This window comes from Prionailurus viverrinus, chromosome A2 (genome assembly GCF_022837055.1).
Source record: "Prionailurus viverrinus isolate Anna chromosome A2, UM_Priviv_1.0, whole genome shotgun sequence".
Taxonomy (NCBI): domain Eukaryota; kingdom Metazoa; phylum Chordata; class Mammalia; order Carnivora; family Felidae; genus Prionailurus; species Prionailurus viverrinus.
This window is the reverse complement of record NC_062562.1, coordinates 8047810-8182461: the sequence shown is the minus strand read 5'-3', so window position 1 is coordinate 8182461 and position 134652 is coordinate 8047810. Positions and strand designations below refer to the sequence as shown.

At 55.7% G+C, this 134652-nt stretch overlaps 12 protein-coding genes and 1 long non-coding RNA gene across 32 annotated transcripts in view; 7 read left to right on the top strand and 6 right to left on the bottom strand.

Moving 5' to 3' along the window:
* Positions 1-10778, bottom strand: part of NFIX (nuclear factor I X) — a 99244-nt gene extending 88466 nt beyond the window's left edge. For all 4 annotated transcript variants that reach the window (XM_047826448.1, XM_047826469.1, XM_047826466.1 and 1 more), the window contains exon 1: positions 10646-10778. In XM_047826448.1, coding sequence (XP_047682404.1) covers positions 10646-10672 — 27 coding nt within the window. In that variant the 5' untranslated portion in view covers positions 10673-10778. The remainder of the gene's footprint in view (positions 1-10645) is intronic.
* A 10865-nt stretch (positions 10779-21643) lies between these two features.
* Positions 21644-26002, bottom strand: DAND5 (DAN domain BMP antagonist family member 5). The gene is made up of 2 exons (XM_047850293.1): positions 25676-26002; positions 21644-22722 (listed from the first exon to the last, which is right to left on the bottom strand). Exons 1-2 carry the CDS (start codon positions 26000-26002, stop codon positions 22477-22479), a joined length of 573 nt encoding a protein of 190 aa, XP_047706249.1. The 3' UTR covers positions 21644-22476.
* A 10169-nt stretch (positions 26003-36171) lies between these two features.
* On the top strand, positions 36172-38411 carry GADD45GIP1 (GADD45G interacting protein 1). The gene is made up of 2 exons (XM_047850173.1): positions 36172-36558; positions 38046-38411. Exons 1-2 carry the CDS (start codon positions 36209-36211, stop codon positions 38362-38364), a joined length of 669 nt encoding a protein of 222 aa, XP_047706129.1. The 5' UTR covers positions 36172-36208; the 3' UTR covers positions 38365-38411.
* Positions 38412-38920: 509 nt separating this feature from the next.
* On the bottom strand, positions 38921-45152 carry RAD23A (RAD23 homolog A, nucleotide excision repair protein). Its single transcript, XM_047850172.1, has 9 exons — positions 44969-45152; positions 43422-43583; positions 43068-43249; positions 42870-42925; positions 42609-42736; positions 42256-42334; positions 42008-42138; positions 39783-39947; positions 38921-39702 (listed from the first exon to the last, which is right to left on the bottom strand). Exons 1-9 carry the CDS (start codon positions 45038-45040, stop codon positions 39589-39591), a joined length of 1089 nt encoding a protein of 362 aa, XP_047706128.1. The 5' UTR covers positions 45041-45152; the 3' UTR covers positions 38921-39588.
* Positions 45153-47011: 1859 nt separating this feature from the next.
* On the bottom strand, positions 47012-50922 carry CALR (calreticulin). Its single transcript, XM_047850757.1, has 9 exons — positions 50751-50922; positions 50281-50382; positions 49872-50075; positions 49345-49439; positions 49046-49255; positions 48853-48966; positions 48623-48766; positions 47888-47980; positions 47012-47797 (listed from the first exon to the last, which is right to left on the bottom strand). The coding sequence occupies exons 1-9, from the start codon at positions 50839-50841 to the stop codon at positions 47597-47599; spliced, it is 1254 nt and encodes a 417-aa protein (XP_047706713.1). The 5' UTR covers positions 50842-50922; the 3' UTR covers positions 47012-47596.
* Positions 50923-53859: 2937 nt separating this feature from the next.
* FARSA (phenylalanyl-tRNA synthetase subunit alpha) lies at positions 53860-63488 on the top strand. Of its 2 annotated transcripts, none has more exons than XM_047850402.1 (13): positions 53860-54536; positions 56834-56971; positions 57054-57152; positions 57236-57354; positions 58288-58380; positions 58465-58593; positions 58670-58785; positions 60201-60306; positions 60402-60501; positions 60593-60761; positions 60864-60941; positions 61095-61209; positions 61883-63488. In XM_047850402.1, exons 1-13 carry the CDS (start codon positions 54390-54392, stop codon positions 62019-62021), a joined length of 1548 nt encoding a protein of 515 aa, XP_047706358.1. In that variant the 5' UTR covers positions 53860-54389; the 3' UTR covers positions 62022-63488. The 2 variants fall into 2 exon arrangements, with proteins under 2 accessions (XP_047706358.1, XP_047706359.1); XM_047850403.1 differs by having other exon boundaries at positions 53862-54536; positions 60222-60306.
* A 2211-nt stretch (positions 63489-65699) lies between these two features.
* Positions 65700-80508, top strand: SYCE2 (synaptonemal complex central element protein 2). Of its 4 annotated transcripts, none has more exons than XM_047835248.1 (5): positions 65700-65831; positions 66469-66584; positions 77397-77571; positions 79004-79192; positions 80334-80508. In XM_047835248.1, the coding sequence occupies exons 1-5, from the start codon at positions 65817-65819 to the stop codon at positions 80379-80381; spliced, it is 543 nt and encodes a 180-aa protein (XP_047691204.1). In that variant the 5' UTR covers positions 65700-65816; the 3' UTR covers positions 80382-80508. The 4 variants fall into 4 exon arrangements, with proteins under 4 accessions (XP_047691204.1, XP_047691185.1, XP_047691196.1 ...); XM_047835229.1 differs by having other exon boundaries at positions 77361-77571; XM_047835240.1 differs by lacking the exon at positions 65700-65831 and adding an exon at positions 65879-66073.
* GCDH (glutaryl-CoA dehydrogenase) lies at positions 79655-85930 on the bottom strand. Of its 2 annotated transcripts, XM_047835091.1 has the most exons (12): positions 85775-85930; positions 85559-85688; positions 85434-85469; positions 84997-85140; positions 84784-84846; positions 84344-84514; positions 83513-83642; positions 83215-83431; positions 82573-82676; positions 82186-82311; positions 81698-81858; positions 79655-80244 (listed from the first exon to the last, which is right to left on the bottom strand). In XM_047835091.1, exons 2-12 carry the CDS (start codon positions 85647-85649, stop codon positions 80171-80173), a joined length of 1317 nt encoding a protein of 438 aa, XP_047691047.1. In that variant the 5' UTR covers positions 85650-85688; positions 85775-85930; the 3' UTR covers positions 79655-80170. The 2 variants fall into 2 exon arrangements, with proteins under 2 accessions (XP_047691047.1, XP_047691057.1); XM_047835101.1 differs by lacking the exon at positions 85434-85469.
* A 4674-nt stretch (positions 85931-90604) lies between these two features.
* On the top strand, positions 90605-94272 carry KLF1 (KLF transcription factor 1). The gene is made up of 3 exons (XM_047835113.1): positions 90605-90756; positions 91537-92410; positions 93599-94272. The coding sequence occupies exons 1-3, from the start codon at positions 90670-90672 to the stop codon at positions 93772-93774; spliced, it is 1137 nt and encodes a 378-aa protein (XP_047691069.1). The 5' UTR covers positions 90605-90669; the 3' UTR covers positions 93775-94272.
* A 630-nt stretch (positions 94273-94902) lies between these two features.
* Positions 94903-97472, top strand: DNASE2 (deoxyribonuclease 2, lysosomal). Its single transcript, XM_047835125.1, is given in 7 exon segments — positions 94903-95269; positions 95396-95573; positions 95663-95741; positions 96069-96233; positions 96323-96520; positions 96923-97269; positions 97272-97472. Coding segments are annotated over 7 exon segments (1098 nt in total). The 5' UTR covers positions 94903-95174; the 3' UTR covers positions 97308-97472.
* Positions 97473-97692: 220 nt separating this feature from the next.
* MAST1 (microtubule associated serine/threonine kinase 1) lies at positions 97693-120755 on the bottom strand. Of its 3 annotated transcripts, none has more exons than XM_047835068.1 (26): positions 120626-120755; positions 118907-118995; positions 118366-118441; positions 116407-116485; positions 114418-114578; positions 114144-114219; positions 113765-113974; positions 111484-111585; positions 111262-111394; positions 111116-111183; positions 108107-108192; positions 107809-108017; positions 104606-104744; positions 104354-104486; positions 104052-104217; positions 103849-103950; positions 103575-103697; positions 102986-103095; positions 102191-102369; positions 101856-102106; positions 101320-101526; positions 100875-101104; positions 100545-100667; positions 100290-100426; positions 99180-99367; positions 97693-99076 (listed from the first exon to the last, which is right to left on the bottom strand). In XM_047835068.1, the coding sequence occupies exons 1-26, from the start codon at positions 120706-120708 to the stop codon at positions 97818-97820; spliced, it is 4719 nt and encodes a 1572-aa protein (XP_047691024.1). In that variant the 5' UTR covers positions 120709-120755; the 3' UTR covers positions 97693-97817. The 3 variants fall into 3 exon arrangements, with proteins under 3 accessions (XP_047691024.1, XP_047691034.1, XP_047691014.1); XM_047835078.1 differs by having other exon boundaries at positions 118907-118983; positions 120626-120725; XM_047835058.1 differs by lacking the exon at positions 120626-120755 and having other exon boundaries at positions 118907-119546.
* LOC125152811 (uncharacterized) lies at positions 100659-109095 on the top strand. 2 transcript variants are annotated; one of them, XR_007147332.1, is made up of 4 exons: positions 100659-101002; positions 105471-105630; positions 107791-107894; positions 108393-109095. It is a non-coding gene; the product is annotated as an uncharacterized LOC125152811 (long non-coding RNA). The 2 variants fall into 2 exon arrangements; XR_007147331.1 differs by lacking the exon at positions 105471-105630.
* Positions 118188-131110, top strand: RTBDN (retbindin). Of its 9 annotated transcripts, none has more exons than XM_047835154.1 (8): positions 118188-118276; positions 118547-118683; positions 122514-122648; positions 128510-128684; positions 129261-129327; positions 129424-129534; positions 130044-130140; positions 130680-131110. In XM_047835154.1, the coding sequence occupies exons 3-8, from the start codon at positions 122568-122570 to the stop codon at positions 130905-130907; spliced, it is 759 nt and encodes a 252-aa protein (XP_047691110.1). In that variant the 5' UTR covers positions 118188-118276; positions 118547-118683; positions 122514-122567; the 3' UTR covers positions 130908-131110. The 9 variants fall into 9 exon arrangements, with proteins under 9 accessions (XP_047691110.1, XP_047691095.1, XP_047691127.1 ...); XM_047835171.1 differs by having other exon boundaries at positions 118209-118276; positions 118645-118683; XM_047835145.1 differs by having other exon boundaries at positions 118210-118276; positions 118607-118683.
* Positions 131111-134652: the final 3542 nt, after the last annotated feature.

The window sequence follows — 134652 nt, the reverse complement described above, 5'->3', positions numbered from 1 at the left end:
GGCAGAGAGGCCCGGGCAGCGAGCTTGGGGGGGGCGGGGGTAGTAAACCGGTTCCTCCAAAGTCCCTTGCCCCTCTGGGGGCATGAGTGCCCAACATGGGGCTGAGTTCCCCTCCCCAAAGTTCCAGGAGGAGGAGCAGGAATCTTGAAGCCCTGGGGGGACCTGGGGGCGGGGGAGGAAGGATCTGGGCACCCCACAGATAAAGCCTTGCCTCTGCCAGTCCAGGCCCTGGACATTGGCGAGAAGGCCCACCCTGGTCTCCTGGTGGCCCAGAGGCTGACTCTGGGTCCCTGGGTCTGGTGAGAAATGGGAGGGTCTACACTTTCTGTGCTGCCCCCTTTCTGCAGCCCAGCTCTGCCAGCCTTGAGGCAGGTTGTACGCGCTGGCTCGGAGCACGCGTCCCCCTCCAGACAGACAGACAGACACACACACACACACACACGCGCGCGCACCCAGAAAGCCCCTGGTGCCCACGCGCCTGGCCCTCCCAAACTCTCATTTCCAGGGTCCCAGCCCCAGGCAGCAGAGAAGGCCTGAGAGCCAGCGATGGCGGGCGTGGAAGTGAGGTTGGTGCCTATGGGAGGGGGAGGGGGAGGAGATGCCAAAAATGGTGAGCCATTACAGGCAAGCAGGCGAGCAAGGGAGGAAGCGAGCAGGGATGATGGAAGCCAGCCGGGCATCCTCGCCGAGCTCTGGGCTGCAAAGGGGCGGCGAGAAAGGCAGCCCGGGGCCTTTCCAGGCAGCAGGCGTGGGGGCACAAGCCCCAGGTGGCACGGGACAGGCAGGGGGCCGGGAGGCGCCCAACGCTCCCCCACCCCCACCCCAAGCTTTGAAATGGAGACTGGCAGCAGCAGCCGCTGGGCTCTGCCCGGGCGTGGGGTGGGGGTGGCGGGCAGGCAGGGCGCCAAACTGAACGCCACCAGGCTGGGCACGGTGGTTGCCGGCCGGCGGCGCCGACCCCACCGGCCCCGGCCCGGGACCCCTCACATCTAGGGCTTTGGGGTTGGAGGAAGGCGGGGGCCCAGCGGGGATCAGAGGTCCGGCAGACAAAGCCAGGTCCCCTCGAGCCGTGGGCAGGTCCCCAAGACCCTAAAAGATGGCGCGGCCTGGCATGGCCAAGGTGACGGGCTGGGGTAAAAATAAACTGGGCCCGCCCCGGGGGAGCTAAATCGAGGGGCCCAGGTGGAAGTGCCACTCCGGGCCACCAGCTGCCCCCGCCCCACCCCCAGCTCAGAGCAGCAGGGTCGAGAACACCGGGTGCCCGTCGACGCCCAGTTTCTACACAGGAGAAACCCCGGCCATCTTGTCTCCTGGTCTTGGGGGGGCAGCCTACGGTGTAGCCACAAGCACGGGGAACGGGTGATCTCGGGCCGCACCGACGACAGGCCGCGCGTTTGGGGCAGACGGTGGGGGCACCCGTGCTAAGCCACATACCCTTGACCTCCAGGCTGTCCCCTCTGAGAGGGAAAAGGGCCTGGGAGGCCACACTTGAGCTGTGGCAGAGCTGCGTGGGGTTGAAAGTCAGCACCGTGCCGCGAGGCCTCCCAGATCACCTCTGCTAAAACCACGGCTGCCCAGGGCTTCCGTGGGCCCTACCTGTGCCTTCCCTCTTAGCACCTGTCACTGTCTCAAGTACCGGGCACTCCCTTGTTTATCAGGTTCACTGTCTGCCCTCCCACTGGGGCCGGTGCCTCTGCTGATTTTGCTCCCTGCGGAGCTCCCAGGGTCTAGAACAGGGCCTGGCACCCAGAGGTACTTGGTAAATATTTGCTGAAGGAATGCATAGGCCCCCAGCTGCACCCCCAGCACTCAGGCTCCAGCAGGGTGCCCAGCGAGGTGTGGGAGAAGGCATCGTGCCCATTGTCAGGGTACCGAAGGCGAGGCGAGCCTGGCCAGTGGTGGTGCAGGGGGGTGAGGCAACCAGCCACTGTTACTCAGAGCCCCGAATGGAGGAAGATCTGAGGGTCAGAGTGGTAAGGAGGCTTCAAGGGCTGACAGCTGGGGCAAGCTTCCAACGGGAGTGTGGGGGTGTACCGGCCCACTCTGAAATTTTGGTAAAGGCCAGAGAATAAGCTGCCGAACGATTCTGTTCCATCGGTGGGACTTAGGGTGGCGGCCACCAGAGAAGAGGCGCAGGCTCTGCTACCTCCTAGCCCTTGACCCTGACGCTGGATAGGTCTCTCGGCTTCTCATCTATAAAATCAAGCACTTATTTCGCATCAAGCACTATGTTAAAGCACATTCTACAAGCCAACTCCTCTGATCCTTACCATAACCTGTGAGAGGAAACTAGAGGCCCAGAGAGGTTGAGCGACTCGTCCAAGGTCACAGAGCTAGTGAAGAGCACAACCGGGATTCAAACCCAGGAAACTGGCTCCGAGTCCCCACTCTCCTAATAATGACTAAATGTCCCAAATGCCTGCCTTATTAGCACCCACATGGGCACAGCTAACCCCTGCCACCCCTGCCTCACATGGAAGGATTCCACGGGGACAAGCTGGGAAGACACTCAGCACAGGGCACAACATAATAAGCACACACACGGCACACTTTAGCCAATCACTATGGCTTTTAGGACATGTCATTAGAATTCTAGAAAATACTCTCTCCCTGCACAATTCGGCCAGCCATCTTTCTTGTCTCTTTCTGCGGAGTCAGAAATGAAGAGTCCATGGCCAGAGGAGTAACGAGACAGCCCCACGGAGGACAAGAGTTTCAGAAATTAGCCTCGCCTCCATCCTGGACTGTCTCGATGGCTTCCAGAAGCGGGACGGTCAGAGCAGGGCCGCGAGGCCGGAGGGCTGGGGGTGCCCCGGGGGCAGGGTAGGCATATGGCTCCCCAAGCTTCTTCCCCAGGCTGCGACAAACCGGCCCAAGGGATTCGGAGTCCCAAATTCCACCAGGAGAGGTCAGGGTGGTTGAATCTGCCGCTCAAAGACAGCCAGAGGGCAGGCAGGCAGAGGGGAGGTCCGAGGAGGCCAGGTGTCATCTCTCAGACACCATTTCCAAGCAGGGCCAGGTGTAAGCCAGGTGTGAATGTCTGTGTGGGCGTGACGCTCAGCCACATGGACCCGGGCAATTCGGGACTGTGTACCGCCAGACCGTTTGTGCCCGGGCTTATGTACAGGGGGTGTTGCATCTGCGACAACCTCTGGGTCCTGATGAGCAAGACTGTGTGTGCGGCTGTGCATGTGTGTGCGTGTGTGTCGTGGGTGTGAGTTGTGTCCACGTGTGTGTTACTGACAATACGAGGGCTGGGTGTCTCCATTTCGGCGCTGGTGACATCGGGGGCCGGATCGGTGCTTGTGGTGGGGGCGTCCTGGGCGCTGCGGGGTGTTGGGCGGCATCCCTGGCCTCCCCCCACCGGCAGCAGACGCCCCTCCGAGTGCGATGACCAAATGTATTCCCAGGCGTTGCCAAGTGTGTGCGTGTGCGTCACGGCATGTCTGAGGGTGTGTTGCTGTGTGCAACACACTGTGCACGTGCACGCTGAGTGCATGTGCTCCTGTGTGTCTGGGGAGGGGGGGGGTGGGTGCGGGGATCAGGGCTCTCGCGTGCGTTTCTGGGTGCCTGGCACGTGCACGTGCCTCTCGCCGAGTGTCTGTGGGTCCGTGAGACGCTCCACACCCCTGTGTGTTTGCCAACAAGCAGCGCGTATGTCTGCGCCGTGTGCCGCGTGGCGCGTCTCCGTGTGACCGTGCGCGGCCGCGGGTCTGCGCCCAAGCGCACGTCCCTGCGTGCGACGCCCACGCCAACGTGTTCGGGTGTGGTGGGCGTCTCTAGGCGTTGGCGTGCTGAAGGCAAGTCCCTTTGTGTGGGGACGCCGGTGTCTGTGCGCTCCCGATTCAGGGAAGGTGTGCTGTGCCTGTGTGTGACGGCGTGATCCTTTGTGCCCGCGTGTGCCAGTGACGGGGTGCGACTTTGTGTGAGATGGGCCCAGGATAAGCCGCCCGAGACGATTTTACGGGAGCCAATATTTCGATGGGATCTCCCGGATGATCTGCCCCCCCCCCCCCAGGTCCTGACTGCCCCCGGGGCTGGAAGCCACCTCCTCAGGTCAAGGGGGTGGGGTGGGCCTCTGAGCTGCCCCTTCCTCCGGCTGGGCTCCCGCAGATTCAGGTGGGGACAGACCCCCGCCCTTGCCCGATCCGTGCCAGGAAGACTGGCACCGAGCTTTCGGCCAAGGGGGCAGGGTCCTCAGCAGCGGTGGTGGCACGGCCCCCTGCCCGCTGCTGGCCACCACCCCCCAGCTTCCCCTCAGGGTGGGGCCCCAGTAGGGGGAAAGCTCCCCAGAGCAACCCTGGCTTCCGATTGGCTACGGATCGCCGCAGTGCCCGCCACCCGCCTCCCCCTCCCCGGCTGGCGCAGCCACATCGGTAGTGGTGGCAAACGCAGCTCAGAGTTCTGGGCACAGCTGCGCCTCACAGAGGCCTGCCAGCCCCACCAGAAGCCAGACACCCCAGCTCCATGCCCCCGACCCCTCCCCACCTGCCCGCCCGGCCAGCCAGGCAGCACGGTCACCCTGGCGGCCGCCCCCCTCAGGCTGCCAGGCCCTGTCCACCCAGCCCCCTCACCCATCAGGCCTGTGCCCCCTTGGCCCAGCCCACTTGGGGGGCCCAGGCCCCTACACACGGCCACTCCGCTCTCAGAGGGGCTCCTCAGGAGGGGGGAGGCAGCGAGGAGGGGGGGTTAGGGAAGGGGGGAGCTAGCCCTTCTTTTAGTGAACGCGCCCAGAGCTGGAGCCAAAAATCGAGGAGGAGAGATATTCAGACAGAGCCAAGACGCGTTTGGCAGGAGGAGAGAGAGAGGGAGAGAGGGAGCGGGAGGAGGGGAGGAGAGAGGGAGGAAAGACAGAGAGAGAGAGAAAGAGAGAGAGAGAAAGAAGGGGGGGCCCTCAGTTTCCAAATCTGAGCTCTCAGAGCCTCTGAGGGACAGCGGGAGGCACAGGAGGTGTGGGACTCAGGGCAGGCTTGACTGTGGGGGCAGTGGGGGCGGAGGGCTCAGCCCACAGAGACAGCCGGACACCCCAGCTGGCCAGGCCAGGACGGACACAGGCAGAAGCCAAGATCAATGCGCACCCGGCAGACAGAGGGAGGCCTGTGGGCGGCCCAAACACACACCCGCACCTCGCCACACAACGGGCTTCTGTCCATGCCGGGCCAGGGGCACGGGCGGGGCCCACAGCAGGGCCACCACGGCTGCCCGACCTCATGGGAAGCCGTGGAGAGGCCGGCCCGCTCCCGGCCGCTAGCCTGGCCGCCATAGTGGGCATTTCGCACACTGCCAAAAAGCCAAGGGAGGCCAGGGAGAGAGGCCCTTGTGGTGAGATGCACATTGGTGGTCAGAGGGACGAGCCCAGCACGCAAAATGCCACGGGGGAGGTGACACCTGGAGACCCGGGCACGGACACGGTTGCTGACACAGGTCGACACGCAGAGTAAGGCGCACGGATACGACCTTTGCCACACATCCAGAGGATACACTGGGTTGCACAGGGACATGCCATGCCACCGCAGCGCCGCGACACAAAGACGACATCAGACACCCAATGGGCACACACCCTCAACCTCACTGCTGCCAGAATGCACAGAGATAGAGCTTCGGATGACCCCCGGAGACACAGGCAGGCAGCACCCAACGATGCACACCTGGAGACTCGGGGACACTTGCAAAGGGACCCGTGCAGACATTCGCGGCCACGTGGCCGTCTGCAGCAAAATGGTGGCTCTGAAGCCCAACACGCCAGTGACCACATGTGGATCAGGGAGAACCCAGTTGGCCATTCACAGCCCTCCCCCTGGCTCCTGCGCCTCCATATCTGGGGCTTTGTGGACGGGAAAATGAACACACACCCTTCTTTCCCCCACCCCAGCTTGGGGGACGGGAGCCCTGTCCTCAGCACTTTGTTGGAGGAAAACGCAGGTGTCCGTGCCTCCTCTACCTCTCTTGGTCCAGCTGGAGGAAAGCGAGGGACCCCAGATTTGTGCTTTGAGAGCAGAAAAACAAGGACCAAGCCGACGGGAAAGACCAGGCTCCCAGCAGGTTGAACATAGAAGGCAGCAGTCAGACATCCACTACCAGGGGAATTTCACCAGCAGGCACAGCTGTGTGCCCACCCCCTGCACACACCCGCAATGACTGCCTGACCCTGCCAAGTGCCCACATAGGACCCCCCCCATATGCATCCTATCCCCATCGTGGGCCCAGGTGACACCATTCGGGTGCAAACGCAGAAACGACTCTGGAGCCACACAGACATCCCTAAGCCACCATCGGGACCCACCCCCAACCCCAGGCTCTTCGCCCCACTCACATTTGGACACTCACGTACACACACATTCCTGCACACTCCAGAACAAGACCTCAGAGCCCAGCCCCAAAGTGAGCCTGGTTGAAGTCAAGGGCAAGATTAGGGAAAGGGTCAAGGCAACCAGTGGTCCCCCAAAAGGTATCTGGTCCCCACAGGGCAGTCAGCGCGTGGCTTGTCTCTCCCCTGCCACCCCCTGCCCACGCCCCATCATCTCCGCTGCCCTCTGCCTGGCTGATAGGACCCCACCCAAGGGAAAGGAGCTGGGCCATGAGCCGGCTTCCCTCCTCCCAAACTCTTCTCTTGCTTCCTCCTCCAGGCAGTCCACTTGGACTCCTATGGTTGGGAGGCACTCACTCCACTCTGCCTTCCACCCGCCTCAAGCAGTTTTTCCCTCAGTCAGGAAGGCCTACGGGTGATTTAACGATGATAACCAAAATGACAACAAGTCATTCCATTTCTTGAGCACATGCTACGTACCAGGCACTGTGCTAAGCCTAACCACAGCCTGAGAGATTCCCATTTTGCAGACCAGGAAGGTCGTGTGGTTCAAGTCACAGGATTAGAAGATGCAGAGGCAGAGCTCAAACCCTGTGCTGTCTTATAAAAAAAAAAACAAACCCAATTCTTGATCTCTGCACCCACAGCCTCCATCTGGGAGCCCTTGAGGCCACGCAAGACATTCCTGGCTCGGCCAGGACCCCTGGCTCCAGCAGCCGGCAAGAAGGGAGCATCCAGCCCCCCAGATTAACCCAGCCTGCCCCTCGGCTCCAAGCTTGGCCTGGTCCAGCCTCAAAACATCTAATGGAGCCTAACGTAGCCCCAAGCATGGCCCGCCCCATGCCGGCTCCGGCCTGCGCACACCTCCTATCCCAGAAGTGGGCATGAAGCAGGCAGGGCCAGAGACAGGAAGAAAATGTGCCATAAAAGGGGGGCGCTGCACTGTGCCAGGGGAGCAACAGCATCATGGGGGCAGCAGGGCGGCCACAGTGACCCAAGGAGACAGCTGAGGCAGGGGCTTCAGGGACACCCCAGCCATTCCCCCTTCCCTGGAAGGAACGTGTGTGTAGCTGCCCAGAAACAGGGGTCCGTGAACATTCTACTGCCCACGTGGCTGTGTGGCAGGAAATGTCAGCAAGCATGCAGGTCTATGTATGCACCTAGGTGAGCCAACAGCATTGCGTCTTACATAAAGGTGTGTGTCTGTCCATCCCTCGGTCCTTGAGTCTATCTGTCCTCGAGTCTATATGAGCGAGAGCGGGGTTGGGGGCGGGGGGACACACACTTGAGTCAGCCTCTCTCGGACTGTCTCTTGGATATGTCTTCATGAGCCTACATCGATATACATGTCCCATCACAAGGCGGGTGTGTGTGTGTGTGTGTGTGTGTGTGTGCGCGCGCGCGCGCGCGTTGTGGGTGGGAGCGAACACAGGTCCACCATTTCCTGTGTCTGTAAGTGTGTCAGTGTCCATGTGTCTGTCTGGATGATCAGCACGAGCAGGTCATTTATGTCCGCATTTTAGGGGCGACGGTGATGTATGTGTGTGTCCACGTTCTGGAGCGTGTCTATTTGCCGGGGAAGGGGGTCCCATCCGTCCATCCCCTCCTGTCTGCCGAGGACTCAGGCCTACGGCTGCAGTGGGCTCATGCAGCGCCAGCAAGCGCCCCGCCCAGCCGCCCTGGATTTCGATGCTTTTTCCAGAAGGAGATTTCCCCCCCCCCCACCACCACCGCCCTTCCCCCTCGCCCACAGTGCCTTTCCCCGCCAGGGCCCCGCTGCTCCAAGCTCGTTCCTGCTCAATCATTTATTGACTTTAAAATCGAAGCCAATTCTGGGTTGAAAAAAAAGAAAAGGGGGAGAGGGAGAAAGAGAGAGAGAGAGAGAGAGAGAGGCCACAGAGACAGAGAGAGTCCGAGACTCATGGGGAGGGGAGAAGTAGAGATGGGGCCAGAACCAAAGTCAGAGACAGAGACAAGGAGAGATAGGGACAGTCAAAGATCTAGAAGGACAGAGGCAGAGAGAGAGAGAGAGAGAGAGAGACAGAAAAGGGGCAGAGCAAGCCAGATATAGAGACAGAGACAGAGAAAAAGACAGAGAGTGGCAGGGCAAATTATGGAAGCAGAAAGATTTGTAAAAACAGACTCTGGATCCAAGAGATGTGACTGTCGGGAGGGGCAGACCAGACCCTGCTGACCAGCTGACAGCAGCCGCCGGCATAGAGCTGAGGGATGCAACCCAGAGACACCATGCCCGCTCTCCTCCCCATCCACCCTGGCACACTCAGGCCTGTGACAGAGCTGAGCCCTTGCTCCCTTCTGGGGTATCATAGAGTCAAGCCCTGGCCATGGCCCATGGCCATGGTGTGCCCCAGCCCTTTCCTAGTCTTACCACCGGGGGATCGGCTGGCATTTTCTTTCCCAGGGGCCCAAGCCCTAGCCAGGTCTCCGGGGGCAGGCCAGGGCGCCGGCGGTGTAGCTGGGAGGCAAGGAGACACTCGAGCATGGGGTCTTGATTCCACTAGGCCCCAAACACCGGCACGCAGTCCAGCCAAACACCGCCCCAAAGGCAGCCACAGCTCAGACCCCGCTGGGTGGACGGGGTTGTCATGCGGCCCAAGACAGAGCGACTGGCCAGTCAGAGGCACAGATGCGGGGGCCGGGGCGGGGGGTGGGGTCCCTCATACTGACACAGTGGCCAGAGCGCCTGCTCACACCTGCATGCACACTGTGATACATACATGTGCGTGTGCACCTCACCGACACTCACGACACCCAGTTGCGAAACAGGAAAACCCGCTTTCCGGGCCACACACATGTCCATACCACGAAGGCCTGCCCACCACCACCCAGAGGAGCCACAGGCAGACCCCAAGACTGACACACACATACACACTTGCATCTGTGGATACGGGAGTATGGTGTGGCCACGGCTGACACGCAGCCCCTGACATGCTCTCTTGCCCCCTTGCCGCACATCACCACCTGGTAGCAGCCATATTCACTTGGACTCCCACTCCCATCTGTGGGCACGCTTGGCAGAAGGCTGGCAAGGCCCAGGCTGGGCAGAGGAGACAATTAGGACCCCAGGCCCGGCCTAAAGATTCCCCTCACACACGCAGGCCTTGCTGGCAGGCAGGGCGAGGCAGCCCCCAGGTGTCCCCTCTTCCGAGTCTGTGTTGCCAGCAGCGGCCTGGCCCGGCAGGCAGCGCTACCAGGGCCACTGCGGGACTCTGGACAGTTCTTGTGCCCTCTCGGAGCCTGGGGCCACCGCCCAGGGAAGGCAGAGTGGCAGGGCAGGCATCCCCCGCGCTTTTGCCTCCGCGGAGCGCTGCGCAGGGAACTTCGCTGGAGGCGGGACGCGCTCTGCTCTCGCAGCGCGCCAAGGTCGGCTCTGTAGTGCCCGCGGCTGACCCGACGGCGTGGCCGCAGCACCGTCGGCCGCATCCACGGTTGCCTCCCGCCCCTCCCGCCTCTGGGCGGCAGGACAGGATTCCCCCACCCCGGCCCGCCTGGTCCACCGCGCCGCAGCCGGGGTAGCTGGGGCCGGAAAGTTTGCGCCGAGGAAAGTTTGGGGCGGTGGGGGGGCCGCGGCTGCGACGTCCAGGGTCGGCCGAGAGGCGCGGCCCCGGCTGGCAGCGCGCCCGTCCCTCCCTCCCCTCCCCTAACCCTCCGAAATTTGGGAGCCCCGCCATTTTCTTAGCCCCGCTCCCATGTGAGGCCTGAACAAAGACTTTGGGGCGACGCCCGGGCCGCTCGGCCGGCCCCGGGCACCCCGGCTGCACGCAGGGGCCGCCGCCACGCATGCCGGCCGCTGCCACCCTCGGGAAAAGCTGCGCCCGCCCCAGAGAGCGCCGCGGGACCCAGTCCCCGCTCTGCGCCCTCGGGACCACCCCCCTGCCACTCTGTCACCCCCGCAACCACTGCCAGTGGCCACGCTGCCCGGGTGCACAGCACAGTCGCCCACAGGTCGGCGGGAGTCCACCGCACCCCAGTCGAGCGCGCGCGCGCACACACACACACACACACACACACACACACACACGCACTCCCGCTCCGCGCTCCAGGGGCAGCGCCACGCACGCAGCCGGCCACCCCCAGAGCCCCCAACAGGAGTCCGCCCGGTGGCCAGGGTCGCACGCGCACCGTGACGCCCGCAGGCGTGCCGGGACTGCCCACAGCACGGCTTGCACCCCTCGGCCGCCCGCAGGCTCACTCCCCCCCCCCCCCCCCCCCCACCCCGGCCGCCGCGCGCCCCCTCCGGCCGCCCGCCCGCCCGCCCGCCCGCCGGCCTCCTGCGCCCGCTCCCCTCCCCGGTCGCCCAGGGGCGGCGGCCGGTACCTGGGTGAGGCAGTACGGGGAGTACATAGCTGGGCGCCCGGGCGGGAGCGCGGCGGCCGGCCGCGGCGAGGGGAGGCCCGGCAGGCGGCGGCCGCGCTCGGGCTCCGGCTCCGGCTCGGCTCCTCCGGCCTCCGCCGCGCTGCGCCCGCCCGGCCCGCGGCCCCGCGCTCGCCGCTCGCAGGCTCGGCCCCGCCGGCTCCGGGGCCGCCGCCGCCGCCGCCGCCGCCGCCGCCGCCGCCGCCGCGCTCGCCGCTGCCTCTCGCGTCCGCTGCTGCCGCCGCCGCTGCGCGTCTACTCCATGCCGCCGCCGCTCGGCCGGTCACCCTCGCCCGCCGCCGCCGCCAACGCCGCCGCCGCCGCCGCGCTGTGAAAGTGAAAGTTTAGACAAAGTTTGGAAGCGGCGCACTCCGGGGAGAGGGAGCGGGCGGGCGGCGCGGGCGGGAGGAGGGGCGCGGGGAGGGGCGGGCAGGGCGGGGGAGCGGCGGCCGGCGCGCATACACACATACACACACACTCTCACACGCACACACGCACACATGCACACACACGCGCGCGCGGGGGCGCACACCGACACAGCCACCCCGACACGTGCTGGCTCGCGTTCCATCGCAGACACATGCTGACACACAGCAGGGTTCGGACCCCGCCACACATGTCACGTACAGAACGCATTGCCACACGTTCCACGTTCCAACAACCGAGCACACACAGACCCCTACACACACACACACACACACACACACACACACGGCATGGACACACGCCCCCGCACACCAGCCCACGACCCACACGCTGACGGGCACCCAGGCCCACCGTCACAGGATGATAACCTGCACACCCGCGTTCCAGTTACGAACCACGTTTACACATGCCAGCAAGGCCCTCACATGGACACACACCGATCCACACGAAGACACACACACCAGCGCATGCTGGCACATACGTATTCACACTGACACACTGACAGGCATCATCACACAACCACACTCTGACGCACTCCAGACACACAGCTCCTATACATAGACACCCAAAGGCACACACAAAGCCACACCAAAACATCTTGGCAGCTGTGGCATTGCAGAGGACACAGCCGGGCACGCAGAATGACACTACTAAAGGGGAAATGTGCTAACACGCTCTCGTGCAAACATGCGCCATCAGATACCTGGACACACATGCCTAATGACCCAGGGAGGGAGCACACTGACCCTGATACAAAGACATACAAGGTGTCACTGACACTGGCAAAGTGTCACTGGCAGTCACAACCACACAGGGACATACATAGCACACACCTGGTGCCCAGATGTCTCCTTGGGCCTTGGGCACACTGACCAGTCGTCCTTCAGAGGATCACCCAGCCATGAACACGGGTATGACATTCATACACCCAGGCCCCTCCCACACCCCACCCTTATGACACTATACAAACACACACACACACACACACACGTACTTGGATCTGATCATGGACATACACAGATCTAGCAAGGGCCATAGAGCCCAACCCGCAGGGACAGAAATGGGCATAGACATGTGTCACCCCCCCCCCCACCATGAGACCAGTCTCTCATGCAGGCCACTGACCCCTCCTTTCCAGAGCAGAAAGGAATGGAGGCGGAAGTTGGTGCTGAGGACCCTAGTGTGGGGGCAGGGGGAGCCCTTAGGTGACCCCCAAGGTGGGCGGGGAGGCGGTGCCTGCAGCTCCTGCTGAGACAAAGCTCTCTCCTGCTGCCAGGTGCAGCCAACACCTTCTTGCCCTCCCGGGCCAAGAAGCTGTGGCAATTCTAAGCCATGCATTGTCTGCTGGAGGGGTGTTGGTGCCCAGGTGTGTGTGTGTGTGTGTCTGTGTATGTTTGTGCAGGGCTGGCTGTGTGGGGGCTACCATGGCTGCGCCCATTGGGTCCCAGAAAGCAGGCACAAGAGTGTGCATGTGAGAGAGAGAAAGAGAGAGAGAGAGAGAGAGAGAGCGCGAGCACACCTGAGGGGGTGTACTTCTGGTCGCATTACATCATTGAGGCAGGGTGACTAGACTTGTGTCCTCAGGTCTGGGTGTTCTCTGGAGGAAAAGAGACACAGGTCAGTGAACGTCCAGGAGTCTCTCTGTGTGGCCCTGTGTTACATAGTGGTGGGTCTCTCGGTGGCGGGGGGGGGGGGGGGGGCTGGGGGGTTGTCTGCGAGCCAGAGAGGGTGCGCGTCTGCCAAACCCTGTGCCAAGCGCTGGGGACATCATGGGGAACAAGACAAAAGAGCCTGCCCTCAGAGGGCTGACATTCCAGGGGGAGTTAGGTGTAGACGGGGTCTGGGTTTGACACAAAGTACTGGGTGAATAGACACGTGTGTTTCAAGCTGCCCACGGTGTGTATGCCAGCTCTGGGGATCTTTCCATCAGAAAGTGTCAGTGTGTGTGATGAACTTGTGCGTAACGTGGCAGGGATGTGAGTCAGTGTGTCCCAGAGTATGTGCCACCAAGTGGGCAGGTGGGCGAGGGTCCCAGCAAATCTGTCTGTGATCGGGGTCCGTGTGGCGGAAAGTGTTAACGGGCGTTATTAGGCGTGTGCTTCTGTGGGGTGGTCTCTGTGGGTCTGGGGCGGTGATGAGGATCTGCAGGAGTGTGTGTGTGATGTGTCACGGAGGGGGGCTCTGTGCGCCCGAGGGTGCGTCTGGTACGTGTGTCAGTCATTCAGCGCTTTGGGGGCTCCGTCCCTAGAATCCTGCGGGTCCCACATGGCCTCGCCCGCTATGCCGCAGCCACTGCCGGCGCGAGGCCGTGGCAGAGGGAATCGATACGTCCTTAAAAATTCAAGGGCTTCTCGTAAACAGAAACTTTTAACACCGTTTAAAGTTTCAGGGCCATTGCTGCCTGCTCCTCACCGCTGCAGGAGGAATGCAGGGGCGGGGGGGGGGGGGTCATGAGCAATGGTTTGGAGAGAAGGGGCCGGCTGCATGATGCATGGGGGACCGGGGTGGGGGTGGGGGCTGTGAGGGGCTGAAAGAAGAGACCGGAAAGGGATTTAGAGATCAAGGGGGCCTGGGGCCTTAACGGCTCAGGGAAGAAATTGAGAGGGTTGGGGTGTCTGGGACCTTTAATATAGCTGGAGGCTTGGGGCATCCTGAGAGCCAGGCAGACCCTCCTTGGCCCTCTGCAAATGGCCACAAAGGGCCACGCCCCTCAGAAGCCTACCCCCCCCAACTTGGGTCCAGTTCTCCCCCCACCTGATGGCCTGTCCTCCCAGACCCATCCACCAGTCCTGCCGGACCCCGAGGCTGGGATCCGCCCACTCCCTTGTCACCCTCCTAGTCCTGCATCTGGCCCCAAACACCTAGGCTCTTGACCAGCCTCCCATACCCACTTACACCCACACTCATCACAATTCCATTTGCACACACACACACACACACACACACACACAGGCACATTATTCATCCTCCATTTACATACACACTCACACCACAATATTCACCCCTCTGCTCATACTTACATGGACACACACACACACTCACACACACACACAGCAGCTATATATACACACATACAGGACATCCTTTCATTGACACACACACACAGAGGACACCCATCCTTTCATTCAGACAGACAGACATATACACACACAGAGGCAACACCCATTCATCCATCCAGACACACACAAATATACACAATATCCATACACACACACACACACACACACACACACGCACAGGACATCCATCCTTCCAGTTAGACACACACAGACAGACACACAAATCCAACATCCAGATACACACACAACACCCCTCTCGCCATTCATAAACACACAATACCCATGCTCCCACTTACACACACTCTCGCACCACCGTGGGCACCTCCCCACACTCGCTTCCTTCCGCGGTCACAAACTACACCCAGTCGTGTTCACACAAATACTCGCCCCCGTGTTCATGCACGTCCGCCCTCAGAATTCCCCCCACGCTGAGACCACCTCCCCACCTCCCACGACACCCCCACCCTGTACCCACACCCACCCACACATATGCACGCACACATCCGCTCTGCTCCCCGCTCCACAGCTGCCAGCTGGGAGGATTTTTGTGAGGCAAAGGAGGGGGGCGGGCTCTACAGGGCACCCGTACCCCCCACCCCCTCCCCCACAGAGCCCGGGTCTCAGGGCACACCTGGCCTTCGAGAATTCTCGGGGGAGGAGGGCACTGCCAGGGGGCTGGGCACAGCTGGGATGCCGCAGCTGGAATCCCCCACATTCCTCCCTGCCGGGACTGCCCACCTGGCTGCAGCTGGCAGCAGGTGTGTTCTCACAATGCAGGTGTGTGGAGTAACGAGGAGGAGGGAGGATCGGGAACTAGGCCGACGGCATTGCCTGGCCAGGGCGCTGGGGGTTGGCGGAGGGGAGGGCACTGAAACATCTGGGCTCTGGCGGCCATGCCCTGGGCCACTGAAGGCGGGGCCGGGCACCGCTGGGCTCCGAGACAGCTGGGCAGGCCTCCTGGGGGAGGCGGGAAGACATCTGGCCCACAGGATAAGTGAAAAGCCAGTCTATAGGTGTGGCCAAGGTCAGGGAGAAGGGTGCTCTAGGCCTTCCCGACAGCACTAGGGATCCCCACTCTCCAAGAGGGCCTGACGTCTCCCCTGCCCAGCCTGGCAGGCATGGTCTGCGCCCCAAACCTGGGGTTCTAGCTTTGTGCTCGCTGCCCTCACCCCGGGCTGGGAGCCCCTGATGGGTGGGGTCTGAGCCTGAGGTATTGCAGGCCTGGCTCCCAAGGCACTCACACCTGGCCAGGCACCCGGACCACGGCTCTCACGCGAGAGAATCCCAGAGACACACAGGCATACTCAGACGCACAGAGATGCGGACCCTCCCCCTCTGGGGGAGGACATCCAAAACGCCATGATCACACACAGACACACAAACACACACAGAGCCACACAGAGAATCCCACCAGACCTTCCCAGATCCGTCCACAGAATAACACCAGGAACGCTCCAGTGATCCACAAAGACCCTCACCATCCCAGAGACCCCCACAGAGACCGAAACCCACACCAACTTGCAAAGACACACTCAGACATAGGCAGCCATGGTTGTACAGACTCCCAGAGTCAGTCACCCTGAGCCCAGTTACACAAAGTCACGTAGGGCCCCCAAATCCCATACGGGACAAGCCCATGCGGTCATCCACGCCGATCCTCTCAAAATCATCCATGGAGGTGGCACGCGCAAAGTCACACAAAGGTACAGAGATCACATACATACAGACGCGCGGACACCCAGATACACAAGATCACCTGTGATCACAAATGGTCACACGCACAGATAGCTGGTCGCGCCAACACCCAAACGCACACACGCACACGCACACACTCCTAAGTCACAAATGGGAACATACAGGCCAGCCCACAGCTGCACGCAAGGCCCACAGGCGCATATTCCCACGCGCCCCTGGTGGCACAGCCTGGCCGGGGCCGAGGAAAGGTGGGCAGCAAGGCCTCCTGTGGCCAGCACTCATCTGGAGGCAAAGGGAAGGAATTGGGGAAATGTTTCATTTGCAGCCGGCAGGAGACCCACCCCGCCCGCCCTGGAAACCGAGCCTGGGCTCCTGAATGGGGCCTCTGTGTGCCGCCACCGCCCAGCTGACCCAGGGAGTCGGTATGGGGGCGGGGGGGGTGAGGCTGGCTGCACCGTGTCCCTAGCCAAGCCTCAGGGGCCACCCAGCCACACACCAGGACCCAGGCTGGAGTCCCCCAGACCGGAGGAGCCCTCCCCGCACCCGTCCCCAGTGCCTCTGCGGGCCGCTCCCCAAACCCAGCCTGCACGCAGAAGACGGATGAGCGAGTGGTTGTATCTCCAGGTGTCCCTGCCTTAGGCCCACGTGCGTCCCCAGCCTGGGCGGCTGCCCGTCTCCCGCCATGAGGCCCCTTGCTCCAGCGCGAAGGTATGACAGCAAGGCTGTCTGTGACAGCGTGGTTGAGGATGTGACCGTGTAGTCGTGGGTGACAGTGTAGCTGGGCTCCCTGTCGCAGCCTGGGGATGGGGGTGGGGCAGTCACAGCCCCTTGGCTCGTGTCACCACGCACACTTGTCACACACAGCGTCACTGTCACACCTTCGATCGCACAGCCACACACACAGCCACGCTATCTCATCCTCAGTCACACTGTCACACACAACCACACTGTCACACATGCTGTCACACATAGTTATGCTGTCACACCTTCAACCAGCGACACTGTCTGTCACACCCTCAGCCACGCTGTTACACGCAGAGACACCATCAAGCCCTCAAACAATTCTGGTCACACGCGCCGTTAGCCACGTGGTCTCGTGCGTCCTCACGGCTAGCCTGACCTGCTGACCCTCACCCTGCACCAGTGTCACGCTGACCAGCAGAGGCGCACTGACATACTCGGCCGGGTCCCCCCTGCAGCTGCGGTAGCCACGTGGCCATGCGGAGTCACCGCCCCCGCCCCCCCCCACGCGGAAGGGAAGCAGAGCGATCACTTCATCCCCAGGGTGTGGCGCACAGCTGTCCCTCAATCAGCGCTTGAAACAAACCAGTCCCTCTGACAACACGACAACATACCCCCCCTGTCACGGTGTCACAGAGCAGACGGCCAGCAGGTAGGGGCCCCTGCAGAGCTGCTCAAAGACCCTCCGGAGACATACACTCAAGGCCTCGCTATTGCAGGTGACGGGCACACATCTCACGTCGCCGCACAACACCCAGAGTCCCCGGACAGAGCTACAAAGAAACGGTGGGTGACAGCCGCCACCACTGTTACAAGAACATCCTGTCATCCAACAGTCTCTCTCCCCGGTGCCTGTCACAACATTGAGACAGCCCCTTAGCTGTCCCACCCGGCAGCCAAGCGTTCTGACATGGCCCTCACGATAGTCACCAGGATACCCCCCCCAGCTTCCCAAGTCCTCGTGGAGACGGGCACGGGCCCACCCTGGCACCCCCCCCCCACTCCGCTGCAGCCAGTGTGTGGAAAGCCAGGGGGCTAATGGACTCTCAGCTGTAGGCAGTGGGTGTCAGCCCCCCCCCGTTCATGAATATTCATCAGCTGGGGCAGTCCTGAACCCGTGGGGAGTCGGAGGTCCCAAGCAGCTGGGCACCCCCTTCTGTGCCAGGAGGCCCCCAGGTGACGGGGGGGCTCAGCCAAGCCCCGGCAGTCCTCAGAGCTCAGCCCCGGTTCCACACACACACACACACACACACACACACACAAATCTGTGACCCAGACCCCCAGACACACAAGCAACAATCCCACAAACTCAAAACCACACCCAACAACACAGCCATCCAACACACACACACACACACACGCACGTCATGCAAACACAGGGGTACGCAGTCACACAGCCACAAACACACAGAGACACCATCACCCCCACACTGCATAGACACTATCACACACAGGTGTTTATCACATATAAAACACACACACACACACCCATACACACACACATGCAATCACCTCCAAACCGCAAGCTCCTTCCCATAAAAACACGCACGTAAGCGTGCAAACATGGACCCACACGTTCATACATGTATAGTCCCACTGACTTTCAAATGCAAACTCGCAGACACACAACCATCCCCAAACGGCAACTTCATGGGCCATCTCGCTCTTTCTCTCTGTCTCACTTTCTCTCCCTCTCGCTCTCTCTCTCTCTCTCTCACACACACACACACACACACACACACACACACGCACGCACCTATTGCAATCTCACTCTGCGCACCACTGCCGTTTTAAAGAAGGGGAAACTGAGGCACTGAGTTCCTGAAGGCCCCGTGGAGGACGGCCCCTCCTGACTCCCGTCAGAGGCTGCGGCCGGGCGCCCCCTGCTGGTCTGGTCCCTTCAAGAGCGCGCGGGGCGGAGGCGCGCGGGACGGGCACGCGCCTGACGTAACCATGGCATCCTCTTGGCACGCGCGGCCCGCGCGCGGGGAGGGCGGGGCGGGCGCGTTGCCATGGCGCCGACGGGCCGCGTGAATGGGGCATTGTTCGTCGCGGCGCCCGGGCCGGGCTGTCCAGGACCCACCCGGACCCACCCGGTCCGGCAGAGACCGGAGACTGGGCGGGGAAAGACAGAGATGGAGAGAGATGGAAAGACAGGGAGAGACAAGAGGTAGGGAGAGACAGACAGAGCCCAGGGCCGTAGAGGGGAAAAGAAAGACACTTAGAAGAGACGAGGGAGAGACAGAGGCGGAGAGACAGAGAGATGATCTGGAGAGACCTGCGAGATGGAAAGACGTGCGCAACCGAGGAAGGACGGACAGAGCAAGAGGGCCACGGAGAGGCAGAGGAGAGGATCGAGATGGAAGACGAAGGCTGGGTGGGAAACAGAGGCCCACTGTGCCCGGCGCCTTGCCTGGCAACGGGAGGAGGCAGAGGACCGAGACCCCCCAGGCAAAGTCGGAGATGCCGAATGGGGGAGCCAGCCAGACGGAGGGTCAGAGAGACCCAGGAAGGAAATAAAGGGGAACGCTCCGAGGGTCTCTGGTCCCACCCACCTCAGTCCCTTCTCCACTCCCTTTATTTATTTTTTTTTTCCATTCCCTTCTAGAGGACTCGCCTTCCCCTGCCTGACGCTCTCAGAAGGCAAACCTGTGTCCTGCACATCTTTACAACCCGCTACAAGACACCATCAACACAAGAGATCCAGCCCTTGGGGACGCCGCCCCGGACACCTTCACAGACACAGTGACACCTACGAACATGCCCACAGTCACCCAGAGACACTCACAGTCACGGTTACGGTCAGACACACCCATGACAGGGACTCCGGCCTGCCATCAGTGCGACAGTTACACATATAGTTCCATAGATGCACCATCGTGCAAGGACACTACCAGACATGTGGTCCTAAGCCACACATCACCCCACAGGCTCACACTCCAGGAAACGCTGTCATATGTGCCTACCCTAGAGACAGAGTGCTCCTTCACACCTACACATGTCTCCCTACATTCATTGACACCTTCATAGACACACATGCGCCTTCCCCCTGGTCTGACTCACTGACTGGCTCCCTGTCCCCTGGTCCAGATTGGGGGTCTGTGGGGCTGCTGGGGGTCCAGTTCTCCATGTTTGACATACAGACATCTGTCATCAGTGGAGGTTGGGAAGGAAAGGGACGGAAGCAAAGCCCCACCCCACTCTGCCTCAAAGGGCTGGGTCAAGCCAGGCCAGGGTGTTCCCCTACTCCGGGCTAGCTGGGTCAACTTGGCCCAAACCTGGACCAAGGGTGGCCCCTGGTGGCCATGTGTGGTCTCTGCACCCATCACGTGGGGAGACGGTGGGCGGCCCGATGGCCCAGGCTGAATAGAAGGGCAGAGAGGACAGGCCCAGGCTCAGCCCAGATCCAGAAGCGGGAACCCAGACCGAGAATTCAGAGCTTGAAATCCAGATCACGGTTTCAGAACCCGATCTCAGAATCCAAAATCCAAAGCTGGATTCCCAGCTCCCAGATCCAAGAACTCAGTTCCCAGAATTTAAAATCCAGGTCCGAATGCCCAGAATCTAGAATCCAAAAATCCTATCTTCCAGAATCTAAAGCCAAGGACCCAGAGCCCAGAATCCTCCTGAGAGCCGACTCCTGCCTTCCCCAAGCCCCCCACACTAGACCCTGGGCCACAGAGGTTGTCGAGGGCAAGGACACTCTGAAGGGACAGGAGAGGGGCCCTGCGGTGACTCCACAGAGCCCCTCCCAGCTGCTGTCCCCGTGTGTTGACACACACACACTTCAACAGGATCTTACAGACCCCGCGCCCCAAAACACACAGCCCGTGACCATCACAGGTACAACACCACACACAGCGTGACACAACCTAAAGAAAAGAACCGCCATGGGCTCCTCTCCCCAGCGCGTGGACGCATGGGGGCCCCCGCACCCATACAGCCTCAGCGCCACCCCCAGCCCCCACCCATCCCACCAGGCTCAGACGCACAGCCACCATACCCAGAGATACACAACAACCCAGGACCCCCAGGGTGTTGTGCTCCGCGTCCAGACACGCTCACAGAATTGTGGAGGCTGTCCACACACGCGCACGCACACACACGCTCCCCCAAGCATGGAGAAGCCCCGTGCCTTGGCAGCAATGCAGCCCCTGGGAACGGGACCCCCGGGACAGGCCTTGTCGTGCACCCCCGTGCCCACCCCAGCCCTCCCCTGCCCGGCCGGCTGGCGGGCTTTAATACAGATGCCAAACTCATAATTGTAACTGAGGGTGACAGGGTCACCTTGAGCCCCAGATGCTCGCGCGGTGACAGATGGCGCTGGCAAACCTGATTAGCGGCCCCCGTGCCAGCGCCTGTGGCACCTGCATCCCTCGCCCCTCCCCCGCTCCCCAGCACTCATTACTGGGCCTGGGGGGGCGGGGGGCGGGGGCCGGCTGGCACTGCCCAGGAGGGGGCAGGGACTCCGGGGGCCCCCTGGCACCAAGGCTCCCAGCTGGCTCCCCGGCTGGCAGGAGGTGGGCACAGCTGAAGGGGGGGGGGGAATCAGGCGCCTCGTGCCTGCCAGAGCGAGGGGTGCCCGCGGTGCCAGGGCTGAGCTGCCCGCTCGGACTCTGCCTGGGGTTTGGCACAGAAGCCTGGAGGGAGGGGGGGAGAGTGCGCCCCCTGTGGGCCCCTGGTGACCCTGCCCCCCACCCGGGGCCCTTGAAGCAGGGCCTTGGGAGCTGGCCGCCTGGCCTGTTCCCACCCCTCCGTGCAGGCCTGTAGGGTCAGAGGTCGCAGGCTCCCACGCCCTGCTGGCCCATCTGTTTCCTCGGGTCCCCTCACCTGGGGCCTTCCTTCCTGAGGCAGGAAGAGGGCTGAGAGGGGCCTGGCCGCCCCCCCCCCCACCCCGCCCCACGCTCCGGGGGGCATTTGGAGTCAGCCCTGACAGCGCCACATGTCCCCACGTCTGTGCCAGACGAGCCCATCTGCCAGGGTCCCGGTTCCAGCCGCCCGAGCCAGGCTGCCCTCATGCGCTGCAGACCCTGTGCCCAGCTAAGGAGGGAGCACCCCTGACGCCCACACCCCAACACAGGGCCACCCGTTCCCAGGGAGCCCCAGTTGGAGGAACACACACACACACACACGCGCACACGCACACACACACGCGCAACTGGGTTTGGCCAACCTTTATGGTTCCTGTTCAATACCACACTGTGCGTGGGGCTGTGTGGAAACTTAAGGGAGCGGGGCAGGAGGGGCGCTGGGATCACACGGGTCCTGCCTCTGACTTGGGGAGGCCCAAGTCTCCCCCAGCAGCTATGTCTGCCTCCCTGTCTTAGTTTCTTGGGGGGGGGGGGCGTCCCTAGGACGGGGTCATCCCTGTGTCTCCTGGTCCGTGTGGGACCATCTGTCCTCCCTGTAGCTGGGAGCGTGTCTTTCATTCTAGGAGAGGAGGTCCAGCCTAGGGGTCAACGTTGGGTGCCACACTGTCCAGGATTCGAATGCCAGACCTGCCGCTTACTGCCGTGGGACCTGAGCGAGTGGCTTTGCCTCTTAGAACCTCAGTTTCCTTCTCTGTAAAATAAGGTGATACTAACCCCCATCTCATTGGGCTGCTTCGGGGATGACGTAAGTCAGCGTGTGTCAAACGCTCAGCGCAGGGCCTGGTAAACTGAGTGTTATGATTATGAGCGGCCCAGCCCCACAGCTGGGGACGTGCCTGGTGTCCCTGGGAGCAGGGCAGGGACGCTGGAGACCCGTCAGGCTGTCCCTGTGTCCCTAGTCTCTTGACCCAGCGTACATGATCCAGGTTGGCATCTTTCTGGGCGCGTCTGCCCCCGTCTCCCCAAGACGTGCACATTTGCGTGTCCCTCCATCGTGCTCAGATCACGCCTTCGGGCTGCACTGACACCCTTCAACCAACACAGTAGACGTCTTCATCCGTCGACGGGAGCCGGGGCCGCTCGCCCGACACCACAGGACCACGGGTGCCCAGCGCTTTCGGGTGGGCACACAGCTGTTGCAAAGGACGAGCGGGGTGGGGTCCAAGCCGGGGACGTACAGGGACGAGCAGTGGCCAAAGCACAGGTGGTTTCGGAGGTGAACTGCCGTGCAGCCGGGCTGGGAGATCACCTGGGACAGGGAGATCGGTGAAGTGTGGGGCCAGAATGGCGAGAATAATCTCCCATCCACTCCCACCCCACCTCGAGAGGCCAGGGTCAAATCCCGACTGCCATCGGCTGGCTGTGTGACTTGGGGCAAGCTACCCAGCCTCTCTGGTCCTGTTTCTTTACCTGTGAAATTATGGAAGTTCAACCAGGAAAAAGAGAAATCAACCTACGCTTTTCGTTGTTGTTTTGTTGTTGTTGATGTTGTTAATGTGTGTTTATTTTTTTTTCCAACTTTTTTTTTTTTTTTTTTTTTGGGGGACAGAGAGAGACAGAGCATGAACGGGGGAGGGGCAGAGAGAGAGAGAGGGAGACACAGAATCGGAAACAGGCTCCAGGCTCTGAGCCATCAGCCCAGAGCCCGACGCGGGGCTCGAACTCCCGGACCGCGAGATCGTGACCTGGCTGAAGTCGGACGCTTAACTGACTGCGCCACCCAGGCGCCCCAATGTGTGTTTATTTTTGAGAGACAGAGCGTGAGCGGGGGAGAGGCAGAAAGAGAGGGAGACACAGAATCCGAAGCAGGCTCCGGGCTCTGAGCTGTCAGCACAGGAGCCGGATGTGGGGCTCGAACCCTCGAGCCTCGTTTGGTGCCCCAATCTACCCTTTCAACAGAAAGGATTAATACGGGGAAGGGCCGCTCCTCCTGAGCAGGAGACGATGATGAAGGAGGCACCTCTCGCGATAAGGGATTGCAGAAAAGGCTAGCATTACAGGAACCTGGTGGGGATTAGACAGAAAGCCCTAGTCTCTTGCCTAGCACACAGTAAGCGTTCAGTAAAAGTCCCCCCTATGGGGGCCCCTGGGTGGCTCAGTCAGTTAAGCATCTGCCTTCAGCTCAGGGCATGATCTCGAGGTTTGTGAGTTCGAGCCCCGCGTCGGGTGAGCTCGAGCCCTGGTTCAGGTGAGCCCCGCTTCTCTCTCTCCCTCTCTCTGTCTCTCTCTCTCTCTCTGCCCCTCGCTCACTTGCACTCTTTCTCCCTCTCTCAAAAAAAAAAAAAAAATTCCTCCTCTGGTCCCCTCCAAGTAAGTGGCTCTATCAACTCGCCCCAACTTCTCTGCTTCAACCCTGTGTTCCTGCCGCCCTGCGAGCCCCGTCCTCCTCAGTCATTCTGCCCCAGCCACCCCGGCCTCTTCCCTGTTCCAACACAGCACCATGCCCACCTCTGGTCCACTGGTCCATTGCCCTTGCTGTGCCCTCCACCTGAGTTCATCCCAACGCGAAATGTCACCCCCCTGGTGGTCTCTTTCCTGGGGCTCGGAGTAATTTATAGTTGTGTCTCTTCTTTTAATGTTCCTCTCCTAGAATACAAGCTGCCTGGGGACGGGGACTTTCTCTGCCTTGTTTATGGCTGTAACCCCAGCAGGTGCATCATAGCAAAAGCTAACACTTACTGACTGAGCCCTAACGCCATGTCGGGACCCATGCTACTCACCTTAGGTGAACTCTCTCCTCCCACGATGCTACAAGCTGGGGCCATTATTGTCCTCATTTACTGATGAGGGAACCCGAGGCTCAGAGTAGTCCCTCACCTAAGTCCACACAGCTGCCAAAGGGGCTGCTGGCCCTGGGAACACCTCTGTGCCACCCCGGGGCAGTTGCCGCTCTGGGAGAGGGTACGCAGCTGGATCCCAGGCCAGGGGTCCCCTCTGCTGGGCACAGCGTGCGTGGCCGTGCGGGGCAACTGGGGCACAATTCAGGGCCAGGTAGCTGGCCCAAGGCCATGCAATCGCCACCGTATCACCTTCGGCGAAAGTTTGCTGAATGAATAATGAGCCAAGGGGGCTTGGGAACTGACACCCTGCGGGGCATCGTTCCAAACACCTTGCGTGCATTCACATCTGTCATTAAGTCTGTTTTGCCGAGATAGGAAACGAGGCTCAGAGAAGGGAAGCCACTTCCCCTGGGTCACACAGAAGTCATCAGTTAACTTGAAGCCAGGTACACGGAGCACCAAAGCCCGGGTTATAAACACACGGCATGAATTCCCACAGCTCTTAAAGAGCACTGGCTGAATGCCCATAACCATATCTGTCTCGTTCTGATGCCCAACAGCCCTTAGGAGGCAGGCACTATTATTCATTTAATCACTCATTCACTCAACAAACACTGAGTGCCCACTGCGTGCCTGGCTCTGTTCACAGGCCTGGCGATGGGGATACAGAAGTGAACAAGGCATAATAATCCGTGCTCTGCTGGAGAAGACATCCTAGTGAGGGAGACGTGATAAATGCAACCACAAAATCAGCTTTACGTGTTAGGCGATGAGGTGTACTACAGTGAGAAATAAAGCAGGAAAGAAGGAACAGGTGAAAGGTGTTGCATCTTTAAATTGTGTCTGAGGAAAAACCTGAAGGAGGGAAGAGAAGGAGCCACAGAATATCTGGGAGTGGGGGAGTGGAATGGCAGAGGCAAAGGGAGCAGCCAGTGCAAAGGCCCTGAGGTAGATGTAGCATTGGTGTGTCCGGAAAAAAGCAAGGGGGCTGGTGTGGCAGGAGTGAAGTAGGTGAGGAGAAGAGCAGGAGGAGGCGAGGTCGGGGAGGTGACAGGCAGAGAGTGCCGGGCCTTGTGGGCCCCGGGAGGGACATGGCTTTGCTCTGACTGGAGTGGGAGCCGTGGAGGGCTCTAAGCGGAAGAAGGAGGACATCTGACTCAGGTATTCACAGGTGCCCTCTGGCCACCAAATGGAAAAATAGGCCTGGGGGAGAAGGCAGCCATAGAAGGGCGGGAGACCAGGATGGAAGTAACTGCATGGTTGGGTAGGAAAGGCTTAGGCCTCATCTTCTAAGGGAGGAAACGGGACAAGAGACGTTTCGGTGGAGGGTGCGAGGCCGGACCCCAGATCTGTGCAGGACCACCGTCTTGTGCTCTCCGCCAGTGCTGAAACTCGGCCCTCCTCTCCCCCTGCCACCCTCACCTGGGTGAACGGCACAGCCTTGCACCTCTCCCGGGTCACTTCGTGCGGGTCCAGGGGCAGAGACATGGTGGGGGCCGCTTCCTGCCCCTGCTGCAGACTACCTCTCCCCAGCCGGCCAGTTTTCTGCAGGCCCAAGAAGGCCTTCCAGCTGCTGAGGGCAGAGGATTGTACCTGGGAGGCTGGGACCCCTCGGCCCAGAGCCCGGGTCTCATTGGTGGCAGCCCAGAGCCGAGATGGGGGCCCCTGGGGTCCGGGCCTCCCAAAGCCTGTGGGCAAGTGGGCCCCACTGAGCAGGCTCAGGAGAGCAATCAGCTGGCGGAGGAACATCTGTCCGTCTGTCAATCTGGGACTGGGCTCAGGGTCCTGGGCAGTCGACCCTGCTGTCTGGTGGGTGGAACCGAGGCCCTTCGGACCTGCTTTAAATGGCCTTCCCCCAACCTCTGCAAACCCACAGTGGGAAGGAAAATAAACTGAGGCCTGCTGGGTTCCCACCCCTCCCCCCACCAGCCTGGCAGGGAGCCGGGGGGCTGGGTCTGTGGGTGTGTGGGCCTTGGGGACTGGGAAAGGCAAGTCTGGAAACAGGGACTCAGGGGCACGATGCCTGGAGGCTCTGAGGGGGCTCCTTTCTAGGTCTGGGGCACATCCATCCCTCCGTTTAGCAAAATCAGACAATTCCAGCCACGCCTCTCGGGTTTCAGCCTGAGCATTGCAACTTTTTTTTTTTTTAATGTTTTTATTTGTTTTCGAGAGAGAGAGAGAGAGAGAGAGAGAGCATGGGTGGGGTAGGGGCAGAGAGAGACACACACACACGCATGCAGAATCCGAAGCAGGCTCCAGGCTCCGAGCTGCCAGCACAGAGCCCGACGCGGGGCTCAGACTCGTGAACCGTTGAGATCATGACCTGAGCCCAAGTCAGACGCTTCACGGACTGAGCCACCCAGGCGCCCCAGCATTGCAACTTTCTGGCTGTGCAACCTCTGTGAAGTCCCTTCACCCCTCTGGGGGCTCAGCGTCCTCTTTGGTTCCGGGGATGTATATAATATGTTATTAACTCTCCCTACCTGGTGGGGCTATTCTGAGGACTCAAAGGAGATAATTTGCGCAAGCAGCTTACAATAGAGGCTGATACACAGTAGAACCATGAGTAAACTATGATTAACTTCATTATAGCTGTTTTTCCTTTAGCACCTATTAAAGGCCAGGCGTGATTCCCAGCCCTGGGGACTCGGGGTGGGGGGTGGGGGGGCAAGACAGAAATGGGTTCTCGCTGTGGATGTGACACTGCAGTGCAGAAAACAGGCAGTACAAGATAAGACGATGTCAGGGTCTGAAGTGTTAGGTTATTTAAATAGCATGTGCCTATTTAAGTCAGGGCGGGGACTTCTGCCCCCCAGGGTGGTCAGAGAAGGCCTCCCCGAGGAGGTGACATTTTTGCAGAGCCCCGAGGTGGTGCTGGAGGCGATGGGAACAGCCCGGTGGGGGGTGGAGGCTGGAGGGCTGGAAGCACATGAAGAGGGTGGGAGCCGTGTCCCAGGCTTTGGAGCCCCGGGGACGCCTGGGTGGGGGGCCGGGCCGGGCCCTGGCACCCCCGTAGCCCCCATTTCGCACCCAGGCGAGGAGCTGCCGGCGCAGGGGCCGTGAGAAGCCGCACGGCCGGTCCTTCCCGCGCCCCGCGGGGCTGCGAAGTGCGATGGGGCGCGCTCGCCCTCTGGCGGCGGCTCTCGGGACTGCGCGGCAGCCGCGCCCAGGGCATCTGCCTCCTGGACGCCCCACCTGGAGGTGCGAGGGTGCTTCGCCCACACCCCGCTGCATCCGAGCTCCTGGGCGACCCCAGCCCGCCCCCTCGAAGTCCTCTAGACCCAGCTGATGCCCAGTGCTAACGCCCCAAACTTTGGAGCCCGTTGAGCCCCTCGCTTTCTCTGATTGCACCCGCCCCCCCCCATCTGCTATGACGGCAAATCCCGTCTGCTCCAGAATCTACCTAGAATCCGTCCACTTCTCACTCCTCTCTCGCCCCCCGCCCAGACACGGCCCCTGTTATTTCCCCGCTTGAACCAGTACGGCCCCTCCACCCTGGGTTGGTGCTCGAGCTCCCAGCACCTCTCCGCAAAGTCTGTTCCCCCCACAGCAGCCAGGAGGCGCCGGTGAGCACTTCGGTCCGGGCACTTCTCTTTGCTCAGAACCTTCCAGGGCTCGCACCTCGCTCGGGTGACAGCCAAAGTCCTCACTGCAGCCCACAGGTGTCGCCCGTCTGCTCCTATCACCACCACCCCTTCCTCCTCTTTCCCACCCTCTCCCCCTTTCTCCCTCCCTCCAGCCCCTCCAACTGCCCCCCCCCCCCCCCCCCGGCCTCCTTCGCTCTTCTCCAGACTCAGCAGGCATAATCCCATAATACTACACAGTGGTAGAGGGCTAAGGAACCTCTTTTTTTTTTACACGGAAGGATATCCAAGAAAATTAAGTTTACAGGTTCTTTTAAATGTTTATTTTGAGAGACAGCGTGCACAAGCTGGAGAGGTGCAGAGAGAGACACAGAGAATCCCAGGCAGGCTCCCCACTGTCAGCACGGAGCCCCACACAGGGCTCAAACTCAGGAACTGTGAGATCACGACCTGATCCGAAATCATGAGTGGGTTGCTTAATGGAGTGAACCACCCAGGCGCCCCCAAGAAAGTTGAATTTAAAAAAATATCCGGGGGGCGCCTGGGTGGCGCAGTCGGTTAAGCGTCCGACTTCAGCCAGGTCACGATCTCGCGGTCCGGGAGTTCGAGCCCCACGTCGGGCTCTGGGCTGATGGCTCAGAGCCTGGAGCCTGTTTCCGATTCTGTGTCTCCCTCTCTCTCTGCCCCTCCCCCGTTCATGCTCTGTCTCTCTCTGTCCCAAAAATAAATAAAAACGTTGAAAAAAAAATTAAAAAAAAAAATATCCGGATGTCTATTACATGCTGACCTTTTGGAGGAGGAGAGTAAGAATTTACAAGCTGGGGGTGGGGGTGGCTTAGTTGGCTAAGCGACAAACTCTTGATTTCAGCTCAGGTCATGATCTCATGGTTCGTGAGATCAAGTTCTGCCTGGAGCTCTGTGCTGACAGCACAGAGCCTGCTTGGGGTTCTCTCTCTCTCTCTCTCTCTCTCTCTCCCCACCCCTCTCATGCGCTCACACACTCTCTCAAAATAAATAAATGAACTTAAAAAAAATTTTTTGAAAAGAATTTACAAGCTATAGTTTACTGTACTTGCATTAAAAAATTTTTTAATGCATGTTAATTTTTGAAAGAGCATGAGCAGGGGAGGGGCAGAGAGAGAGAGAGAGAGAGAGAGAGAATCTGAAGCAGGTTCCAGGCTCTGAGCTGCCAACACAGAGCCCGACATAGGACTCGAACTCACGAGCTGTGAGATCATGACCTGAGCCGAAGTCAGATGCCCAACCGACTGAGCCACCCAGGGGCCCTAATGACCTCATTTGAATTACTTTCTTAGAGATCTTACTTCTAAATATGGTCACATTCTGAGGCACTGGCAGGTGGCACTTTGACATGTGAATCTCGGGGGGACATGACTCAGTCCAACAAGGACTGATACATGTTACAATATGGATGTGCCTCAAAAACCTGCAAATGAAGAATCCAGACACAAATTGTCACAAACGGCTCCATTTATATGAAATGTCCAGAATTAGGCAAATCCAGAGAGACAGAAAGGAGTTTACTGGTTGCCAGGAACTGATGGGAGGGGGGACTGGGGAGTGACTGTTCATGGGTATGGAGTTTCCTTCTGGGGCGATGGGAATGCTCTAGAACTAGATAGCGGTACTGGTTGCTCGATATTGTGAATGTACTAAATGCCACTGGAGAGTTCACTGCACATGATTGATTGTATGCTGTGTAAATTTTAATTTAAATGTAAATTAAAATTTCAACTTAAGACCTGCCCTCAGGGGGCGCCTGGGTGGCTCAGTCGGTTGAGCGTCCGACTTTGGCTCAGGGCATGATCACGTGGTTCGTGTGTTCCAGCCCCGCGTCCGGCTCTGTGCTGACAGCTCGGAGCCTGGAGCCTGTTTCGGATCCTGTGTCTCCCTCTCTCTGCTCCTGTCTGTCTGTCTGTCTGTCTCTCAAAAATAAGTAAAGCTTATTTTTTTTTTTTTTATTTAAGACCTACCCTCAGAAGCCTTACCCCTTCTTTCCTCCTTGCTCCTTCCCCCCCATCCCACCCTCCCTCCCTCCGGCCTGTGCCATTTGGCCGCTGCTGTGTGCAAAGCCCTGGCCAGCAGTGGGGGTGGGGAAGCTAGTTTGTCGTCAAAGTGCCTGCTCTTAACTTCTAAGCTGATGTTTCCCAGAGTGGATCCGAAACCTCCTGACCTGGTAGGAAACTGCTGTTCAGAAATCCTGCACCATTGTGGGGACTTCCTTCCTCTTTCACCGTTGTAGTTATTTGTGCGTCTCACCCACAAGACTGTGAGCTTGTCTTTGACTTTGAGGTCAAAGACCAGTTATACTTCATTACCTGTCTCTTCAAAGGTTCAGGAAGTAGAGAAGATGACCACTGAGTTAAACCTGCATGACAAGAAAGAGCCCACCATATAAAGATCTTGGGAGACAGTTCTAGGCATAGAAACAACAGAGGTGATGCAAAGGCCCTGAGGCCAGTGCGGGTCTGGGACCATGTGGCCCCTTCTGCCACCTAATGGGTCTTCCTGCTTCTCCATGTTGCTCCACTCATTGTCTTTTCTTCTCAGCAGCCAGAGGAGAACTATAAATCATATCCATCTCTTCTCAGCTCAAAGACTTCCCATGGCTCCCCATTGCCCTTGGAATAAACCATATTCCTCACCATGGCCTATAATGCCCGCAGGGCTGGCCCTTGCCTATCACTCTTCACTGCACCTCCTTCCCCAACCCCCTTCGTTCACTGGACCTCAACCGCAGTAGCCATATGTCCCTCGGCAAATCCAGGGGAAAGACTTGGATTTCTTGGGCACTTCAGGGAAACCTCCTCGTGGGCACAGGGGAACACAGATAGGGAGGCTCACTGCAGGATTATTTCTGCAGTCAAGAAAAATTGGAAACAAACGTCCATCAAAAGAGCCTGCTGTAATAATTATAGTTTATTCCTACCATGAACGATATGGAGCACAGATTTTTTTTTAACTTTTTTTTTTTTTTTAACCACTACGCTCAGTAAGAAATATACTTCAAGCCGCCTGGGTGGCTCAGTCAGTTAAGCGCCTGACTGTCGACTTTGGCTCAGGTCATGATCTCACAGTTTGTGAGCTTGAGCCCCCTGTCGGGCTATTCACTGACAGCACAAAGCCTGCTTGGGATTCTCTCTCTCTCTCTGCCTCTCCCTGACTCACGCACACTCTCTCAAAATAAGTAAACAGTAAAAAAAAAAAAATTGGGGCGCCTGGGTGGGTCAGTCAGTTAAGCGTCAGACTTCGGCTCAGGTCATGATCTCACAGTCCGTGAGTTCAAGCCCCGCGTCGGGCTCTGTGCTGACAGCTTGGAGCCTGAAGCCTGCTTCAGATTCTGTCTCCCTCTCTCTGACCCTCCCCCATTCATGCTCTTTCTCTGCCTTAAAAATAAAAATAAACATTAAAAAAAATTTTTTTTTAAATAAGACACATGCTTTATACTGTGAACCAGAAGCAGATTATATTTTCCAAAGAGACCTCAACGATATGCCCCATCCTCTGTGCTTTACATACAATCTTTTGTATGTGACCTTGAAAATCGTTTGATTGCATGACAAATTTCTTTGATCCCTCCCCTTGAACCGAGGGGTTTCAAACCCAGACTTTGTGACTGGCTCCACCAATAGAATCAAACAGGAATGATGTCATGTGACTTCTTTTTTTTTTAAATTTTTTTAACATTTATTTTTGAGAGAGAGAGAGAGAGACAGAGACAGAGCATGAGTGGGGGAGGGACAGAGAGAGAGACGGAGACACAGAACCTGAAGCAGGCTCCGGGCTCCGATCCGTCAGCCCAGAGCCTGACGCGGGGCTCGAACTCACGAACCGAGAGATCATGACCTGCTCCAAAGTTGGATGCCTAACTGACTGAGCCACCCAGGCGCCCCATGTCATGTGATTTCTGAAACTCAGTCATAAAAATGCCACGCACTTCGGCCTTGTTCACTTGGGACCCAGCTACTATGTTGTGAAGCGGCCCAAATTGGCTCACACGGAGAAACCGCTATGCAGACGATACTCCGCCCAACAGCCCAGCTGAGACTTCAGCTGGCGTCAATAATGAGCCATGAATGAAGGAAGATGCCTGCCGAAGATTCTGGAGGCTAGGCATCAGGTCATTCAACTTCAAATTCTCCCCAGCGAGGGCCGCAGAAAGCATGGAACAGAGACAAGCCCTCCCCACTGGGCTCCACCCAAATTCCTGATCTATAACACTCTTTGAGCATAATCAAAATGGCGGTTTGGGGCCGGGTTTGTTAGCAGCGATCACGACTGGAACATTAGTCTATCCATATACGTGTATGTGGCAGAAAGTTTTCTTTTACCAGAGGATACTTACCCTTACTACATGTGATACAATCTGGTATTTTTATTCTACTCTTTTTTTTTTTTTTCTATTAAAAATAACCACTCGAGGGGCGCCTGGGTGGCGCAGTCGGTTAAGCGCCCGACTTCAGCTCAGGTCACGATCTCTCGGTCTGTGAGTTCGAGCCCCGCGTCGGGCTCTGGGCTGATGGCTCGGAGCCTGGAGCCTGCTTCCGATTCTGTGTCTCCCTCTCTCTCTGTCCCTCCCCCGTTCATGCTCGGTCTCTCTCTGTCTCAAAAATAAATAAACGTTAAAAAAAATTAAAAAAAAAAATAACCACTTTACATTCATGTTCATGGGAACGTTATTCACAGCAGTCATAAGGTGGAAGCAGCCCAAGGGTACGTCGATGGACGAATGAACAGACCAAACGCGGTAAACACATACTCCGGGATATTATTCGGTCTTAAAAAGGAAGGAAATTCTAACACATGCTACAATGGGGACGTTGTTGAGGACATTAGGCTCCGTAAAATAAACCAGCCACAAAAGGACAAATATAACATGATTCTACTTCTATGAAATCCCTGGAGTTGTCAGATTCATAAGAGACAGAAATAGAATGGTGGGTGCCGAGGCTGGGGGAGGGAGGAATGAGGAGTTAGTATTTAACGGGGACAGTTTCTGTTTTGCAAGGTGACCAATTCCAGGGATGGATGGCGATAAGGGTTGCCCAACCATGTGAATATGCTTGGAGACACTGAATAGTACACTTTGTTACTTTTTCAAAGTAATCTCTGCACCCAACACGGAGCTCGAACTCACAACCGGGAGATGAAGAGTTGCATGCTCCACCAACTGAGCTAGCCAAGCCCCCCTAAATAGGACACTTTTTGATGGGGCGCCTGGGTGGCTCAGTCGGTTAAGCATTTGCCTTTGGCTCAGGTCATGATCTCACGGTTCGTGGGTTCGAACCCTGAGCTGAACTCTGTGCTGACAGCTCAGAGCCTGGAGCCTCCTTCAGGTTCTGCGTCTCTGTCTCTCTCTGCCCCTCCCCCACTCGCGCTCTGTCTCTCTCTCTCTCTCTCTCAAAAAAACCCGAATAAACATTTTTTAAACATTAAAAAAATAAAGTGATGATGATGGGGTGCGTGGGTGGCTCAGTCGGTTGGGTCCCTGACTTTGGCTCAGGTCATGATCTCATGGTTCGTGAGATCAAGCCCCACCTCGGGCTCTTGGCCGACCCCTCGGAGCTGTCAGCAATCCCGGTTGCTTGGGATCCTCTCTCTCCCGCTCTCTCTGCCCCTCCCTTGCGCACGGTCTCTAAATAAATAAATAAAAATTTAAATAAGTAAATAAGTAAATAAAAGATCTGAAGCGATCCAGTCAAATGTTAATATCTGTTGAGTCTGGGTGATGACGCATGTGACTGTACTCATCTGTCCCCGTGAAATAATTCGTTAACACCGTAAGTGACAATGCATAAAGCGAGGCTCTAGGATACATTAGAAACTGACACAAGTTGGGGAAGCAGCTCAGGGGAGTGGAGGATGGGAGACAGGTGGGCGTAAGACTGCTCACTGCAATCGTTTTTGTTGCTTGTATTTTTGTTTTTTCACTTGCAAAATATAATAAATCTACAGGAAAGCATGCAAGCCACACATACACAGCTTAAAAAATACTTATAACTCAGGCGTCACTGTAGCCAAGAAAGAACCCTGAATCCAGTCTATCTGGAGAAAAGCAAACAGAACAGGACTGCCCAGCCCAATGACCTGTCACGAAGCGGCCCCCTCCCCTTCCCACCCTGCCACGTGACCCACCAGATGCCTACCCGTCCCCGCCAGAGGTATCCCACCTGGACTTCCAGAATGATTGCTGCTGCCTTGCTTTCATCAGTCACCCCTCAAGGTGCGCATCCCTAATGACACCACTGGTTCTCCGCATTCCACAAAAAGGATGACTTGTGAAACCTCGCACAAGGAAAAACAGCCCCTTGTGAAAAGGAATCACGTGGGTCCTGCTTGTTACAAATGATGTCCCTGGGAATCACTCGCGTTGCTGTGGGCGGCTGTAATCTCTGCGCTTGCATTCCTGTGTAGTATTCTGTTGGTTGAAACATCAAAACCTAGGTCTCCGTTCTGCTGTGAATGGACTCAGGCACCCGCTGTTTCCGGTTTGGGATTGATATATACACGGCGCTGTTGCGAGCTAGGGTTCTTCTCCAGGCTTCCTAGTTCACTGCGCAAACTGCGATTCATGTGTGTGATAAAATACACGTAACGTAAAATATACCATTTTAATCATTTTCAAGCGTCGTGTCCAGTGCTATAAAGCACATTGACATTGTTGTGCAACCACTGCCACTCTCCGGCTCCAGAATTTTTTCCTCTTCTCAAATAGAAACTCCGTCCCCCTTAAACACTAACTAACGCCCATTCTTTGTCCTGCCAACCATTCTGCTTTCCGTCTCTACGGATTTGGTTCCCCCAAAGGACCTCATATAAGTGGAATCACACAATATATGTTCTTTTGTGACTGGCTTATTTCACTCAGTATAATGTCTTCCAGATTTACCCATGTTCTTCATCCCATTTCCTTCCTTTCGAAGACTGAAATCCTGTTTTTAAAAAGTAGTGTTGGGGCACCTAGGTGGTTCAGTCGGTGGAGCATCCGACTTCGGCTCAGGTCATGCTGTTGCACTTAACGAGTTCAAGCCCCGCGTCAGGCTCTGTGCTGACAGCTCGGAGCCTGGAGCCTGCTTTGGATTCTGTGTCTCCTGCTTTTTCTGCCCCTCCCCTGCTTGTGCTCTCTCTCAAAACTCAACAAACATTAAAAAAAAACTTTGTGTAAGTAGTATTTCATTTCTGCACCTTGATGAACCAATTTAAACATTTTTTAAATATGAAAAATTAAATTAAAAGGCATAAAGTAACAAAATATTTACAATAAAATTTAAGATTGAATTTCTACATAAATGTCTTAAATAACCATAGAACTTTAAATAAGTGTTTTAAATAGAAATTTAAACATTTTAAACAATTGTCTAGGTAAGGTTTTACATAATTCTTTAAAATAAAAATCTTGAGGGCACCTGGGTGACTCAGTCAGTTAAGCATCGGACTTCGGCTCAGGTCACAACCTCACAGTTACCGCGTTGCGTTTGAGCCCTGCACTGGGCTCTGTGCTGACAGCTCAGGGCCTGGAGCCTGCTTTGGATTCTGTGTTTCCCCCTCTCTCTGCCCCTCCCCTGTTCACCTTCCCCGCTCACACTCTCTCTCTCTCTCTCTCTCTCTCTCTCTCAAAAATAAATAATCATAGGGGCGCCTGGGTGGCGCAGTCGGTTAAGCGTCCGACTTCAGCCAGGTCACGATCTCGCGGTCCGTGAGTTCGAGCCCCGCGTCGGGCGCTGGGCTGATGGCTCAGAGCCTGGAGCCTGTTTCCGATTCTGTGTGTGTCTCCCTCTCTCTCTGCCCCTCTCCCGTTCATGCTCTGTCTCTCTCTGTCCCAAAAATAAATAAATGTTGAAAAAAAAATTCAAAAATAAATAATCATTAAAAAATAAATAAATAAAAATCCTGAAATAGTCAAAATCAAATTTAAAGCATAAAATGAAGCATAACAAATATTTAATGTTATGAACAATATTTTAAGTATTTAAGATGAAATTTAAACATTTTAACGCATACCTTAGATTCTAAATATTTAAAATATAAAGTAATATGTAGTTTAAACTTCACATGGAAGTCATATTTAAGTTTTTAAACATTTCATATTTACATTGTAAAATGAAAAATCAAATGCTACTTTAAGAATATAAAATGAAAATATAATGCGATTTTAATAAATAACTGGTAAAAAAAAAAAATTCTAAACTATACTTGAAGACGGATAAAAAACTTTTACCCCCTCCTCTCCCCAGCCGGGAGCTGGGGCCACGGGGACTCCCCCTCGCCCCGCCCAGCCCGTCTCCGGACCTCGCGCGCAGGCAGTGTTGTGGCCAGCCCGGCCGGCCCGCGAGGACCCCGCGCAGCCAAGATGGCGGCGTCCGTGCGGCGGGCGCGCAGCCTGCTAGGGCCGGCGACGACCCTGGCCCGGGGCTGCCGGGACTACCGGGCGCCGCCGCCCCCACGCCGCTCGCCAGGGCCCTGGTGGCCGGACCCGGACGACCCACTGACCCCACGCTGGCAGCTAGGGCCGCGCTACGCGGCCAAGCAGTTCGCGCGGCACGGCGCCGCCTCCGGGGTGGCCGCCGGTTCGCTGTGGCCCTCGCGGGAGCAGCTCCGCGAGCTGGAGGCCGAGGAGCGCGAATGGTGCCCGAGCCTGGCGGCCATGCAGGAGTCGCTGCGGGTGCAGCGGCTGGCGGAGGAGCAGAAGCGTCAGGCCAGGTGTGTGCGGTGGGGTGGGTGCGGGGCTGCGGGCTGTGTCCTCTGCGGCCGGGCGGATGAACTGTTGTGCACGGTGCTTAACTCTATCCAGCGTCCATCGCAGGGGGGGTTGCGTGCTGTATGTAGATTTACCTGTATGCTCACCTAGCTACAAAACAGATTTTTGAGTTACAATTCGTTTAGCCACTCATCAAATCTTTACTGAGGGCCTCCTGTGTAAGGCCTTGTCCCAGGTGCCGGGCACAGAGCAGAGAACAAAACAAGATAATTTCAGGTGGGGGCAGAGAACCATGAGGAAGAGAGATAAAATTGAGTTAAAAGTGTGCCCTGGAGAGCGACTTTGGCTTGCAAGACCTCGAACCTCGGGCTCTGAGGACTTGATACTTAGAGACTTGAGTGGCCAGACATAGCCGTGGGGAGATCTTCGGGAGAGTGTTACTGGTACTGGGAACAGCTGGTGCAAAGGCCCTGAGGTAGGAATATGCTTTAAGAACTGCCAGGAGGTCAGTGTGACTGGGGAAGAGTGGGAGGTGATGGGGCCTGCAGTCAAGGGCAGAGGTCAGACTTGGAGACCACTCTGAAGAAGACTTGAAGAATGCAAGACCAGGGGCATCAGGACGGTACCACTTCCCAGAGGGAGTGGGCAGGCAAGTTGGAGGAGCAGGCCAGGCATGTTCCTGGTTTTCACTGTTCTTGTCCTCACAATAGCTCTTAAGAGGAAGAGGGGATCACCTTCATTTTAGAGATGAGAAACCGAAGCTTGGAAATTGGAATCACTTGTTCAGTCACCCACGCATTGAACAGTGGATCTAGAATGTGAATCCCAGGCTCTACCCCATCCCAGCGGGATAACCCTGCCATCAGGCTTCAGATCTTTCACCTTCACGTCTCTAATCTTTAAAATGGGGCTGTGCCGCTTAACCAGCTGAGCCACCAGGCGCCCATGTCATTATTTTTCACCTCTGATAATATTCTTGACACTGAAATCTACTTAATCTGGTATTAATATAGCCACCTTGGGTTTCTTAAAAAACAAACAAATAAAATAAAATGGGGCCGTGCCTCACAACTACTCATAGGATCGGAGGGAAAGGTCCAGGCCATTTCTTGCCTTTACAACTGGGCCTGGCATACAGCAGGTGCTCAAGTGATGTCTGTAGGAGGAAAGCGCTGTGGGAATGGCCATACGGTGTGTGGCTCTGGGACGGCTCAGTAGACAGCTCAGTGAAATGCTCAGTTGACTCTGGGTCTCCTCCTGGGGGTTCTGGGGATCTGGCTCTCTTGTGCTCAAGTTAGTTCCTCTCTCCTGCCCGTTACTTCAGTTGTCAAGGATTTTTCCTGACACTTTTCACGACCTCCGAGTCTTCCCAGTTTTTCATCTCCGCGGGGAAGTCAATGTGGGCAGACTAGGGGGTGGGCTGTGGGTAGACGGGTGCTCCTTTTCTGGCTGGGCGTCGCTGTTCTCACCGCCCCGCCCTCCGCTGCAGGGAGCAGCTCATTGCCGAGTGCATGGCCAAGATGCCACAGATGATTGAGAGCTGGCGGCGGCAGCAGCAGGAGCGCAGGGAGAAGGAGCGGGCGGACAAGGAGCGGCGGGCCCAACTGCAGGCTGAGGCCCAGGAGCGCCTGGGCTACCACGTGGACCCGAGGAGCGCCCGCTTCCAGGAGCTGCTGCAGGACCTGGAGAAGCAGCAGCGCAAACGCCTCAAGGAGGAGAAACAAAGACAGAAGAAGGAGGCACGAGCTGCTGCGCTGGCCGCTGCCACAGCCGAAGACCCAGCAACCTCCGTGGCACCCGGTTCCTGACTGGTCTTCTCCCAATAAAACCTGCCGCCTGATGGCCCCACCCCTGATTTTGTCCTCCTCTCTCATCAGGCCCCCTCCTGGGCCCCCTGGTTCCTTCCCAACACCTGGGGCCAGGGAATCCCCCACCTTTCCTGGCTCTGCTCACTCGGGGACTCTGGGCCCTGCTAGCTCAGGCTTCAGGGGGAGAAAGAGAGACGCAGTGGGGAAATAATGGAGGAGCAGATGGCAGAGGAGAAGAAGGCTTCTGTTTACCAACATTAATCTCCAGTAATTAGCCAATTACTAAGGGGGGAAGTGTAGCCAAAACAGACTGTGGTGCTGATGGGGGGGGGGGGGGGGCAGGGAGAAGCAGCCCTTCCAAGGCTAAATTGGGGCTGGGGCCCACTGCCTGGGAACGAGCTGGCCTCAAAGGAGGGTGTGGAGACGGGGAGCCCCAGTCTGCAGAGGCTGACAGACCACTGCCCCTTCCTGGCACCGCTGTGTCAACTGTGCCCAACCGGCCCCCAGACCCAGATGAGCCAGAGTAGGAAGCCCCAGTAGGCACACACCACAGGACTAGCGTTTAAAACTTTATTTGCTTCAAAACCTTTATCAGAGACACGTTCTGTCCTGGGGTGGGGGTGGCCTCGACCTCCGAAGCAGCTCTGATGTTACCCCCTCCCCAGGCAGGACAAGCCAGGCCTCCTCCTCCTCCTCCCCAGCAAAGGGATGCAGGCCAGAGGCCAAGGCCAGACTAGGGAAGGGATCCTTAGGCCTCCCGAGGTGCTCACCCGAGATGGAAAGGTTGGGCTACTCCTATGGAGGATCAAAGTTTGGGGCTCCAGCTTCCCCTCACCCTGGAAGAAGGCGGGCGGGGGGGAGGTCTCAGGGGCTCTTTGGGGGAGGGGGAAGCAGGCAGCCGCCTCTCCATCTGGCCGCAGAGAGCTGGGACAGAGGCCAAGAGGGGCCCATCTGTCGCCTCCAGTCCTGCCAGTTTCTTGGAGCAGGCAGGGCTGGGGCGGGGGATCAGGGACAGCTGTCTGGCCTGGGTCTTCTCAGGCCAAGATGGGAATAGGAGCCACTTTGGGAGGGTGGGAAGTTGGTTTGTTTTTTTTTTTTAAGATTTTTGATTTTTTTTCCACTTCTTAAATAAACATGAATATATATATATTTTTTTCTTTTATAAAACTTTTTGGAGCTGGGGGGGTGGGGAGGTGGGGGGGGGGGTGGCCTGGCCTCCCTGCATCACTCGTCCTCAAAGTTCTGACTCAGGAGGAAGTTGGCTGCCAAGTTCTCGTTCTTTTCACAAGCGAAGTAGGCCTGGATCACCAGGCTCTCTGGGAAGCCCAGGGCCTTCAACTGTGGGAAGATGGGCAGGTATGAGCAGGGGGGGAGGGCCTGGCCCACCAGGGAAGTCACCCCTCGGCCAGGCCTCTTACCCTCTCTATAGCTTCCTTCTCCTGTGGCGTCACCTGGATGTAGTTCATCTGCGGAGCCTCCTCACCTATGGCGCCCACCTCACCCTCCACGTCCGAGATGTCTGCCAGCTCCCCGGGGGGCTCGTTCAGCATCTGGATGAACTGCTCCTGGTGCCGACTGATTTGCTGTGTGAGACGGAGAAAACGAGACTGTGACTCCTAGCCCTTGATGCCTTCCTCCCCAGGTCCTTAGCCCTTTTTCATTCATTCAGCATATATTTAAAGGGTGCCTGTTCTGGCCAAAGAGCAACATAATGGTGGATATAGGCCCCATCCTGGTGGAGCTGATGTTCCAGGGTAGGAAGATAGACCACGAACAAGCAGACGAGTGGATAACGACTTATAATGTAAACAGTGGCCCCAGCATTCAGTAGGGTAAACGTTGGGCTAGCAAAAAAACACTGCCTGCCAGGAAAGGGAGCTCTGTGATCTGTAGGATGGGAAGGGAACTTTCCTCCAGATAGAACAATTAAGCGCAAAGGCCTGGAGGTAGAAATGTACTTGGCAAATCCCAGAAACAGAAGTCCCATGCGGCACGAACAGAGTAAAAGAACAAAAAGGGGACAAAACAAAAGATGAGATCGGAGAGGAAGGTGCAGGGACCAGACCTGTGTTCTTCTGCTTTCTAGTATGAGGAAACACCACAGTGATGGTTAAATAGCGAAAGATGTGCTCCATATACTTCTTAAAAACATTAACTCACCCAGGTGTTAGAGTTCTACAACTCTATTTACGTGTGACAACTTTGTTTGTTTGTTTGTTTGTTTATTTCTGGGAGACAGACACAGAACGTGAGCGGGGGAGGGGCAGAAAGAGAGGCAGACAATCTGAAGCAGGCTCCAGGCTGTGAGCTGTCAGCACAGAGCGTGAGGTGGGGCTCGAACCCACAAACCATGAGATCATGACCTGAGCTGAAGGCGGACGCTTAACCAACTGAGACACCCAGGCGCCCCTATGTGTGACAGTTTTTAATTTCAAGGTAAAGAGTGCTTTTTTAGGAATCTGGCTCCTGGTGCAGCATGGACCATGGGGCGGTGCAGAAGCCAAGGCCTGGGTGGTAGCTGCCAGAAACCAGGTGGGAGATGAGGTGGCAGCCACAGAGGTTGGGAGAAGGGCTGGGCTGAGTGAGATGTTCTGGCAAGACAGGTGATGGATGACCCCAGCAAGCCCCCAGGGCCTGAGGCTCAAGCAACCCCAGGCTGGTCCTTGCAGGGAAGGGGAGGCATGAGAAGAGGGTCTGCTCTGAAGTCTTAGACCTCTAGAAAGCACTTTCAGGGGTGCCTGGATTGCTCTCAGTCAGTTAAGCATCTGACTTCCGCTCAGGTCATGATCTCGTGGTTTGTGAGTTCGAGCACTGTGCTGGGCTCTGTGCTGACAGCTCGGAGCCTGGAGCCTGCTTCCGATTCTGTGTCTTCCTCTCTCTCCCCCCCCCCCCCCCAACCCCTGCCCCAAAATAAACACTAAAGAAAATTTTAGAAGGAACGTAACATTTGGAGGTCCAGATTGGTCACGTCGATTTGAGGGGCATCACTGCCCAAGACGATATGCAGGAAGGACTAAATAAAGACAACAGAGGTGTGCAGCCTGTGCCCTACAACATCTGGGGAAAGTAAAAAGGAGGAGCCAGGACAAGAGACCGAGTGAGAAGTGGAGAAGCAGCAGACGACAGGTCTTAAACCAAGACAGGGAGGCCTTCACAGAGGATCCAGAAAACCCTGTCACACCCAGGGGCCACTGCCCGTGTGCACAGGAACCTTCGAGGGCTGGATGGAGCCTCGTTGAGCACAGTGGTCCCAGAGCCAACTGGGACACAGTGGTTCTGGGCAGTGCCACGCAACCCAGTGGGCGCTTATGATGCACCAACTGTATGGAAGCCAGACACAAAGGACCCAGAGGCTGGAGGCAGACACACACCACACCAGCTGCCAGACTACTCCAAACTTCTGGCATCTGCCTCCATTACAGAGGAGGACAACAGCACTTACACCTCACAGGACGTTTGGGAAAATTACATGAAACCAAGCAGGGCATCATACTGCCTGGAGCATCAGGGGGCATCAGACATGCTTTCCAAACAGAGACTCCCACGTGCCAGGCCAGGCCAGGCTAGCTTTCTGGGGCCGTGACACCCGCACGGGGAGTGGAGGTGGTGCCTGCCCTGGCTCCCTCCACCCCCAGGGCCGCACCTGCAAAAGCTGAGGATTCTCCTGGCCCAGCTGCTGGAGCAGGGCGGGCAGTAGTGCCGGGTTCTGCTGAATCACCTGCCGCATGTTCTGGAACTGGGGCTGGTCCCGCAGGAACTCCAGGGGGTTCTCTCCTGCCGGCAGGAGGAAGGTGTGTAGTCAGACGCCATGCTGGACTCCCAGAAGCTCGGGAGCGGGGGAGTCAGATGCCTTGACACACACCCCACATGCACATCTCCCAACCCGCTCACCTCCTTCCGTGGCTGGCTGCTCCGACACCTGGCTCTCCTGGACAGAACCATGTTCTGGCTCGGGGCTCCCAGGAATTCCCTGTCAGGGGTCCTATTTAGTTCTAATGCGCAGATTGCCCGCTGCCTCCCTCCTGCACGCATGGCCCTGGCAGAGGTCAGGTGAGGCCTCGGCCCTGCCCTCCCCAGGCCCACCCCACCCGCTCATGCCCAAGCTCCTGCAGGATGCCTTTCCTGGCTGGAACCACAACCCAAAAGCTTCTGAGGGCAGGTTTTGCCTCTCTCACCACCCGTTAAGGTATTTAAGCCCGAGTACTCCCTTGAGGCCTCCCCAGGAGGCAGCAGCCCCACCTCACCGTGAGTAGATACTCCACGGCTCGGTGGGGGTTGTTGTAGCTGGCTCTTAGGGCGGCCACGACCCGCTCCCGCTCATAGCCCATGGACATGATCTCTGTCAGCATCGTCTCATACTCAGAGCCAGTCACTGTGGAAGGAGCAGCAAGGCCTGGGTCACCAAGGAAAGGAAAGGGCAGCTCCCAGGCCCTCCCACACCCACACAAGGCCCAGCTGCCGGCTGGGGCACCCAACTGCTGCTGGCCTGGGGACCACCCACCCACCTAGCGTGGATGCCGCGTCTTCCTCTCGCCCGCTGCTACCTGAAGAGGGAACAGAGCTGCAAATTCAAGAGAGAGAAATCGGACCCTGACTTCCGGTGCTTGCCCTCCCCCAGATAGATATGTGGGAACATGTATGAGGGCGTTGGAATGTACTGGGAGGACAGGGCCCAAGTTGGGGCTGCTGCTCCCTTGCCTTACCCTGACACAGACTCCGGGGATGTCGTGGGGACTGATTCCTCTGACGGGCTCTTGTCCTCTCTGGCAGTAGGTGAGGGCTGGGACATGCCTGAGGCAGGGGCCGGAGGGAAGGATGTGGAGGACTCCGGGGCAGCAGTGGGTGAGGCCTCTGGGGGAACTGAAGTGCCTGGGCTAGTTTTGGCCTGTGACACCCAGAAAAAGGAGCAGGCATCAATATCCCTATCTAGCCCCAACATCCCATCCTGTCTCTGCCCCGCCCTATTCATAGCTAATCTCTCTGGGGCACACAGGCTCTTTACCAACTCCCCAGCTAATTCACCCACCCCCCACCCCCAACCAGCACACTTCACCCACCTTGGTCACCATGACGACTACAAAGTTCTTCTCGTCGATGCGATAGTCCCTGATGGGGACGTCATCACTCAGGATTTTGCCAGCATAGATGAGCTTCTGTCCGGCCACGGGGAAAGCATCACGACCCTTCTCAGCTTCTATCTTCTCCTTTAGAACCTTCACCTGGAAGGAAGGGCACACTCATTGCAAACCTCAAGATTCTTTCTTTTCTGCTGGGGGCAGGGGGAAGCGGAGGGAAAGACACCACAAGCTTCGATGGCACAGAGGCTAAGCTTCATAGTCAAGAACACCAGATTCGAATTTGTTTGCTCATCCCACCATGCAACGGAGCAGTTCCTCAACACTTATGACATGCCGGGCGCTGTTCTAGGTACTGAGCACACGGCAAGGAACAAAACTCATCCGAAGTCCCTGCTTCCGTGGAGATAACGCTAATGTGAGAAGAGGGAAACAAAACAAACGTAACTTCAAAAGATGTAAAGTATGCTAACCATAGAAGGAAAAAGAAATAAGATTCTTCACGGCACGCTGACGACAGCGCTCAGTTTTTCCAAAAACGCCTTATATACATACTACATATGCACATCACTTATAAGACCTCATCGCTGCATAAAACAGGTATCGTTAGCCTTATTCTATATTTGAGGAAACACAGACACAGAGGAAAAATTAAGTAGCTTGCCCAAAGTCAAACCGTTGGGCTAGTCAAAAACTGAGTGCTTCTTCCTCTTCTAAAAAAAGTGTACTTCGATGTCTCCTTCATGAGCTAGTCGTGCAAAAAGTACCAAACAGAGTTTAGACACTCAATATATTTCTTAGGTCCTAAGTCTCTTTTCAACTAAAAATGCAGCATAATGTTTACACCACGGGCTCTCACCCGAGGCAAAACCAAATTTCAATCTCCATTCCGCTATTACCGGCTCTTCTAATGGTGACAAAGTTCTCTAATTCCTAAATTTCCACATCTGTAAAACGTGGTGGATAAGTCAAGAGTGCTCAAATGACAAGCCTGTTTTGCAGATTTAGTTAGATTAACACTAAAACGCTCAGCGGCTGGTAAAGAACAAACCACCAACCAACAAACACAGATCACTGAAAGTCAAATGGTTTATCGTTTTCATCGTCACTGCCGTCACTACTTGGAATCTCCTGGTCACTACTCCCAAATTCGGCCACCAACGTCCCCAGGAAACGCCTGCAAAGCTACGAACTCGGAGCTCCCGTCCGGAAGAGCGTGGCCTGTCCCGGAATCGGAGCCAGCGGCTCCAGCGACCCGCGAGGGCACTGACATTGGAGACGGGGCCTGATGGGTGCCCCGGGGGGTGGGGCCTCGTCCAGAGACCGGCCCACAAACGCCATCAGCACGAGTCGCTGGGGGCTGGGCCGAGAACCAGAGGGAGGCTCGGGAGCCAGGCGAGTAGGGAGGGGTGGGCAGGGCCCTGCCCGCGCCGTCCACCCCGCCCCTTCAGTCGGGAGCCCGTCCTCCCCACCCCCACCCACCCCCGGCACCCGTCGTTCCCGCCCCCGGGCTCCGGTCCAGCTCCCACCGTCTCGTCAGGCTCCATGCGGATTTTGAAGGTCTGCTGCTGCAGCGTTTTGAGTGTGATGGTGACGGCCATGGCAGGGCCCGAGCGACGCGGCGGCCCCGGGATCCTCACACAACATGCAACTCACGCCGCCGCCATCTTAGCGCCCAGCCGCGCCGCGAGCCGACCGCTTCCGGGGCAGGCGGTGCGCGCGCCGACCACCAGAGCACGTGACCTGCGCGCGCCCCCTTAGCCTTGGTAGGCATGCGCAAGAGAGAGCCCTTTGGCCAGGCATGCGCAGACTACAGTCTGCGCCTGGGGTCGGGGCGAGCCGCTTCTCAGTCAGCACGCATAACGTCACGTGGTTTCCTGCGAGTGACGCCATGCCCGTTAGCGGTGACGTCATACAGCCACAAAATGGCTCCGACGACCCCACTTTCGTGCTCCTATGAGTTTGTTGATTACATTGAACAGTTTTTCATGTACTTCTGGATATTTATATCTCTTCCATAAAAACTTCATTTTTGTCTTCCAAATGAGTTTTATTCTGGTCTGGCCACCCTCACAGGAACCCTTACTCAGGGCTGGAAAAAATACTCCAAAGGTCACCAACAATTAAATAAAAATTCGAGAAACCACATTTGGCTGCGGAAACAGGAACGACTGGCATTTTGTGACCTCATTCGTTACTGAGGGAGAGTTGGATTTTGGGAATGAACCTACAGTACTAGCTCCTGGGTGCCCCATCTCTCTCTTGCTCCTTCCCTGGCCACTTTGTTCACCCCAGTATCCCCAGTCTGACCCAATTATTTAAGTAAACTTTCACCTTTCGAGGCCTCCCTACACTGAATACAGAATCTCTCCACCAACTTTTCCTGGATACATCAATTCTAGAGGCCTCCCAGAGGGGTGGGGCTGGACCACAGAACACAGTAGGGTAAAGCATGGTGAACCATCCAATGAATATGGACTTGAAGGATTGCTTAGCCTAAGCTGAATATGGTGTTTTGTGGGACTGGTTGGAAGCAAGGTTGGGCTTATCTCCCAGTTACTAGGTGGCCTTCCCATCCTGCATCATTTCCTGCCTCCAAACCTGCTCTTTAGTTTCCAAGCACTCAACCCAAGCGCAGCACCAGGCAGTTACCAGATACCTCACGCATTGCTCAACTGTAACAAGGTCCTGCTGTTTTTCTCCTCTACGGCACACCAAGCCTAGATGTTTCCACCACAGGCCAAGCTGTTGAGGACTTCTTGCCTCTCCCCTGCAACAAGGGACATGAGCTCCAGCCTACTTACAGGACTTCAGCGACAGCCTCGTGGTCCCCAACAAGAGATGGGCCTAGGAGAGCCTCAGAGGCCTAGACTTCGTTGACCTGTCATCTGTACCATCCCCCCCGTGGGACCATCTCTTTCCAAGAATTTAAAGACCACCAGCAAAGTATTTACCACCCTTGAACCTATATTCATGATTATAAAAGGAATAGCTTTTAACACCAGCTGAGACTTTTACAACGTGGTTAAGGGGCTCCTGGGTGGCTCAGTTGGTTATGCACCCGATGGCTCAGGTCATGATCTTGCAGTTTAGGAGTTCGAGCCCTGCGTAGGGCTCTGTGCTGACGGCTGAGCCTGGAACCTGTTTTGGATTCTTTGTCTCCCTCTCTCTCTGTGCTGCCCCACCCCCCTCACTCATGCTCGCTCTCTCAAAAATAAACATTAAAGTGTTTTTTGTTTTTTTTTTTAAGTATATATGGATGAGGGTCCAATGGATGGCATGAAATGGTGCTAAGGTGTGGGTTCATAGCCCTGCTCTACCTCTTACTAAATTCTGGCACACAGCCTCAAACCAAACTGGTAATAGAAACAAACACCAATTTGGTGCAGAGACTCAACGAGTTCTCATGTGGAATATCTGTAATGGCACTTAACAATTGCTCTCCTCCGACTGGTTTGGGGTTGTGGGGGTAAACAACAACTCCTATCACCTTATGGGACATTTAATCAACACTTCAGCTGCTGAAAAATGAGCCTTACTCAAGTCCCATCCCCCAGAAGGAGACACAGGAGGAAGACACAAAACTTAATTTAATAGAAATTTTGTTTGTAGTTCTTACATTCTCAGTGTGACCCAAGCTGGAACCCACTGCCCCACCCAGAAGTGGCCCAGTCCTGGGAACAGGGGAGGAAGGGAGGTGGTGGGTAGGGGTCAGAGCTCAGGCCCTAGGAGCCCTGTTCTTCAGTGCTGGGGGGGGGGGGGGGGGGGGCTGGGGATGCCACCCTCTTCTCCTGCCCCCCTCTGGGATCCAGGAAGGAGAGCAGATGGAGTCTCGGGACTGGGGCTTCTCCTCCACATTCCCCTGCCCCCTCAGGTTGGAGGGGGACTAAGGGATCTGGGGAGAGAAGGGGACAGAAGAAGGCAAAGATGTCAATTAAGAAAGGAGGATCAGGAATAAGGACTAAGGAGAATCAAAGACAAAACACCAGTTTAAAAAAAAAGGGGGGGGGGGAACAAAACCAAAATCCACCCCAAATCACAACCCGCCTGGAAAAAATGAAAGTTCTCCAGTCTCATAGAGACATTATTTGGCGCAGCCGGCTCTGCGGCGGGAGCGCTCAGGCCTCAGTCCAGCCCTGGAGGCGGTGGTGTGGCCCCTACAGCTCGTCCTTGGCCTGGCCAGTGGCAGCATCTTCCTCCTCCTCTTCCTCCTTCTCATCCTCGTCCTCCTCATCCTCATCCTTGTCTTCCTCGTCTTCCTTGTCTGCCTCCTCCTCTTCCTTACGCTTCTTGTCCTCCTCTTCCTCCTTTAGTCTCTGTTCCTCATCTTGCTTGTCCTTCATCTGCTTTTCCGCCGCCTGTACACACACCACACCCGTACTTCAGGGCCGGGCCCCCTCCCACCAGACCTCCCCACCCCCAAGCCCAGGATCAGACCCTGGTCCCACCTTTGTGACACCCCAGGTCTCGTTTCCAAACTCCTCTGCGTACGCCTCGTCGTTGGTGATGAGGAAGTTGTCAAAAATGGTGCCAGACTTGACCTGGGGGGCAGGAGGATGGGTGGACGGGTGGTCAGAGGGGACAACACTCCCACCCCCTCTGTTCCCAGGACCACTACACAAGGCCCTTCACTTTCTTCATCTGTAAAATGGGGTCTCGGTCCCTTGTTCAAATATTTTTCCAGTACCTTCTACCACCCAGACTCCATTCTAGGCACAGAATATTTGTCAGTGAATAAAACGTCAACCTGGTCTCTCTAAAGTTAATTTTCTTCCTTTGATTTTTTTCTAAAAGTCACATTTATTTATCTGTTTACTTATATTCTTTCAGCAAGCTCTACTCCTGACGTGGAGCCCCCAAGTATCAAGGGTCGCATGCTCTACCAATCGAGCCAACCAAGCATCGGTGAAACTAATTTTCTAATGGGGTGATCCAATTAACTTCTAGTTGTTGAGGACACTTGAACAAGCTCCTTTGCATAAAGGGACTGAAAATGGTAGCTGGCACATAAATAAGCAAAACCTCAAAGAGAGTGCTATGAACGCTCCATAAGACAGACCACGAAATTCTTCAGAAAAAGCACTGCTTTTGGATCAGACCAGCTCGGGGTCGAATGCTACCGTCCCTTTCCTCCCGGGTGACCCTGAACCTGTGAAGTGCTCCAGGTATCCCCTCGGTCTCACCTGCCAGAGATCTAAGCCCAGGACAGCAAAGTTCTCATAGGCATAGATGTTGCTATCAGGGGAGTACTCAGGGTTGTCGATCTCTGGGTGGATCCAAGTGCCCTTGTAATCTGGGTTGTCGATCTGCCGGGGCTTCCACTCGCCCTGCAGAAGGAGAAGGTAACCAGTGGGTGAGTGGGGGTCAGCATACTCCCCACTGTGCGTCCCCCCAACCCCGCTCAGAGCCCCACCTTGTACTCAGGGTTCTGAATCACTGGTGGTTCCCACTCTCCGTCCATCTCTTCATCCCAGTCCTCTGGCTTTTTAGCATCAGGGTCAGGAATGTGCTCGGGTTTGTCCCAGTCCTGAAGGTACACAGAGAGGTCAGTCAACCCAGCTGTCCTCTACACCCTCCATGTAGGGAGAACCTGCCCAAACACCAACCTCAGGCTTGGAGTCTGTGGGGTCATCAATCTTGGCCCGCTCGTCCCAGTCTTCAGGCTTCGCAGCATCAGGATCCTTTATCTTCTTGGGAGGCAAGAAGTCCCAATCATCCTCCAAGGAGCCTGACTCCACCTGGCTGTTGTCGATCTTCACCTCATAGGTGTTATCCGGCCGCACAATCAGCGTATACAGGTGTGTGAATTCATCATCCTGAAGAGAGTGGGAGATGAGTGGCCCCACCCACCAGGCTGGCCTCTGACACTCCCCTATCCGCCTTTTGTCACCACCCCCAGTCACACCTTGCAACGAATGTCCTTGTTGATCAGCACGTTCTTGCCCTTGTAGTTGAAGATGACATGAACCTTCTTGGTGCCAGGGCCACAGATATCCGGGCCTACGTGAAGAGTTGGTCCAGTTAGAGCAAGAGGATGCCCACCGTAGCAAAGCTCCCCACCCCCCCTTTACAAAGCAAGACTTGGTTCTTAGATACAGATCTGCAAAGGGTCACAACACAGGAATCAGCCTCTGACTGGCTCTAAGGGGCCGTAGGTGGAAACTTTCAAAAAGGAAATAACCAACCAACCAACCAGAGCTCTAGAATTTGATACGGCTAATATCAGGAAATAACTACATAAAACACCACAAATTAACAGTTTCACACCAACAAATAACAATGCAATCCTCTCGCTTCCCCTCCCAAGGCAAGCCTCAACTACATAAATACAGTCCATATCCTCACAACTACCTGTCACCAGCTTTAAGGGTCCCTGACATTTAAGTCTCCCTGTAACTAATCAGAGGTCAGCACCAGGGCGGGGCCCCTCACCAAACATGATGTTGTATTCAGAGTCTCCGTGCATGTCCGTCTGGTCCAAGCCCTCTGGAAATAGCTTCACGTAGCCGCCCCCACAGTCGATGTTCTGCTCGTGTTTTACTGTGAACTGCACCACCAGCGTCTGGCCCTTGTTGCTAAAGGGCTCAAATCTGGCCGACAAGGCATAAAAGCGGGCATCCTGGCTTGTCTGCAGCCCTAGCAAGAGACCAGAGTGAGGTCATGGCTCGGCCCCAACCTCCATAGACCCTAAGTATTGGCCGTACAAACCACTGCCCCTTCCTCCCCCCCTGCCCCGCTCATGAGGATCCCAAGCTATGTCTGTCGTGTGCAAGAGCTTCCTCCAGGAAGTCCCCCTGAATCCGATCACCGCCCCCCCCCCCCAACTCCGCCAGGCTCTTACCTTTATCCTTTTCCTGGTCACCGTAGAACTTGCCGGAACTCAGAACAAATTTTCCAAAATCTGACTTGTGTTTGGATTCAATCCAGCGGTCGGTCCACCCGTCTAGAGGATCAAAGGGGCAGGCTCAGTGCGGCCGTACTGACCCACTCCACCCCCACCGAATATCTGCCAGTAGCCTCAAACTGCTGCGGATTGGAAAAGGGATAACCCCCGACTGCCCCCGCCCCAACCTCTAGTTTGACACCTTGGATAGCTTAAAGGATCCTCCGCCAAACCCTAACTCACGCCGCGAGAGTCCGCTGCACCCTCGACGCTCCCCAAGGGACACACAACGGAGGATCGCCTGCGGCTTTAGTCCCCGGAGGCCACCGTACTGGCCCTCTAAGCAGTAATTACAAGCGACAACGCAGATCCAGGCTGGGGGACCGCTTTCGTCGTCGCGGCGGCCTCGAGGCGGGACCAGGCCTTACCTCCGTCCAGAAACTGCTCCTTGAAGTAGACGGTGGGCTCGGCGGCGGCCAGGCCGAGGAGGCCGAGCAGCAACGGCACGGGTAGCAGCATGGCGGGCCGAGGGGGCGGCGGCGCGCGGGCCCTTTAAACCTCTCCTCCGGCGGCGACTCTGCAGTAGGGACGGACGCTGCCGCCGGCCGCGCGTTTTTATACCCTACTGTCTCTCAAACCAACCTGGCCCAGCCTCTTGTCCCGCCCTCCGCACTTGATGATTGGTCAGTGGTCACGGCCCTGACTTTCCATTGGGTCCTTGTCGTCTGAGCAGGTTAGTATGTGCCTCGGAACGCAGGGTTCCCAGATGGCCGATTTCTATTGGCCACACAACTGGCCAATGAAAGACGACCACGCGTTGTGGGGGCCGCCCACCGATGTGGTGGGGGCCTCGAGCCCCTCTGGCCAGGTCATGTGACCAGACCTCGACCCAACCCCGCCCTAGCCCGCGCGCTTAGCTCCCGATCTGGGAGTTTAAAGAACGCGCGCGAGTGCCGCTGTCACTGCTCAGGACCGGGGTCCTGCCCCAGCTCGCCTTCTCTCGTCCCCTCCGCGGGTAAGGGTGGGCAAGGTTTTCCCAGCCACTTTCTACCCTGCAGTTGGGGAACCCCTACTGACGCGTTCGCTCTCGCTCGCCCCCGCCTCCGCCCCGGGCCACGGTGGGGCAGAGGGCGCCTGAGCTCAGAGGCCGAGTCCTTGGGTCTTCACTTCATCCCGGTGCCACAGCCTTGCAGGCCAGAGAGTAAAATGTTAGCTCTCTCCTCTCTGGCCCCTAGTGCCCTGGCCGCCTGTCAGACTGCTGCTGTGTGACCGGGGCAAGTCACTTAGCATCTGAAGACACAGGAGCCCCTAAGAGGCTAGGCGGAGAAACTTTGGCTAGGTGCCGCCCTACAAAACCGCTTTCAGTGCTGTTAGGGTTGTCCTGGGACAGAGGGAAGGAAGCCCAGAAGGCTCCAAGATGTGACTATAGGCTGTGGTTCCCAGAGTGGGGTAGGGTTGTTCCTCTAATTGCGGCCTCTCCTTTACCCCTCCCTCAGCCAGTAAAGGGGTCGCTGCCTGTGGTCTCCCACAAACGGCCTGCCTTTTGCAATTAAACGGCTAAAGAAGAGAGGATGGGGGTTCCGTTGGGGAGGAAAAAAAGAGACAGATGGTGGGGAAGATAAAGTCCAAGGGAGATGGGCAGGACCCCTGCGTCTAGAGTCTTCTGAAGCCAAAGGCACGTGACTGACAGTGACAGACACCATCTCCCTGCCCCCAAGCTGCAGGAAGCAGGAAGGAGGGCTGGGGGTTTCCCAAACCCTGAGCAAACAGGATCTGGACCTGGGAACGTGGGCTTGGAAAGGGGAATCCTGGCAAAAGCAGGGAGGGGGGGGTGCTTCGGGGATAGTGGTGGGGACTCAGAAAAGGGAGGAATAAGGAGTCTTGGAGAAGTTGGGGTTCTGCCCCAGGCAGTATCCAGTATCAGCCAACCTGAACCCCCCCCCCCAATCCCTGGTCATGAGGAGCCCCAATCTGGGGTGGGCACTGCAGGCCTGCCACTGACCCTCCAGCCTTCCCTCCCTTCCGCCATATGTCATGCACACATGAGCTTGGTGCTTCCTGCTCGAATGTGGACACTCTGATGGTCTTATTCACTTTACCATCCCCCAGTGTCTCTTGCAGCACCTGGCACCCGGCAGGCTTAAAATCTACCTGCTATGTGACAGACAGAAGGAAAGACTCTTGGAGGAATTCAATAAACAAAACAGGAAGAAAGTGCCTTGAAGCCAAGAAGGGACTTTGAGGGACACATCCCGCATTTTTATCAGGAGCTTACCGTAGGGTCAGGATTGGGTGATGTTGCGTAAACCCATCTTCCCGGCTCAAATAGTAATGGTGATGGTTAAATGGGTAAAGGTGTTCTGCTTAGAATCGTACTTGTCACATGCTCCACACAGTTGACTCTTAGCAAGTACGTGTACATGTGTGGGTAGTATTTTCACTTAAATAACCTGTGTTTATAGCATCTCTATCCAGGCAAGGAAACAGGCACAGAAGGATTAAGCGATTTGGGTGAGTGGCATAAATGGGATTAGAATCTTACACTGCCCACTATAATCTCCACTGGCCACATGTGACTGTTGACCATTTGAAATGTAGCTTGTCCCAACTGAGATGTGCCATAACCGTAGAAGCACTCATCAGATTCTGGAGACTTAGTATGGAAAAATAATGTGAAGTATTTCATTAGTAATTTTGCAGTAAGTATGGAAATAATCATTTGGACCTGGCAAGTTTGGTAAATTCTTCCAATTAATTTCACCCATTTTGTTTTTGACATTGCTACTGGAAAGCTTAAAATTAGATTTGTGTCCCGCATTCTATCTCTACAGGCCAGAACTGGTTTCGAGTATGCATTATTGCCCTGATATTGATCTTCTCTGAGCATTCAGGGATGGGGGGTGGGATCGGAGGTGTTTATAGTTTCTGGCACCATATCTAGCAACTGTTTCTTGCTAGAGACCTACCACCCTCTTGAGCCTCCATTTTCACATTTGTGAAATGGCGATGATATCAATATCTGTATCAAAGTTTTTGGGAAAATGAAAAAACACACCTGAAGCACTTAGCACTGGGCAGAGCACACAGGGATGTCCCTGTAGGTTAGCTGCTACCTTGACTGTAACTATTATTAGTTGACTCCCTCTCCCATTTGTATATAGGGAGAGTCCCTACCTAGTCTCCCTTTAAAAACTTAAAAGTAAGGGCGCCTGTAGGGCGCCTGGGTGGCGCAGTCAGTTAAGCGCCCGACTTCAGCCAGGTCACGATCTCGCGATCCGTGAGTTCGAGCCCCACGTCAGGCTCTGGGCTGATGGCTCAGAGCCTGGAGCCTGTTTCCGATTCTGTGCCTCCCTCTCTCTCTGCCCCTCCCCCGTTCATGCTCTGTCTCTCTCTGTCCCCAAAATAAATAAACGTTGAAAAAAAAAATTAAAAAAAAAAAAAAGTAAGGGCGCCTGAGTGTCTTAGGTAAGTGTCTGACTTTTGATATTGGCTCAGGTCATGATCTCACAGTTTGTGGGAACAAGCCCAGCCAGGCTCTGCGCTGACAGTGTGGAGCCTGCTTGGGATTCTCTCTCCCTCTCTCTCTCCCCCCTCTCCCCCACTGTTTGTTTTCTCTTTCTTAAAAATAAACACTAAAATTTAAGGGGGGGGCACCTTAAAAGTAGTTGACCAGGGAATGACTGTCCCTGAAGCCCACCACCTACAGCCCTCTCACAGGCCAATACAGAAAGGCAGAGGGCTCCTGGGCACAGAGAGACAGAAGTCCAAGGTCACACCGCCTGCTGGAGGTGGGGCTGGGTGACACTTAAAACAACTCTGTGATTCTGTCCTTGAGGTTTGCAATTTGGCCTCTCTAGTCCACCAGACACCACTATTGCAGCTAGGGTGGAGGTGGGCACGGTGTCCCTCCCACCCCCTAAGTTTCCATCGCCACACTGAAGATGGCGGCATTCTGAGCCCGGCACTAGGTCCGCCACGCTCAAGATGGCGACACACACTCCCGGCGCCGGTTCCGGTTCCGGTTGTTCAGGCTCCGGCGGGATACGCCGAGCACGCTGGGCACAGCCATGGCGGACGGCCCGGTGGCGGAGGTGCTGCTGAGGCAGCTGGCGGCGGCCGATGGCGGCCTGGACAGCGCGGAGCTGGCGGCTAAGCTGGGCGTGGAGCACCAGGCAGTGGTGGGCGCAGTGAAGAGCCTGCAGGCGCTGGGAGAGGTAAGTCGGGCCCGTGATGCCTGGCCTTCTCGCTTTTGTACCTGCAGTCCTCTTGCCTGGAAGGCACTGCTTCTTGGGGAGTCCTTCAGGAGTCCATCCTGGGGTGCGCGGGCAGGGAGTCGGAAACAAGCCAGAGCCCGGGAGCGCTGACGTTCCGTTCGCAGTAAATGTCCATTGAGAGAGAGTTGGCGGGGGCGAGGGGCACGTTGGTGGACCAGGAAGAGGCGGTCCCTGCCCTCACGGAGATTGCGATCTAATGAGGGAGACCCTCAGGTGACCTGCAGAGTGATGGAGGAAGCACAGGCAACCCAGAGGTGACAGCTGGCCCAGCCTGGGGAGTCAAAGAGAACGTCCTGGAGGAGGTGGCAGCCGAGTCGGGCCTCTGCACTGAGGAGGAAAGCTTCAGGATCAATGGTGGGAACGGGAAACAGGCGTAGAAAGGCATTAGTAGAGCCAAAACTTACAAGGCCTCGTAGGTCTTTATCTCAGGGGGGTACTGGGGGAGCTGGAGCCAGTCAGATGTGTGTGCTGTCTGCATCACTTTGGGGAAGGATTGGCAGGGGCAGGACTGGTGGTGAGGGGAGGAAGGCAGAGGCTGGCACATCCCCAGGGTAGAGGGCATGGTGTCTGGCTGTAGGGAGGCGGGTGGAAGGGAGAGGGGATTCCTGGCAAGGCAGGGGGAGCATGGATGAAGCCCAGCCTTTTTGACTTGGACAAGTGAAAGGTGATAGAGCCATAAGAGGAGATTCCGAGAGGCCTGTAGGCCCCCCAGGAGGCTGGATCCTCAAGGCTAGGAATCAGAAAATATAACTGGGGTATGTATTCATTGAACTCATATTCTGTGCCCCACTTTGGTCCCAACCTCATTTATCCTCTAGTCCTTGCCATAACCGGAGGATGTTAGCACTGTTACGCCCGCTTTGCAGATGTGACAGTTTCTGAGCACTGGTCAGTAACTTGATCAGCGTCATGAGAAGGGACAGGCAAACCTGGATTTGAAATTAAGCATTCAGGGGAGCCTGGGTGCCTCAGTCGAACATCTGACTTCGGCACAGGTCATAATCTCCTGGTTCACGAGTTTGAGCTCCACATCTGGCTCTGTGCTTACAGCTCAGGGCTTGGACCCTGCTTCAGATTCCGTGTCTCCCTCTCTCTCTCTCTGCCCCTCCCCAGCTCATGCTATGTCTGTCTCTCTCTCTCTCTCTCTCAAAAATGAATAAACATTAACAAAAATTTTTTTTTAAATTTTCTTTTTTTTGAACGTTTATTTTTGGGACAGAGAGAGACAGAGCATGAACGGGGGAGGGGCAGAGAGAGAGGGAGGCACAGAATCGGAAACAGGCTCCAGGCTCCGAGCCATCAGCCCAGAGCCCGACGCGGGGCTCGAACTCACGGACCGTGAGATCGTGACCTGGCTGAAGTCGGACGCTTTAACCGACTGCGCCACCCAGGCGCCCCAACAAAATTTTTAAAAGACAAATTGAGTATTCAGGCTGCAGATCCTGAGGTTATCAGTGCAGGAAAGGTATTTTGTGGGGTGCCAGTACCTTGTTTGATGTGGAATTGACTTGTGCTGGTCACAGAAGGTTAAATAGTGGCTATTTGATGTGGTTCAGTCTCACAGCAGAGATGGTAATAACAATGATAGGAACAGTGGTTAGAATTTATGCAGTATTTGCTGCTTACTGAATCCGTTACTTGTCAAGCAAACTTCCTGTGGTAGAGCCCATCACACCCTTCTCTTGTGGATAAGAAAACTCGCTCAGGGAAGTTTAACAACTTTCCCAAGTTCACACAGGGAGTGAGGAGCAGAGCTGGGAATTAGAATGAAAAGGGAGCTAAGCCCTATGGGCCCCAGCCGGCCTTGCCCCTCTTTATACGACCTGGACCCATCCTTACCGTGGAGCTTTGGGTCCCTGTGTGTCATGTGGACACGGGGGCCCTTCTCTGACACTCCGGGCGCTGAGATGTGAACACGTCAAATGTGGAGACAAGTCAATTCACCTGGGACCTTAAAAATCTTTCTTGGATTCGAAAGCAATCGAATTTATTTTTTTGCTAGGTACCATTCTTGGGACTTTACCTCACTCTGGGAGGTGTGAGCCATCTCTCATTATCTGCATGTTACAGAAGGGAAACTGAGGCTCAGCAAGGGGCAGTCAGTCACTCAGCTGGGAAGTGGTGCAGCTCGGATGTGAGGCAGGCTTCAGGCACTCTGCAAGCCCAGTGCTATGGTGAGGGCGTGCCTGGCTCTGAACCCTGTCTCTGTGCGCGCCCCCTCCCCCATTTCCCTGCAGATCATTGAGGCTGAGCTACGTTCCACCAAGCGCTGGGAGCTTACCGCTGAGGGCGAGGAGATAGCCCGGGAGGGCAGCCATGAGGCCCGGGTGTTTCGCAGCATCCCCCCGGAGGGCCTGGCCCAGAGCGAGCTTATGGTAAGGGCCTAGGGACAAGGCCCAGGGAGGTGACGGGGTCAGGTGGCCCCATGCTCCACTTACTGTGGCCTTACTCCCCCAGCGACTGCCCAGCGGCAAGGTGGGCTTCAGCAAGGCCATGTCCAACAAGTGGATCCGCGTGGATAAGAGTGCAGCTGATGGGCCCCGTGTGTTCCGAGTGGTGAGTCCCTGCGTACAGGCGGGCAGGTGTGCACATGGGCACCTGGCCCTCACAGTGCCTCACACCTGTCATCATCACGGCAGGTGGACAGCGTGGAGGACGAGGTGCAGCGGCGGCTCCAACTGGTCCAGGGTGGGCAGGCTGAGAAGCTGGGTGAGAAGGAAAGGAGTGAGCTCAGGAAGAGGAAACTGCTGACCGAAGTGTGAGTGGGTGCCCCCTTTCCATCAGCCATCACCTGTGTGGTCCCGGAGGCGTGGGGGGAGGGAGCCGTCCTGCCCACACTGGGGCAGTGCTGTCAGTGTCCTCCAAGCTGTGTTTTACCCTATGGTTGTCAAGCACTCACGCCAGGTTCATGCCGCCTCAGGGCCTTCGCTCATGCCACGAGTTCTGCCGAGAACTGTCTCCTCTTAAGCCCAGCTTGCGCATCACACCTGTGCCTGTGTGTCACCTTAAAGAGGCCATCCTGACACCGATCTCTCCCTTTGAGTTCCGTAAAAGCTGCTCGCTTATACTTTCCATTCTGGGTGCCATGTTTATTTCCTTTACGGCTCTGATTTCAGTGTCTGAAATTGATTGAATGCTGGGACCTGCACAGGCTGGGGGCTCTGCTCTCACAGGGCTGATGTACCGTTTGAGCAGGTACCAAGTGGCATAGTGGTTATGAGAACACAGACTGGAGGAGGGCTGCCCAATCCAGGTCCGGGCTCCTGGCACTTACTAGTTGGGTGACCTTTGGCAAGACATTCGATCTTTCTGGGCCTCAGGTTCCTCATCTGTCAAATGACCTCTTTTCACAAAGTAGTGGGATGATTGCAGTGGAAGAGAAGAGAGCCTGGCACGGGATAAACCCTTGAGGCTTGACCTATTATTCTTACTCAGCTGGGTGCTTAAGTACCTTGAACAGGTCCTGGCACATAGTAGATTCTAGTTAAATGCTTGTTGAGCGAATAAGTGAATGGGCACAGCAATGTAGGTGTGGGCCAAATAAGAGAATTTCCGGTGACGATAAATGTTGGGAAGAAAATAAAGTAGAGCGACTGAGTGGGGAGTGTTGGGGTCAGCCTCAGATAGGAGTTCAAGGGAAGCCTCTGGAAAGAGGTGACAGTGGGCAACCCCTCCTCTCCTCTGGCCTCAGGACCCTGAAGACCTACTGGGTGAGCAAAGGCAGTGCCTTCAGTACCAGCATCTCCAAACAGGAGACAGAGCTGAGCCCAGAGATGATCTCCAGGTAGGGAGTGGCCCCAGGGACTGGGGTAGGTCGGGGAGGGAGGGCAGCCCTCACCAGGCCCCTGTGCCCTGCATCCTCTGACAGCGGCTCCTGGCGGGACCGGCCCTTCAAGCCATACAATTTCTTGGCCCATGGCGTCCTCCCAGATAGCGGCCACCTGCACCCTCTGCTCAAGGTCCGCACGCAGTTCCGGCAGATCTTCCTGGAGATGGGGTGAGCACAGGGCCGGGGGTGGGGTCGGCCCAGCCACAGGGCTCAGGCCAGACGGTCAGGCTTCATCTCCCTCCAGGTTCACGGAGATGCCGACCGACAACTTCATCGAGAGCTCCTTCTGGAACTTTGATGCACTTTTCCAGCCCCAGCAGCACCCAGCACGTGACCAACACGACACCTTCTTCCTTCGAGGTAGGTGGGGTGGGCGCCACCATCAGAGGCGCCAGGCCCGGGCAGAACTTTTTGGAGTGGCATACTTACTTGACGGAATAAACTCCATCCTCGCTGTGGCCCAGTGGGCCACTGTGAGCTGGGCCCATTGACCTCTGTGACTTCCTCCCACGTCCTGTCCTGTCCACTTTGTGGCTCTGGCCCATGCTGCCAGGCAGCTCTCGGCCAAGGACCATCTTCTCCCAGATCTTCGAGGTGGGCTGCAGCATCAGACCTCTGCTAACGTGTCACCTCATAGAGGCCACCTTGACATGCCTTTGTCCCCCCCAAGGTCAAAACATCCCTCGTCCCTAGTCTCTAAGCTTGGTTCCCGTTTTTTTTCTTTTTTTCGCAGTGCTTAGTACTGTCTGAAATTGAATGATTTTCCACAGTGATTGTCATCATCCCGCACAGGAAGGCAGGGGAGGCCACTGAGTTGGGTGCCTGTTACCCGGCCAGGAGCAACAGTGGCATTGCTGTCATAGTTACCATGGCCCCCAAAACTTATTAAGTACTCACCATATGCCAGCCGCTGTTCTAATTCTCCTGCCAATTGTAGGAAGTACCGCTGTTAGCTCTCTTATATAAATGAGGAAAGTGGGGTTCAGAGAAGGAACATTGCTTGCCAGGGTCACACGGCTTATAAGCGGTGAAGCTGGGATTTGATGTCAGGCTTTTCAGGTGCACCAAAATGATGTTTCTGGAAAGGGATCTTAAGAACTTGCATATTCACACAACAAGTGATTGTTCGGCCTCTCCTGTGTGCCAGGATCTTTATTAAACACCTGGGTTACCGCAGGGCGCCTGGGTGGCTCAGTCGGTTGAGCGTCCGACTTCGGCTCAGGTCATGATCTTGAGCTCCGTGGGTTCGGGCCCCGCATCGGGCTCTGTGCTGACAGCTCAGAGCCTGGAGCCTGTTTCAGATTCTGTGTCTCTCTCTCTCTCTCTCTGACCCTCCCCCGTTCATGCTCTGTCTCTCTCTGTCTCAAAAATAAATAAACGTTAAATAAAATCAAGCCTTTGTTTAAGTAAAGGCCAAAGGACATAAGGATGAGAACCATATCTGGGAAGGAAAGTTCCAGGAGAGAATAGCCAGTGCAAAGGCCCTGAGGCTGGAATGTGCCTGGTATGCTGACGTATCAGCTGGGAGGCCCTGTGACTGGAGGGAGTGATCAGTTAGGAATGGGAGGTGACAGGACTGCATCACCAGAGAGCGAGCTTCGTCACCTCCCCCCACCCCCAGGGAGACGGAGGGCTCTGGGCAGAGGAGGGATGTGACTGACTTGGATGTTCGCCAGCACCCTCTGGCTGCCGTGGGTGGCGAGGGTGGGAGCTGCACGCGTTGCTGTCTGTCCTCTGTGCAGTGGCTGTTTGAGAAATGCTCCTTGACTGACCAGGTGATGCTCTGTCCTGCCCAGATCCAGCTGAGGCCCTGCAGCTTCCAATGGACTACGTCCATCGGGTCAAGCGGACCCACTCTCAGGGTGGCTACGGCTCACAGGGGTGAGGCGGGCCCAGGGCTTCGGGGTGTCGGGATGGGGGAAGAAGGTCGGGGACCTGAAGGCCACAACGTGGACTTGCCATTTGTCCTCCTGAAGGTACAAGTACAACTGGAAGCTGGAAGAGGCCCGGAAAAACCTGCTGCGCACGCACACCACGTCGGCCAGTGCCCGCGCCCTCTACCGCCTGGCCCAGAAGGTGCAGCTCAGCCTGGGCAGTGGGGGAGGCTGGGGGCTGTCCTACCGGCCTTCTGACCTACTCCCGGGCCTGGCCTGCCTGTCGCCCCCAGAAGCCCTTCACGCCGGCCAAGTACTTCTCCATCGATCGTGTGTTCCGAAACGAGACCCTAGATGCCACACACCTGGCCGAGTTCCACCAGATCGAGGGTGTGGTGGCTGACCACGGCCTCACCCTAGGCCACCTCATGGGCGTCCTGCGGGAGTTCTTCACGAAGCTGGGTAGGCAGGCGGGGCCACAGTGGGCGGTGTTAGTGGGGCCGAGGATGCCATGGCCGCCAGGCTCATCTTCCACTCCTCTGTTCCCCCGCTTCCCCTGCCCAGGTATTACCCAGCTGCGCTTCAAGCCGGCCTACAACCCCTACACGGAGCCCAGCATGGAGGTGTTCAGCTACCACCAAGGTCAGGGTGGAACCTGGTCCTGGGAGGGGGAGGGATGTCTCAGGCTGCCTACGCTCAGCCCGGGTCCCTTTCACTGCCAAGCCCACTCCCAAGCTCACTGCCAGACCCGGCATCATCCACACGATCTGCCCTGTCCTTCTCCTGCTTCTACAGGCCTGAGGAAGTGGGTGGAAGTCGGGAATTCTGGGATCTTCCGCCCCGAGATGCTGCTGCCCATGGGACTCCCCGAAAACGTGTCAGTCATTGCTTGGGGCCTCTCCCTGGAGCGGTGAGTGCCCAAACCACTCAGGGTGTCTGACTTGACGGGCCCGGGGGCCTGCAGACCTCCAGCACTGTCCGTCTATTCACTCACTCGATAAGCCTTTAGTGAGCATCTGCTGTATGCTTGGTCCTGTGCTATGAAGATGACAGCCCACGTCCCTGCCTCTGTGAAGTTAGGGTCGTAGTGCAGTGAAAAGGATGATAATTAGTAAGATACATAAGTAAATCGAACAGGTAAAGTCTGGAGTGTGTCTGAGGCCAGTAAGTGCTGTAGGGAAAATGCAGCAGGGAGGACTAAGGAGACAGGGTTGTCAGGGAAGGCTTCGAGGAAGAGGCGGTATCTGAGCAAAGACTGGAGGTGAATGGAGTAAGCCAGGGGAATACTGGGAAGGGTGTTCAGTCAGCAGGAACAGGCAGTGCAAAGGCCCTGAGGCAGGAATGTGCGTGCTGTGTTTGGAGAACACTGAGAAGGTCGGGGTGGCTGGAGGGGTGAGTCAGTAGAGTGAGATGAGATGAGGGTGGGAAAGGGGCAGGACACAGGACACGTCAGGGACTTGTGAGCCCTGGGAGCAACTCGAGCTTTTATTCGAAGGAGATGGGAACCGTCGGAGAGGGTCTGATCAGAGGAGAGTGTGACCTGACATGGTGCTAAAACTGTTTCCTCCCCTCCCCACCCAAAGCCCAACAATGATCAAATATGGCATCAACAACATCCGGGAGCTGGTGGGCCACAAGGTGAACCTGCAGATGGTGTACGACAGCCCCCTGTGCCGCCTAGACGCTGAGCCGGGGCCCCCACGGACACAGGGCACCGCATGACGTGGACCGCCCCGGGATAGCCCGCCTTCCCTGAGCCCCTGCCGTCCAGCCCCTTTGCATCCCTGCCAGTGACCCTCTTGTATTTATGAGGCCTCTGTGAGGCCATCCCCCGTCCCTGGTAGCTCCTCTTTGCCCATCTGCCCCACGGTCCCAGGGGTGGGGGGTGGGGGGCAGGTAGCAGGTATGATCTATGAAGGTGGGCCCTAGGGAGCCCTGCAGGCCAGCTGCTGGCTAATAAAGTGGGCATTTGTCCTCATATGGTGCCTTTCCTTAGGGATGGAGGAGTGTGAGGAGTCCTTGGTGTGAGGGGTGGTGGGTTGGGGATCCTGGAACCTCAGGAGCCCCTGGCTTGCCTGAGCCTGCTCCATCCCCCTGGGGAGGACTGGCTCCATCAAGCATTTACCCGTCACCTGGTGGTGCCAGGCTGTCCTCTAGGTGAATGGAACAGAAGCCCCCCTGCCCCGGGCGAGGGGCATTTGGGAGGGGAAGGTCAAGGCAGGTGCCAAGATTCCCCCTGGGAGCCCAGCATGGTGGGGTGACAGGGGCAACTTTAAGACACTGCCCCGCCCCTCCTCTTTTTTTTTAAAGAGCAGTTTCTGGCGCACAGCAAAATTGCGCAGAAAGTACGGAAATTTCCCCGTCTACCTTCTGCCCCCACGCGTGCACAGCCTCCCTTCTGTCAACATCTTCGCCGCCAGAGGGGTGCATTTGTTACAATGAATGAACTACACAGTCACCCACGGTTGGTTCATGGTTTACATTGTGGTTCATGCTCGGTGTTGTACATTCTCTGGGTGTGGACAACGTAAGATGATGTGTTTCCATCGCTACGGTATCATGCAGAGTATTTTCACTGCCCTAAAAGTCTTGTGCTCCGCCTGTTCATCCTTCCATCCTCCCCCTAAAAAGCTGCTCTTTTTATGTTAGGAAAACAATTCTCATAAGGGGCACCTGGGTGGCTCAGTGGGTTAAGCGTCTGACTTCAGCTCAGGTCATGATCTCACGGTTCGTGAGTTCGAGCCCCATGTCGGGCTCTGCTGACAGCTCAGAGCCTGGAGCCTGCTTCGGATTCCATTGTCTCTCTCTCTCTCTCTCTCTGCCCCTCCGCTGTTCGAGCTGTCTCTCTCTCAAAAATAAGTGAACATTAAAAAAATTCTCGTAAGGATTTCACCGGGGCTCAGAATAGGGAGATGAGTAGGACAGAACTTCGTGAGCCCACCTTGAACGGTGAGTGGGATCTCTGTTTCTGTGCAGATGTTTTAAAGCAAATCTCAGCCTCCACATTGCTCACCCCACATCTTCAGGGTCAGTGCACTTTGGAAATGTGAACAGTTGTATAACCATGAAGCCGTCGTTAAACCCAAACAGTTGGCAGCTGAGGCCGTGGGCTTCTCCAGTCCCAGGGCCTGTGGGCACCAATCTCCCAAGGGCTACTTGGTCGATTTTTTTTCCTTTATTTCAAATTAATTCACTCATACGGAAAAATACTCATTCATGCAACAAATGTGCACCTCCTGAGTCCCAGCAACGTCCTGAGCTGAAGACCGCAAAGCTGATTCAGGTCCCTGCCATTGGGAGCTGGCGTGGGGGGGCGGGGGCGGGGGGGAAGGGAACACAGGAGGCATAAACAGATAAATGCAGAAATGGAGGGAGAGGTGAGGCCACAGAAAAGTGAAGGTGGGTGGGGAAGGTGAAGCATATATAATGTTAAAATTAAGCCTAACGGGCGCCTGGGTGGCTCAGACGGTTGAGCGTCCGACTTCGGCTCAGGTCATGATCTCGAAGTCGGTGAGTTCGAGCCCCGCATCAGGCTCTGTGCTGACAGCTCAGAGCCTGGAGCCTGCTTCGGAATCTGTGTCCCCCTCTCTCTCCGTCCCACCCCTGCTTGTGCTCTCACTTTTTCAAAAATGAATACACATTAAAAAAAAAAAAAAAAAAAGCCTAACACCATCTGCCCAGGTTGGATCAAATCGGCACATTGTATTTGTTTTGGGTCTTTCACATTTTAGATCCATGTGCCTAATGGTTTGAAGAGCCTGTGGGCTTGTCCTATCTCCTTTAGCCAGCACCTTGCTGAGATTGCTCCCTCCTAAATTTGGTATTTCTCATTCTCCTGTGTTTTTAAGCTTTTGCTATTGTATATATTATTTTCACAAAACATGTTTGGACTTTGCTTGTCTTCAGAAGTTACACAGACGCTGCACCATTAAAAAAAAATTCCAGCAAATTGCGTGTTGCTTTTGTTCCTGGTCAGTGTGTACGTGTTTGTGTGTGCATGCTTAACAGTAAATCTTTGAGATTTTTCTCAGATAATCCTCAAATCTTCAAATCTGGTGCTGCAGGAAGCTACATTTTGCTTACATTGTGGCTTTGCCACAAGATACCAACGTTAGCCGCTTTGTATTAAACTCCTATTGTGTTCCATATGTTTTTCTCTGAATCCCTTACAGTAGTCTGACGTTTTAGATTTTATTGCCTCAGTTACAGGCAAAGAGGGATTTTGAGATTGAGTGGCAGTTTTATGCCCCGCCCCCCGCCCCCTCCAGCCCGTCTTGCTGGTAAGAGAGCCCAGATTCAAGCCACGTTCTCCAGAATGTAGGTGTCAAGATGTGTGCCCGTCCTTGTGTGGCAGGAGACAGAGCCCTGCGCAGGATCCCTGCTGCCTCTCCTACCTGGACACTATGCCAGGTGTTTCAGAGAGCAGGTCCACCTTACCAGTGAACTGGAGCAAAATCCTAACCCCTTGCTTCGGCTCCCAGCCCAAACCTGCCGAACATTGATCCCTCACCCACAACCCCTGTTCTCCCTCCCCACTAGGCCTAGCTGCTCAAGCACACTTGAGTTTGCTCCCCTCAGGACCTTTGCACTGCAAACGCCTATTCAAATCCTTTGCCCATTTTTAAGGGGGGGGGGGGTTGTCTTATTATCCAGTTGTAAGAATTCTTTGTAGATGCTGGCTGTGAGTTACGGATGGATACATGTTTTGCAAATATTTTCTCCCCATCTTTGACGCCTCAAGTGTCCATTGTTATTGTTATTACTACCATTTTCGTAAGGGGTATGGGTCCGAGTCTGTAAAGGCCAGACCCTACCAAACTTTTTTTTTTAATTTTTTTTTACAACGCTTATTTATTTTGGGGACAGAGAGAGACAGAGCATGAACGGGGGAGGGGCAGAGAGAGAGGGAGACACAGAATCGGAAACAGGCTCCAGGCTCTGAGCCATCAGCCCAGAGCCCGACGCGGGGCTCGAACTCACGGACCGCGAGATCGTGACCTGGCTGAAGTCGGACGCTTAACCGACTGCGCCACCCAGGCGCCCCAGACCCTACCAAACTTTTAAGAAGCTGACAGTTTTAGAGTGCCCAAGTAACTCTGACTCAAGGTGGCACTGCATAAACTTTTTCACTTAAGGCAATGGGTCACAAAGAACAGCAACCGTGAGGCCTTTTTCTTGCAAAGATTTCACGGGACAGCGCGGGTGAAGTGAAACCTAAGCACTAACGCCGAGACAGCTCGATGCCCCCCGCCCACAGACCGCCCAGGATCCTCCCTTCTGGGCACACGCACGCACAGAGACCGCCCCCTCCTCCAGGCGGCGCCCGCTGCGCGCGCAGCCCCTGGGACAGCCCAACGGCGGATTAACGGCCGACTCCGCCCCTCTGCGCGCGCAAGTTCCCAGAAAGAGGCGGAACCAGGCGCGCGTGATGCAGCACGTGCCCGGGGGGCGCGCGAGCCGGGGGGCGGGGCCGGCGCGTGCGCAGAGAGAGTGAAGGCGAAGGCGGGAAAAGGCAGGATGGAGCGGCAGGGAGTACGCGGCGTTTGTTGCCTTCGCGTGGGCGGCGGGCGGACAGACTGGGAACGGCCGAGATCTCGGGCTTCCCTGGGGGACCAGAACCCGGCCGCTTGCCTCCTACCGTCGAGGCCACGCCTCGCCCGGCCGGGCCCCGATTTCTTGACCGACTGACCGGGCCCTGACTGACTGACGGGGGCTGTGTGACTGACACGGGCCGGAAGGACAGACTTCCACGCATGGCGCGTGGCAGGAGCAGGGTAGAGAAAGTCTCAGACACCCAGGCGCCGCACCTTTTTCTTTTCTACCTTTTCCCCTGCCTCTTCTCCTTCCTCGAAGGACTCGAGCCAGCACACACCCCAGTTAGGAGCCCGGGGCCCCCAGCGCCCCTCCCGGAGCCCCTGCCCTCACCCCAGCCCGCCCCGGTCTCCCCGCCTCCGTCCTCCGGCGCTCCGGGCGCAGGGCCGTCCCAGCGCACGTCCCCGACCTCGTGGTGCCCGTCCCAGCCCCGCGCGTCTCTCCTGGGGGGGTCCCCGGCCTTGCGCAGCGGCACACGGAGGTGCCCGGGGTCGAAGGGACGGGAAAGGGGAGGGGGGGGTCTGACCCCTTCTCGCCTTCCGTCCTCTGGCCTCTCAAGCGCTGGCTGTGCTCACAGGTGGATCTGCCCCACGTCGAGTGCAAGGACCCGGAGCCACAGCCGCTGGGGGACAGCAAGGAGCGGCAGCAGGACGAGGAGAGCCGCGAAGAGGAAGCCGGTCGAGGGCCAGCCAGGTGAGGAAGCCCCCCCCCCGACCCGGCCCGACGGGGTCCACACCCTTCTCGTCCCCCCACCCACCCACCCACCCCGGTTCTTCCGCGAGCCCCTGCCTTTGGGTGTCTGCTTTGGGTGCCTTTGCCCCGCGGAGAGGTCGCGCACCTGCTACGTGCCCAGCGTGGTACAAAGCGCTGGGACACAGTCGGGAGCTGACACTCGAGTGGAGGAGACAGCCTGGGGGAGGGAGGAGCGGGAGGGGATAGGGAGAGAGTGCCGGTTCAGATCAGAGAATCGGGGAAGTCTTCGCGGAGGAGGTGACGAGTGAACTCTGAGGGTAGGCAGAACTGTGCGGGAGGAGCCCAAGAGGAAGCTGGTGAGAGAGACAGACAGGTAATGGGACTTTGGGTGTTCGTTGCCCGTGAAAAGATTTGAAATAGGGGGACACGAGGAGACGACAAGCCGGGCAAGGACTATTGTTAATAAAGCTTTATTGGCACATAGGCACGCTCGTCCGTGGCTGCTTCCGCCCAGTCGAGTTTTTGCAGCTGAGACCACAGGGCCCCCAAAGCTGAAAAGGTTTACTACCCGGACCTTTATAGAGGTTTGGAGTCCTCTGGGCGAAGGCATTGAAAGTCTCCCTCCGGCTGCCGTATGTAGAGAACAGATCGGCGAGGGCAGGAGTGGAACCTGGGAGACCAGTGAGGAGGGAGTCGGGGTCATCCAGGTGCCAGATGATTCCAACCTGGCCTGGGGTGGATCTGCTGAGGTGACGAGAAGTCGGATTCTGGATATATTTAAGAAGGTGGGGGGGCTCCTGGGCGGCTCAGTCGGCTGGGCGTCCGACTTCAGCTCAGGTCACCATCTCACAGTTCGTGGGTTCGAGCCCCGCGTCGGGCTCTGTGCTGACAGCTCTGAGCCTGGAGCCTGTTTCGGATTCTGTGTCTCCCTCTCTCTCTGACCCTCCCCCGTTCATGCTCTGTCTCTCTCTGTCTCAAAAATAAATAAACGTTAAAAAAAATTAAAAAAAAAAAAAGAAGGTGGGACGGACAGAAACAGCCAAGGGACTAGCTGCTGGAGCCAAAGAAAGAGCAGCATATCAGGGATGCCCCAGACAGCTTTTCTCTCGCACATTTATTTATTCACTAAGTAAGTTTCTTTATTGAGGGTCTTCTTTGGCCGGACGCTGATGCCGAGCATGCAGCAGTGAACAAATCGGAATTTCTGCTGTCCTGGAGCTTTCTTTCGCTCAGCAATATGCACTTAAAGTTCCTCTGTGTCTTCTCATGGCTCGATAGCCCATTTCTTCCCGGTGCTGAATGACACTCCACGGTCTGGCTGGACCACAGTTTGCGCATCCGCTCACCTGCTGAAGGACGTCTTGGTTGCTTCCACGTTTGGGCAATTCTGAACAAAGCTGCTGTAAACATTCATGTGCAGGTTTTTTTTTTTTAATTTTTTTTTCAACGTTTATTTATTTTGGGGACAGAGAGAGACAGAGCATGAACGGGGGAGGGGCAGAGAGAGAGGGAGACACAGAATCGGGAACAGGCTCCAGGCTCCGAGCCATCAGCCCAGAGCCTGACGCAGGGCTCGAACTCAGGGACCGCGAGATCGTGACCTGGCTGAAGTCGGACGCTTAACCGACTGCGCCACCCAGGCGCCCCCATGTGCAGGTTTTTGAGTGGACCTGAAGTTTCACTTCCTTTGGGTGAATACCAAGGAGCACAAGTGCTAGATGAGACGAAGAGTATATTTAGTTTTGTCAGAAACTTCCAAACTCCTTCCAAAGTGGCTGTGCCAGCTTATATCCCCGTCATCAATGAGAGAGTGTTCCTGTGGCTTGGCGTCCTCTCTAGCATTTGGTGTGGTCGGTATTTTGGATTTTTCACCATTTTAATAAGTGTGAAGTAGTGTCTCCTTGTTGTGTTGACTTACAGTTTCCTGAGGAGATACGAAGTCAAACAGCTTCTCATTTGCATGTTTGTCATCCATATGTCTTTTCTGGTGAGGTGTCCAGATCTTTTGCTCATTCTTTAATCTGGTTGTTTATTTCCTTATTGGTTGGTTTTGGGTTTTTTGTTTGTTTGTTTGTTTGTTTGTTTGTTTGTTTGTTTTTGAGACAGAGAGAGAGAGAGAGAGAGAAAGTGCAAGCAGGGGAGAGGCAGAGGGAGAGAGGGAATCACAAGCAGGCCACACGCTCCGCATGAGCCCAGCGTGGGGCTTGATCTCATGATCGTGAGATCATGACCTGAACCAAAATCAAGAGTCAGACACTCAACCGACTGAGCCACCCAGGCGCCCCTGTTTCCTTACCGTTTCGAAGAGTTCGTTGTATATTTTAGGCCAGTCCTTTCTCAGGCGTGTATTTCACAACGATTTTCTCCCAGTTTGTGGCTTGTCCTTTCATTCAGTTTGTTCACTGTGTCTTTTGCAGAGCAGAAGTTTTTCATTTTAATGAAGTCCAACTTACCAATTGTTTTCTGTTGATATCATATCTAAGAAGGTCCTCTAGATTCTTTCCTTTGATCTCTTCCGGAAGTTTTATGGTCTTGTGTTTGACATTCAGGTCTGTGATCTAGTTTTTGTGAAAGTGTGAGATCTGTGTCTAGTTTTTTTTTTCCCCCCTACAGCTCTCCAGTTATTTCGACACCATTTGTTGTAAAGACTCCTTTCTCCATTGCATTTTCTTTGCTCTTTTGTCAAAGATCAGTTGACTGTATGTGTGTGGGTCTATTTCTGGGCTCTCTACTCTGTTCTGTTGATCCATCGTCTGTTTGTTCGCCAATAGCACACTATCTGGATCACTGCAGCTTTATAGTAAGTTGAGGTCAAGTAGCATCAGTCCTCCGCCTTTGTTCTTCTACTTCAGTATTGTATTGGCTATTCTAGGTCTATTGCTGAGCTGATTTTCTAAATGACAATAATGATAATAGAAATAATAATGTGATTTCAGTTGGTGGCAAGTGCTGTGAAGAAGCAAAATAGGGTAAGGACCAACTAGAGTGATAGGGAGTTCGGAGTAGTCGGGGAAGTTCTCTAAGGAGGTCTCAGGAGAAGAAACAGCCGCGAGGCCTCGGGGGCCCATATATGCCAGGCCGAGGATGAAGTCTCTGAGGTAGGAATAAGCTTGGTGTGTTCACAAAACAATGATAAGCCCAGCATATCAGGCGTTGTGATTGGCAGCAGGGATGCCCTGAGTCCACCGGGCAGATGTGTTCATACCCTCCCGGTGCTTCCATCTGACCGAGAGGCAGATGCCGAACAAGCACTGACAAAGAAGAGACTGGGGTGCTGGGAAAACATTTCCCCCGGGGGCAGCCAGCCCTGAATAGGGAGCCAGAGACAGCGCCCTTGAAGAAGCAGCGCTGAATCCAAAGGTAAGGGAGAGTGGATGTTGGGAGGAGGAGTTTAGAAGAGTTCATGCAAAGCCCCTATGCGGTTCAGGGAGCGGAAGGCAGGTCAGTGTGGCTTGGTGTGGGTGTGGGTGTGGGTGGGAGTGCAACAGGAACACCGGAGAGCTTGGCAGACGCCAGGTCACAAGGCGTTGTGTCAGCTATGGACTTACTCTGAGGACTTTTTTGGTAATGACTTTATTGAGATATAATTCACGTGCTTTACAACTCACGAACTTACAATGTACAATTCAGTTGTTTTTAGTATATTCACAGAGCTGTGCGACCATCACCACAGTCAGCTATAACCTTTTCTTCGCCCCAAAAAGAAATCTTGCACCCCTTAACCATCATCCCCTAGTCTCTGCATCTTCCCCAGCCCCCTGGTAACCACTACTTTCTGTTTCTATGAATTTGCTTCTGCTGGACATTTCATATAAATGGAATCCTACACTTATGTGGTCCTTTGTGACTGGTTTCTATCACTGAGCACAGTGTCTTCAGGGTTTATCCATGTATCAGAACTTCATTTCTGTATGTGGCTGAATAATATTCTATATTATGGGATCCACCACATTTTATTTATCCATTCATTGATTGATGGACATTTGAGTTGTTTCTGCTTTTTGGTCCTTGTGAGTAATGCTGCTGTGAAGATCCATGTACAAATTTTAGTGTGGACATATATTTTTTCATTTCTCTGGGATAGATACCTAGGAGGGGAATTGCTGTGGCAGAGACGCACCATGTTCTGGTTCCTGTATTCCAAAGACACTGGCTGCGTTGTGGAGAATGGGTGGGAGGGGACGTGAGTGGACACGGGGAGACCTCCCCTGGAGGTAGCATCTAGCAGGGCAGATGGAGAGGAACTCTTGAGAGGGTGGCAGGATCATTTAGTGAGGCACGAGGAAGGGGAAGAACCAAGGATGCCTCCCGGCTAGTGTGCTACAAAACAGTGAAAATGCCCGTGTGTCAGGCATTGTGATTGGCACCAGGGACCCTCCTGCTGTGGTGTGCTGGAGCCAGCACCTCCCAGCTCCAAAGAGCTGGTTCTACACATCTCTTCCCAACATAGCACTTAGTGACTTTTTGTTGGTAGCTTGAAATTGGCTATAGTGGGAGTCTGCACCATGGAAATTGGCAAGCATTACAGATCAGACCTTTTTTCTCCCCCACAGAGAGCCACTTGCCAAGTGTTTACTAGCACACCGCTTTAGACTGGTTTCCAGCAGGTAGTGGTTTCGGTGGCAGAGGCAAGAACACGGGTTCCATTTTACCCTTGTTGAGCTTGAGGTGACTGGGGACATGCATGCGAACGCATCCAGAATACAGCTGGACTTGCTGACCTGGAACTCAGGGCGGGACAAGGGACTACAGGTGGACTGTAGGTGTCACTGTTTCAGAGGCAGGGGCAGGGTGAGTGAGCTCACCTGGGGAAGGAGTGAGACAAGGCCAGGCTCAGGACAGGACTCTGAGGACTCTGGGTATAAAGCCAGCTTCTCCCCACCTCCCAGATTCCTCAGTTGTAAAGCAGGCTACAAGGTGGGGTGGTTTCTAGATGTGTATTATCAATTCAGGACCAGAAAAAAAGAAGGAAATGACTGAAGTCATTTGCTTGATAACATCTTCCTGCAAATAGCATGTTTAGACCTGGATTTGAGTGACAGACACAGACAATAGCATATCAAAGACTTCATAAGTTCCACAGGAGCTTTGGGCCGAAAAAACAGATGGATTAGAACCGGTGCAAGGGCCAATTAATAGATCAGCAGCAGACACTCAGTGACATGATTAAAATGTGAACACATTTTGGGAGAGAAAAGCAGAATGTGAAGAATGGGTTCAGTAGCTTTGAGTCAAACCTTCCCCCTTCCTGGCTGTACTTCAGCAAAACCTCATTTTGCCCAAGCAGCGGAGATTCTGTTGTGTTCCTCCTTGAATGTTTGATTAGCTTGCCTCCCCTCCTGGGCCTGCCGCCTGCGGTGGTCAGAAGTGACTGGCGGATTGTTTACTTGTATGTCTGTTAGAGGCCACGGAGGGAGGGCCCCGCCAGCGGGCGGCTCTGGCTCAGACGCCTGCCAATCACAGCTTTACCTGGAGCGAACAGATGGTCTCTTTACTTAGACCCATTTCCTCACCGTTCCTGGGCCCCCTGCCAGCGCGGGCCCTACTCGGGAACTGTGTCCTAATCCTCGCAACTGAATTTGGGACTCCTTAGGAGGACAGATCGTAAAAGATGAGCGTGGTAAAGTGTTCACAGCCCCCACCCCGAGTCTCCCCCACTCGACCCCTCTGCGGGCCGTGCACACCCAGCCTGCTTTGTTGGACCTACTTCCATTCTCTGGCATCCATCCAGAGTTGGGCAGCAGAAGCAGGCCTGGGAATGGGGGAAGCCAATGAAGAGGACACTGTGCATTTTGTTTATTAAAGTTAATTGGTGAACGCAGGCCCAGGGAAGCCTATGATTCATTAGCATCCCGATTAATATGCAGCTGCTGAGTATTAAGAAAAATGAAATGGAAAGAAGGAAATCCCCAAAGGAGAGGTTGGAAAAAATCAGGAAGCTCTCTGCAGACATCTGATGCAGGCCTTTGTCCCACCACGAAATTTGAATGAGATGAATTCAAGTGATTTTTCACCATTTGCATAGCTGCCATGAAGCCCGCTCCAGCCCCATCCCTCGAGCCTGAGAAAGGAGCGACTTTGAACTGTCAGCAGCTCCAGCAGCTTGTGAGCAATTACATAAAAAGAAGCACCTGTTTTTATCGTTGATTTTAATTTCAGGATCCTTACACTGTCGGGACAAGGCAACTATGGGTACAAGGAAGTTTGTGAGCAGGAATGTTACACCTGGCTCTGGAAGAAGTTCCTTCCTTTAAGCATTCATTGACTATCTGTGCCGCCTTGGGGATGTGCAGAATGCAGTCCCCATCCTGACCGTGCACAGTGTGCTGGAAGGATTGAATGTGTATAAACCATGGGAGTGTTGTGATCAGTAAGTGGAGGTGCTGTGGGTGCAGTAGCAGGAACTCCGAATGGTGAAGTTGTATGAAGGGAAAGTCATTTCAGGCAGAAGCTGATGGGTTTGGTGAAGTTGTTGAAGGTTCCAAATTGCTCAGAGTGGAGGGTAGAAAGGGAAGGTGGCAGCTAGGGCCCTCCCTGGAAGGCCCTGTGTGCCATGCTAGGGAATGTACTTGGTCCCGTGGCAGGTGGGAACTCTCATAAGCTGTCAGGCAGGAGTAGGACATCAAATTGCAGTTCAGAAGGTCCCTAGGGACCGGGTGAGACATGCTAGGTGAATTGCACGTGATGGAGACGAAATGATAGATTTGGGAGAGATTAAGGAGTTGGAAAGGAGGGCTTTCTCACAGGATGTGGAGGATCAGAGAGAAGCTGGACTCTAGACTCACTGCTGAGTTTCTGGCATGGGAACTAGGTGGCTTTTGGTGTCATAGGAGGATGTTGATATCAGCGTGCAAATTCGAAGGAGTTTCAGATGCTTCTGGGACAGCTAAGTAGAGAAGGTCTGGAGGTAGTCAGATATGTGGTTGGGAGCTCAGGAGACAGACACGGACCAAGAATAAGCTTGAAGGTTGTGGTAGCTTGAAGATGGATGGTAATGAAAGCCCTTGCTGGCCATTCATTTATTCCATGCCCCTTTACTACTGCTATCATGAAGCGTAGGTGAGTGACACATAGCCCGGTCCTCCCAGAGACTATGGGGGAGAGGCTAAGGTGCAGTCGGTGACACGGTAGGTGCTGTGTGCACGTAACTCAGCCAGAAGAGAGTTTCTAGAAGAGGCAGGATGTAGGTAGGGAAAAGGACTGCCAGGGCATTCCAGCTACAAGGGTGCCTTTGGGGAATGACAGGTTGTGCATTGTGAGGTGGTGGGTTAGCAGGAAAGGCCAACAGAGAGGAGGTTTGAGGGTTCTGGCCTCAGAGCAAGGATGTGAACGATGGTGTAAAGGGAAGAGAGCAGGGCCAGCAACACAGCCTGGGGATGCCACGTGATGGGAATGGCAGGGAAGGGTGGAGCCAGAAGGTCAAGGGACTTATGGTCTGAGGTGTCTTCCAGGTGCCGCTGGGGACCTTGGCAGGAGGCTCTTCATTTGAGAACTGGGGCAGGAACAAGTGGGCTGAGAAGAGAGTGAGAGGTGAGAAATGTGCTCAGAAAGTGTCAGCAGCTCTTTTTAGAAGAGCTGCGTGTCTGTGAAGGGGAGGAAAGAGGAAGGTGGCTGGCCGAGGGATAGCTGGTGTTTGAGGGGAGGGGTATGGGTATGTGTGTTGTTCTAATACGTAAAACTGGAGATGCCATGCCTTGGAGAGGGCCAGCCCGGAAGAGAGATCAAAGGTACAAGAAGAGGGCAAGGTGCAAAGGGGATTGGGATCAGGAGCCTGGCAGAGGCAGGGAACCCTTCACTGACTGCCAAGCTGGGAGTTTGGAAAGAGGAAGGGTAGTTGTGGATGCATTTACGGGGGGTGCAGTGGAGGCAGTTATTGGCCTGCACTGTTCCTGTGTCTGCTCAGCCTGAGGGGAAGCAAGTGTGGGATCAGGGACAGGAGAATTATGAAAGTTTGGGATGACTTGAGAGGAATGAGAAGGAGGAGACCAGAGCACAGACAGGATTCCCAGTCCTAAGGACTCCCAGAGGCTCGAGAGCAAGATTCTGCAGGAACCCTGTTCACGGGATCATGATTTCGTCCAGTGTCATTCAAGTTCCTGAGTTTGAGAAAAAATACAGCACTTGGTTACGAGAGTCAGGGTGGAGTTTTGGCGTGGGTGTGACACAGGGTTGAAGGGAAGAGCAACTGAGGCCCCCAGCTGGAGACTGAAGTAATAGAGCCCCTGGTTTAGGCTGAACAGGAGGGCAGTCAGTGCTTGAGGTCTCAGGGAAATCACACGCCAGGTTTTCTTGACCCTGTGTCCCCAACTTCATTACCATCATGCAAAGCATCCTATCTTTTTAGGAGCCATCCATTTTGTGTTTTTCACATGCATCCAAATGTTACAAAAGTCTGAATGTTAAAATACCAGTGTGGGGGTGCCTCACAGTCTCAGGGTTGTGAGTTTGAGCCCCATGTTGGTTGTAGAGATTACTTAAGAATAAAATCTTAAGGGGCACCTTAAGTCAGTCAGTTAAGCATCTGACTTCGACACAGGTCATGATCTCATGGTTTGTGCGCTCGAGCCCTGCTTCTCTCTCTCTCTGCCCCTCGTGGGATTCTCTCTCTCTCTCTGCCCCTCACTCACTTGAGTCCTTTCCTCTCCCCCCCCCCAAAAAAAATAATAAATTTTCTAAAAATCTTAAAAAATAAGAAAAAAGTGACAGTGTCCAAGGTCTGAATTAATCTTCTGTTGCCTCACTTCCCTGAAGGAAAGGAGTAATCGCAAGCTAAGGGGGTCATAAACTCCTTTGGTAAACCTTTGCCCTACAGTAAAATGACTTTTTATGAGAATGCTCAGGAAGCCTTTAGTTGCTCTGTTGTTTTCTAGTTGACATAAGTCTTCGCTATAGATCATCTGCCTCAGGGACACACTTTCCCATCTTGATAAATGCACTGGCCACACGTGTCCTGCCTTGGAGGCTGGTGAACTTGCATGTTTTGTACAAAGCCAGAGGAGGAAAGAATAGATCAGATGGAAGGTGTCCTTAATTCATTCGACAAACAATGGAAGGTTTACTATGTGGTGAGTGCTGGGAATTCAGAGATAAATAGGACACAGCCTTCTGGCGGGGGGGTGAGGGGGGGGAAGGGATGTGAGCTGTGACAAGCACATGCAGTTATAGAGACAGGCACAGGGTCCTGGACACCTTCTCAAAGGAGCATTGGCCTGGGCTAGGCCTCATAGGTCAAGTCAGAGAGTCAGCACAAGCCAATGAGGCAAGAAACGATCTGGCAAAAGGAATACTCAAGGGCCAGGGCACTACTGAAGTCTTGGGCCTGGGAACTTTCATGCAGATGAGAGCTCTGGACACCCAGGCTCTTGTGCTCAGGGATTTTACTGTGCTTGTATCCTGAGCCAAATGAAGAGCTTAGCCAGTCAGGAAACCACCAAGAAAAAATAGTTTTATGGGGGAAGCATCCAAAACTCAAGATGTAATTTTCTAAGGAATCGGTGCCTGGCTTGTGGTCTTGGCTGACCTTATGGTTGCTCGTCACCTGGTGTGTTTAGGAACCGCTCTCTTGGCACCTCTGAGTCTCAGCCATTAAGACCTGGGAGGACCTCAGAGGGTGAAGAAACTGAGGACCCCAGGGGCAGCAGGACATGGGCCGCGAGTCAGGCCACCTGGGTGCCACACCCAGCTCTGCCACACACTGGCAGAGAAAGTGACATAACCACGCTGAGCCTGTGTCCTCAGCTATGAGGTAGGTAAAGATGATGAATGGACCAACCCCAAAGCATGGTCAAGAGGATGCAGCACAGGCGTTGAGCTTAGCACAGTGCCTGACAGATGGAAGGTGCTTACAGATCAGATAAACCAGAGATGAAGGACAAAAAGAAATGGGGCCCAGAAACAATGATGCAAGTCCCCCTAATCCTGTTTAAAGAAGAGAGAGATTTGGGGCACCTGGGTGGCTCAGTCGGCTAAGCATCCAACTTTAGCTTGGGTCATGATCTCACCGCTCATGAGTTTGAGCCCCATGTTGGGCTCTGTGCTGACAGCTCAGAGCCTGGAGCCTGCTTCGGATTCTGTGTCTCCTTCTCTTTCTACCCCTTCCCCACTCCTACTCTGTCTCTCAAAAATAAATAAACGTTACAAAATTAAAAAAAAACAAAACTCTTGCAGGTCTTGAGAAAGCAATCTACATGCACTCTCCTTTTAAAAAAAATTTTTAAATGTTTATTTTGAGAGAGAGAACACACACAAGAGCAGGGGAGGGGCAGGGAGAGAGAGAATCTCAAAGCAAGCTTCGCGGTATCCGTGCAGAGCCCAACATGGGGCTTGATCTCTCGAACCATGAGATCATGACCTGAGCCGAAATCAAGAGTCAGACACTCAACTGAATAAGCCACCCAGGCACCCAATATATGCAGAATCCTTCTAGATTTTTACAGTCTCTGCCCCGATCTATAGTTGTTTATATACTATAAATAGTTTAACTGATGCTTATTTCAAAGCAGCAAGTGGTGTAATGAAATGACTGTGGGTTTTGGACTCAGGCAAATCCCCCTGTTCTGGAACCTTAAGTGGATTTTGTTTGCACCTCTGGGTCTGTTTCCTCAATTATAAAATGAGGATACTGCCCCTGCCTCTCAGGGCAGTGTGTGAATGAAATAAACAAGCGTCGCCCGCAGGAGACACACAACACTGGTTCCCCTCCTACCACAGAGCTAATTCAGATCAGCAGCACTCTCAGGAGAGCTTGGTGTTGACCTCAGTTTCCTGTACTTTCAGAAGTCAGGTTTCTAGCCCCTCTATCGCCACCTCCAGTGCCAACCGCCAGCTGATGATGCTAGAAGGGAAGTCAGGACCCTACTTTTCCTCTCTGGACTCGAGCATCGACATCCTGAAGAAGAGGGCCCAGGACCTGATTGAAAACATCAACGAGAGCAGGCAGAAGGACCATGCACTCATGACCAACTTCAGGGACAGCCTCAAGATCAAGGTGACAGATTCTCCCACACACTGCAAAGCCTCAGTCTGCAGGGAGAGGGAGTCCTATGTAAAGGGTGAAAGGGGAGGGAATGAGCTGCTGCTGCTAAGCGAACTGCATATAGTACCACATGACAGGGCCAGGATGAGGAATGAAGGTCCCTCTTGCACCCACAGCCCAGCCAGCCCTCTTATTTCATGCCAGTACTAATAGCCAGGGGAGTAGGGACTGAGACAGAGCCTTCATTGTCACACCCATTTGTCCTCCAAAAGTTGAATGGTTTGTGGGGTGTCTGACTGGGTCAGTCAGTAAAGCCTGCAACTTTTCTTTTTTAATGTTTGTTTCTTTTTTTCGAGAGAGAGACAGAGTGTGAGCAGGGGAGGGGCAGAGAGAGAGAGGGAGACATAGAATCCAAAGCAGGCTCCAGGCTCTGAGCCATCAGCACAGAGCCCGACGTGGAGCTCGAACCCAAAAGCTGTGAGATCATGACCTGAGCTGAAGTCAGACGCTCAACTGACTGAGCCACCCAGGCGCCCCTATAGCCCGCAAGTCTTGATCTTGAGGTTTTAAGTTCAAGCCCCACATGGGGTGTAGAGATTAGCTAAAATTCTGGGGCACCTGGGTGGCTCAGTTGGGTATAAGTGTCTGACTTTGGCTCAGGTCATGATCTCACTGTTCATGGGTTTGAGTCCTGCATTGCACTCTGCTGTCAGCGCAGAGTGAATTCTGTCTCCCTCTCTCTCCACCCCTCCTGCATGCATTCTCTCTCCCTCTCGCTCAAAAATAAAAATAAACATTAAAAAAAATTTCTATGATCCCACTACCCAGAGGCTACTTTGTCACATTTTCTTTTTGAGAGACAGAGACAGAGCATCGGGGGGGGGGGGGGGGGCGGAGAGTGAGAGAGAGACACAGAATCCGAAGCAGGCTCCAGGCTCTGAGCTGTCAGCACAGAGCCTGGTGTGGGGCTCGAACCCACGAACTGTGAGACCGTGACCTGAGTGGAAGTCGGACGCTTAACTGATTGAGCCACTCAGGCACCCCTGTTACATATTTTCTAACTTGTTTGAGTCTGTTCAATATATACATACATACATACATCTGGGTGACTCAGTCAGTTGAGCATCTGACTCTTGATTTTGGCTCAGGTCATGATCTCACTGTGGAATCGAACCCTGCATCAGGCTCAACAGCACGGAGCCTGCTTGGGATTCTCTCTCTCCCTTCCTCCCTCTCTCTCTCTCTGCCTCTCCCCTGCTGTGCTTTTTCTCTCTCTCAAAATAAATAAACATTAAAAAAATTCAAAATATAGGCAATTTAACCTCCAGTCACTGGAATTTTACCATTTTTATAAGATATATTGCAGAAATCTTAGCCATTTAAAACAAATGTCTTGTGATGTCCCTTCCTTGATTTTCTAAAAATATGCCTTATTCTTTAAAAGGTTTCAGACCTGACAGAGAAGCTAGAAGAGAGGATGTACCAGATTTACAATCACCACAACAAGATCATTCAGGAAAAGCTCCAAGAGTTCACCCAGAAAATGGCAAAGATCAGCCATTTGGAGACAGAGCTCAAACAAGTGTGCCACACCGTGGAGACAGTGTACAAAGATCTGTGCATCCAGCCTGAGGTACGAGATATAAACTCCTGCATGGGGCCACCTCCTGAGGAAGGAGAGTTGTGGAGGCTAAGACGAAAGCAAATGTCAACACAAACCAAGTCTGTCAGCACCGTGCCCAGCCCTAAACCCCACAGGGGCCACTGTCACTGCAAAAATCCTTCAGATGCTCTTGCCATCTCACTGGTGGCCCCAGGTTCCCCTCTGCGGTGGTGTGTCTGAGCTGAGAAGCCGGACCGCTGTTATTTCCCACCACTGTGTGGTCAGCTGTGTGGTGACAGAAAGGACAAAGGCCTCTCTGTCTACAGCCCTCAGCCCTGGTCAGCACCTAACCAGGGTTATTACAGCAGAGCCCAAGACTCAAGACACAGGCCAGACCGCTTGAGGGGGGAAATCCCCACCACACAGCCCCACATTTTTCCTGTGACCGAAATGACTTCTCGGGTGCTTACGATTAAACATGGCCCAACACTGTGGGGTCAGACATGCAGACTCTTTATTATTCTCTCTTCCGCTTTCATTCTGCTCCAACCTCCAGCATAAGGCACTTACCCCCAGGATGGGAGGATCAGAGGGCACACAGTGAACTCTTGCTGTGGCAGGCGGGGGGGGGGGGGGGGGGGTGGTGCGTGGGGAGGCGGGATTTGCTCAGTCAGACATCAGATCAGTGTCACAGAGACTGCTTCCATGTCACTCTCCTTCCCTCTCCCTGCTCCCCTGTCAAGAGAAGCTTCTGTTCCAAGATAAGTGGAATCCATTCCCATCCACAGTTAAAAGTGGGCTGAGAAACTTGGTACAGAGAGTCCCATCTTCTTTTTAAGGAACACATTTGAATGACTTCAAAGGGAAAATTTTGATAATTAAGAATCAGTGTCTCTCACTTCCCACTATAAAAATTGGCTCCATCTGCCATCTCCCTGAGTAAGCTCAGAGCGTAGCATTTCCCTGGGAAGGAGCCGGAGGCCATCTGGGCTCCCGGGTGAAGCGTGCTCACTTGCTGGCCGTGAACGCTTGGATCCCCGTGATTGCCCTTCCAAGGATCAGAGCATGAATGTCGTGAGTGCCTGGACAAGACAAATGCAGAGTTGGTTTGGAGTCTGAACAGCTCATGACTTCCCTTTAAAGTCAATCTTCATGTCTCTCCTCCCCCTAGGCTATTACTGCGGAAGAAGAACAAACCCACAGAGATGGTGAGAGCTGACAGCTTCTGGGAGAGTCCCCTCTTAGGCTCAGAGGCCACCATTCAGGCCATGCTGAGAAAATTGTTTTTCACAGTTCTGTAAGGCATCTTGGCAAAAAATGAAATAAAATAAAATAATCCAAAAGTCCTTGTGCCAGACCCAAAACTTCAGCAAGCCCAGCTCTGGCCATGGGCCCAGCTTTGGCACTCCCTACGCTTGGCAAATTCACCCCCTCCCTGCACAGGTGGTTAAATGTTTGATTTTCAACCCATTCATGCTCCTTTCCCAGAGGCTGAGATTGCTGCAGAGCTCTGTGGGGATAGGTCAGGCCCTTCTTACCTACAGATGGGATGGGAAAGCAAGTATCAGACAGATTGCTTGTCCCAGCTGATCTCCCCTGTCCTAAAGCCACTATCCCCATGTCCCACATCCTCTGCTCTTAACTCTGGGTAACATTTTACAGCCCTCAGTGCTCTTACATGCTTTTCCTCAGCTTAAAGGGGTAGAAGGCAGGGATTACTGCCTCCTCCTTATGGAGCAAAATAAGTGTGTTTATTTCCTAAAGTGCATATCTGACCCGGTCCCTCCCCTGCATAAAACACCCTGAAGGCCCTCCTCTGCTTGTCTTCAGGGTCATTCCCACACCTCAACCCTCCCTCTTGCTTTTTCTGGAATGTCCCATCCAGAATAGCACACAGAAGCTATTTCAAAAAAAAAGAAAGAATAAGAAAAAGCTATTTCACTGCCTCTGCCCAGGGAGCTATACCTCTCTTAAGGCCTAACATGCTCCCACTTTCTTCCCAAGATAAGCACCCGCCTCTTACAACTCCCCCTTTTTCTGCCTGGCTCATACTAGACTGTACTTTTTTTAATGATTTTTTTTCCATGTCTGTCTTTCACAGGGGTTCTGGGCCCAGTGTTAGTCACAACCGGTTCCCAGGTGCAGACACCACAGCCTGATCATGATTTATCTTTTTTTTTTTTTTCTCTTAACATAAAAGGGAGTGGTGATTCCTGTGTGCAGCTGCACTCTTGCTCCCTGGCATCCACCAGCTCACTCTAGGCATCGTGCCCCACTCTGGGGATGCCCAAGGAGGTTGGAAGCAGTCTGGGGAGCACCCCTCCTCCCGAGCACCGTGGGGGAAAGGGCTCAGAGCATTTCACTTCCACAGTCCCAGTGTGAGCTACCCCTAATAAGAATACAGAGTGGGACTTGTCCCAGGTCACACTGCTAGTGATGAAAACTGGGAGCAGGGCTCAGGCCTGCTGTCCCCACCCCCCTTCTCTAGACAGTGAGGCCGCTGTAATACTCCTCCCCACAGAGCCCCAGCCCTACCTTCATAGGTGTTCACAGACTCCAGGTTCATGACATGCCGGATCACGTGATACTCATCAGAAATCCCATTCCCCCCTAGCATGTCTCGGGCCTGGCGGGCGATATCCAGGGCCTTCCCACAGTTATTCCTCTTCAGCAGGGAGACCATTTCCGGAGTGGCCCTGGGAGTGGCACAGACATGGAACAAGTAAGGGGTCACAAAAACCTGACCCCAGGCATCCCTAAGCCCTGGGCAAACCCCCCCTGGGCAAAGCCAGGGGAAAAGATTCCCCAAGTCACAGACACAGCAGCAGACACTGAGCTCCCAGTTAGGGATAAGCGGGCAGTCTTGTCCCATCAAGGCCAAGAGGGCAAGAAGAGATAGGTCCCCAGGAACCACGAGGCAGGAAGGACATTTCTCCCCAGGGCCAGCCACCACCATGTCCAGGAGGGGCACGGCGTCCCTTCCTTGCTGCCTCCACCCTGCTTCCCCGATATGCGGCCCCTACTTGTCTTGGTCCTTTAAGCGGCCAAGCTGCAGGCAGGCGTGAAGGCCCAGCGTGATCTCAGTGAGCATGTCTGCCAGCTTCTTCTGAATCAGCTGGTTCCTGGCCAATGGGGCTCCAAACTGGATCCTAGGCAGGCAAGTTTAGGGTAAGTATGAGCAAGTTCACGCCCCAGTCTAGGAAGCCTTCCCAGGCTGCCTCGGCCCTCGCTAAGTTCACCCTGGCCCTGTCATTGAGTCAGCCCCTCACTGCTCAAAAGGACTTCCCAGGCTGTTATACCGAGTGAGAAACTTACGTCCAGTGGGCGGGGAATGGGGAGTCACCAGTTGGGTAAGGGATGGAGCCCCTGCCCCCCCATCCCCAAGAGCCCTCCTGGCAACCCCCACAAACCTATCCAGGGTGTACTGCCGGGCTGTGTGCAAACAGAATTCGGCAGCTCCGAGCACGCCCCAGGTGATGCCAAACCGGGCATTGTTTAGGCAGCCAAAGGGCCCCTGTAGGGTTGAGAGAGGGGCCTCAGCCCCACCGGGAGCTGAAAGGCCCTGTGCAGAACTAACTCTCAAGTAGGGGGAAGCCCCCTCTCCAGACACGCAGTCGGTATAAACAGAGGGACTCAGGGCAGCCATTTGGATCCCACACGGTCCTGGCACCAGAGCTCATGCACAGCAAGTCTTGCTCGGCGCCTGCTCACCCTTGGTTTGCACGCAGTTTTATCCAGCCCAGGATCTGGGTTGGATGCTCAGGTCTAGGAGGTGACATAAGGAGACAAAAAGATGCACACGCATCAAAGGGTTAAACTGGTTCCGGACTGTATGTGTCCAGGGCAGAGCCGGTATATGCAAGATGGTCACCAAAGGGGCAATTTCCACACATCGGAGAGCCAAGCAGAACCTCTCAGAATCACTAGTGTGTGGGCTCCACAAGCACAGGGACTGTGTCTGTTCCCCAGCTGGGTCCCCGGCCTGGGGCCTGCCCAAGAAAGCTGAGCCAGCAGGTGACCTGATACCAGTTCCCAAGGTGGCCATTGCTCACCGACAGACCAGATACGTCAGGCAGCACATTCTCCTCCGGCACCTCCACACCGTCCATGACGATCATGCCTGTGGACGACGCCCGCAGGGAGAACTTGCCCTCAATCTTGGGCGCTGAGAGGCCCCGCATTCCCTTCTCCAGCAGGAAGCCCCGAATGCGGCCATCTTCACATCGAGCCCACACTACAAACAGGTCGGCCACAGGTGAATTGGTGATCCTGGGGGAGGGACAGGCAGTGAAGATCTGGCCACCTCCCCCCTGCCCCTGCCCACCTGCCCGAGACACCCAGACCCCTCACCAGGTCTTGGTCCCATTGAGGGTGTAGCTCTTGTTAGATGGGTTGTGACGGGCTCTGGTCTCCATGCTGCCAGGGTCACTCCCATGGTTGGGCTCTGTGAGCCCGAAGCAGCCCAGGAGCTCCCCCTTGGCTGCAGGCACAAGACAGGGTCACAAATCTGCCTGTCCCCCACTCATCCCCTCAACTGAAAATTGTCAGTCTCTCGATCAAGCCAGGCCAAAGGCAGACCCAACCCCGCTCTCGTGGCACTCCCAGGGGGTATGGGGACAGCCTCAGCCCCCCAGGCCACAGTAACAATGCCACGATGGGGAGAGGCCGCCACAGGAGTCAGGAAGGAGTCAGATAATCTGTCTTAAAGTCAGTAAAAGGAGTTAAGCAGGAGGAGGAAGGACGGAGAAGAGTGGTCCCAGCAGGGGTACAGACATGCCAAGGCCCAGTAGTACATTCCAGGAATCCCAAGAAGCCGAGTCTGGCTGAGGAGAAGCAGTCAAGAGAGTGGCCAAAGGTGAGTTGGAATGGTCAACAGAGGCCTACTCATGTGCGGCCTTGTGGACTCAGAAAGTTAAGACTTTAAACTCTGGGCTGGGGATGGGGGAGCAAATTAGGAGGAGATGATGGTGGTGAGAGAGCGGCAGAGTCGAGAGAGACCTAGGAGGGGACAGTCCGGATCAGACGGAGCAGCGGGGCCCCGGGGTCTGCAGGGAATCTCGGTGGCCACTGGGGCTATCTTGGAAGTAGGGCAGAAGGCAGGCTCTGGGGACAGTCCCATTCCTAAGTTCCAGACCACTGGGGTGGTCTGGTTTCCGGCAGGCTCCACAGGCAGCTGCTCACCCAGCCGGGGCAGGTACTTCTGCTGCTGGGCCTTGCTGCCATAGGCGTAGATGGGGTGCATGACGAGGGAAGACTGGACGCTCATTGCTGACCTATAGCCGCTATCCACCCGCTCCAGCTCTCGGGCTAGGAGCCCATAGGCCACAGAAGAGACTCCAGCACAGCCATACCCTGAGGGGAGGGGAGGGAAGATAGGGCAATGGGAGACAAAGCCCAGTGTGATTCCTGGGGTCCAAGAGACAGAGCTACATAAGGGAGCCCAAGGAGGGGGCACCAAGCTGGCCCTAGCTTGAGAGTTTATTCATTTTCCCTCGCAGCCACTTTCAGAAGGAGGCATAACAGCCTCGCTTTGCAGATTGGGAAACTCAGGATCAGGAATAGGAAGGGGCTTTCCAGGACACAGTGGGGGCGGCGGCGTGTGGAGATAAATCTGTCCCTACCTTTGATGGTGGGGCCCAGCACACCAAGCTCCCCCATCTCTGAGATGATCTCCCGGTGAAAAACTGCAAAGACACGGATGCCCACATTCAGGCCCAGCCCCAGCCCACTGGAGCCCCCATCCCAGCGGCACAGGAGTCCAGGGGCCCAGCTAAAGCAGGCAGAGCAGGTGCGCACGGTAGGGAGTACCCACCCACCCCCGCCTGCCTGGGCACCTTCGTTGCGATTGGCCAGCAGGATTCGGGGCATGAGGCGCTCCTGGCAGTAGGTGCGGAAGGTGTCCCTGATGAGGATCTCATCCGCGGTCAGCTGCTCCTCCAGCAGCAGCGGGTCCCTCCAGTCAAATTCAGGACGTGAGGCTGGGACAGGGAGCAGAGAGTGGGGCCGGGCTTGACTCAGCCCAGCCCACCACCGCACCCTCCTCTCCTGGAATCCTCAGCCCCACTCCTCCACTCCCATCTGGCTCCTGGTGGATGTGGGTTGCAGAAAAGACTGACAAGATGGCATTTCTCCGGGAAACTCACTGCCTCTGGCCCTGGCCACGCCCTGCCTCCCCGCCCCGGCAGTCGTCGATTCTGGGACAGAACCCACCCGGGGCAGACAGACAGCTGGACAAGGGCCGCAGACGCCCGGCGCAAGGAGGGGTCCTTACACTTGGCCGCTCGGTTCTGTGTCTTCCCGCCCTTTTCTGGAAACACAGGACGGGAAAGTCACCCCGGGAATGTTCCCGAGCCTCCAGTTCCACCCTCCCCGCCCTGCCCCCGACCCGGCACTGACCAGTTTGCGTCGCCGCCGAGCCCCACCCGCGCAGGAGGCTCAGGCCTGGTCCACGGCTCAGCAGCCGCCCGGAAACGCCTCTCAGGGCCATTTGAGCAGCGGACGGGCAAGCGGAGCAACCACGGCCAACCTGGAGGAGCAGGGGCGTCAGAGCGGCGCGGCTCCCACCGGCAGGCCTGGCCCCTGGCACCAATCGCCCCTCTCGCCGGTGCTTACCTGAGGCCTCCGCGCTCACCGTACGGGCCACAGTACAACAGGCAAAAGCTTCTGACCTCTGGAGGGGGTGGGAGGGGCGGATGCCGAATGGGGCCTCTCATTGGTGTGTGCTCGGACTCGGCTCCTCCACAGCTCTGCCTTTTAAAAGGGCCATGGTAGCCTTGCCGGTGGAGCCAGGAGCGCCCAGGCCAAGTTTTATTAGCTGCTTTAAGAAGCAGAACAGGGAGGGGGCGGAAGGTGAGTGCTGGGAGCCAATTGGCCAGCTAGATTCCTGTCCTGATTGGCCCTAGGAGGGGGCTCGGCCTACACCTGATTGGTCAGTTGCAGGGGGCGTGTGCGGAGGGATTCTGGCGCTTAAGTGAGGCAACTGAGGCCCGAGAAAAAAAAGAGTCCTGGAACCCAGACCTCGATGTCTCCTCTAATGGGTGCTGTGGGGGTGTGGGGTGGGCTCCAGTGGGCGATCTCAGAACAACCTGCCAGTCTGTTCCAGGAAGTATGGGTAGCCACGTGTGACTGCGTGCGTGACTTGGAGTGATTCCATGCGCTGTGCTTCAAACGTCTACGTGTGTGATTGTGGCTCTGCATCTGTATGTGGGTGCGTGTACGACGTTGTGGGACGGTTGACTGTGGGGCGGTTGTGTGCCACTGTAACTGGGGCTGTGGCTGCGTGCCTGAATGTCTGTGCAGTTGTAAGCTGGTGTGACGGTGTTCTGTGTGATCGTGTGTCTGTATGTGTGATTCTACGTTGTGATGGTTTTCTCTCTAGGTGTGTCTATTATTTATGTGACAACACGGCTGGATATTTGTGTGTGTGTCTGTGTGGTTGTGTACCTACATGTGTCAGTGTGATTTGGCCTATGTGCACTTGTGTGTGATTGTGAGTGTGATACGAGTGTCCGCCTGAGTAAATGGCTAGGCTCACCCAGGTCACTTTTACGAGCATTTGTGCGATGTACATTTGAATCTGGGTGCACTGTGCTTAACCCTCTCTGTATCTAAGAGGCACGTATCTACCATGACATGGCCTTTTCCCAGGTGGGGAAAGTAAAGCCCAGAAAGCAGAATGATCTTACTCAAGGTTACAGTGGGCCAAGTGCAGAGCAGGGACCAGCCCTGGGATCCAGGCCTCCTGGTTCCCAGGACAGGCCCCTCCCTGCCCACCCAGGAACACATCTTCCCACATAGACATTCTGGGTAATTGTGTGTATTGTGCTCTACCTCATGTATCGGCTCTAAATGACTTATGGGATTGCGTCTGATCACCGGCCTGTATGTCCCCAAGTGCCTGGGGCCTGAGTGTCCCTGGACCCTCCCACTTTCTGGGCCCTTCTTGCCTTTACTTTTATTTTTTTTTAACATTTATTTATTTTTGAGACAGAGAGAGACAGAGCATGAACGGGGGAGGGTCAGAGAGAGAGGGAGACACAGAATCCAAAACAGGCTCCAGGCTCTGAGCTGTCAGCACAGAGCCCGATGTGGGGCTTGAACTCACGGACCGCGAGATCATGACCTGAGCTGAAGTCGGACGCTTAACCGACTGAGCCACCCAGGCGCCCCTTGCCTTTAATATCCAACTAAAATAGTTCGAACCCTCCCCTTCATGGTGGAAGGTTCTCTCATTTTTCTAGTCACCTTCCTCCTCCTGCAGCCAGTGGCCTCTCTCCTTCCCAAAGCTCCCTGCCCTGGAGCTGGTGTGAGTGTTGGAGTTCTCTGATGCTCCGTGGTGTCAGAGGGTGACGTCAGTATACACAGCAGGAAACCCAAACTGAGGTTCAGGCCTTGCCACCTTGGGAAGTCCATCATTCCTCTTGGCCACATGCTCCTGGGGGACAAATGCTTTCAGCCAAATGCTCCCCTCTCTCTGGACCTTCACCTTCTTGCCTTGCGTTTTAGAGCCAGACATGCCTGTTTAGGGCCTCATCCAAGGAGATTTCTCTCCAAGAGACACTCTGTTTTCCAGGAAACCACTGTAATTCCAGCCATGTTGTTTACCGAAGTGAAATTCGCATGACATAAACGAACCATTTCAAAGTGTACAATTCAGGACACCCAGCACATTCACCATGTTGTGCAACCACCACCTCTATCTAGTTCCAGAACATTTCCATCGCCCCAAGGGGACCTTGGACCCATCAGCGGTCCTCCCCATTCCTCCCCCCTCTGCTCCTGGTAACCACTAATGTTTCTGTCTATATGGATTTGCCTGGATATTACAGGGACTCTTTCATGACTGGCTTCTTTCACTTAGGTTCATGCACATGAATATGCATTAGAACTTCATCCCTTTTTTGGGGGGGCGCCTGGGTGGCGCAGTCGGTTAAGCGTCCGACTTCAGCCAGGTCATGATCTCGCAGTCCGGGAGTTCGAGCCCCGCGTCAGGCTCTGGGCTGATGGCTCAGAGCCTGGAGCCTGTTTCCGATTCTGTGTCTCCCTCTCTCTCTGCCCCTCCCCCGTTCATGCTCTGTCTCTCTCTGTCCGAAAAATAAATAAACGTTGAAAAAAAAAAAAAAGAACTTCATCCCTTTTTATGGCTGAATAATATTTCATTGTATGGGTGGACCACATTTTGTTTATCCATTCATGTATTAATGGACATTTGGGTTGTTTCTACCTCTTAACTATTGTTAACTGATGCCGCTGTGAACTTAGTGTACCAGTATTTGTTCGAATACCTGTTTTCAATTCTTTTGGGTCTATACCTAGGCGTGGAATTGCTGGGTCACATGGTAACGCTTGTTCAACTTTTTAAAAAATGTGTATTTATTTTTGAGAGAGAGAGAGACTGAGACAGAGAACAAGTGGGGGAGGGGCAAAGAGAGAGGGAGACGCAGAATCCGAAGCAGGCTCCAGTCTCTGAGCCGTCAGCACAGAGCCCGATGTGGGGCTCGAACTCACAGACAGCGAGATCATGACCTGAGCCCAAGTCAGACACTTAACCGACTGAGCCACCCAGGCGCCCCTCAACTTTTTGATTGTTTAACTTTTTGAAGAATCATCAAACTTTTCCACAGTAGCTGCGCCATTTTGCATTCCCACCAGCAGCTTACAGGGTCCCAATTTCTAGAAATATGGCCATCCTACTGGGTGCATTGAGCTGGCTTTCATATTACTTGCTTCCCCCCTCCCCTTGTGATACATGATCATTTTTTGCCTTTTGTGCAATGCATTCATGATGCAGAAACTCTGATCGTGTGTCTGTGGCGATGTGTCTATGGCTGGCCCGGGTTGTGTGCTTTTCACTATCAGCATGTTTGACTTCATGTCGGTGCAGTTGTGTGTCTTTGACTGGGTGTGCCTGGGGGGGGGGGGCATTTGGTAGCTGGGCAATTGTGTGACTAACTACAAACTGGGGCAGGGACAGGTGGCGTGAATACGTAAGGTTGCAGATTTTATATGATGCTGGGCATGATCGTGTCTGTGTCTGATGTTTAGCTGTGTGCGTTGCTACATCATTGTGTGTTTGTGAACGATTATGTGCGGGGGGGGGTGTTTTATGCTTTTGTGTCTGGAGGCTACATCTGTGTTTCGTGGGGGTCGTGTAACTGAATCTTCTATAGCTCTGTGAGAACATATCCAAGGATATCTGTGTGTCCGTTCGGTTGTGGCAAAATCACGTCAATGCGATTGTGTGTTGTAGCGGTGTGTGAGTGCGTCAGCACCCGTCCGCGTGATTACGAATTCTGTGTCTAAGAGATTGTGTGACTACAACGTTGTGTAGCCAGTGTGGTGTATAGGTGTGGTTTGTGCCTGGGAATTGTGTGTCCGTGCGACGCGCGCGCACACACACACACACACACACACTTACACATGCCACGGGACTAGACGGTCCGTGTGACGGAAGAACCAGGAATTTGTGTCACTGTGGAACTGCACATTGTGTGTGCATATGATTGTCAGCTGCGTGTCTGTGACGCGTGTCTGTATCATCCACCCAGCCTCCCAGGATGCAACACCGGAGGTCCCTGGTGCACAACCTTGGATTCCTCCCCCATGTGGGGCAGGAACCAAACGTCAGCCAGGCCCAGAGCAGGGGGGTGGCTGTGAGGGCCTCCTGTAGTTCAGCTACTTGAGTGTCCCGTTTCACGCAGGAGGGGAGGTCATCTCCCCTGCCCCATCGCATCAGAGCAATGGTGCCTGCGGTGGCCCCGGCCTTCACACACCCTACTCCGTGCGGCACTACGGTGGGGGCGGGGGAGGGCACGGTAGACAGTGGCAGCTGTTTGTCAGGGGGTCCTCCTCCTGGCACCGGGCTCGACCCTGGAAACTCACAATCCAGGCAATTTCAAACCAACCTAACCTGAAGCCCCAGCCCCCAACCCTCCTGCCCATCGGGAACAGAGTTTGGCTCTTCTGGGCCCCCACCTGATAACAGCGTCCAACATCTGGGCCGTCTGATAATGCTCCGCTTGGCAAGGACTTCGTGCCAAATCCCGCCATCAGCAAGGTTACTGCTGTTTAGTGGGGAGGGGGAGAGCTACAAGGCCGTGGTCAGGGGAAAGGGGGTCTTGAAGCCCCTTCCCAGGATCCCCATTCTGTCTGTTATCGCCTCCTACAGGAAGGTAACTAAGAACAGACGCCCAAGTCTCTCTTTTTGTGGGGACTCGGTGCCTCACTTTACCCGACACCTGAACCCTCAACCTCAGAACCCCCAGCCCCTGAACACCTGACTTGGCTTTGGATACGGGGTCAGTCCTTAAGGCCCAGCCCCTAAGGAGGCTGAGATGAGGTCTGTTCCCCAGAAACGGTGACCCCCCGCCTTGCCTGCCTCTTATCAGGGACTGTAGCCAATCAGCTGAGGGCAGAGAAGAGCCCTCCAAGGGGCCATTGGTGTCTCAGAGCCCACGAGGCCACGGAGGGAGAGGAGGCCTGAGGCCCAGGGTGGGCACCAGCCGGCCATGGCCGCAGCTGAGACCGCCTTGCCCTCCATCAGCACGCTGACCACCCTGGGCCCCTTCCCGGACACACAGGAAGACTTTCTCAAGGTGGGGCCAGGCGGGGTGTAGGTGGGCTGGCTGGGTCCTGGGCTGTGGCTAGAGCTTGTGGGGGGGGGGGGGTCTAGTCTGCATCTTGCTCTGAATCTTACCCAAGGCTGGGGGTCCTCAGTCCAGGCCAAGGGTCTGAACCTTGTCTAAGAACCTATGTCCGTCATATAAAACTGAGGCTTGTAGGGGCACCTGAATGGTTCAGTCGGTAGAGCATGCAACTCTTGATCTCAGGTGGGTTCAAGCCCCACATTGGGTGTAGAGCTTACTTAAGATACAAAAACCCTGAGGCTTGGAGCTGAAAACTGCAGGGGTCCACAGTGAGCCCCCTCCAGATATTGGGGGGGGCAGCAAATGCATATAGGGAACATCCAAGTATTAATCTTGGGAATTAATTCTTGGGGGGGGGGGGACAGGGAAGGAGAGGGAGAGTGGGGAGGGTGGAACCCAGGCAAGGCCCCCCCTCCACCCCCAGCCTTCCATTCTTGTCTCTTCCACCCCTTCCCCCAAGCCTGAGTGTGGCTCCAGATAATGTCGGTCTTATCTTGGGTCTCCAGCCCCATCGACCTCTGTCCCTGGACTTGGGGGGGGGGGGGGGGGGCGCTAGAGCGAGTCTGCCCTGTAAGGGAGGGGGACAGACTGACATGACAGACAAGCAAACGAGACCCCTTTCCAGAGCCTCTGGCCAGTCTACCCCCACTAGGGCGTCAGGCCCCGTCCATCTCTGGGCAGGGTACCCTAGTGTCCACCGAGCCTCACGCTACCGGCTCCCCTCCCCAGTGGTGGCGCTCTGAGGAGGTGCAGGACTTGGGTCCGGGTCCCCCTGATCCCACCGGGCTGCCCCTCCACGTGAGGCCGGAGTCGCAGGACGCGCCCAGGGAGGACGAAGACGACGAGAGGGACTCGGCTACCTCCTGGGATCTGGATCTCCTTCTCACCAATTTCCCGTGCCCGGAGCCGGGCGGCGCGCCCCAAACCTGCGCTTTGGCGCCGGGCGAGTGCTCCGCGGCTCAATTCCCGCTGCAGCCCCCGCAACTGCCGCCGCAGCCGCAGCCGCCGCCGCCGCCGCCGCCACCCGAGACTCTTGGCTCGTATGTGGGCGGCTCGGGGCTGGTGGCTGGGTTCTTGGGTCCCGAGGAGCACCCGGGCTGGGCACGCCCGGCCCCCAGAGCCCCGGGCCCCGACGCCTTCGTGGGCTCCTCCCTGGGCCCGGTTCCCGAGCCCAAGGCACTGTCGCTGCAGCCGGTGTATCCGGGGCCAGGCGCGAGCTCCTCCGGCAGCTACTTCTCGAGGACCGGGCTTTCGGTGCCCACGGCGCCAGGCGCCCCCTACGGGCTGCTGTCCGGGTACCCAGCGCTGTACCCGGTCCCGCAGTACCAAGGGCACTTCCAGCTCTTCCGCGGGCTCCCAGCGCCTGCTCCCGGCCCCACCGCACCCCCCTCTTTCCTGAGTTGTCTGGGACCCGGGACGGCGGGTGCGGGACTCCGGGGGACCGCAGGAGACCCAGGGGGGATCGCGGAGGCCGCGCCATCCAAACGCAGCCGGCGATCGTGGGCGCGCAAGAGGCAGGCGGCGCACACATGCACTCACCCGGGCTGTGGCAAGAGTTACACCAAGAGCTCACACCTGAAGGCTCATCTGCGCACGCACACAGGTGAGGGAGCGGGCGCGGGGCTGGAGGATGAGCCTCGGGAGCAAAGAATGGCTTGGGGAGCTAGAAAACCCGAGCAAGTGGCAGGGCAGAGGAAGCTGGGACCTCAGCAGCCGGACAGGCAGCGGTGCGGGAGGCGGGCGGGGGCACAGAGACAACCAGGGAAACCTGAGGACCGTTTCAAGGAAATGATGACAGGTAAGACCTGGGCAGAGGACCGGCTAAGACGCAGAAAACCTGCCTAGAGGAGGGACTGCGGGGAGGTGACAAGCTTGGAATGCCAGCGGCGAGGTCAAAGACATCGGGTTCAGGTCTGGGGCAAGCGAAGAACAGAGTTAGGAGCCGGGACTGTGAAAGGCCGGTTGCTCGGCACGAAGGCGGAGCCAGACCGTGGGGGCGTGGCTGGCACTCAGGGGCCGAGGCAGGGCCAGATTCAGCTTTCGGTGCCTAGACGCAGAGGCCGACCCAGGAGGATAGAGACAATAGCTGGGAAAGAGGAGGGTAGGCACAGGAGGAGAAGCCAGGTCCAAGGATCCTAAAACGGGGGCGGGCCTGTGGAATAGAGGCTGCGGGGAGGAGAAAGGGAGTGGCCTCGGTTTAAGAGTCCGCGCAGAGGGTAGGGCCAACTGTACATTCCTGGGCGGGAACTCAGGGAGAGGAACCAGGAGGAGCCTAGGGAGAGAATAACCCTCCTGCACAGGGCCTGGATTTCAAGACTCAAGGGCCAAGGCCAGGGGTAGAACTGGGCCAACAGCTGGAAGGTCCCCTGGCACAAGGTGGGGCTGGAACATAGGGAGCAGGGCCAAAGGACGAAGGCGAGGATGGCTTTAGGACTCAGGGGCATGGTAACATGACGCAGGAAACGAGGCCAGAGAGGTAGGGGACACGACTTGGGTCCAGGAAGCGAAAATGGGTTTGGCGCCAACTGCAGGTACAGAGGAAGGGTCGGGGTCACAGAGGCTGGACCTGGGTGCAGAATCAGGGCCGTCCCCTGGGAGTGAGAAGGGCCCTCCCCTGAGAGGGAGAGCCTCCTTACATCTTGCGCCCTAGGCGCCTCACTTGCCTCACCCTAGTACCGGGCCAAGGCTGAGCAAAGGAGCGCGGCCAAACGCAGAGGCAGACCGGGGGGCGGGGGGGGGGGGGGGGGGGGTGCGCAGTAGTGCTCACGGCTTCCTCGCCCCAACCCCCCAGGAGAGAAGCCCTACGCCTGCACGTGGGACGGCTGTGGCTGGAGGTTCGCGCGCTCAGACGAACTGACCCGCCACTACCGGAAGCACACCGGACAGCGCCCCTTCCGGTGCCAGCTCTGCCCGCGCGCTTTTTCGCGCTCAGACCACCTGGCCTTGCACATGAAGCGTCATCTTTGAGCCCTGCCCCAACACTTGGACCTTCCTGGGGATTGGGGATGGGACAAGAGCAGATCCACGCAGGGTGGTTTTCCCTCGGATGGACCCTCTCCCGGATTCGCAGTCCCACAGATCCACCCAAAGATCAAGGACTGGCCCATAGACAGACCTGTGGGAGCCTCCAGCCAAAACTCCCACACGTCCTCAGCCACAGGGAGCCACACAGAGACATCCAGTGGTCACACAAACACAACGAGACAACCCTCCAAATAAATGGACTCTCAGACACTTCGGACAGAGAGACAGACCCTCAGAGAGCTGGACCCTCAGACCAGTTTACAAGACGCCCTGGGCAGTGGGAGTTGGGGGTTGTGGGGTGAGGCTTCCCAGAGACCCTGGGCCTAGCAGGGGACTTCACATCGCGACTAATGAAGCTCTGCATAGTGCCTGGATCTGCTGTGAATGGTTATGGGTCCTGTACCAATGCCCTTCCCAGATAAAGGTTCAGCGTTGGCCTGACTTTGTGGGTTTTGGGTGCTGGAAGACGGGAGGAAGCTGTATCCTCAGGGGTGACATTGGGGGCCGTACACACCTTCACACCCTCATCTCCTAAACTTCAGCGACCCTTCTTGGCATTGTAGGCATTGCCGCCCCTCACCACCACACCCCAAGATCAGGCTACATCGCCTTTATCTCCTCCCTTGAGCCCCGGTTATATTCACTGGGACCGTCTCCCGCTGTTTAAGAGCCCCTCGGCCCGGTCCCAGAGTCTCAGCACCCTTCACCCAGACATGATCCAATGTAATTCTTTGACTAGCTCAGGGGACCCCGGGAGAACATGTGGAATGAAAAGAGAGAGGATCAGGAGCACAAGCGCCCCTTAAAAGAGCAAAGGTCACAAGAGTTGGACCTCAGATTGTAAAGCAAGAGAGGAAAAAATCCAAATTTGCGGCTAACCCAGGAGCCGGGGAAGGAATGGGGTCCTGGCGGAAGAGTGTGGTTTGAGACTAGCCCGAGGAGAAAGAGACGGAGGCGGGGCCTAGCGGAGGGATGTGAGCCATGATTGGCCGGGAGAAGAGTCGAAGGCGGGACTCGGGAAACCACCTGGCCACCGGGGGCGTGGCCTGAGCCGAGGCAGCAGGGGTAGCGTATCTCGGGTTGAGTGCGCCGGAAGCGGGAAGCGGCCAGGGGCGCCTGAGGGGAGTGACCTTCAGAAAGGAAGCACCGCCCCCGGAGCGCCCCTAATTGACTTTCAAATATCTGCTTCTCACTTGATGGGCGGAGTCTCCATCCTCATGAGGTCCTGGCTGGAGTTCCCAGGCTGTTTGGGGAAGTGAAATTTGCCTAGGGACCGGCCCGGCCCAGCTCGTGACCTGGTGCCCCGCGGTCCCAACGCAGATTCCTCGACCCGAGCAATCGCCATGACCACGCTGACCTCGCTGCTTTTGGCCGCGCTGCTGTGGGTCCCTGTACGGACCCTGACCTGCTACGGGGACTCGGGGCAGCCTGTGGACTGGTACGAGTGCGCAGGCGCCGACCCTCTCCCGGGGTTGGCCTGGGGGTTGCTGCACACCTGGGTGAATGAAGCCTGGAGTTTCCGCTCTTTTCCTCCCTCCATTACTGTCCATTCCTCAACTTCAAGGTTCGTCGTCTACAAGCTGCCAGCCGAGAGCGGGCCCGGGGATGCGGCGCAGAGCGGTCTGCGATACAAGTACATGGATAAGGACTCCGGGGGCTGGCGCGATGGCGCGGGGCCCATCAACAGTTCGGCGGGGGCCGTGGGCCGCAGCCTCCTGCCGCTGTACCGGAACACCAGCCAGGTGAAGGGGCTCCTGGGCTGGACCTGGGATGGGACTCCAGGGCCCGGCCTGGGGGAGAAACTTCACGTTGCCCCATCCATCTCCCCCAGCTCGCCTTCTTGCTATACAACGACCAGCCACCTAACTCCAGTAGGGCTCAGGACTTTTCCAGTCGGGGACACACGAAGGGTGAGGCCCGGATTGGGGCTGGGGAAGAGCTCTGGTTTTCCCATGCATTTTCCCCAACCCCTAACCTAACCCCTAACCCCTGATCTAACCAGAGGGGCGGGGGGTGCTCTGTCGGACTCTGGACCTTTGCTTCCTCATTTTATATTAACATGGTCTTTCTTTTTGACTATGAGAATTGACAGCTGCGGAAAGTGAGCTAGCTCAGCAGTGATCTCCACACTGCCCACACCTTCTCCAGGCCCCCCGAAAACTGAGGCTGTTCCTGGTGGTACATGTGTTTGTTGGGATGCCTTAAACAGTCCTCCTGAACCCTGTCTTCTGGTTCAGGTGTGCTGCTCCTGGACCAAGAAGGGGGCTTCTGGCTGGTCCACAGCGTTCCTCGCTTCCCTCCACCTGCCTTCTCTGCTGCATACAGCTGGCCTCCCAACGCCCAAATCTATGGGCAGACCCTGCTTTGTGTGTCTTTTCCCCTCACCGAATTCTCGAAGATTGGTGAGTGTGGACAGGGAGGCAAAGTGAATCCCTGATTCCCAGGCCAGAATGTGGAATAGTCCCTCATTTCCTCCACCTTTGCCCTCCAGGCAGACAGCTGACCTACACCTACCCCCTAGTGTATGACCACAAGCTAGATGAGGCCTTCGCTCAGCAAGTCCCCAGCCTGGAGAAGGTGGTCAATGGCCAGCATGTTCTCCAAAGCCCCTGGAACAGCAGTGTAACACTCACATCCAAGGCAGGGGACACCTTCCAGAGCTTTGCCAAATTTGGAAAATTTGGAGATGGTGAGTCCGGAGATGGAGGGTTGCCAAACTCTTTCTGCAGAGGGGCTGTCTAGCATGTCCATGGCTGAGGGCAAGTCAGGAATAGGGACTAGGACTCTTTGGGAGCCACAATCAAATGTTGGTAGACAACCAACAGACCTGGTTCACATATTGGTTTCTGGCTATGTGGTGTGTGATTTAACCAGAGCCTCAGTTTAACCCATATGAGAAATGGGGATACTGATAAAGGATTGTTACAAATGAAGCAATGCACATAAAGCATTTGGTAAGGGCTATAACTTTTAATGTTACAATTCCCTGGGTTTCCAGGAATTGACAACTGAGGAAACTGAGCTCAGAGAGGGGAGATTGGCCCTAGCAATGACCCTGACCCTGTCCATGCCCTTTTTCCGTCCTCCACAGACCTGTACTCTGGCTGGTTGGCAGAAGCCCTTGGCAGTAACCTGCAGGTCCAATTCTGGCAAAACTCTCATGGCATCCTACCCTCCAACTGCTCCAGGGCCCAGCATGTACTGGATGTGACTCAGATAGCTTTCCCTGGGCCAGCTGGGCCAACCTTCAGTGCCACAGAAGACCACTCCAAGTGGTGTGTAACCCCAGAGGGGCCCTGGGCCTGTGTGGGTGACATGAATCGGAACATCAGAGAGGAGCACCGGGGTGGGGGCACACTGTGTGCCCGGCTGCCGGCCCTCTGGAAGGCCTTCCGGCCTCTGGTGAAGGCCTGGAAGCCCTGCAGAGAGAACAGCGCCTTCTTTCCAGGAAGCCCAGTAGAGCATGTAAGAGCTAAGGCTCAGGAGCCAGTTGGGACCTGAGTCTGAACCCCAGTTCAATGCCTTCCTAACTGTGTGACCTTAATTATGTGCCTTAACCTTTGACTCAGTCTACTCATCTGCAAAATGAGAGTCACAGTACCTGACTCAGGACTGTTGAGAAATAAAAAGAAATTGGCGGATGGCGCTGTTAACTTTTTTTGTCTTCCAGTGGACGCTGGGACTCCAAGCCACGCTGCAGCCCTTCTCTCCCTGAAGGTTGGGGGGCAGCTGGCACATAAGCGAGACCCGAAGTAGGACCACAAGGACGGGCCCACCCAAGACTCACCTCTCCTCTTTTTGGTAACCAGGCCTGGAATTCCGTCCCTCAAGACGCACACAGGCAAGGGGGCTAAAACCCGATGTCTTGCCCCGCCAGGGGAGGTGGGGTGAGCCCCAGAAAGCTCACACAGCACAGACACACTTTATTTATATGTGTACATATGTATACAGGTGGCTGTACAGAGCAGAGCCAGCGGCCCCCTGGGCTACGGGCCTGGGGGCGTGGGGCAGGGCGCACCTTTTTTGGTCAGGCCTGCTGGGGGTATAGCGTCAGCAGGGCACCGGGAGGTCAGCCCCGCCTCAGGCTTGGTGGCTGGGGCCGAGAGGGAAGCGGTTGGAGCTGGGGCCCCTGCACTGCTGGACCCATGCTTTGTGGAGGCTAGGGAGGGGGCCTGGGGATCTGGGGAGAGTTTGGGGGAGGTGGGCTTGGAGCGAGGCCCGCTCAGCGTGGTCCGCTCCTCCACCACCTCCAGCACCCAGCACTCCCGACCCCGGGGGACCTCGGGTGCCGGAGGTGCCAGGGAGGTGGATTCCTGCAACCCCTTGGAGTCTGCACCAGGAGGCTGGGGCGTCCCGGCCTTGGCCCCGGGACGCACAGGCTCTACGACAATTGGCACCGGGGGTGTGCCCGCCTCACCCGAACTGCTGCGCCTGCCGGTCTCATGTTCCTGCACCGGGCTCAGCGCGGCCTTTGCCACAGCCCTGGCCACCCCACCCGCTCCATCCTCTGTCTGCACGCTCTGGTGCCGTGTGCCGCTGGCATCCCGCTCCAGGGTCCGGCCCCCGGGAGTTGTCGCACGGGGTGGGGTGCAGGCCTCGGCACCCCCGGGGGACTCCTTCTCCTTACTGGACGCCGGCGGCCTCGGGGCGCCCTCGGGCAGCAGCGGGTCCGCGCCCAAGCTCAGGGGCGACTCTTGGCGGCCCAGGCGACGAACGGCGACCTGCCGCGGTGCGCCAGGACCCTCGACGGGGGGCGTCTCGCCGTCAGATTCGGCGAGGCTATGTAGCGCCAGCTCGCCGTGAAAGTCCTTGCGGAAATCCGGGTGGCCGACCTCTAGGCTGTGTTTGCGCAGTGCGCCCTTCTTGTCCGCGCCCAGCGAGGCTCCCAGCTTCTCCGCCGACTGCACGCGTTTGAGGAGAGGCGAGCGCGGGGGCTCTGCACTCTTGGGGCGCGGGCGCACCACCGGCGGCGACGAGTGCAGCTTCGCAGGGAAGCTCTGCGTCGTGTGCGAGCTGCCCACCGTGTGGCCTGGCAGCGGCGGCGGCGACGCCTGTGTCGGGGACGGCGTGTGCGCCAGCGGCGACAGCGGGATGTTGCCAGCCGACTTGCAGCGCGCAGAGCGGTACTGGCGGTGCAATTTCGGCGACAGGCCGTGCAGCGTGCTGGGTCGGATGTGGTGCGACGCCGACGACGCCGGCGAGTTGGGCGTGCTCGAGGCCGGCGAGCTGCTCTGGGAGGAGGCGCCTGCGGACAGGCGAGAGGGGCTGGAGCGCGCGGAGGGCACCGCCAGGGCACAGCCCCGCCACCCTTCGCCGCCTGGCCCGCCGCGCGCAGGCGCAGAGCGTACCTAGGTAGGCGGAGTCGGGCGTGGAGCGGTAGCTGTGGGTAGGCGAGCGTGCAGGCAGCCCGTGCGTGGGCGAGCCCGGGAGGCTGTCGCTGGACGAGAGCGACCGATTCAGCGACGACAGCGAGCGGCTAGTGTGCAGCAGGTTTGACTGCTTTGTGATCTTGCGGAAGAGGGAGCTGCGCTTCTTGCTGGGGGACAAAGAGGGGGCCACCTACCCTTCACCAAATTCCGGGACTCCCGGCTTCTCCCACTTCAGGGCCGCACGACCACCCACCCTTCCTGGCCCCTCCCTCCCCAGCTGCAACCCACCTATCAGAACCAGAAGAACTTCCTGGCCGCTGGTCCCATTAGGCTCCTCCCGCCTCAGGCTCCACCCATTCCTTCCTGGACGCTCCCACCCCAAGCTAGGAAAACGCTCCTGAAGACCAACTTTAAAAAAAACAACAAACAAAAAAACCCCAACTTTTTTCTGGCCCGCCCACCTCTCTAGCTCCTCTGTCTCCAGCTACAGTCCACCTAACAGGGCTGGGAGAAATTCTCCTGACCCAATTTTGTTCAGCTCCTCACTCGAATCCCCCCTCAACGACGCGTCCAGGACAAACTCACTGATCAAAACACGACATTCTCCCGGCCCCGCCCACCTCTCCTAGCTCCTCCTACCTAGAAAGGAAGAAATTACCTCCCTCGGCCCAGTCTTGCCTAGCGTGCTCATTTCACCTAGAAATCCCTTCTTCCAGCCCTCCCAGCCGTCTAAATATATCCAACAGGTCAGGCCCATCCCCTAGACGGTCTCCTCTTTAGTTGACAAGTGCTGGCGCTGCCCACCTGCCAAGACGCCCCCACAAGGTTTTCTTCCCAACCTAGAAACCTGGCACAGCTTCCTTCCCTGGCTTCTGCCACTTGCCCAGCTCTTCTTTCTCTGTCCTCTTGTTTTTGCCGCATGGCCTCGACCGGCCACTTTTCCTGGCCACTTCCCTCCTCAGGTCCCCACCACCTCCCCCACCTTAGCCCCGCCCACTGCACACACACGCACGCACGCACGCACGCACGCGCGCGGGTTTCCTCAGCCCGATGTTTAGAGACCTGCCCACTGCCTTTGGCCCCACTCACCTCTCCTGGCCCTCCTTGGCAGAGGGCCGCTTGTTCCTCCTAGCCATTTTGGCTTTGTAGCTGCTGCGCCGGGCAGGGCCAATGCGAATGGAGGTATTTTCGAAGGGTGTTGTAGTCACTGCTACCTTATTGCCACTCTGGGGGTCAGAAAGGGGGAAGTGCTCTGCTGGAGGCTGCTCAAGCAGCTCCAGTTCCCCAAGATCTCTTCACCCTTCCCCCACCCTCCGGGCAGGGTGCTCCCTCCCTTGCACTCACCTTAAGGATCAGCTCGACGACCTCAGGATGCACCATGCCGTGCACAGGCTCTCCGTTCACGTGGGTGATGAGGTCACCAGCACAAAGCCCTGCTTCCTGGGCTGGGCCCCCCTCTTCCACGTGCTGGGGACAGGACACCCCGTAGGGGTAAGGTCACAGGATTGGTAACAAAGAAAGCTCCCTGAGCTTCTTGCCCCAGACACCTAGCTCTGCGTGCGCAACAATCCTCGTCTACAGTTTGAGCAGTCCCTCATCCCCGGGGTGGGGGGGACTTCTCTCCACCCACCCACCCCTCATCTTGGGACATAGACTCCAAGCACGAGCGCTCACCCAGACAATGTGATGAACACTGTAGACATCTGAGTCACCCATGTAGACGCGAATGGCACGCAGCGTGAAGCCGTACTTCTTGCCAGAGCGTTGGATGGTGATGGGGGAGCGGAGCCCGCTGACAGCCGGTGAGTAGTCCCGGCTGGGTGAGGAGTCCCGTGAGGATGGGTTAGAGGAGAGAGATCGTGGGGACATGGGGCTGGCCAGGGGTGAGCTTCCATGGGGGTCCACTGCAGACACAGAGCCATGGTCAGAGATTGGGGCCGACTCAAGACACATCTCTCCCTGTATCTGCTCCTCCTTCCTCCCAAGTCAAAGTCCCGGGGTTCTCATTGGTCCATCCCAGAGCCAATCATTGTGGACAGGGAAAATACAGTGTTTTCATCAGCCTATCCTGCCACAAATGGAGACAGCCCCTCCCCTGCTATGTGGAACCCAGGGTCACCTGCAGGAATCATGACGGACAAAGCAGTGGCCGAAGCTGACTTGATGACTTTGCCCCCAGTTCGAGAAGGCCTCTTCTCTACTGCGGGGTCTCCTGACAGCTGCTGGTGCCGCGCCCGGCGCAGAACCAGGTCATTGGTGGCCCTAGGGCCTGATGAGTCTCCATCCTTCGAGGGTGGGCAGAGGTCACCTGGGCGTGGGCGGTCAGCTGCAACAGAACAAGTGGGTTAGGGGTCAGTCCAAGGCCACGGACTTCTGCAAGCTGTTCCCTCTGCCTGGAATGCTCTTCCCACTTCTCTCTCTTGTGAGTTTCATGAAAGCAGGTGACATACCCATTTAGCACAGCTCCTGATACACAGAAGTGCTCAAATACATTTGTGGACTGAGAATGGAACACGAGGTGTTCCCCATGTTGATGAGAATCCCAGGCTGGAGTGTGAAGAGTGGGTGAGATCTTGTATAAACAGCACCACGCTCACTGAATGCTCGATACATGGTCACTGGGGAATTGGGGAAGGCGGCGAAGGGGACACTCACTGGCCTCGGGGTCCCCAGCGCTGGGGGTGCCGTCCCCTTGAACCGCCTCTTTGGCGGCTCGCGCATCCAGCGAGCCTGGGGGGTCGGAGCTGGGCCGGGGAGGCCTGCGCATCCGGGCCTCATCCTCGTCCTCTTGAGGGGCGCTGAAGCGGCTGGGCTCTAACAGTGCAGAGAAACGGCGGCGCGCGCCCAGCGGGGGACTGGCCTCCCCTTCTAGGAAGCTGGCCTCAGAAGCCGAGAAACGCTTGCTGCTGGAAGGGGTGGGGGTGGGGGGGTGTCAGAGGAGACACGCCCCTTTGGGCCCCGTCCCCAAACCCATTCCGGTCCCTGCTCACATCTCCGGGGAGCCCCCTCTCCAGGTCTTCTCGCGCAGGGTCAGGCCTCCCAGGCCCTCCCGCTTGCCGGCCGCCTTGTCCTCTGGGCCCTTAGCGCTGGGCTCCCGCTTGCCGGGCCCCGCCGCCGCCACGGGCGTCTTGGGGTCGTGCTGCGACAGTTGCTCCATACTGCTATACACCTGCAAGGGCAGACGCTGGGTGGTGGGAGGCAGGTCCGGCCCCAGGTCCCGCCTTCGCTCTCGGACCAATGCGCTTCCCGCTGCCGGACCCGCCCAAACTACGCTCCACCTGCCCACGGCCGGGCTCCGCCCAGTTCTGGGAAGCACCCCGGCCACCCACAACTCAATTCAGGCCCCGCTCCACGGTTAGGCCCTGACCCGCCCGTGCCCTCAAGAATCTGTTCTTGCCCCACCTTCCTAGGCTTCACACAATTATGTCTACTCTCATCCAGGCGAGGCCTGCACCCCCTTCCGCTCTTTCCCCAGGCGAGATCTTGCCCAGCCTTGCCCCCGCCCCCACTGCGCATCCTCCCAGGCCCCAGGTCCTGACCCCGCCCCACTCAGAACTAGCCCAGCCCCACCGTGGGCTTCCTTTCTACGACTGTCCGGGTTCCCGTTAGATTCCACTGGAGGCCACGGGGCAGTCCCAAGACCCCCATGCTCCCGCCCCCGAAAGCCTTATCGCTCCCGGATCTCTTACCCCCTCAGTGGCTTCCCCGGCTCGAGACCTGGGTCCCCACCACCATTGGCCCCGGCCCCCCGGGTCTCACCCACCCCTAGCCCAGCCTCGGCCCACCTTGCTGAAGCGCGGCGAGCAAGAGGAGAACTGGCGTATTTCCACGGGCTCCTCTTCTGTGGTGTCGTCCTCATCATAGGAATTCACGTGATGATACCTGTCTGAGCGGGCTGAGGATTGGGGGGTGGGCCATAACCGCAGGCAAGGGTCCACTCCTCAGATCAGACACAACCCCCCACCCCGCCGGAACAGGCCTGCAGGCCTCTGCCCCACTCCCCGGTCGGACTCAGGCCCCTCCCCCAAGCTGGGGCCCAGCCCCACTCTCAGAGGCTCCAGAGAAGCCACACCTCCAGATCCCACCTTCAACCCCGGGGCCCTACCTCATTCTGGGTCCTAGCACCCCCCACTGGACCGGCCCCGGAGCAGGCCCAACTTGAGAACTCCTCCCACTCCAGGACCCATCCCTACCCCGGCCTCTTTCCTTACCCTCTTCTCAGGCTGAGCCCCACCTCTATGCCAGGCCAAGCCTCCCAGCAATGCACACCCCCACCACAACCTCAGCCCTCTTGTCTGGGAGGTCCTCTAGTCAGCTGGGGTCCCCGCCCAGGCTCTCTCACCTCACCGGATCCCGCCCCCTGTCCCTGCTCACTGTCGAAGTAGCTGGTGTCATCCTCGGACTCCAGGTGCGGGATGAACTCGGCCTTCTGCCTCAGCAGTCCTGTCCAGTCCAGGTCTCGAAAGAAACTGTGCTGCTTCACCTCAAAGGCACCACCTGGGGAGGGAGCAGGTGGAGTGGGGAGGGGAGGGGGTCCCGGAGGGGCTGAAGGCCAGCCCAGCAGACAGCCCCAGACCGCGGCCCTGGGAGTCCTGCTCTCTGACAGCGGCCCCCCGCCCTCAGTTTCTCTGAAAAGCGGACCCCTCACCTGCCCCAAGCCGGACCAGGGGGTTGGTCTGCAGGAGGCTGGATATCAGGAGCTGGGCATCCGAGGGCAGGGCCTCGTCCCCCTCTGGCCAGAGGATGTCATCTGCAGAAAAGGCGGGCCTGGAGGTCACTTTTTGGAGTCTATGAGGCCTTGGGCTGGCCCATGACCCCACGCCCCCACCTGCCCACCATGGAGGCACGCACCGCTGATGACCTGTCCGAAGAGTTCTTCAGGCGTGTCTCCAAAGAAGGGTACGCAGCCCACCAGGAACTCATAGAGAATGATGCCCATGGCCCACCAGTCCACCGGCTTGCCGTAGCCCTGGCGCAGGATGACCTCGGGTGCGATGTACTCTGGGGTCCCACACACCTGGGGGCAGGCCGTCAGCCTGCGCCCTGGCCGCAGGAGGGGCCTCGAGGGAGAGCCGAGCCTCCCACCAGGCCCTGGGCCCCGCGGTTCTGTCGGGTCACTCCACCCACGGTGACCCCCATACCCGCACACACACCTGTTTGTCCAGGAACTCCCGGGCGTCCTTCTCAATGTGGCCTTCATACAGGTTGGTGGTGAGGCTCATAAGCCCCATCTTGGAGAGGCCAAAATCCGTGAGCTTGATGTGCCCCATAGAGGTGATGAGTAGGCTGCAATGGGTGGGGGCAGGGGAGGGTCTCAGAAATGAGGCCCAAGTCCACTCCTGGCCCTCCCATGCCGCGGCTTCCCGACCAGCAGGGAGGAAGTGATGGGAAGGGCCAAGGCTCACTTGTCAGGCTTGAGGTCGCGGTGAACGATGCCGTAGTTGTGCAAATACTCCAGAGCCAGCACCGTCTCGGCAAAGTACATGCGCGCCATCTCCACAGGCAGCGCCCCGATGTTCTTCAGCAGGGTGGCGCAGTCCCCCCCTGTGGGGGAAGGAGTTGGCCCGTGTGAAGAGCGAGGCACCCTCAGCCTAGAGCTGAGCCCTCAACACGCACCGTAACATCAAGTCCTCACCTCACATGGCTCCCATTTCACAGCTAAGGAGGACTGAGGCTCAGAGAGGGGCCTCCCTCTCCCCGGATCACATGGGGAGTGCCCTCTACCAGGCTTCTCTCCTCCTCTTAGCCATCCTCCAAAGTTAATATGATCAGCTGATTTCACAGGGGAGGGGACTGAGACTCAGAGAGAGGTTGGGTCGTGCAAGGAGTCGATGGTGGAGAATAGATCTGGCCAGTACAAAAGCCTGACTGGTTTTTTTTTTTTTTTCCTAAGATTTTATTTTTAAGTAATTTCTACACCCAACATGGATGGGGCTCGAACTCATGACTCCAAGATCAAAGGTCACATACTTTTCCAACTGAGCCAGCCAGGCACCCCAAGCCTGCCTGCTTGTTGACTGAATCTGGAAGCATATGACTCTTGATCTCCTGGAGTCTGAATCTTGATGGTCTGGGGCCTTAAAATGTAGATTCCTGGCCCCCACCAGATTTACTGTAAACAGCATTCGTATTTTGGTCTCCTAAGATCCGTTCCGCCTTCCTGTTACAAAGGCTGGAGTTTCTTCCAGGCGCAGCAGCCAGACCAGCATGTAACCCAAGTTGCTTCAGTGAGTCAGTCCCCGACTGACTTTCCCTTCTATTTTCACAAAGATTGCTGATCTCATAGGATGTAAACTGGGATCAGCTGGATAGCAACTCTGCTACATCAGAGCCTGTCTAGAGGGAAGACTACACATGGAAGAACAGGGTCAAGAGACGAAGAGATTCCTGATGACATAGTTTGAGCACCCAGATACAGCCATTCCTGAAGGTGGCATGATTTTTTTTTAATCACAAGTCAACAACTTCCTCCCTCCCTTCCTTCCTTCCTTTGTTCCTTCCTTCCTTCCTTCCTTCCTTCCTTTGTTCCTTCCTTCCTTCCTTCCTTCCTTTGTCCCTTCCTTCCTTCCTCCCTTCCTTCGTTCCTTCCTTTGTTCCTTCCTTCCAGCTTGAGCCAGGTTTAGCTGGGTGTCAGAAACTGACAAACCAGACTCCCTGAGGGTGGGGCCCAGGAATCTGCATTTGGCCACAACCTCAGGGAATCCTGACACACACTGATGCTGAGAACCAAGTGGAATGACTTCCAAATGAGCCTTTGGGGCCGGGCCACACTCAGGGGGCGCAGGACTTTAAACTTGTGCGGTCACCCCCATCTTGGTCTCCTTGCCTCTGCCCTCACTGCAGCAGCTGAATGGATGTTTTAAAACATAAATCGGATCACAACCACTCTGTTTAAGACCTCACGGCCAATGTCTGTTGCACCTGGAATGAAATCCAATGCCACTGGGGGCTCTGCAAGGCCCTGCATGCCCAGCCCCGCCACCTGTCGATCTCCCCCGCCCCTCTCCCCGTGGCTTTGCTCACTTGGCTCCAGCTTCCCTGGCCTCCTCACCGCTCCTCCAAATCCAGACATCTTCTCACTTAAGAGACTTTGTGCTTGGGTTTCCTCTTCCAGGCCCCTGCCTCTTTGAGCCTTATGGTCCCTGATGCCATCCTCGCTGTATGAAATCACCTGGCCTCCTCTGTCTTGTTTTGCTTGTTTATTGTCTGTCCGCACAGACCAGAATGTAACCTCCATGGGGGGAGAGGTGTGCCTGTCTGGGTCCCAACTGCCACCAGCGCCCAGTGCAGCATGTGGCATGAGGAAAACGAAGAGGGGACATCTGTTGGGTGAATGGATGGTTGACTAAGGCTTGGGGGCAGCACAGAGACCCTGCGTGTCCTAATAACCACAGGATGTGTGTTTCGGGCAATGGATGAATTAATAGTTGGGTGAATATAAGCATGGATGGGTGGATAAGCAGGTGAAAAAATACACTGGTGGCTGGATGGACAGAGAGTAAACAGATGGGTGGATACATGGATGGATAAATTGTGGAAGAACAGAAGGAGAGAGCCAGGAAGGATAAGGTGGCTGCTAGAATACAGTTGTGGATGGATCGATAAAAATATGGATAGCAAATGGATGGATGGACAATGAAATAGGTGCATAAATATCGGTGGATAAATGAGTGTCGAATAATGGTGGGTGAATAAATGGATGGGTGAGTGAATGGCTCGATGTATAAAAAGACGGATACAGGGGCGCCTGGGTGGCGCAGTCGGTTAAGCGTCCGACTTCAGCCAGGTCACGATCTCGCGGTCCGTGAGTTCGAGCCCCGCGTCAGGCTCTGGGCTGATGGCTCAGAGCCTGGAGCCTGTTTCCGATTCTGTGTCTCCCTCTCTCTCTGCCCCTCCCCCGTTCATACTCTGTCTCTCTCTGTCCCAAAAATAAAAATAAACATTGAAGAAAAAGATTAAAAAAAAAAAAAGACGGATACATGAAAATAGATGTGCAAGGCCAAGAGCGAACCCTAGTATAAACTAGAGACTTCAGTTAATAATCACCTATCCTCGTTGGTTCAATTGTAACAAATGCGCCACAGGAAGACAGCGGGTAAATCGTAGAGGAAACTGGGAGGAAAGGGGGTTATGTGGGAACTCGATGTACTTTCCAGTCAGTTCTTCTGCAAACCTAATATTCTCTAAAACATGAGCTCTAATAATTTTTTAGAATAGATGTAATGGATAACAGATGTATGGATGGGCAAACAGAGGGATAATCAAATGGGTGTATGAATGGGATGGACGGACGGATGGATGGATGGACGGATGGATGATGGATGGATGGATGGATAGACAGATGGATGACGGATGGGTGGGTGGTGGATGGGTAATTGGATGGATGTACTTATACTGAGTGAAACCAAAGCAGATAGATAGAGAAACCAATATGCGGCTAGATATAAATAAACAGATGAGATGGGTAATCAATGACTGGATAGATAAATAGGTAGATAAACATACAAGTGGATAGGCAGTTAGGTAACGGAGGCTCAGACAGGCCACTGAGCAACTGTGACCAGCGTGCATCCCCCCATCTTCCCTGCAGTCCCACGGGCAGCCACACCTTCCACGTATTCCATGACCATGCAGAGGTGGCGCCGGGTCTCAAAGGAGCAGAACATGCCGACCACAAAGGGGTTCTCGGCGAAGGTGAGTATATCCCGCTCCACAAAGGCCTGCTGGATCTGGTTGCGCAAGATCAGGTTCTGTTTGTTTATCTTCTTCATCGCGAAGCGCTGCCTCGTCTCTCGGTGCCGCACCAGGTAGACAGCGCTGCAGGGGGAGAGAGCGAGGACCGGCCATCACCTCCGAGACACCCGGCCTCCGCCACCCTCCCCCCGCCAGAGCCCCGGGTGGCTCACCCGTAGGCACCATTGCTGATGAGCTTGATGGTCTCGAAGTCATTCTCTCCGGGTGGTTTCTTAGCCTTGGTGGTGGCGCTGCGGCCCTGCAGGGGAAAAAGGGAGCCCGCCACCGCCATCATCATAAGACTAGAACTCTTATCGTCCCGATTTACACGTGAGGAATCTGCGGCACAGGGAGGGGGTGGACAGATCCTTCGTCAAGTGCCACAGTGACGGAGTAACAAAGTCAGGACTGGAACCTGATACTGACTCTGAAGCTATATTCCTAACTTTTTTCCACTAGGAAAGAAGCCTATGAAATAATCACTTTCATATACAAAAAGCTACCAGAAATCAATAACAAAAGGCCCACCAATGGAAGAGAAAATACAGACAAGATATGTGAACTACAATTAGAGCTCTTAACCATATGAAAAGATGCTGAACCTCACATATAGTGGCCGAAGAGCAAATCAAAACTACCCCAAGATACAATTTTTCACCTAGCAGACTGGCCAAAAGGATCCAAAAAGCTGACACCCTCTGGGTGAAGCTGTGTTGGAACAGGTACTTTTATGCCTTCCTATCGGGTGTGTAAAATGGTACAACCTCCATGCAAGGTACTCTGGCCTATAAAAAGAAGTATAAGTGCATGTTCCCTGTGATCCAGTAATTTCATTTTCGAATTATTGCTACAGATATGCATGTGAAAAATTACATATGTATCACCTCGCTCATTGCAAGACTGGAAACAACCCATATGTTCATCTTTAGGAAACTGGTTAAATAAACACAGGAGAGGCATCTGCGTAAAGGAATACTGTGCCACTGTTAAACAGAAAGGAATCGCTCAGTACACTGATTCAGTATTTTATTAAGTGGGGGAAAAAAGCAAGGAGCAAAATGTACTGTAAGTTTTTTGGCAAAATAGGGCTATCTAATCGTACTTAGGGGGTGCTCAGTAGCACATATACTAATATTTGGGGGGATATAGGTCAGTGGGGGGACAAGAGTGGGTGTAAGATATTTCTCTGTACACCTTTTTTGAAAATTATGTTTCTTTTTCTTTGGGACAAAGAGATTTATCCCGTAAGTATTTCACAAAAATGTGCGACATGAAAATATTAAATTTGTATGCTCCTAAGAACGTAGTCTAAAAACATCTGACCCAAAACTTGACAGAATTACAGGAAGAAATTGCTCAAAACAAGTATTTAACACATATTTCTCAGAAACGATTAGATTAACCAGGCCAAAAAAAAAAAAAAAAAAGAAGAAGAAGAAGAAAAAAAGAATAGGGACGTGGAAGATTTGAATCACTCAATTGACAAGTTTGATTGAATGAAATAGGTAGAATCCTACAAACAACAATTAAAGATAAATACCTTTTTAGAGTTTTAGAGTTTTGAGTGATGTCATTCCATTACCTATTCAAAAAATTAAACAAATGGCATGCATAGTGAGATTCTGTTCAATATATATATTAAGGAAAGATGTGCGTGTGTGATGTGTGTGAATTCATAGACACAACTTGAAACAAAGGTTACGAATTCAAATGCCTTAAGGGGCCAGGCAGGCGGGGGAGGGGGGCACCATGCATGACTGGGGGGGGCAAGTGCCCCATATCCTAGGGGCAAGAGCCCCCACTTAGTGCCAGCTGGCTCCACCACGGTGTTATCAGAACTTCCAATTTTTCAAAAGAAGGCCCAAACCCAGACTGTGAGTCAAGATCTTCTCATCTCTAGATTTTGCTGCAATTTGAAAAAACAAAAACAAACAAACAAACAAACAAACAGAGCAGTGCCGAGTCCAGACAAAGCGCATGTGCGGCCACTAGAGCTGGCAGTCTCACAGAAGGAACATCTGTCAAAGTGCGGCTGGCTTAGAGGTGGGATCATGGCAGTTTTCACTATGTTAAGTGGCTAATGCAGAGACATCCAACCGACTCAAAACCCCACGCGGGGTTCCTCACGATCCATATGACCAGCAATTCTGCTCCTGGCTGTGTACCCAGAAGGACTGAAACGGTTATACACACATGTCCACGGCAGCACTTTCACTTTCAGACAGCAGCCAAAAGACAGGAACAACCCCAATGTCCACCAAGAGACAAAGGATAAGCAAATGCAGAAGACCCGTCCAATGGAATACGATTCGGCCATAAAAAGGAACCAAGAGCTGATTCATGTCACGACATGGATAAACCTTGAAAACATTGTGCCGGGCACAAAAGGCCACAGAGTGAAAGTAAATTGATATGAAATATCCAGAAATATATATGAAATACACATTGAGGCCAACTATGAAATTTACATGAAATATCCAGAATGGGCAAATCTATAGTGTCCCAATTCAGAGGTTGCCAGGAGGGTGGGGGGTGGAGGGGCAGGGAGAGTGGGAAGTAACTGCTTAATGGGTATATGGTTTCCTCTGGGGGTCATGAAAATGTTCCAGAGCTAAGGGGCGCCTGGGTGGCGCAGTCGGTTAAGCGTCCGACTTCAGCCAGGTCACGATCTCGCGGCCCGTGAGTTCGAGCCCCGCGTCAGGCTCTGGGTTGATGGCTCGGAGCCTGGAGCCTGTTTCCGATTCTGTGTCTCCCTCTCTCTGCCCCTCCCCCGTTCATGCTCTGTCTCTCTCTGTCCCAAAAAATAAATAAACGTTGGGAAAAAAAAAAAACTTAAAAAAAAAAAAAAAGAAAATGTTCCAGAGCTAGATAGAGGTGAGGGTTAGGGTTATACCTTATTGTGAATATACTAAAACCCACTGAATTGTTCATTTTAAAATGAATGCTTAAAATGGTAAGTTTTAGGTACCATGGGTACATGGTTGGATTATGTGTATTTTACCATGAAAAGAAAAAAGGCCCACGGAGGAGTGGCGATGATTAACCCAGTTCACAGATGGGGAAACTGAGGCTTGGACCACGGACCAAGAGATCCACCCAGCCTGAGGACACAGAGCCAGGAGGTGAGCCCTGGCCTGTCCTGCCGGAACCAGAGTGCTGACCGCTGGCCCTCTTGGCCTTACCTCAGAGAGGTCGTCCTGCTCCGGTGTATTGGAACCACCGCTGTCCTGTTCCTCCAGGTGCACCACGTCTAGGAAGGGGCTGAGTGTGAGCGGAGGCTGGGGTCCGGGTGGGTTCACCCCAGCCCCCTGCACCCACCAGCCAGCACCTGGAAAGGGGTCACGGGTGAGGCCCAGCTGGCGGATGATGTAGCGGGGGATGTCAGTCTTGACAAGGTGGCCTTCCTTGGCGTGGCCCTCCGCCGCCTCCAGCAAGTGGTAGAACTCCTCGGGGTTGAATTCCTGGGGCAGGGCAGCAGCAGGCTCAGGGTGGGCTCCCACCCTCCCCCAACCCCTACCCGCCCTCCCCCCGCCACGCCCAGTCCCCTCACCAGGCACTCCAGAAGCCTCGCGGGGCGCGAGATGATGATGAGCAGCTTCTTGACCAGCTGGGTGACGAAGGCAACCTCCATGCTCTCTGAGCGTTCATAGGCCTGGGGCGGCGGGCACAGTGGGGGTAGGTTTCGCAGGTGCCCGGCTTCAGCCAGGCCCCTCTCCCCACCCCAGTGGGTGCACACTGTTGCTGTTGTCCCATTTTACAGGTGAGAAAACTGAGGCTCGGGCCAGTGTTGTCCGAAAACCTTCTCTCATTCATCTTCAAAACAGCCTATGCTCCAGGTCAAGTTAGAATCATGCTTTCCCCTCCGGTCCCTGTGTGGCTACCTGATCCGTGTCTAAAGTCGCACCCCGCCTCCTGGCTGTGCCCTCAGTCATCATTAATGACCGTACTCTGCTTTTCCTGTTTTCTATCCCATGAATCCTCTTCTACCAGGCCATATGTTAATTTCTCTATCGTGTCTATCAAGGCCAAGACCAGGGTGAGGCAGTGAGGCACTCACCCTGAAGCCAAAAATCTCAGTCTTCAAGGTAACTAAGACTTTGATGCAGTGTGTGAAAAAAAAGCATGCAAAAAAAAAAAAAATCCACGATAAGCAAAAGAACAAAATTTAAGGGAGGATAGGATCTATTAGGGTTGTCCTGAGCTTGGAGCAAAAGGGAGGAAGTGTGTGGGAATCTGTACATGTTTTCTCAGTGATTAACAGCTTTAATAAAAATATTGTTGATGATTAAAACCAGAAAAGTAAAATCCTAACAAATTCTGGTGTGATTATAAATAAAATACTCGAAATAATGTTAAGTTTTAATATACCCACTTTTCAATGTTTCCAATAATTACTTTAATAGCCGGGGGGGGGGGGGGAGATTAAATACTTGTCTCATCCCAGTCCCAGCCCTGATGCTTTTTATTTATCTTCTGACTCTCCTTACTAGAATGTCAGCTTCCTGAGGGCAGGGACTTTTGTTTGTTTTATTTCCAGGGAATTCTCCAGCTTCTAGGCCAGTGGGAGGCCTGGAACAGGTGCTTAATAAATATTTGTGGAATTCATGAATGAGCAAATTCCCTTTTTATAGCAGAAGGACTGAGGCACAGAGAGGTTAAGTGACTTGGCAAAGGCTCCACAGTAAGTGATGAGCTGGATGCGAATCTGGGCCGTTTGGTCTGTGCTCTCAACTCCTACGAATCTAGTGGCAGAATCCAGACTCAAACCAGATCTGATGATGAATCCCATAAGTCAACGTACTGCCCTTCAGGTCGGAGTGGGCGCCTGGAGCCCGAAGCCCCGTATTCTGGTCTTTGTGCCCTTATCCAACGTCATTCCCCGAAGACAGTACAGTCACTTGGCTTCTGTGCTCCTAGAATTTCCCAGATTGCCTTCTCACCTCAGGGCCTTTGCATGTGCTGTTCACCCTGCTCGGCACACATTCCCCCCAGCACTTCTCATAACTGTCACTTCCTCATTATTCTCGTCCCAACTTCAATGTCACCTCCTCTGGGGAGGCCTTCTGGACCTAACAAGGGAGTCCTTGACATTCCATCTGATTGCCCTGTTCTATTTGCTTCAGAGCCCTAAGCATCAGGTGAAATCACCAAATACCTTGATCTGTTTCCATGTTTCCTATCCACCTTCCACATTAGAATATCAGCCCCAAGAGGGCAGGGATATTTCTCTAGTTTGTTCACTGTTGGGTTCCCACTGCCCCAGCACACAGTAGTTGCTTAATAAATGCTACCCACTAACTGTCATTGAGTTAAGTGGGGGTATCATCTTGTTTACTTTCATTCATTCATCCATGGAACCAAAATTTATTAATCACCTACTGTGTGCAGGACACCGTGCCAGGCATCAGGGCCGCAGCAATGAACAGACAACCTCATCATCCACCCGTGGGACTGACATTTGAGCAAGTGAGACAAAAAATAAGATAAAAATACACAGGAGGACGGAAAGGGCTAAGTGCTAAGGAGAAAACTAAAGAGACAAGAGACGGTGGGTCGTGGGTTTGACATTTTAAATAAGGGGGTCTAGACGCCACCTGAGATGCTGATATTTGAGTAAAGACCTGAAGGAGGTGAGGGAGGTTAAGTCCCTGCCTCCCCCACCACTCCAGACGAGCACCACGTCCTTGCACTGGGACCACGTCTTTCTCTCCCACCCCTGAAGTTCCACGGCGGCGCCCGGCACGTGGTAGGCGCCCTCTGAACGGAAGTGGGGTGAAAGAAGGCGTCGGGCCTGACCGAGCCAGCGCCCCCCGAAACACACACACACTCACATCCTGCAGCAGCTTCTCCAGGTTCTCCTGCAACTCGTAGAAGTACACGGTGGTGATGAGGCCGTCGCGGGACTTGGTCAGGCAGTCCCGGGCCAGCTCGATGATCTGGTGGTGGATGAAGCTGAGCACGCCGTCGGCCAGCGGCAGCACGCTGTCAGGTTCGTAGGCACGGGCGAAGTCGCGCAGCTTCTCCTCCATCTGCGCGGTGGCCTGCGAGGGGGACAGAGGGCCGGGGTGCCGGCGCGGGGCTGCGCCCGGAGGCTGTGGCCGCCGGGAGCCTGCGCTGCGCGCGCCGGCCACCAGGGGGCGCGCGGAGCTAAGGCGAGCGAGGGCTCCCGCCGCCCGGGCCTCCCCGCGGCCGCCCCCCGCCCCGCCTCACCTTCGGGAACCTCTCCTTGTAGACATGGTTCATCATCACGATCTCGTTGTCGTAGGAAGAGGGGGAGCGCCCGGGGCTGCGGGGAGAAAAGCCCATCCTGTGTAGCCCCCAACCTCCGAAAGCAGCCAGGTGTTAGATCCCACCCCCGCTCCCCCGTAAAACTTCAGCCATCGTGCTGTAACCCGTTTAATCGCGTGGGCAGAGGTCTCACAGTACACCGCCCCCCCCCCCCGCCAGACCATCAACTTGGGGTGGAGGGAGGTTATCTACCCACCTGAGGCTCCGCGAGCGGGGCCGCACTGCAGGAGAGCGGCGGCCACCATCTTCGTCTGTGATGCTCTCGGTGCTGCCGAAGTGTTTGGAAAGGAAGTGGAGCTCATCCACGGTGGGCTGGTAGGGCAGCTGGTGCAGGCGCTCCTGGGAGGAGCAGGAAGACTGGGGGGAGGAGCGGGGCCGGGGTCAGAGCCACCGCAGTCCCCCCACAGCTCGCGACCCTGGGCTGGGACTCCTGGGGCTGATGGGCCACTGGGCAGGGTCGGGATCAGGACCTGGTTTATGATCCTTGGATCCCAGGGTCCAGGTTGGGACTCCTGGAGATAGACAGGGGGGACAGGGACAGACACGGATGCGAACTGTGACACACACAGATGTGGCCAGTGGGAGCCTGTTAAAACCTGAATCAAGTCATATCCCTCCTCTGTTCAGAACACTGCATGGCTCCCACCTTTATGGACCCTGAAGTCCTCCTCAAGACCCACAACATCCTGCAAGATCTGGTCCTGTCTCCCTGCCATCACCTCCGCCCACTCTCCCCATCAGTTACTCAGTCCAGCTGCGACAGGCCTCCTGGATGGTCCTTGAACAAGCCAGGCACACTCCTGCCTCGGGGCCTTTGCATTGAGGGGCCTATGCTTCCTCTGTCAGGAGCATATCACTACAGATCACTTCTCCTTTACATCTTTGCTTAAATGTCACCCCTGTGGGTGACATTCACCCCTCTGAACACACATCCCTCACCCCCTATCCCTGCCTTATTTTGTTTCTTTTTGCTGTATTTATCTCCTGACTTACTATATCTTTATTATTAATTTGTATTGCTGCCTGCTCCTTGAGGGCAGAGACTTGGCTCTCCTTGGTCCCTAGTCAGGGTCTAGCACGCAGTCGCACAAACACAGGCCCGCAGATATCAGTGGAGAAACACAAAGATATCCACTTGATTCTGCAGGCAGAAGGGTCTTTTGAAACGTGACATCACTCACTCCCCATCCCACCAGTATCTATTAAAATAATGTTTTCAATGCACATAACATATGATCTACAGAACCACAATGTCAAATAGCTCAGGCTGAAATTTTAGTAAAATTTAATATAAAGAAAAAAAAAAGCCTTTGTATGGCTTCCCATCACATTTAGAATAAGATCCACCGCCCTGCGCTGGCTGAGAAGCCCCAGCATGACCAGGGTCACTGCCTACCTCACCCTCGTTCCTCCACTTCCACCCCAAAGCTCCAGCCAGTTGAGGTTATTTTCAACTTTCAAATGCAACAAGTTCTCTGTTGCCTTTGGGGGTTTGCACATGCTGTTCCCTGGTCCTCTTCGTGAAACACCCCTCCTTTCCTTCCTCCACCTGCCAAACTCCTACTGATCCTTTGTCTTGGCTTCAATTCCACCTCTTCCAGGAAGCCTTCCTTGACCCTTCCCCCCAGCTGAGTCAGGTGCTCCCTCCTGTTATCACCTTACCTGGTGCCACTCCCAAAACAGCTCCAACACCCTGTATTGTCAATATCTTCTTACTGGTCTGTCTCCCCTCATGAGGGCTGCATGAATCCTTGGATCCTGCCCCACCTTATAGAGCCCACCCACCATATGACAGCCAGTCGCATGATAAATGTCTGCTGAACATCATGCCAATGGATGGATGAGTGGACCAGAGACACAGGCAGAGAGACTTTGGGTATTGCGGTGGTTGAGCAAGTGCACTCTAGGGGAAGAGTGTGCTGGCCCCGGCCAGCTGAGACCCTTGGCAAGTGGTTCGACCCGTGAGCCTTAATACCATTATCTGTAAAATAAGTCGGCGATAGGCAGGACCCCCAAGAAGATAGGCTGAGGGTGGAGAACAGGGCTTTCAAGGGGACCTGTAACTTGCCAATAGATGGACGGGTGATACCTTGGAAAACTAGAGAAACCCAAAACCCTCATTAAGGCCAGCGCAACTGCTGGCCTGGGTGAGGGCTCCCGCCCACTCGCCCACCTGCCGACTCACCGAGACGGTGGAACTGGGTGTGTTGGTGCCATAGCCGGACGAGGGAAGTGAAGCCAGAGACCAACGGCGTCCGTCCGCCCTGGAACCCAGCCAAGATGCTCAGAGGCTGCTAGGCCCCACTGGTTCCCCCCTCCCCGTCCTCAGGGTGTGAGGGAAGCTACTGGCTACCACTAGGGTAGGGGCTGGGGGTATATCTGTGCTCTATGATTCCGAAAGGCCCTCAGAGCCACAGAGGTAAGGAGGAAGTCTTCCAGCCGGGCAACAGGGACCTGGAGCAAAGATCAGGAATCCCCAAAGCTGCCCCCATGATAAAGTGCTCAGACTGAGGCCACTTGAGCCTTCTCGGAGAAGAAGGGCCCCTCTTTTTCAAATACACACGCTGCCACATCCTCCCACATCTGCTCACTCACACACAGATACGGTCACTCCCACGGCCACACCCGCTAGTGTTAGTGTGACTCGTGTGGTTGAGATCACACACTGACAACCATACACCTTCACGCATGACTCCTCAACACGGACACACACACAACCCCTGACCCGTACACGGGCCCCAATCTCACGCTTCCCTACATGAACACACCATCACGCCTGCACACACACACGTACACGCACACACACACGAACACGTACACGTAGAGATGGAGTACTCACACTCTGAAACAAAGACGCACACTCCCTCACACACGTTCTACTCTGCCACGTTCGCACAGACACATTCGAGAACGCTCACGCACTCAGTCACACATTCAAACTCCCACGCAGCCACACATTCATTCACACTCCCACCAGATTGCACACTCACATGGAAACGTACTTGGAAGGGCATGCTCTCTCACGCATTCACACACATTTACAAATGCACAGGGATATACCTTCACACACGCTCACACTTGCACGCTGATGCACGCCCCCGTGGGCATATGTGTGGGCAGGGCCGCCTCACACGACCACAATCTCACAAGCCTACATTCACACATCCACATCAGCACAAAGATTGCATATCACAGGGACACACACTCCCAGGCATGAGCCTCCCTCCGGGGGGCGGGGACCTCCTAGCCCACCCACCATGCAAGCGACCAGATCAGGTTCCAATCTTAGAGCCCTTTTCTGGCTCCCTAATGCCTTCAGCCGAATTCCGCAGCCAAGGGGATCTCTCCGCAGCCACCCCAGGGAGGCATCCTCTGTCCCCACAGTCCTGCGTGACTTCCACACGACAGCCTTCACCAGTCTTTGCAGTGATCTGCGTTCTCTGGCCCGCCACCCCAACTCAACCCCGAGGACAAAGACTGTCATTCACCCCTTATGCTCAGCTCCCAGCTCGCACCACGTGTTCAGACAACGTTTAGAATGAATAAAGTTCAAAGAAAAAGAATCCCGCCCAAACATCCTGGTGACTCCCAGAAGTTTCTCCAAAACGCATCGGAGGAATCTCTCTGCCTCCCCCAATTTCGCCAAAGGCCCCAAGAAAATTCATTAGTGACATTCTAGAAACCCTCAAAGATCCCCGTAGGGAAACCTATGATTGCTCCTCTCGGGCCCTGGAGAAATAGCTCTAGGTGCCCTTTCTCACGTTGGAGACCAAAGTCCCTCAATGGGCATCTTGCAGTCTGCGCTTGCGCACTTCATCTCCGTTCCCTGTCCTGTTGCTATGGAAACGCCCGGCCTGGAGCTAGCGGCTGGGGAGACTGAGACCCTGCGCTCAGAGCGCACGCGCTTTCGCTCAGCGGCAAAGGAAGTCCCACTCCCCCTTTGATTCCGAATAGGCGGTTGGCCCCGCCTTCTCATAGGCCCCGCCCCTAAGGCCTGGCGCTTATTCCCGCTGGGACGCTGGGGCACTCTGCGGGTCCCTCAGGCCCCGTCTCAGGTGCAATTAGGAGGGGAACAGATGGCGGCCCAGACGGTGGTTGGGGAGGGTCCGGCCAGGGTTCTAGGGCCCCGGGGAGAGGGACTCACCTTCGGGAGGAGGCAAACGAGAAGTGGGCGGGGGTGTTGGGGGAGAAGTTGCGGGGGCTGTCCAGGGGACTGCTACCTGTAGCGGAAAGAGGGGGATCTTAAAGCTTGGTATGGGTGGCAATCCCACCAGGCCGCTCAATCCCCAAAGCGGGTTGCCAACAGCAGCCCTTCCCCTGTTTAGTCTCGTCCCACCCACGTATGAGGGGACCACGCCCCCTTAGCTGTAGCCCCGCCTCTCTAGACTGTTTTGGTTATGGAGTCAGCCCAACCCCCCATCAGGCCGATTCTGTCTACATCTGAGATGGCCCCTCCCTTCAGGTACGGTACCTCCCCTTCAACCTCTTCACAGTCTTGCTCCGCCTGGGCCTCCGCCCACAAAGGCCCCTTCAGCCGATTGACCACTGCCGCACAAGATGGCCCCGCCCTTTGCCCAATCTGGGTCCTCCTCTGTTCAGTCTCCGCCCAATCCTGCGGCACGGACACGCCCCTACCCCGTAGCCACGCCTCCTCTAGTCTGGTCCGCACCCACCACCTGTCTCACCCAGGTGTCCAGGCAGTGGGGAGTGGGGTCGCGGCAGCGTGGGCGAAGTGCTGGTCAGGATGAGGCTTTTCCGGTTACTGGTGCGGCAGCTGCGGGGAAGGCGAGGCAAGGGGACCGGGCCGGGCCGCAGCCCAGTGAGTTTGTGAACCCAACCAGCCAGCCACCTTCCCATCTCAGATCCCCGCCTGTCTCCCATCTGTGTGTGCTTGGAGGTGCCCCCAGAGGATTGCTCGGAGGAGGAGGTGATGGAGGCCTAGGCAGGGCTGCGTATGGGAAGGGATGTGCGTGTGGCACGTGTGTGCAAAATTACCTGTGTGGATCATGTGTGACCATGGGAGGCACGGCGTCAGTCATGGAATGATAGGAGCGTATATTGTCTTGGGGGCTGTGCGTGACATCCTCTGTGTGTATCCACGTGTGGCGCTCAGTGTGTGAGTTCAGCCCTGGGTTGGGTTTACCTTATGTGATAGGACCTGTACCTTTTGTGTCTGTGTGAAACAGTGTGCCATGCCACTTGCCCATGACTAGATGTGCCATTGTGTGTTAGAGCGCGTGCGTGCATGATTTTTGCTACATGTGTCTATGTCTTTGTGAGGCATTCTAAGTCTGTGTGATACCCTGCCCTTGTGTATGTGTGTGACATTCCCCATGTGTGTCCACGGGTGGCATCTACTGTGTGTGAGTTTCATACCCTGTGAGCCTGCCACCATGTGTGACATTCCCTGGATGAGTCTTCTCTATGATGCGGTATGATACTGTGTATCTCTCCGTCTCTGCGAGATTCCCTGTGTCATTTATTCTGGCATCTGTGTAACACCGCATGTGATAAGCTTAGGTGATGTCATGTGCTGTGACATTCTTGGGTGCATAGATGTCATTGCCATACATGTGTCTGTGTGCGTCCTGGATGCCATAATCGTGTGTGTGTATCGTCATGCATGTGACATCTTCCTAGATGTACACACACAACACTGTACGTGTTGGGCTGTTCATCTGTGTGTGACGCTGGGGGTGCCCCCATGTGTCTGGGTGGGCATGACTCTGACCTACGGCCACTGTATGCGTGATGGCTCCAGGGTGTATCTGGGCCACTAGGGCTGTAATGTGTGCATGTGTGTGACATCATGTCCTACGTGACGCTCTGTGTCACTATTTTCCGGCTGAGGCTGTGTTCTTGGTGGGGGGTAGTTTGTGCTATGATAAAGCCCCCCCCCCTTTCCTTCTGCCCCTCAGGATCCCAGATTGTGAAGAGGGAGCCCCCAGCCCCTCCATTCCCCTCACCCCCTGCCACAGTGACTGAGCACATTAGCGAGGCCAAGAACACGCGGCATGGGGGCGGGGGGGAGGCCAGGCTGCGGCTATTGTTCCGAGGGTGCCAAGTCCCCCACCCTCCCCTTCTTCCCCTACCCCCACTGGGTTGCTGGAGCCCGCAGCGCCAGCAGACAAAGGCGCCGCAACCCACCCCCCCCCCACCACCACCACCAACAACAACCGGCGCAGCCTCCTCCCCCCTGCAGCGGTCCTCGCCGGTGCACAGTGCCCCCAGTCTCGGCCCACACTGTCCCCCAATTCAGCCCCATCCCCTGCAGAAGGCGCCGCACGGGCACCTCTGGCGCAGCTGGACGGGGTGCAGCATCCCGGGCCCCGCCCTGCGGCAGCGGCCGGAGGGGCGGCTTTGGTGGGGAGGGCCGGGTCAGGGTCTGAGGGATGGGGTTCTACCTCTTGGTGCGACGGAACATACTGCCGCCAGGGAAGGAGGGCATCGAGAAATTGGAAAGCGCTGTCCAGAGGGAGTCAGACATGACCCGGCGGCGGCGACATGGTGGCAGGTGCGGCAGTGGCGGCGGCGGCGCGGGGAGCGAGCGCGCGGGGCGGAGGCTGGAGCCGCAGCGGGCAGGGGAGGGCGGGGGAAGGGAGGGCCGTGCCGCTGCCGCCCGCCAGGAGGGGGCGCTGCTGCTCACCAGCGCTCCAGGCCCCGCCCGCGCGCGCGCGCCTGGCGCCCCCACCCGGACTCGAAAAGGGGCGGCCGGCCCTGCGCATCTCTCCCCAAGGCTCACCTGCTGCTTTTCCGGGGCAGAGGCAAATCCTTCTAGAAGGCAAGGGGGCAAAAGGATAGAGGTCAGAGTGGACCAGCAGCTGCTGCCTGCAAGCCCTGTCACCCCCTGGAGCGGCAAAAGTTGGGTGGGACAAGCTACTCATCAGCATCCTCACCCACACCTACGTTGTGCACGGAGGGCGGGGCTCTTTGGGGGAGAGGGTACCAGAGTGATTTCTCTCCCGACCCCAGACACCAGCAGAACCCAATGTAGGACTCCTGAGTTGGCACCTCCGTGTGTGTGTGCAAATCAAACAGGAGCCTATGTGGAAAATATTTCTTGAGCACCTGCTGTATGCCAGGCCCTGTGCTAGGCACTGGGGACACAGCAGCAAATGAGGAAAAACCTCCTGCCCTTTTGGGACTAGCATATAAAGAAGGGAAGCAGACAATAAACAAATTAACACAGAAGTAAACAAGATAATTTTAAACAGTAATAAGTGTCATGAATAAAATTAAGGTGATATGATGCAAAATGGCTAGGAGGAGGACACAATAGTCAGAGAGGGCTGCTCTGGGGAAGTGACTTTTAAGATAGTTCTTGAAAAAATAAGACCCGGCCATGGAAGAATCTATGGAGAGAGCATTCCAGGTAGAAGGAACTGCCAAGGCCCAGAGACAGGAATGAACTTGGTATGTTCAAGCATGAAAGTTGAATGAATGAATGACTCCACACCCCAAGGGTTCTACCCCACTCCCAGACAGATTCAGTGTTGGGGGTGGGATAGTTAGGGTCGCTCAAAACTGAAATTTGCAATGGGAACCAGACAATGGCCAAGTGGTCTTTTTTGATAATGGTAATGATAACAATTGCTAACTATTAACTTTATGTGTCCAGACCAGAAGAAGGTTGTGTTCTGTTTGTCAAGCACTCGGGAAGCCACTATAGGGATTAAAAGTTATGGAAGTCTGTGCCCTCTTCCCAGGAAAGCATCGGGCAGAAGGAGTGCCACCTTCCAGGCAGTTCAGTGTCCACAGGCCAAAGTGAATAAAGGAGGCTGGGTAGGGCTGCAGATGGAAGATTCTGGTGAGAGTTTCAAAAGCCTTTTGGTATGGACTCTAACCAGGGGAAAATGAGTTATGTTCTAGATCCTTTCTAGGATCTCTGAAAGCAGAAAGCCCTGCGTTCAAAGCTCAGATTTGCCTCTTATACCCTTGGCAAATGACCTTCCAACACTCCAATGACCTTATAACCTTGGCAAATGACCTTCCAAAGAAGGTCCAGCAGACCTTCCAACAGATGACTCTGTGAGATGATTCAGGTGCCTGGCACCTTAGCATGAGGCCTAGCACATAGTAAGCACTCAATAAATATTAGGTCATAGGAGCAGGAGTTATTATGAATGGACATGCTGCTTGACAGAGGATGGGCCAAAGGTACCTCCCACTCCCATGGACAGAGGACAGACATATGGTTGGGGTCAAAGAGAACACTGTCCAGATCTCCAGCCATGCTCCCCTGAGCCACGGGTGACCAGAAATCCATTCCAGGTTTTCCCTCTGTTTTTGCAGGATCCGTTTGAATGAGGAGCAGCTGGGACCAGCCGGCTGGGTGGGACGACCGCAATGGCCCAAGCGAAATCTAGACCTGGATTTTTCGGCCACGGAGGCCAGGATTCCAGATCCGGGTACACTCGGCCTTCGAGGGTGAGCCCCTGGGGACCTTTAAACACCTCCCAAGTAGTCCTCGAACCTAGCCCCATTTGCTAGCGCTCCTAAATATTCTAGAATAGAAGTAAAGGGCAAACTGGAGAAGTAGGGGGTTTGGATCCTTGCGTCAGAGTAAACAGACGCCACCTCCATCACTAGCTGCAGAGACGCTCTGCCAAGCAGATTCTGCTTCTCCCAGTGGTTGATGGACGGCGCTGGGGATGGGCTTTCGAACTCAGGATGCTGTTCGTATATACGATCCCAGCTGCACACAGTTGGAGGCCCTCGGGAGCTCCGCAGTTGTGGGACAGCTCCTAGGGGGTTGCATCAGTGGGTGGGGGTGTATCCAAGGCAGCGAAGTGGTTAATCCCGCCAGAAAGGAAGAGGTAGGGACAGGACTCCGGCGGGATAGCACAGACTAGGGGTTGCCTCGGGAAGGAACGGTGGGTGAGTGGGAGGATCCCAGGCTGGGGGCGGGGTCTTGAGCGTTGGAAGGCCCGCGTGGCGATGAGCCAATGGGAGTCGGCGCTGGCCCGGAGGGCGGGAACACACCGTCTTGTAGGCTCCGCCCCTTACCGCCCTTTTCCTGGGGACCCGACGGCGCGGACCCAGTCTGGCTGCTTCAGCACCTGCTCTGGCTTTGCCGCCCCTTCCTCCCTTTTCCCACAACCCCTTTTCCCACCCCAGCAGTAAAACGGGTGGGAATCCAGGGAAGTTCTCAAGAGCCCAAGGCTCTTAGATGGAGCCATTTGGGCTCTGTTCGAAAGCAAATTAGCTTTCCAACCCAGTTCTGTCTCCAGCATCCTCCAGACACCTGGGAAGTCCCTCCTGTCACCTAACTCCGATTTTTCCTGCTGCAGTGACGGATCAGCTTATCTTGGTCTCCAAACTCAGGGATGGTAGGTTAGAGGAGTCCAGAAGTAGACCCTGGATGAGGGTTTGAATCCTCCCCTTCTTTGTCCAAGCTCCAGGCTAGGATATAGCCTGAGTCTGGAGCCACCTAGGCTTTATCTAAACTCCTCCAGATTATGTAGCGTGGGTCTGGGCTCCAAGGAGGATCAGAAGGACCAGACCCCAGGCAGGCCTTGAGATGAAGCTTTGATCAGTTTCCTCGCTGGGGTCAGTTTAGGGACAACATCGAACCCTCGTATTAACCCTTAGAAACGCAGTAAGAAGCTAGTAGAAAAGAACTCTTCTCAGCTTCAGAATCCCCACCCATCTTGAAGGTGGGAGTTCCTGACGCCTGGATTTCCCCACACTCCACAATCCTCAGTGTCCCACTCTGTGCAGTGGACTCACTCCCGCGCCTGCGCAGCCTGGAGACCAGTATCTTCTAAGGCTGCAAGGAGCTAAAAATCGCTCCCGCCCACCCACAAGCTGGGCTGGACTTGAGGATCTCGCGGGGGGGGGGGTGGGGGGGGTAGTGAAGGGAGGAGGAATGAAGAGTGAGGAGGGAGGCTGTCTAGGGTGTCTGTCCAATTAGGGCAGTAGGAAGAATCCTGGTGGCTGGGCAGATGCATGGAGGTCGCAGGGGTTCCCCATGCCTCAGAAAGGGGTTCCTGGGGTGCTGAGGGGCGAGGCTGCAGTATAAACATGTTTACTGCCTCTGCGGCGCCGGTTGCCCCGAGGGGAGCGAGCCCTGGGGCACTAACTTTGCTTTGCGCCCCCTCACCCCCTGATTGGCGCTGAGCCAGGGCGATGACTTCGGTCCCAGCCCCCTCCCCCTCTGGCGGGCCAGGTGCCCCTCAGGCTATCCTCGAGGGGGAGCGCTAGGCTGCACCCCCTCCGTCAGCTCCCTGGAGCCCCGGGCGGCGCCTGAGGGGCGGGGTCGCCAGCGCGGCGGGACGCGCGGCTACCGAGTTCCCCTCTGGTAGCGTCCCGGGGCCGTGGGAGGGGGCGCCCTGGCCGGCCCAGGCGCAAGTTCTCCCGCCCCCTGCCGGGCCCCGCCTCAGGGCTCCGACCCCTTCACCGCCACCCGGGACCGGGGCTGCCGCGTACCTGCAGCCTCCGGCGGCGAATCAGGCCCGAATCGTCCATGGCGGCGGCGGCTTCGGCCCCGGGGAGGGAGGAGGGAGGTGGCGGTAGCGGCGGCGGCGGGAGGAGGGAAGAGGGAGGGAGTGAGAAGCCGCGGGGACCGCGGCGGCGGCGGCGGCGGCGGCGGCGGCGGCGGGTGGGGGGGTGGCGGGGGCGGAGCAAAGTGGGGCGGACCCGGCGCCGTCACTGCGTCTGGGCGCCCGAGCCCGGCCTCGGCCAAGGCTGCCCGCGCTAGGGGGGGCGGGGGGGAGGGTAGGGGCGGGAGGGGGTAAGCTAGGGAGAAGCTTCCATATGCCCCCAAGGGAGCCAAGCTACGAAGAGACACCTATGAGGAGAGACACTCCAGGAGAGAAACATGCCCATGGAGAGACTTTCAACCCAAGAAACACCCAAGGGAGACAGACATTCTCACTAAGATACATTCCTTAGGCGGAACCCTCCCCCCTCCTCGCAGCGACCCCCGCAGGGAGACACATTCCCATGGATGGATAGTCTCCACGGGGACGCCCTCTCCAATCAGGAACTCTCCCCTCACCCTGAAAATCATTCCTAAGACAGATGGTCTCTGAGAGGTGACGCTGCCTCTCAGAAGCCCCCTGCTGCCCCCAAGAAGAGACATTTCCGCAGAGAAAAATCCCCACGGGTGAACGTGGGGAGCCTAGTGAAGACACCCCCAACGGAAGACCTCCTAAAAGCCATATTCTTTGTGGGAAATTGCCTCCACCCACGAGACCTCCACATCCCGAGAAGGTACATTCTTACAGAGTGACATTTACATTGAGGACACCCATCCTCGCGGGAGATGCTCCCAAAGAAAAACATTTTGCATGCCTATAAGCCCCCCTTCCCAACCAGAGCCTCTTCAGGGAATCCTGCAGCCCCTCTAACGACCCCCTCCCTCACCGTCAGGATTAAGTAGCCAGGCCAGGCTGCGCTATATTTATAGGGGCGATTAGCTGGTAGTTGGGGAGGGGGGCAGCTGAAGCGATTTTCACACACACACACACACACACACACACACACACACCACACACCCGTAGTGTTCCTACAGCTGAGACCAAGCCGACTATGCTTCCCAGAGTTGGTGCGGAAAGCGTCGGTGACCTCCCCACTCCAAGTCTAGGCTTTGGGGGGGTAGGGTGGGAAAGGGGCTTCCCAAGGGTCCTGGCCCATAATTGGCCAGGAAGGCCCTGGAGGGCGCGGTCACTGAAGGAAGCGACCTCTGCCGGCCAATGAGGGCGACAGCAAGGCAAGGTCTAGGTCCAGGTGTTCCCCAGACGCTTGTTTCCTCATCTCTGTGCCTTTGCCCGAGTTATTTCAATGTTTTTCTGTTTGTCGGCATGTTTGTTTGCCATGTCGCTGAGTCTGTTTCTCAAACTTCTCTGTCGAAGGCCCAGACTCCGCTTTTGTCACCCCTTCTAAAGCTGGCTTCGTGGGAGCTCTCCGTGGTGCTGATCTCATGCGCTCCTGTCCACGGTGCTGAATTCCGAGGGCAGCGTTGGGAGCTGAGGTCAGGGGAGGGAAAGGATTGGCGAAAGGCATAGCCCAAAGCGTGGACATATTTGACACACGAGCACCCTGGCCTACCCAAAAATGGACAAGGGGAAGGTGAGATCCACTATATCTTGATTTCTGAAGCCTATAGGACATTAGTGGGTGCCCATTAGGGGCCAGGAGACAGCACACCCTAAATGGCTTATTTACTCAACACGTACTGAGCACGCACTATGTGCACAGTAGTGTTTTGAGATCTGAGCGTCCCATAGTGAAAGAGACAGAAAAAAAAACTCTGCATTAGCCTGATAAGACAGGGAGATTTGTGGTAGTGGTCATTGCTCACAAAAACACATGCACACACTGCAAGCACAGGCACACACACACGCTACACATATATACACGAACACGAACATACCAACACATGCTCAGGAAACAGACTCACATACACATAGTCACACACTCTGCAAATATGTACTTGTCAAAAATACACACACATACAAACACATTCTCCGCAAACACAGACTCACACACAAACACATACACATTGCAAATATGCACTTAGCAAACACAGACACACTGAATCCTTTACCAACACATTAACACAGAATGCAAACACAAAATCAGCAAATACAGACACACACAAACACATATACACATCAACTCATACTCTGCAAAGACACACGTATGCAAACACAGTAGTGTTAGAAAACACAGATATACACACACGCAGCGAATACAGACATACAGACAACATGTACAAACACTCAACAAACACAAGCACACACACATCATACCAAAACCAATCTCGGCTCAGCTACACACAAACTCTCCTCCAGCACACAGACACAGTATCCTCCCGACACAACACATGAACACACACACACACACACACTCACACATCCACTGCAGGACTGTTCCTCTCACCGACTCTCCCACTATAATGTCAGCTCTGTGAGGCTGAGATATTCATTTCTTGGTCACTACTTCATCCCCAGAACCTGGCACACAACAGCTGCTCAACAAACATTTGTTGAATGGATGGATGAATTGAGGGAATGTTTGTAAGAAACTTGCATTCACAGAAACTGCAGAGAAACACACACATATGTTTCAGATGCAGACACATACTCTCTCCACACATATAAACACCCCTTTGTGTTCACTAATGGTCAACATTCATGGCCAAAAACCTTTATCCACTGACTTATCCACAACATTGTCACAGGACAGCCATCCTAATCCCACTTCCCGGTCCTTCACATTTATTATATCTGACTCAATTGGACACACTTGGCTTGAGATACATACAGGCCTCCTTAGCCAGAGTTTGAACACACACACACACACACACACACACACACACAACCACTCAACCAAGACTCACACATACCATACCCTCACCCAACAAACATACATGCTTTACACACACACAGCCATACAAACACACTCTCATCCAACACATATACACACAGATTGAGTTTAAGCCACAATCTCAACATAATGCTCAGTGCAAGGATATGTATACACAGCAGTCCCAGGGCCACCGGCCTTTGGTCAGCTGGGGCAGGGGGTGGGGCCATGGGAAACTCCTCCTCTGCGTCAGACCACACCCCCTCTGGCTGTCACTCTTTCTTGCACTTGACCGTGAGGTGTCTCAGCAGCGCTCTAGACCTCAGTTCACTTAACAGGTGAGGGGTAGCCCAAGAGGGCAGGGGAGGGGAGGGAATTGTCTTGTCCCTACAGACCCTCAGCTTCCCCTACCCCGGGGCTTTTGGATTCCAGCAGCAAAACTCGAGTCCTGCCACAGCCAAGCTTGGCTCCAAAGGGCCAGCCATAGTGGAAGCCCCTAAGCCGATTGTGGGCCGAGAGAAGGTGACCATGAAAGGGGCCAGCAGGGATCAAGAGGGAGGGAGGAGACTGGGCAAAAGAGCAGGAGGAACTGCTGGACAGAGGAGGGAGATTGAAAGAGCTGGGGTGTCCCTTTAGTTCTGAAGACAGCGGGAGTCACCTGAGGGTTGACAGGGTGGGAGATCCTGCTGGGTGTGAGGGGGAGGGGAACTGTGGTCAAACCAGAGGGTGGGACACATTGGGCCTAAAGGGATGGAGGGGACATGAGTCTGGTGGGGGAGAAGGGGCTCCTGGGTCAGAGGCACGACTTGGTGGCCCCCTGGGATTTGGAGGTCCTTGGTCATTGCCTCCTCATCAACTGCTCATTCTCTGTTCTCCCTTGCACTGTCTCCTGAGTAGGCATCAGGAGAGTGCCACCCTGAGCTTCCAGAAAGGGACAACCAAACCTTACCCTATACCCCAGCTTACCCTTATCTCAGGTGGACATGGCCTGCAGGGGCCACACTCGACCCAGGGGCCTGCCCTGGGCCCTAAGACTGACCCTGGTGTGGATCCTGCTGGGGTCCTGTGGAGGGAGCCGCCCACTCCCAGCTCTGTCCCGGAGACACCATAGGCTGGCGACCGATTTCGGCACAGTCCAGCTGCACCTTGCGGGTGAGCACTCCAGACCCTGCCTAACTTCCAACGCCCAGGAAATCCCACATCACCACAGCAATACGAGATTTTCCTTCTGAGAGGGGCTTAGGATGAAGCACGGGTTGGGGGAGGTGGGCAGTCGGGGCTAGTGCTGAAGAATAGTAGTTAAAGTGCACAGATTCTGGACTCAGACTGCCTGGGTTCAAATCCCAGCTGTCCCACCTCATAATTGTGTGACTCTGAGCAAGTCACTTAATCTCTCTGGGCTTCATGTAGACCATGAAAAAGGGAGAGAAATAATAGACCTACGTCATAGTGTTGTGAAGTGTGTATGTAAGCATATGAAAACGTGTACCACTATCAGGGACGTAATGAACGATAAGCTGATTATGATAAGCCATCATTTTTATTATTACTAGAAATTGCATTTGGATCCCAAGTGTCTTTATTTAAGTTTTATGTTTGAGGGGCCCTGGCATAACTGGGGTCTCCCCTGTCCAAGGGGCCCCCAGGCCTTAGTTCCCCAATCCTACCTGAGGATCTAAGACCCCACCTCACAGGAGTACCCTTCTCCATGGTCCTGTTGTCCTTCAGAGATGGACACGCCAGAGGCATCGGACCCTGGGGCGGTCCCAGAACGCTGTGGGGAGCCGAGCCCTGGGTGAGTACAGTACCCGCCAGCGTTTCGTTGTGTGTTTTGCTTCAGTTGGCCCTGCCACATCCTGACCCAAACGAGCCTGTCTTTCCCGATGTTCAGGTGCGAATCCTTCCTGGGACATCTCCAAGCTGCCCTCCAGAGTCGCTTCCGCCTGCTGTTATTGGGGATACGCCAGGCGCAGCCGCTCTGTTCTGAGCTCTGCGATGTCTGGTAGGGGAGGTGGGGCATGAGGGGCGTGTCCTATGGTTTGGGCGGGACCAAAGGAGGGATCCGCAGCTTGTGTCTGAAGGGGTGTGGCCTGCCTCCAATAAGGCCAAGGTCTCAAAACGAGTTTAGAGGCCAGGTAAAAAGGGACGGGGCCTGTAGAGGACCCGGCTTTTAAGGTTGGCAGGACGGAGGCGTGGCCTTCCACGGACCTGGGGTTTTTTAAGGGGCGGGACCTCTTGCTAGAAAAGAGAGCTGAAAAGATTGGGGAACGTAAGAGGCTGGCCCGAAATAGATGGTATGAAGTCTGCAGGGACGAGGTCAATTGTGACAGAGCCCCGGGTATGTGTGGAGAATATAGGGTAGGGTGAAATCTGGAGGACAGCGTCTGTTGGGGCGTGGTCCTGAGAGGCGGGGCCTGGGTCTGGGGGCGGGACATACACTGAGCGAAGCCTTGGAGGGCAGGATCCCCACAGAACGCGACTGCCCACCTTCTCTCCACACACCATCCGTAGGTTTGCCACCTGCGAAAGTGATATTACCTGCGGCCCAACTTGGCTTCCATTCCCAGAAAAGAGGGGCTGTGAGCCTGGCTGCGCTACCTATGAGCAGGTGAGCTTGAGACAGAGAGTGCGGGTGAGAGACTGGGACCTCCCCTTACTATGTCCTGTCTTAACCCGCCTAGGGCCCGGAGTCCGGACTGGCACTCCCAAGGCTCCTGTTCCCACGCTTCCCCCTTCCACAGCACAATCTCCATAGTGGGATACGTCCGTATGCTCCCTAGGGACCATTGAGTCTGGATTTGGCCTCCCCAAGGGACCGTCTCTGCTCTAGGCCCATCCACAGTTCCCCCTGGAAGACTCAGAAGCCCGAATTACCTTCTCTAAAGCCCCAATCTTAATTTGACCCTCCCCCACCCCAGCCCTGGGGCCCAGGAAGGATAACTCGCCCTCCCCTGTACTCCGCTCCTGCCATGGCCCTGCTCCCACACTCCCGGGAGGACCCAAAGCGGGTAACTGCCCGCACCTAGGCCGCGCCTCTGCCCTGGCCCCTACTTGCAAAGAAACTCGGGGACTCTAGGTTTCCAAGGCCACGCCCCTGAATTGCCTGGACTCCGCCCACTCGGGCCCTAACTCCACCCCTTTTCCCAGACGTTTGCCGATGGGGCAGACCTTTGCCGCTCAGTCCTGGGCTACGTGCTGCCGGTAGCAGCTCCTGGCGCGGATCACTGCCTCAACATTTCCATCTCGGTACTGCCGGGTCGCAGACACGAACGGAGGGCCCGGGAAATCAGTTTCCCGCGGTCCCGCCGCTCCCGCACCTGGATCCTGGATGCTGCGGGCAGCGGGAGTGGTAGTGGAAGCGGCAGCGGCCCCTAGGGGGCGCTGGGCCTTGGATGGAAGATGCGTCCCTTCCCCCCACCCGGCCCAAGACACCCAGAGCGTCACCCCTCTCCCTCTCCGCTTTCTAGTTTCCAAAGTCCTGTCGCTCCTTCTGGAGTCCCAGAGACTAGCCCTTCTCCAGGTTATTAGAGAAATAGCCCAACTCTAGCTCACTTTCCCCTCTTCCCCCACTGAATAAAGTTGCCAGCTCGAAAGCACTATGATGTGGCTGCTTCTTGGGAAAACAGGCGGGAAGGATAGCTGCCAGAAACGTCACTTCAGAGGCCTCAGGTCCGAGAATTAATAAGTGATTCACACTAACATGTAAATGACAGCCTATATTGTGAGCAATTTCATAACTTGGAATATCCAGGTGTCAGAAACAGAAAGGGGTCCAGAAGAGGGGCTGACAAGGGCAAGAGGTATGCTCCCCAAGTGTGTGCCACGAGGCCCAAGAAGCTCCTTGACTTGTACAGACCTCAAGACAAGCTTCATGGCCCTCCCTTCTAAGCAGACCCAACAGTGGCTGGCATAACACCCCCTTCCTTCTTCCTCCCTTTCTTCCAAATCCCAGTCCTCGACCTCACATGACTTGACTCATTTAAAATCTGGGATGTAGGGGCGCCTGGGTGGCGCAGTCCGTTAAGCGTCCGACTTCAGCCAGGTCACGATCTCGCGGTCCGGGAGTTCGAGCCCCGCGTCAGGCTCTGGGCTGATGGCTCGGAGCCTGGACCCTGTTTCCGATTCTGTGTCTCCCTCTCTCTGCCCCTCCCCCGTTCATGCTCTGTTTCTCTCTGTCCCAAAAATAAATAAACGTTGATAAAATCTGGGATGTAAGCATTACTCCTAATCCTCCTCCTCCTATACACAGGCCCTATGACAGCCTCAGTTTCCTCACCAGTAAAGCAGGGGCAGTGTGCCTTTTAGTTCTGTCCAATAGGACACGATTGACGGATGCCTCCTGTTCTGAGTTAGGTAGATCAGGCCCATTCTCTGCCCTCCAGGAAGATGGGATAGAAGAGAAATGCCTCACTGGGAGAGTAGCAGGCCTCTTTCAGAAGCAAGAGAAACTCAGTTCAAAATATCTTTAGCCAACAGTGATAAGCTTCAGGATTGGCTGTATCTAGGTCCTTAAATGTTAGGAATCTATCTGTATCTTTTTCTTGGCTATACTTTTGGACAGGATCTCCTCACAGTAGCTAAGATGGACCAGTAACTACATGATTCCAGCGGGTCTCTCTTTCTTTCTTTTTTGTAACTTTTAAAAATGTTTATTCATTTGAGAGAGAGAGAGAGAGAGAGAGAGAGAGCACAAGCGGGAAAGGGGCAGAGAGAGACGGAGACACAGAATCTGAAACAGGCTCCAGGCTCTGAGCTGTCAGCACAGAGCCCGACAGGGGGCTCAAACCCACAAGCTGTGAGATCATGACCTGAGCCGAAGTCAGATGCTTAACCAACGGAGCCATCCAGGCACCCTTCCAGTGGGTCTATTTCTATTTCTCTGTAAAACCAGCCAAGTTTCCAGTGCTGGCACTCAATGATCCAGTTTCATTATGAGCCCATCGCCAAACCAATCGTGGTGCCCAAAGGTGGCCTGATAATGGGTTACGGGCTTGTGCCTGAAGGCCCAAGGTGGGCTCAGTTCCATCTGAACCGTATGGACTGAGGACGTGGGAGGAGTGGTCCCAAAGGAAAATCAGGTGCTGGAACCAGAAGGAAAGAAGTGCCAGGAAGGGAATCAAGATATATTGGCCACAGAGACTGAGGGCTATGACCCTGACTCTGTAGTAGGTCTACCAGGGTTCACATCCCAGTTCTACCGCTTACTCATGCTGTAACTTTGGGAACGTTGCCCAGCCATTCCCTCTCCTAGGGTTGTTGGAAGAACTAAATCAGTTAATGCAAGTTGTTCTGGTTATACAGTGCTGTGTAACAACTCCAAACTTGGCGGTAAAAGGCAACAACAATTGTTATTCTTTCACGGTTCTGGGGCTGGTTCTTGTTCAAGGTATCTAATGCAATTGCAGAAACTGGCTGGGGCTGGGCTCACCTTAAAGGCTTCCTCACTCACATCTGGTGGCTGGCACTGGCTTCTGCCTCGAATCTCTGCTGGGGCTGCCGACCGGCATCACTACACGTCTCCTCTCCCTGTGGCGTGTCCTCTCCCCGCGGTTTGGGCTTCCTCACGGTATGGCAGCTGGGTTCCAAGGACAAATATTCCAAGGTCAGAGCTGTCTCCTCTCTACCAGTGTCACCTCCGCTTTCTATCCACTGAAGTTGTGTTGCCAGGGCCAGCTCATATTCAACAGGAAGCATCTAAACTCCACTTTCTAATGGGAGGGGTATCAAGTATAATACTTGGAAAGTGCCTGGTACGTAATTAACGCTCCACAAATGTAGGCATCGTCCGTTATCAGTTGTTATGTACTGTATTGTGACAAGAATAAGCAGGCATTCAATTCAAGGAAGAAAGTAGATAAGCCTTTGGAGGATCTCCAGGCGGGTGGCCAAGACATAGGGAAGGGCATTTCAAGTAGGGGGCCTGGGGATTTCAGGTTCTGGAAACTTCCAGCTGCTCAGCAAGCCTGGAGCAGAGCATGGGAGGTGGGGTCAGATTACAGAACGCCTTGAACACCAAAGGCCCTTGGACCCAATCATAAGGGATGTGAAAGCCATGGAGGTTTACACAGAGTAGGATCCATCAGACTGACACTCTTGCCTGCCCTTGCAAGCAGGATAGGGAGGAGGCGAGACTGGAGATAAGGGACACCAGTGAGGACCTTGGGACAGGAACCAGAAGGTGGGCAGAGATGGGTGAAGGAGAATCAGAGGAGTCACCCACATGGCTGTCCTAAGGAGAGCAGAATTGTTTGCAACCTTCCAGAAAGGGGTTGTTAACCTCATTTTATTATTTTTGAAAGTTTACTTGGGGGGAGACAGAGTGTGAGCAGAGGAGGGGCAGACAGAGAGAGAGAGAGAGAGAGAGAGAGAGAGAGAGAGAATCCCAAGCAGTCTCCCCACTGCCAACACAGAGCCCAATTTGGGGCTCGAACTCGTGAACCCTGAGATCATGACCTGAGCCAAAGTCAGAGGCTCAACCGACTGAGCCACCCAGGTGCCCCAAAACATTACATCTTCAGAGCACCCACTAGCTTCTGCTTATTGCCAGCTGTGAAGAAAGGGAGATAGTTTCCTTACCCTGTCTGGCAAATTCCATCAGCAGTCAGATGGACCTACAACTTCAAGATGAACTGTAATTCTAATCATTCTGAGGGGGGAAAAAAAAGTAGATCCAAAATTTACAGCATACATTTACATATTTACGTAGAAAAGGACAGGGCAGAATTATAAATGGAATCAGCATGGGTAATGTTTTGCAACTATGATGCTAACCAGAGGCTGAGGCTTGAATAGAGGGCACCCCTAGTGTGGGGAAATGGGGGGGGGGGAGGGCACAGCTCCTCCCCAAGGTCAGCCTTCACTATCCCTGCCCTCCCGCCTTCTCAAAGCAGGGCCTCTCGGTTCCAGGATCTGTACTCACAGTTCCCACTGCCCGGGGCCCTCTTCACCCTCCTGTTCTGTGCCACCCCTCACCCTTCAGATCTCAGCCAGTCAGCTCCTCAGGCTCTTTGAGCCCCAGAGCAGAGCTGGCGTCCCCCACTGTGCACTCCTGAGATCCCCTAGACCTCTCTGGGCACTCAGACACCTTTTGTAGCTGGGTTAATGCTGCCTTCCTGGTGCC

Coding starts and splice junctions, on each gene's coding strand:
- DAND5 (XM_047850293.1), bottom strand. CDS start 26,002: ATGTTCCTCCGCCAGCTGATTGCTCTCCTGAGCCTGCTCAGTGGGGCC. Junction 22,723..25,675: donor AGGCTGTGCCGTTCACCCAG/GTGAGGGTGGCA, acceptor TCCCTGTCCCAG/GTGATCTCCCAGCCCGGCTG.
- GADD45GIP1 (XM_047850173.1), top strand. CDS start 36,209: ATGGCGGCGTCCGTGCGGCGGGCGCGCAGCCTGCTAGGGCCGGCGACG. Junction 36,559..38,045: donor GAGCAGAAGCGTCAGGCCAG/GTGTGTGCGGTG, acceptor CCTCCGCTGCAG/GGAGCAGCTCATTGCCGAGT.
- RAD23A (XM_047850172.1), bottom strand. CDS start 45,040: ATGGCCGTCACCATCACACTCAAAACGCTGCAGCAGCAGACCTTCAAA. Junction 42,737..42,869: donor AGACGCGGCATCCACGCTAG/GTGGGTGGGTGG, acceptor CTCCTTCCACAG/TGACTGGCTCTGAGTATGAG. Junction 39,703..39,782: donor AGAAGGAAGCTATAGAGAGG/GTAAGAGGCCTG, acceptor ATCTTCCCACAG/TTGAAGGCCCTGGGCTTCCC.
- CALR (XM_047850757.1), bottom strand. CDS start 50,841: ATGCTGCTACCCGTGCCGTTGCTGCTCGGCCTCCTCGGCCTGGCCGCC. Junction 49,440..49,871: donor TGAATACAACATCATGTTTG/GTGAGGGGCCCC, acceptor CTCTTCACGTAG/GCCCGGATATCTGTGGCCCT. Junction 47,981..48,622: donor TGGGCTTAGATCTCTGGCAG/GTGAGACCGAGG, acceptor CCTGCCCCCCAG/GTCAAGTCTGGCACCATTTT.
- FARSA (XM_047850402.1), top strand. CDS start 54,390: ATGGCGGACGGCCCGGTGGCGGAGGTGCTGCTGAGGCAGCTGGCGGCG. Junction 60,502..60,592: donor TCTACCGCCTGGCCCAGAAG/GTGCAGCTCAGC, acceptor TGTCGCCCCCAG/AAGCCCTTCACGCCGGCCAA. Junction 60,762..60,863: donor GGAGTTCTTCACGAAGCTGG/GTAGGCAGGCGG, acceptor TCCCCTGCCCAG/GTATTACCCAGCTGCGCTTC.
- SYCE2 (XM_047835220.1), top strand. CDS start 66,053: ATGGCGCGTGGCAGGAGCAGG. Junction 66,074..66,468: donor TGGCGCGTGGCAGGAGCAGG/GTAGAGAAAGTC, acceptor CTGTGCTCACAG/GTGGATCTGCCCCACGTCGA. Junction 66,585..77,360: donor GCCGGTCGAGGGCCAGCCAG/GTGAGGAAGCCC, acceptor CTGTACTTTCAG/AAGTCAGGTTTCTAGCCCCT.
- GCDH (XM_047835091.1), bottom strand. CDS start 85,649: ATGGCCCTGAGAGGCGTTTCCGGGCGGCTGCTGAGCCGTGGACCAGGC. Junction 84,515..84,783: donor GCTGGGCCCCACCATCAAAG/GTAGGGACAGAT, acceptor CCCTCCCCTCAG/GGTATGGCTGTGCTGGAGTC. Junction 83,432..83,512: donor CTCAATGGGACCAAGACCTG/GTGAGGGGTCTG, acceptor TCCCTCCCCCAG/GATCACCAATTCACCTGTGG.
- KLF1 (XM_047835113.1), top strand. CDS start 90,670: ATGGCCGCAGCTGAGACCGCCTTGCCCTCCATCAGCACGCTGACCACC. Junction 90,757..91,536: donor CACAGGAAGACTTTCTCAAG/GTGGGGCCAGGC, acceptor TCCCCTCCCCAG/TGGTGGCGCTCTGAGGAGGT. Junction 92,411..93,598: donor TCATCTGCGCACGCACACAG/GTGAGGGAGCGG, acceptor CCAACCCCCCAG/GAGAGAAGCCCTACGCCTGC.
- MAST1 (XM_047835058.1), bottom strand. CDS start 119,102: ATGGGAGACAGGCGGGGATCTGAGATGGGAAGGTGGCTGGCTGGTTGG. Junction 113,975..114,143: donor ACAAGGAGAGGTTCCCGAAG/GTGAGGCGGGGC, acceptor TCCCCCTCGCAG/GCCACCGCGCAGATGGAGGA. Junction 111,184..111,261: donor CACCCGTGACCCCTTTCCAG/GTGCTGGCTGGT, acceptor GCCCCTTCCTAG/ACGTGGTGCACCTGGAGGAA.
- RTBDN (XM_047835154.1), top strand. CDS start 122,568: ATGGCCCAAGCGAAATCTAGACCTGGATTTTTCGGCCACGGAGGCCAG. Junction 128,685..129,260: donor AGTCCAGCTGCACCTTGCGG/GTGAGCACTCCA, acceptor GTTGTCCTTCAG/AGATGGACACGCCAGAGGCA. Junction 130,141..130,679: donor GCTGCGCTACCTATGAGCAG/GTGAGCTTGAGA, acceptor CCCTTTTCCCAG/ACGTTTGCCGATGGGGCAGA.